Raw genomic sequence first — 144,179 nt, 5'->3', positions numbered from 1 at the left:
GCTCACGTCTCCACGCAATACGCCGAGCTCACGTTTCCACGCGTAACACCGAGCTCACGTTTCCACGCGTAACACCGAGCTCACGTTTCCACGCAATACACGGAGCTCTCGTTTCCACGCAATACGCCCAGCTCACGTTTCCACGCGTAACACCGAGCTCACGTTTCCACGCAATACGCCCAGCTCACGTTTCCACACAATACACCGAGCTCACGTTTCCACGCAATACGCCGAGCTCACGTTTCCACGCAATACACCGAGCTCACGTTTCCACGCAATACACCGAGCTCACGTTTCCACGCAATACGCCGAGCTCACGTTTCCACGCAATACGCCGAGCTCACGTCTCCACGCAATACGCCGAGCTCACGTTTCCACGCAATACGCCGAGCTCACGTCTCCACGCAATACGCCGAGCTCACATTTCCACGCAATACGCCCAGCTCACGTCTCCACGCAATACGCCGAGCTCACGTCTCCACGCAATACACCGAGCTCACGTTTCCACGCAATACGCCGAGCTCACGTTTCCACACGATACACCGAGCTCACGTTTCCACGCAATACGCCGAGCTCACGTTTCCACGCAATACTCCGAGCTCACGTTTCCACGCCATACGCCGAGCTCACGTTTCCACGCAATACACCGAGCTCACGTCTCCACGCAATACGCCCAGCTCACGTTTCCACGCGTAACACCGAGCTCACGTTTCCACGCAATACCCAGAGCTCACGTTTCCACGCAATACACCGAGCTCACGTTTCCACGCAATACGCCCAGCTCACGTTTCCACGCAATGCGCCGAGCTCACGTCTCCACGCAATGCGCCGAGCTCACGTTTCCACGCAATGCGCCGAGCTCACGTTTCCACGCAATACGCCGAGCTCACGTCTCCACGCAATACGCCGAGCTCACGTTTCCACGCAATACGCCGAGCTCACGTTTCCACGCAATACGCCGAGCTCACGTCTCCACGCAATACAACGAGCTCACGTTTCCACGCAATACACCGAGCTCACGTTTCCACGCAATACGCCGAGCTCACGTTTCCACGCAATACCCCGAGCTCTCGTTTCCACGCAATACACCGAGCTCACGTTTCCACGCAATACCCCGAGCTCTCGTTTCCACGCAATACACCGAGCTCACGTTTCCACGCAATACGCCGAGCTCACGTTTCCACGCAATACCCCGAGCTCTCGTTTCCACGCAATACACCGAGCTCACGTTTCCACGCAATACGCCGAGCTCACGTTTCCACGCAATACGCCGAGCTCACGTCTCCACGCAATACACCGAGCTCACGTCTCCACGCAATACGCCGAGCTCACGTCTCCACGCAATACGCCGAGCTCACGTCTCCACGCAATACGCCGAGCTCACGTCTCCACGCAATACACCGAGCTCACGTTTCCACGCCATACGCCGAGCTCACGTCTCCACGCCATACTCCGAGCTCACGTTTCCACACAATACGCCGAGCTCACGTTTCCACGCAATACGCCGAGCTCACGTTTCCACGCCATACGCCGAGCTCACGTTTCCACGCCATACGCCGAGCTCACGTTTCCACGCCATACGCCGAGCTCACGTTTCCACACAATACGCCGAGCTCACGTTTCCACGCAATACGCCGAGCTCACGTTTCCACACAATAGACCGAGCTCACATTTCCACGCAATAGGCCGAGCTCACATTTCCACGCAATACACGGAGCTCTCGTTTCCACGCAATACACCGAACTGTAGTTTCCACGCAATACACCGAGCTCTAGTTTCCACGCAATACACCGAGCTCACGCTTCCACGCAATACACCGAGCTCACGTTACCACGCAATACACCGAGCTGTATTGAGGAGTGGCGGCAAGCCCCTTCACTGCGGCAAGGTAACTATCACGAAGGGGAATTAACACGTATATACCTTTTTTGTTGTTGCAGCTGCAGTGCTGCCAGAAAAATTAGGCAGGCATGTACACGCACCAGAAAAATTATTATAGCGCACGCTGCTAGCGGCGGCCTTAAAAATTCAGGAATCCACCTGGAGTCCTGGACCCTGTTGGTGGTGGCGGAGAAGGCAGTCAAGCAGCCTGCGGGCAGAAGTGCTGTGTGGGGAGCGACTTAGTCATGGGGCAGGCAGTCACACGGCATGCAGGCAGAGATGCTGTGTGCGGGGACTGACTTAGTCTTCGGTTGTGCAGTAGCCCTCCGGGATCCATGCCTCATTCATTTTGATAAAGGTCAGGTACTGAACACTTTTTTGACATAGGCGACATCTCTTCTCTGTGACAATGCCTCCAGCTGCGCTGAAGGTCTTTTCTGACAGGACGCTTGAGGCAGGGCAAGACAGAAGTTGGATGGCAAATTGGGACAGCTCTGGCCACAGGTCAAGCCTGCGCACCCAGTAGTCCAAGGATTCATTGCTGCTCACAGTGTCTACATCCACACTTAAGGCCAGGTAGTCGGCTACCTGCCGGTCGAGGCGTTGGTGGAGGGTGAATCCGGAAGCACTATGGCAAGGTGTTGGACTAAAAAATGTCCGCATGTCCGACATCACCATGAGATCGCTGGAGCGTCCTGTCCTTGCTTGTGTGGACATGGGAGAAGGATTACTGGCAGTGGTACATTTATTGCGTTGTGCTGTGACATCACCCTTAAATACATTGTAAGGCATAGTTGCCAGCTTGTTCTGCAAGTGCTGCATCCTTTCTGCCTTCTGGTGATTTGGAATCATCTCCGCCACTTTGTGCCTATACCGAGGGTCTAGTAGCGTGGCCACCCAGTACAGTTCATTCCCCTTGAGTTTTTTTATACAGGGGTCCCTCAACAGGCTGGACAGCATGAAAGACGCCATCTGCACAAAGTTGGATGCAGACGTACTATCCATTTCCTCTTGCTCTTCCTCAGTGATGTCAGCTAAGTTCTCCTCCTCCCCCCAGCCACAAACAATATCACGGGAAAGTTGAGCAGCACAAGCCCCCTGCGACACCTGCTGCAGTTGTTCTTCCGCCTCATCCTCCTCCTCCAAAACAACACCTTCCTCATCATCTGACTCCTCTTCCCCACACAACTCTTCCTCCTCCTCCTCCTCCCCCCTCTGTGCTGCCGCAGGTGTTGAGGAATCATCTGCTTCTGCTAAGAATTGATCCTACAACTCTTCCTCCTGTTCCAAGAAGAAGGCACATGGGATCAAGTCGCTGATGGCGCCTTCACTGCGACTCACCAAGTTTGTCACCTCCTCAAACGGCCGCATGAGCCTGCAGACATTTTGCATCAGTGTCCAGTACTTCGGCCAGAACATCCCCATCTCCCCAGACTGTGTCCTTTGACTGCAGTTGTAGAGATACTGGGTGACGGCTTTCTCCTGTTGTAGCAGGCGGTCAAACATCAGGAGGATCGAATTCCAGTGAGTTGGGCTATCGCAAATCAGGCGTCTCGCCGGCAAGTTGTCTCTCTGCTGAATATCGGCAAAGCGTGCAATGGTCGTGTAAGACCGCCTGAAGTGCCCACACACCTTCCTGGCCTGCTTCAGGACGTCCTCTAAGCCTGGGTACTTTGACACAAATCTTTGAATGACTAGATTCAGCACATGTGCCATGCAGGGTACATGTGTCAGTTTTTTCAAATTCAAAGCGGAAAGGAGATTGCTGCCGTTGTCACACACCACGTTGCCGATCTCCAGTTGGTGCGGTGTCAGCCACCGATCCACCTGTTTGTTAAGAGCAGCAAGGAGAGCTGCTACAGTGTGACTCTCCGCATTGAGGCAAGACATGTCTAAGATGGCGTGACGCCGTCGTACCTGGAATGCAGAAATAGGCCCTGGGGAGATGGGGCTATGTAGCTGGAGAGAAGATCGCCAAGCCAAGGAGGAGGAGGATGACGACAGCGAAGGGGATGTAGCAGGCGGAGAGGAGGTGGCAGGAGGCCTGCCTGCAAGCCGTGTTTGGTCCGCTGCACAGCCACGTACTCCCTGCTTATCAGCGGTCGCCAGGTTGACCCAATGGGCTGTGTAAGTAATGTACCTGCCCTAACCGTGCTTGGCAGACCAGGCATCCATGGTCAGATGGACCCTTGACTCAACGCTGTGTGCCAGAGATGACACCACTTGCCTTTCAACTTCACGGTACAGTTTGGGTATCACCTTTTTAGAGAAATAATTGCGGCCTGGTATCTTCCACTGTGGTGTCCCAATCACCACAAATTTTCAGAAGGCCTTAGAGTCCACCAGCTGGTATGGTAACAGCTGGCGAGCTAACAGTTCCGCCACGCCAGCTGTCAGACGCCGGGCAAGGGGGTGACTGGTAGAAATTGGCTTCTTCTGCTCAAAGATTTCCTTCACGGACACCTGACTGCTGCTGTGGGCAGAGGAGCAGAAAGCGCTCAAGGGCAGAGGTGGAGTGGAGGAGGGTGGCTGTGAAGGTGCAAGGGAGAAAGCGGCTGAAGACGCTGCACCTGAAGGAAGAAGAGGAGGAGGAGGGTGGCTTTGCTTTTGTGTGCGGCTCTTCCTCTGGTGCTCTTCCCATTGCAGTTTGTGCCTTTTCTGCATGTGCCTTCGTAAGGCAGTTGTCCCTACCCGGCTGTTGGCCTTTCCACGGCTCAATTTTTGGAGGCAGAGACAACAGATGGCTTTGCTCCGATCTGTGGCAGACACACTAAAAAATGTCCAAGCCGCTGAGCCCCCCCTGAGGTGATGGCACTATGGTTACATAGTTACATAGTTATTTTGGTTGAAAAAAGTCATACGTCCATCGAGTTCAACCAGTACAAAGTACAATACCAGCCTGCTCCCTCACATATCCCTGTTGATCCAGAGGAAGGCGAAACCCTTACAAGGCATGGTCCAATTAGCCCCAAAAGGGAAAAATTCCTTCCCGACTCCAGATGGCAATCAGATAAAATCCCTGGATCAACATCATTAGGCATTACCTAGTAATTGTAGCCATGGATGTCTTTCAACGCAAGGAAAGCATCTAAGCCCCCTTTAAATGCAGGTATAGAGTTTGCCATAACGACTTCCTGTGGCAATGCATTCCACATCCTAATCACTCTTACTGTAAAGAACCCTTTCCTAAATAAATGGCTAAAATGTTTTTCCTCCATGCGCATATCATGTCCTCTAGTCCTTTGAGAAGGCCTAGGGACAAAAAGCTCATCCGCCAAGCTATTATATTGCCCTCTGATGTATTTATACATGTTAATTAGATCCCCTCTAAGGCGTCTTTTCTCTAGCCTAAATATATCCAGTTTATCTAACCTTTCTTGGTAAGTGAGACCTTCCATCCCACGTATCAATTTTGTTGCTCGTCTCTGCACCTGCTCTAAAACTGCAATATCTTTTTTGTAATGTGGTGCCCAGAACTGAATTCCATATTCCAGATGTGGCCTTACTAGAGAGTTAAACAGGGGCAATATTATGCTAGCATCTCGAGTTTTTATTTCCCTTTTAATGCATCCCAAAATTTTGTTAGCTTTAGCTGCAGCTGCTTGGCATTGAGTACGATTATTTAACTTGTTGTCGATGAGTACTCCTAAGTCCTTCTCCAAGTTTGATGTTCCCAACTGTATCCCATTTATTTTGTATGGTGCTAGACCATTGGTACGACCAAAATGCATGACTTTACATTTGTCAACATTGAATTTCATCTGCCATGTATGTGCCCATATAGCCATCCTATCCAGATCCTGTTGCAATATGACACTATCTTCCTGAGAGTTGATGATTCTGCACAATTTTGTATCCTCTGCAAAAATAGCAACATTGCTCACTACTGCATCTACTAGGTCATTAATAAATAAATTGAAGAGCACTGGACCCAGAACAGACCCCTGTGGGACCCCACTGCTAACAGTCTCCCATTTTGAGTACGATCCATTGACCACAACTCTTTGTTTTCTGTCCATTAGCCAGTTCCCTATCCAAGCACACAGACTCTTCCCCAGTCCTTGCATCCTCAACTTTTGCACCAGACTTCTGTGGGGAACAGTGTCGAAGGCCTTTGCAAAGTCCAAGTATATCACATCTACAGCATTCCCAATATCCATATTAGCATTTACTACCTCATAAAAGCTGAGCATGTTAGTCAAACAGGACCTGTCTTTAGTAAACCCATGTTGATGCTGAGAAATAAGATTATTTTCTACTATGAAGTCATGTATAGTATCTCTTAGTAACCCCTCAAATAGTTTGCATACAACTGATGTTAAGCTTACAGGTCTATAATTTCCTGGATCAGATTTTTTGCCCTTCTTAAATAATGGGAAAACGTGGGCTGTACGCCAATCCACTGGGACTCTGCTAGTTGCAAGAGAGTCACAAAAGATAAGATAAAGGGGCTTAGCTATAACTGAACTTAATTCTCTTAGGACCCGAGGATGCATGCCATCCGGGCCAGGTGCCATGTCTATTTTTAATTTATTTAGTCTTGCCTTTACTTCTTCCTACGTTAAGTATTTAATATTACAGTTAGAAGATTGAGACTCTTCTGCCTCTGTAATTTGCAACAGTGCTGTTTCCTTTGTGAAGACAGAAGCAAAGAAAGCATTTAATAACTCTGCCTTACCTTGGTCATCCACCATTGAGTTCCCACCCTCATCCTGGTGGCATCAGCAGCTGACGTTGAAGGGCATGTTGGCTGGCTGTCCATAGGTGGCGATACATGGCGCCGGACACTGCCACCAGCTGTTTCTGATGACAAGCTCCCCCTGCTTCTTTCAGGAACTCGTCTCCTCCTACTCCTCTCTGACTCCCCCTCTGAACTGTCCCCTTGGTCATCTTGTCTCTTAGGATCCCACGTGACATCCTTATCATCGTCATCATCATAATCATCCTGCCCAGCTTTGCTTGCCTTAGACACCTCCAAAACGGCACCAACAGCAGGTACTTCATCATCCTCCTCCTCACACGTTACGTTCATACTGTCGCCTAACTCAGACATATGAGGTGGTGTAACTTGCTTAGCGCCAACAAAAATGGCTGTGAATCAGTGATTTCCCCACCAAATAACTCCTGCGAAGTGTCAAATGCAGCAGATGTGGTGCTAGTAGTAGCGCTGGTGGCTGCGAAAGATGAGGTGTTCCTCACACAGCACAAGAAGCTGATTTCCCCAATGCTGCTCTCCGGCTTCCCCCCTGCCTCACTCACTGTCAGACTCCTCACACAGTACAACAAGTTGCTTTTCCTCAATGCTGCTCTCCTTCCTCCCCCTCCACACTCACTGTCAGACTCCTCACACAGAACAACAAGCTGCTTTTCCCCAATGATGCTCTCCTGCCTCCCCCCTCCTCACTCACAGTCACACTCCTCACACAGCACAACAAGCTGCTTTTCCCCAATGATGCTCTCCTGCCTCCCCCTCCTCACTCACTGTCACACTCCTCCCACAGCACAACAAGCTGCTTTTCCCCAATGATGCTCTCCTGCCTCCCCCCTCCTCACTCACTGTCAGACTCCTCACACAGCACAACAAGCTGCTTTCCCCCAATGATGCTCTCCTGCCTCCCTCCTCCTCACTCACTGTCAGACTCCTCACACAGCACAGCAAGCTGCTTTTCCCCAATGATGCCCTCCTGCTCCCCCCCCCCCCCCCTCACTCACTGTCAGACTCCTCACACAGCACAACAAGCTGCTTTTCCCCAATGCTTCCCTCCTGCCTCCCCCTCCTCACTCACTGTAAGACTCCTCACCCAGCACAAGCTGCTTTTCCCCAATGCTGCTCTCCTGCCTCCCCCCTCCTCACTCACTGTCAGACTCCTCGCACAGCACAACAAGCTGCTTTTCCCCAATGATGCTCTCCTGCCTCCCCCTCCTCACTCACTGTCAGACTCCTCACACAGCACAACAAGCTGCTTTTCCCCAATGATGCTCTCCTGCCTCCCCCCTCCTCACTCACTGTAAGACTCCTCACCCAGCACAAGCTGCTTTTCCCCAATGCTGCCCTCCTGCTCCCCCCCCCCCCCTCACTCACTGTCAGACTCCTCACACAGCACAACAAGCTGCTTTTCCCCAATGCTTCCCTCCTGCCTCCCCCTCCTCACTCACTGTAAGACTCCTCACCCAGCACAAGCTGCTTTTCCCCAATGCTGCTCTCCTGCCTCCCCCCTCCTCACTCACTGTCAGACTCCTCGCACAGCACAACAAGCTGCTTTTCCCCAATGATGCTCTCCTGCCTCCCCCTCCTCACTCACTGTCAGACTCCTCACACAGCACAACAAGCTGCTTTTCCCCAATGATGCTCTCCTGCCTCCCCCCTCCTCACTCACTGTAAGACTCCTCACCCAGCACAAGCTGCTTTTCCCCAATGATGCTCTCCTGCCTCCACCCTCCTCACTCACTGTCAGACTCCTCACACAGCACAACAAGTTGCTTTTCCCCAATGCTGCTCTCCTGCCTCCCCCCTCCTCACTCACTGTCAGACTCCGCACACAGCACAACAAGCTGCTTTTCCCCAATGCTGCTCTCCTGGCTCCCCCTCCTCACTCACTGTCAGACTCCTCACACAGCACAACAAGCTGCTTTTCCCCAATGCTGCTCTCCTGCTTCCCCCTCCTCACTGTCAGACTCCTCACACAGCACAACAGCTGCTTTTCCCCAATGCTGCTCTCCTGCCTCCCTCCTCCTCACTGTCAGACTCCTCACACAGCACAACAAGCTGCTTTTCCCCAATGATGCTCTCCTGCCTCCCCCCTCCTCACTCACTGTCAGACTCCTCGCACAGCACAACAAGCTGCTTTTCCCCAATGATGCTCTCCTGCCTCCCCCCTCCTCACTCACTGTCACACTCCTCGCACAGCACAACAAGCTGCTTTTCCCCAATGATGCTCTCCTGCCTCCCCCCTCCTCACTCACTGTCAGACTACTCACACAGCACAACAAGCTGCTTTTCCCCAATGATGCTCTCCTGCCTCCCCCCTCCTCACTCACTGTCAGACTCCTCGCACAGCACAACAAGCTGCTTTTCCCCAATGATGCTCTCCTGCCTCCCCCTCCTCACTCACTGTTAGACTCCTCACACAGCACAACAAGCTGCTTTTCCCCAATGATGCTCTCCTGCCCCCCCCCCTCCTCACTCACTGTCAGACTACTCACACAGCACAACAAGCTGCTTTTCCCCAATGATGCTCTCCTGCCTCCCCCCTCCCCACTCACTGTCAGACTACTCACACAGCACAACAAGCTGCTTTTCCCCAATGATGCTCTGCTGCCTCCCCCCTCCTCACTCACTGTCAGACTCCTCGCACAGCACAACAAGCTGCTTTTCCCCAATGATGCTCTCCTGCCTCCCCCTCCTCACTCACTGTCAGACTCCTCACACAGCACAACAAGCTGATTTTCCCCAATGCTGTTCTCCTGCCCCCCCCCCCACCCCCTCCTCACTCTCTGTTAGACTCCTCACACAGCACAACAAGCTGCCTTTCCCCAATGATGCTCTCCTGCCTCCCCCTCCACACTCACTGTCGGACTCCTCACACAGCACAGCAACCTGCTTTTTCCCAATGATGCTCTCCTGCCTCCCCCTCCTCACTCACTGTCAGACTCCTCACACAGCACAACAAGCTGCTTTCCCCAATGCTGCTCTCCTGCCTCCCCCCTCCTCACTCACTGTCAGACTCCTCGCACAGCACAACAAGCTGCTTTTCCCCAATGATGCTCTCCTGCCTCCCCCTCCTCACTCACTGTCAGACTCCTCACACAGCACAACAAGCTGCTTTTCCCCAATGCTGCTCTCCTGCCTCCCCCCTTCTCACTCACTGTCAGACTCCTCACACAGCACAACAAGCTGCTTTTCCCCAATGCTGCTCTCCTGCCTCCCCCCTCATCACTCACTGTCAGACTCCTCACACAGTGCAACAAGCTGCTTTTCCCCAATGATGCTCTCCTACCTCCCCCTCCTCACTCACTGTCAGACTCCTCACACAGCACAACAAGCTGCTTTTCCCCAATGATGCTCTCCTGCCTCCCCCTCCTCACTCCCTGTCACACTCCTCACACAGCACAACAAGCTGCTTTTCCCCAATGATGCTCTCCTGCCTCCCCCTCCTCACTCACTGTCAGACTCCTCACACAGCACAACAAGCTGCTTTTCCCCAATGCTGCTCTCCTGCCTCCCCCCTTCTCACTCACTGTCAGACTCCTCACACAGCACAACAAGCTGCTTTTCCCCAATGCTGCTCTCCTGCCTCCCCCCTCATCACTCACTGTCAGACTCCTCACACAGTGCAACAAGCTGCTTTTTCCCAATGATGCTCTCCTGCCTCCCCCTCCTCACTCACTGTCAGACTCCTCACACAGCACAACAAGCTGCTTTTCCCCAATGATGCTCTCCTGCCTCCCCCTCCTCACTCCCTGTCACACTCCTCACACAGCACAACAAGCTGCTTTTCCCCAATGATGCTCTCTTGCCTCCCTCCTCCTCACCCACTGTCAGACTCCTCACACAGCACAACAAGCTGCTTTTCCCCAATGCTTCCCTCCTGCCTCCCCCTCCTCACTCACTGTAAGACTCCTCACCCAGCACAAGCTGCTTTTCCCCAATGCTGCTCTCCTGCCTCCCCCCTCCTCACTCACTGTCAGACTCCTCGCACAGCACAACAAGCTGCTTTTCCCCAATGATGCTCTCCTGCCTCCCCCTCCTCACTCACTGTCAGACTCCTCACACAGCACAACAAGCTGCTTTTCCCCAATGATGCTCTCCTGCCTCCCCCCTCCTCACTCACTGTAAGACTCCTCACCCAGCACAAGCTGCTTTTCCCCAATGATGCTCTCCTGCCTCCACCCTCCTCACTCACTGTCAGACTCCTCACACAGCACAACAAGTTGCTTTTCCCCAATGCTGCTCTCCTGCCTCCCCCCTCCTCACTCACTGTCAGACTCCTCACACAGTGCAACAAGCTGCTTTTCCCCAATGATGCTCTCCTGCCTCCCCCTCCTCACTCACTGTCAGACTCCTCACACAGCACAACAAGCTGCTTTTCCCCAATGATGCTCTCCTGCCTCCCCCTCCTCACTCCCTGTCACACTCCTCACACAGCACAACAAGCTGCTTTTCCCCAATGCTGCTCTCCTGGCTCCCCCTCCTCACTCACTGTCACACTCCTCACACAGCACAACAAGCTGCTTTTCCCCAATGCTGCTCTCCTGCCTCCCCCCTCCTCACTCACTGTCAGACTCCTCGCACAGCACAACAAGCTGCTTTTCCCCAATGATGCTCTCCTGCCTCCCCCTCCTCACTCACTGTCAGACTCCTCACACAGCACAACAAGCTGCTTTTCCCCAATGATGCTCTCCTGCCTCCCCCCTCCTCACTCACTGTAAGACTCCTCACCCAGCACAAGCTGCTTTTCCCCAATGATGCTCTCCTGCCTCCACCCTCCTCACTCACTGTCAGACTCCTCACACAGCACAACAAGTTGCTTTTCCCCAATGCTGCTCTCCTGCCTCCCCCCTCCTCACTCACTGTCAGACTCCGCACACAGCACAACAAGCTGCTTTTCCCCAATGCTGCTCTCCTGGCTCCCCCTCCTCACTCACTGTCAGACTCCTCACACAGCACAACAAGCTGCTTTTCCCCAATGCTGCTCTCCTGCTTCCCCCTCCTCACTGTCAGACTCCTCACACAGCACAACAGCTGCTTTTCCCCAATGCTGCTCTCCTGCCTCCCCCCTCCTCACTCACTGTCAGACTTCTCACACAGCACAGCAAGCTGCTTTTCCGCAATGATGCTCTCCTGCCTCCCTCCTCCTCACTGTCAGACTCCTCACACAGCACAACAAGCTGCTTTTCCCCAATGATGCTCTCCTGCCTCCCCCCTCCTCACTCACTGTCAGACTCCTCACACAGCACAACAAGCTGCTTTTCCCCAATGATGCTCTCCTGCCTCCCCCCTCCTCACTCACTGTCAGCCTCCTCACACAGCACAACAAGCTGCTTTTCCCCAATGATGCTCTCCTGCCTCCCCCTCCTCACTCACTGTCACACTCCTCACACAGCACAAAAAGCTGCTTTTCCCCAATGATGCTCTCCTGCCTCCCCCCTCCTCACTCACTGTCAGATTCCTCACACAGTACAACAAGTTGCTTTTCCCCAATGCTGCTCTCCTGCCTGCCCCCTCCTCACTCACTGTCAGACTCCTCACACAGCACAACAAGCTGCTTTTCCCCAATGCTGCTCTCCTGCCTCCCCCTCCTCACTCACTGTCAGACTCCTCGCACAGCACAACAAGCTGCTTTTCCCCAATGATGCTCTCCTGCCTCCCCCTCCTCACTCACTGTCAGACTCCTCCCACAGCACAACAAGCTGCTTTTCCCCAATGATGCTCTCCTGCCTCCCCCCTCCTCACTCACTGTCAGACTCCTCACACAGCACAACAAGCTGCTTTTCCCACATGATGCTCTCCTGTCTCCCCCTCCACACTCACTGTCAGACTCCTCACACAGCACAACAAGCTGCTTTTCCGCAATGATGCTCTCCTGCCTCCCTCCTCCTCACTGTCAGACTCCTCACACAGCACAACAAGCTGCTTTTCCCCAATGATGCTCTCCTGCCTCCCCCCTCCTCACTCACTGTCACACTCCTCGCACAGCACAACAAGCTGCTTTTCCCAAATGCTGCTCTCCTGCCTGCCCCCTCCTCACTCACTGTCAGACTCCTCACACAGCACAACAAGCTGCTTTTCCCCAATGATGCTCTCCTGCCTCCCCCCTCCTCACTCACTGTCAGACTCCTCACACTGCACAGCAAGCTGCTTTTCCCCAATGATGTTCTCCTGCCTCCCCCCTCCTCACTCACTGTCAGACTCCTCACACAGCACAACAAGCTGCTTTTCCCCAATGCTGCTCTCCTGCCCCCCCCCCCACCCCCTCCTCACTCTCTGTTAGACTCCTCACACAGCACAACAAGCTGCTTTTCCCCAATGATGCTCTCCTGCCTCCCCCCTCCTCACTCACTGTCAGACTACTCACACAGCACAACAAGCTGCTTTTCCCCAATGATGCTCTCCTGCCTCCCCCCTCCTCACTCACTGTCAGACTTCTCACACAGCACAACAAGCTGCTTTTCCCCAATGATGCTCTCCTGCCTCCCCCCTTCTCACTCACTGTCAGACTCCTCACACAGCACAACAAGCTGCTTTTCCCCAATGATACTCTCCTGCCTCCCCCCTCCTCACTCACTGTCACACTCCTCACACAGCACAACAAGCTGTTTTTCCCCAATGATGCTCTCCTGCCTCCCCCCTCCTCACTTACTGTCACACTCCTCACACAGCACAACAAGCTGCTTTTCCCCAATGATGCTCTCCTGCCTCCCCCCTCCTCACTCACTGTCAGACTCCTTGCACAGCACAACAAGCTGCTTTTCCCCAATGATGCTCTCCTGCCTCCCCCTCCTCACTCACTGTCAGACTCCTCACACAGCACAACAACCTGCTTTTCCCCAATGATGCTCTCCTGCCTCCCCCCTCCTCACTCACTGTCAGACTACTCACACAGCACAACAAGCTGCTTTTCCCCAATGATGCTCTCCTGCCTCCCCCCTCCCCACTCACTGTCAGACTACTCACACAGCACAACAAGCTGCTTTTCCCCAATGATGCTCTCCTGCCTCCACCCTCCTCACTCACTGTCAGACTCCTCACACAGCACAACAAGTTGCTTTTCCCCAATGCTGCTCTCCTGCCTCCCCCCTCCTCACTCACTGTCAGACTCCTCACACAGCACAACAAGCTGATTTTCCCCAATGCTGCTCTCCTGCCCCCCCCCCCTCCTCACTCTCTGTTAGACTCCTCACACAGCACAACAAGCTGCTTTTCCCCAATGATGCTCTCCTGCCTCCCCCTCCACACTCACTGTCGGACTCCTCACACAGCACAGCAACCTGCTTTTTCCCAATGATGCTCTCCTGCCTCCCCCTCCTCACTCACTGTCAGACTCCTCACACAGCACAACAAGCTGCTTTCCCCAATGATGCTCTCCTGCCTCCCCCTCCTCACTCACTGTCACACTCCTCACACAGCACAACAAGCTGCTTTTCCCCAATGCTGCTCTCCTGCCTCCCCCCTTCTCACTCACTGTCAGACTCCTCACACAGTGCAACAAGCTGCTTTTCCCCAATGATGCTCTCCTGCCTCCCCCTCCTCACTCACTGTCAGACTCCTCACACAGCACAACAAGCTGCTTTTCCCCAATGATGCTCTCCTGCCTCCCCCTCCTCACTCCCTGTCACACTCCTCACACAGCACAACAAGCTGCTTTTCCCCAATGATGCTCTCCTGCCTCCCCCTCCTCACTCCCTGTCACACTCCTCACACAGCACAACAAGCTGCTTTTCCCCAATGATGCTCTCTTGCCTCCCTCCTCCTCACCCACTGTCAGACTCCTCACACAGCACAACAAGCTGCTTTTCCCCAATGATGCTCTCCTGCCTCCCCCTCCTCACTCCCTGTCACACTCCTCGCACAGCACAACAAGCTGCTTTTCCCCAATGATGCTCTCCTGCCTCCCACTCCTCACTCACTGTCAGACTCCTCACACAGCACAACAAGCTGCTTTTCCCCAATGATGCTCTCCTGCCTCCCCCTCCTCACTCACTGTCACACTGCTCACACAGCACAACAAGTTGCTTTCCCCAATGCTACTCTCCTGCCTGCCCCCTCCTCACTCACTGTCAGACTCCTCAAACAGCACAACAAGCTACTTTTCCCCAACGATGCTCTCCTGCCTCCCCCTCCTCACCCACTGTCAGACTCCTCACACAGCACAACAAGCTGCTTTTCCCGAATGATAATAATAATTGCAGTATTTGTATAGCGCCTTTCTCCTGTCGGACTCAAAGCACTTGCGAGGCAGCCACTAGAGCGCACTCAGTAGGCAGTAGCAGTGTTAGGAAGACTTGCCTAAGGTCTCCTGCTGAATAGGTGCTGGCTTACTGAACAGGCAGAGCCGAGATTTGAACCCAGGTCTCCTGTGTCAGAGGCAGAGCCCTTAACCATTACACCATCCTGCCACTGCTATGACCTATTCACCTTGCTCGCTCTCCTCTCGCTTCTCCTCCTCCTTTGATTGCATGCTGTAAGTGTAAACACAGTACAAAAATGCTGCCCCTGAAATCTCTGCGCCTGATGCAAATGTTTCACCTTGCTTGATGAGAGAACCGGCCCTGATTATATACTGTATTTCTATTATCTATTCTCCACTGCACCACACTGCCACCTGCTGGAAATGTGTGGAACTGCAGCCCTCATACCACTATCCATCCACAGACTTAAAGGAATACTTAAGTCTAGAAAAAAAAAATGACATTTACTCACCTGGGGCATCCCTCAGCCCCCCGAAGCTGGATGGTGCCCTCGCAGCCCCGCTCCGATCGTCCTGTCCCCGCCGGCGGCTACTTCCGGTTCGGCGACAGCCGCAGACAGGCTGGGAACGCGGCTATATATATACGCTATAGCAGCATAGAGAGTGATAGCAGTGGCTGGGAACGCGGAAAATCAGCCACGTTCCCAGCCTGTCGGCGGCTGTCGCCGAACCGGAAGTAGCCGCCGGCGGGGACAGGACGATCGGAGCGGGGCTGCGAGGGCACCATCCAGCTTCGGGGGGCTGAGGGATGCCCCAGGTGAGTAAATGTCATTTTTTTTCTAGACTTAAGTATTCCTTTAAAGAGAACCCGAGGTGTGTTTATTTATTTATTTATTTGTTGTATTTATAAAGCGCCAACTTATTACGCAGCGCTGGACATTAATTTAGGTTACAGACAATATTTAGGGGTGACAAACAGCAATATGACAATACAGGAATACAAGAAATACCAGATCACACAGCACAGTATGAGTACAAGGTAATGCTTAGTCACTGGAGGGGAGCATGGAGATCACACAGCACAGTATGAGTACAAGGTAATGCTTAGTCACTGGAGGGGAGCATGGAGATCACACAGCACAGTATGAGTACAAGGTAATGCTTAGTCACTGGAGGGGAGCATGGAGATCACACAGCACAGTATGAGTACAAGGTAATGCTTAGTCACTGGATGGAGCATGGAGATCACACAGCACAGTATGAGTACAAGGTAATGCTTAGTCACTGGATGGAGCATGGAGATCACACATGATAGTATGAGTACAAGGTAATGCTTAGTCACTGGATGGGGCATGGAGATCACACATGATAGTATGAGTACAAGGTAATGCTTAGTCACTGGATGGGAGCATAGAGATCACACAGCACAGTATGAGTACAAGGTAATGCTTAGTCACTGGATGGAGCATGGAGATCACACAGCACAGTATGAGTACAAGGTAATGCTTAGTCACTGGATGGGAGCATGGAGATCACACAGCACAGTATAAGTACAAGGTAATGCTTAGTCACTGGATGGAGCATGGAGATCACACAGCACAGTATGAGTACCAGGTAATGCTTAGTCACTGGATGGAGCATGGAGATCACACAGCACAGTATGAGTACAAGGTAATGCTTAGTCACTGGATGGGAGCATGGAGCTCACACAGCACAGTATGAGTACAAGGCAATGCTTAGTCAGTCACTGGATGGGAGCATGGAGATCACACAGCACAGTATGAGTACAAGGTAATGCTTAGTCACTGGAGGGGAGCATGGAGATCACACAGCACAGTATGAGTACCAGGTAATGCTTAGTCACTGGATGGGAGCATGGAGATCACACAGCACAGGATGAGTACAAGGTAATGCTTAGTCACTGGGTGGCAGCATGGAGATCACACAGCACAGTATGAGTACAAGGTAATGCTTAGTCACTGGATGGAGCATGGAGATCACACAGCACAGTATGAGTACAAGGTAATGCTTAGTCACTGGAGGGGAGCATGGAGATCACACAGCACAGTATGAGTACCAGGTAATGCTTAGTCACTGGATGGAGCATGGAGATCACACAGCACAGTATGAGTACCAGGTAATGCTTAGTCACTGGGTGGAGCATGGAGATCACACAGCACAGTATGAGTACAAGGTAATGCTTAGTCACTGGATGGAGCATGGAGATCACACAGCACAGTATGAGTACAAGGTAATGCTTAGTCACTGGATGGAGCATGGAGATCACACAGCACAGGATGAGTACAAGGTAATGCTTAGTCACTGGGTGGCAGCATGGAGATCACACAGCACAGTATGAGTACAAGGTAATGCTTAGTCACTGGGTGGCAGCATGAAGATCACACAGCACAGTATGAGTACAAGGTAATGCTTAGTCACTGGAGGGGAGCATGGAGATCACACAGCACAGTATGAGTACCAGGTAATGCTTAGTCACTGGATGGAGCATGGAGATCACACAGCACAGTATGAGTACCAGGTAATGCTTAGTCACTGGGTGGAGCATGGAGATCACACAGCACAGTATGAGTACAAGGTAATGCTTAGTCACTGGATGGAGCATGGAGATCACACAGCACAGTATGAGTACAAGGTAATGCTTAGTCAGTCACTGGATGGAGCATGGAGATCACACAGCACAGTATGAGTACCAGGTAATGCTTAGTCACTGGATAGGAGCATGGAGATCACACAGCACAGTATGAGTACCAGGTAATGCTTAGTCACTGGATGGAGCATGGAGATCACACATGATAGTATGAGTACCAGGTAATGCTTAGTCAGTCACTGGATGGAGCATGGAGATCACACAGCACAGTATGAGTACAAGGTAATGCTTAGTCACTGGATGGAGCATGGAGATCACACAGCACAGTATGAGTACAAGGTAATGCTTAGTCACTGGATAGGAGCATGGAGATCACACAGCACAGTATGAGTACCAGGTAATGCTTAGTCACTGGATGGAGCATGGAGATCACACATGATAGTATGAGTACCAGGTAATGCTTAGTCAGTCACTGGATGGAGCATGGAGATCACACAGCACAGTATGAGTACAAGGTAATGCTTAGTCACTGGATGGAGCATGGAGATCACACAGCACAGTATGAGTACAAGGTAATGCTTAGTCAGTCACTGGATGGGAGCATGGAGATCACACAGCACAGTATGAGTACCAGGTAATGCTTAGTCACTGGAGGGGAGCATGGAGATCACACAGCACAGTATGAGTACAAGGTAATGCTTAGTCACTGGATGGAGCATGGAGATCACACAGCACAGTATGAGTACAAGGTAATGCTTAGTCACTGGATGGGAGCATGGAGATCACACAGCACTGTATGAGTACCAGGTAATGCTTAGTCACTGGATAGGAGCATGGAGATCACACAGCACAGTATGAGTACCAGGTAATGCTTAGTCACTGGATGGAGCATGGAGATCACACATGATAGTATGAGTACCAGGTAATGCTTAGTCAGTCACTGGATGGAGCATGGAGATCACACAGCACAGTATGAGTACAAGGTAATGCTTAGTCACTGGATGGAGCATGGAGATCACACAGCACAGTATGAGTACACGGTAATGCTTAGTCACTGGATGGAGCATGGAGATCACACAGCACAGTATGAGTACAAGGTAATGCTTAGTCAGTCACGGGATGGAGCATGGAGATCACACAGCACAGTATGAGTACAATGTAATGCTTAGTCACTGGATGCAGCATGGAGATCACACAGCGCAGTATGAGTACAAGGTAATGCTTAGTCACTGGAGGGGAGCATGGAGATCACACAGCACAGTATGAGTACAAGGTAATGCTTAGTCACTGGATGGAGCATGGAGATCACACAGCACAGTATGAGTACAATGTAATGCTTAGTCACTGGATGCAGCATGGAGATCACACAGTGCAGTATGAGTACAAAGTAATGCTTAGTCACTGGAGGGGAGCATGGAGATCACACAGCACAGTATGAGTACAAGGTAATGCTTAGTCACTGGATGGAGCATGGAGATCACACAGCACAGTATGAGTACCAGGTAATGCTTAGTCAGTCACTGGAGGGAGCATGGAGATCACACAGCACAGTATGAGTACCAGGTAATGCTTAGTCAGTCACTAGATTGAGCATGGAGATTAGGCAAGTTAGGTTCACTCAAATGCATAGCATGGGTGCACAGTAATGGAGGTGCATGATCAGGTAGGACAGAAAAGGAGTAGGACCCTGCCCAAAGGCTTACAATCTAGAGGGAGAGGTAGGGACATGAGAGGTAGGGGACCAGAGTTCAGCTGCGGGTTTAGAGGACTTGTGAGGAGTGGTAGGCCAGAGTGAAAAGGTGAGTTTTGAGGGCCTTCTTGAAGGTGTTGAAGGAGGGGGCTGCCCTAATGGGTGGAGGTAGGGAGTTCCATAGTGTCGGAGAATGTTATCTGCATACAGAGGCTGGATCTGCCTATCAGGGCCGGCCCTTTTTGCCGCCTGAGGCAAATTTAGAAAACATCCCCCCCCCCCCTGGTGGGGGGCTGCCGAGCTGGAGGGGTAGCGGGCGGCGTTGCAGGAAGTGACGTCAGTGGAGCGCACGCTGGAACGAGGAAGAGGTGAGTGATCCCCCGCCCGTGCCTCTTATTGTCGGCTTCTTACTCACTAATTAAAGCTGGAGGGGAGCGCAGATCGGGGCACCCAGGCGAGGGAGGGAGGGGGGGTCCGACCCCCCTCCCCGCCGCTAGGCCCAATACCCCCATCCTGCCCGCTACCCCTCCAGCTCGGCGGCCGGCTCCCCGCACCCACGGACGGGCGGATGCCGCCCCTAGAAGTTTGCCGCCTGAGGCAAAAGTTTCACCCCGCCTCATGAGCGGGCCGGCCCTGCTGCCTATACAGCCCAGCCTTTGTTGCTATCCCAAACCCCCTAAGGTCCCCCTGCACTCTGCAATCCCTCATAAATCACAGCCGTGCTGTGATGCTGTGTTTCCATCTGTAGTGTCAGTCTCAGCTGCTCCCCCGCCTCCTGCATAGCTCCTATCCCTGCCCCTGTCCCTTCCCTCCAATCAGCAGGGAGGGAAGGGATGCAGGCGGGGACTGGAGTTCTGCAGGAGGCGGGGAGAGCAGCAGACTGACACTATAGAGATAAACACAGCCAGCTCTGACAAGCTGTTTGTCAGCAGCGTGGATGTGATTTATGAGGGATTGCAGAGTGCAGGGGGACCTTAGGGGGGGTTGGGATAGCAACAGAGGCTGGGCTGTATAGGCAGATCCAGCCTCTGTATGCAGATAATATTCTTCAAACCCACCTCGGGTTCTCTTTAACTGAGCATTATACAGTATTTAGAGAGTCTGTGTAATTCACCCTCATTTGTAAGTCATCACTAGTGTAATTTGATCTCTCAGCTGTGTCAGCTCAGGTATCTCTGCAGACACAGCTAATATGTAAACACAGGATGTTAACCCTTTGTATGCTTTCATGAAAGCAGGAAGTAGACACATTGCAGATTTACAGTATGGCAGGATTTGTATCAGCTGTAACAAAGAAATGTTATGCTGTTGCTTGTCTTAAAGAGAATAGAGGAAGTTCTGAGTTCAGGTCCAAGTTAAGTAAAGGAGCTCAGGATTCCCATATGGAATGAAGCGGAGTGCAGTCCTCAGATCACCTGAAGGAACATTCTTGTGACCGCGAGGTAAGGCAGTGGCTCTTAGAACATGACCCACAATCTATGCGAGGAGCAACAAGGCTGGCAGATGACTTTGTTGAAATCCAGCCTCAAATCTGCCCATCAGTTCGGACTCCTGTGATGCATCCAGCCCACAAGATGTCCAGGCTAAGCTCTACAAACTCTGTAAGGGAGCAAAATCATACAAATACTAGGCCTAGCATCAAGCCACGCCCTGTTACAGGCTGTGGATCTCTTGCACACCTAATATCTGCATGTCCTCAAGGAGGTCAGGCAAGCAGTTCCAACACTTCGTCACGAGTTGCACAGCATAGAAAAGTTGCTGCCCTTGCCCCAGATCCCAGCAGAGTAAACCCGAGTCTGGACACAGAAGAGGAATTTGTGGTATTACCTACCAACTGGAGTGACCCTTCTCAGAGACGGAACCATATAGTTCCAGCTAAGGTTAACGGGAAAGCTGTAGAAGGCTTCCTGGATTCAGGTGCGTTCATCACACTAGTGGAACCTCACGTGATATCAGCTGGGTGCGTACTTCCAGGAAAGTCTGCAAAGGTCATCCTCGCAGGTGGTGTTAGGAAAGAAATTCCTGTGGCACAAGTTACACTGGACTGGGGACTCCACTGTGCAGCTGGTAGGTGTCATGGATCGGTTGGCAGCTGATGTTCTCCTTGGCAATGATGTTGGCACATTGCAATGTAGCATCACACGCAATGATCTGTCTGTTCCTACCACAAATGTCACTGAGGCAAGTACAAAGCCACGCTCAGTCAGCCATGTGGTCACATCTGGCCCATCCACCTTCCTTGCAGCTGTTGTTTCACCAGATTCTATAGACTTTTGTGGTACCTGTGACGCTCACACGGTTTCTGAGAAAACAGTGTGTGCGCCATTTAAGTATCAAACGCAAATTTCATTGCAAATAACCAAAATGACATTTTTTTAAATCAACTTTTTTCCCTACTCCCTGGCTCTGCCAGCAATCACTGATAGCTTTCAATTACGGAACCTTTTACAGGTAGGTGTGAAATCTGTTCCCAAGCATCCCTGGAAAGTATATGGATCATCCATCAGATGAAGTCAGATATGGGCTTGACAGAACCAATTTAGAGTAGAGAGCTGGGACTGCTCAGCACCGATCTCAGCAGGGAATCTGACACTTAGCTCTGCTGTCCGAGCTTCAAAGACCCCCAGCTGAGTTCTTCAACTAGAACTGACCTGCTGTAACCCTTAAATGTCTATGATAATCCATAGACTTATTTCTGGTGTTACAAAGATACCAGGTCCTTCCAATTCGCAGAGTGTGTTGGACTTCACGTGACACTGGTCATGAGTTATTTTCAACCATCGGGATCTTCCAGAGCCAGTATTACAAAGGGTAGAAGTAACAAATGGTGTTATTTGTCACCGATGGTCATCATGTGTAGTATCAGAAGATTCATAAAATTATGCTGAGTGTGAATATGCATTCTGTTTCTTGATGTGACCTATGGGCACGGAGAAAGCGGGCAAAACAGGAATTGGGCCCAAATCTCTCCATCTAATGGGGCACTGACCCTATTCAAATTTCACAAGGCTGGACTTGTACGCATCATAACCCCTCCCATCTACAGTGAGGAATAAACCCCAATGACACTGGACCCAGCTGTACAAAGTCCAATTGGTAAAATCTGACGCCGAGTTAACATCAGACGGCAGCCAGCTGGACACTGACAAAATCACTTGGATCATTTCCCACAAAGGCCTGGTGGCCGCATGGCAACCGCCATCTTGGACTTTCCGCAAAAGACTCGCGATTGCCGCATGGATTATCAATAACGGTATTTGAACTGTATATGAAGACATTCGGTTTCTCTTTAATCTCTACTCTCTATCGAACCAATCTGTTCTGCCGGACAGGTATATCTATCTGTGGGCTGAAGTAAGCTGTGTGTATGTAGTTTAGAAATAAACTAACGATTTTTATCGTTCAGTCTTGTGCCTGTTCTGGTCATCTGATTGCTGCTATAACGAATCTGCCCTCTGAAGAGTCAGTCATACTACCGCATTGTTGTATGATTTGCTTATAATTGTTGATTTGCTAGCTAGGTTGTAAATAACCGTTTCTTCCTTCTAGGAGTAGCTAGTATCCAATTTCCTGTGCAGAATCGATAACTTTAGTTTATCGATTGTACATACAGTCAAGATTGCATCATATATGGACCCAGTAACCTTTCTTTAAACGTCACATTGCTCACAGTCTTTAAGCCGTCGGAAGTGACTATTCCCCGAATGGTGACTGGAGCGTGTTGAACGTGATTGGGCTGGCTACCGTATTATGATAGGATTGGAGTCTCTTCGCACTATCAAATCGGAGAGTGGTGGCAGTGAAATTACCCGATTTCCAGCGTGAAATCGATATTTTTTAGTATACCGATTGTACATGTATGGGCACCTCCAACCAATCTTAACCGTTTACTACGCACACAGTGAATTTGCCTCCAGCAGTCTCTGGTGCATGAGACCTGTATGGCAACAGTGGCCTAGTAATACGGGATTGGTGGATGTTTGTCCCATTACATATTGTCGGCAGCTGCGCGACCAATCCTTATTGTCAGTCTGTTCACCGTACTTCCTGCGTATGCTAACGGGAGCAGATTAGACGGGATTGGCACGCTGTCACATTGCTACCTTCTGACAATCCAGCAACCGGTCTTTTAACGTCTTTTAGACGGGATCGCAGGGCTGGATTGTCACATTACCCCAGTTGGATTTGAAGGAAGCACTTCTTGTGTTTAAAAGAATAAGAAAGACCCTCGCCTCTATGCAGAGACCAGCTCACCTTATTTGGTGGCTGAAAATGGCTCTGATGAAACCTGGGACACCGGAGCAGTGGCGTGGGACATGTCGGCTGCCAAGACCTTGAGCAAGCCCCGGGGAAGTTGAACTTGGGTTTTTTTTTTTCCTCGGACATTCCTTTTAAGGGCACTGCTAGATGTAGTGGCAATAGGCATACTGGGAGAAGACCTGTGAGGGGTACAAAAGTCTAGGTCAGAAGTTTCATGAGGGATATTTCCATGTCAGACATTGTCACTTGGATCTCTGCAGAAAGTGGGGGTGTCCGGGCGTACCTCACATATTGCATTTGTAGAGTCTGATGATCCCTGTGATGCAGTAAATAGATACATACTCAATGGGTATCCGATAAAAGTTGAACTGTCCCATTCCGCATTCTGAACAACTACTACATACTGAGCATTGCCTAGTGCCTGTGTACCCCACGGGGTTATCTGGCGTCCATGGAATTAAGGGGGGGAAATGATGTGATGACTACTGAAAATGGTTTTATTTCTGACTGTAATTTTGCTGTTTACTGTATTGAATAGTGTGTGTGCCATAGAATACATTCGTGCTGACCAGGACTGGTAGAGACTGGTCATTATCTCTGGTGCATCATCCTCTGATTATCTCCTGCTGTGTAGCACAACACCTGAGATACAGCCAGTCTTGCGGGGTTTGTCTATCAGGCTAGATTCATAGGACAGGGAGGAAGAAGGGAGTCAGTTGAGGTTTGGAGGAGAACATGCCAACATTTGAAGTTTAGACTCTCTTCCTGTTGATGGACTTTTGTTAGGTCTTGGAGTGTACGGTCAGGGCTGTAGCAATAGGGGTGCAGAGGTAGCAACCACATCGGGGCCCTTGCTGCCAGAGGGGCCCCGAAAGGCCCTCTCTCAATTACAGTTTTAGCTCTCTATTGGTCCTGTACTCATAATAATCACTACTATAGATACTCTGAATATTAGTAATTACTAACACACTGTTCCCCATCCCCTTCTTGCCCCTCTGACACTGTAGTTGCCATTGGCAGGGATTGCTATGTATAGAGTGCTTGGGGGTAATCAGTAACAAGCTGTTCCCCATCCCCTTCTTGCCCCTCTGACACTGTAGTTGCCATTGGCAGGGATTGCTATGTATAGAGTGCTTGGGGGTAATCAGTAACACGCTGCTCCCCATCCCCTTCTTGCCCCTCTGACACTGTAGTTGCCATTGGCAGGGATTGCTATGTATAGAGTGCTTGGGGGTAATCAGTAACAAGCTGTTCCCCATCCCCTTCTTGCACCTCTGACACTGTAGTTGCCATTGGCAGGGATTGCTATGTATAGAGTGCTTGGGGGTAATCAGTAACAAGCTGCTCCCCATCCCCTTCTTGCACCTCTGACACTGTAGTTGCCATTGGCAGGGATTGCTATGTATAGAGTGCTTGGGGGTAATCAGTAACAAGCTGTTCCCCATCCCCTTCTTGCACCTCTGACACTGTAGTTGCCATTGGCAGGGATTGCTATGTATAGAGTGCTTGGGGGTAATCAGTAACAAGCTGCTCCCCATCCCCTTCTTGTACCTCTGACACTGTAGTTGACATTGGCAGGGATTGCTATGTATAGAGTGCTTAGGGGTAATCAGTAACAAGCTGTTCCCCATCCCCTTCTTGCACCTCTGACACTGTAGTTGCCATTGGCAGGGATTGCTATGTATGGAGTGCTTGGGGGTAATCAGTAACAAGCTGTTCCCCATCCCCTTCTTGCACCTCTGACACTGTAGTTGCCATTGGCAGGGATTGCTATGTATAGAGTGCTTGGGGGTAATCAGTAACAAGCTGTTCCCCATCCCCTTCTTGCACATCTGACACTGTAGTTGCCATTGGCAGGGATTGCTATGTATAGAGTGCTTGGGGGTAATCAGTAACACGCTGTTCCCCATCCCCTTCTTGCACCTTTGACACTGTAGTTGCCATTGGCAGGGATTGCTATGTATAGAGTGCTTGGGGGTAATCAGTGACAAGCTGTTCCCCATCCCCTTCTTGCACCTTTGACACTGTAGTTGCCATTGGCAGGGATTGCTATGTATAGAGTGCTTGGGGGTAATCAGTAACAAGCTGCTCCCCATCCCCTTCTTGCACCTTTGACACTGTAGTTGCCATTGGCAGGGATTGCTATGTATAGAGTGCTTGGTGGTGATCAGTAACAAGCTGTTCCCCATCCCCTTCTTGCACCTCTGACACTGTAGTTGCCATTGGTAGGGATTGCTATGTATAGAGTGCTTGGAGGTAATCAGTAACAATCTGCTTCCCATCCCCTTCTTGCTCCTCTGTCACTGTAGTGGCCATTGGCAGGGATTGCTATGTATAGAGTGCTTGGGGGTAATCAGTAACAAGCTGCTCCCCATCCCCTTCTTGCACCTCTGACACTGTAGTTGCCATTGGCAGGGATTGCTATGTATAGAGTGCTTGGGGGTAATCAGTAACAAGCTGCTCCCCATCCCCTTCTTGCACCTCTGACACTGTAGTTGCCATTGGCAGGGATTGCTATGTATAGAGTGCTTGGGGGGAAATCAGTAACAAGCTGCTCCCCATCCCCTTCTTGCACCTCTGACACTGTAGTTGCCATTGGCAGGGATTGCTATGTATAGAGTGCTAGGGGGTAATCAGTAACAAGCTGCTCCCCATCCCCTTCTTGCACCTCTGACACTGTAGTTGCCATTGGCAGGGGTTGCTATGTATAGAGTGCTTGGGGGTAATCAGTAACAAGCTGTTCCCCATCCCCTTCTTGCACCTCTGACACTGTAGTTGCCATTGGCAGGGATTGCTATGTATAGAGTGCTTGGGGGTAATCAGTAACACGCTGTTCCCCATCCCCTTCTTGCACCTCTGACACTGTAGTTGCCATTGGCAGGGATTGCTATGTATAGAGTGCTTGGGGGTAATCAGTAACAAGCTGCTTCCCATCCCCTTCTTGCACCTCTGACACTGTAGTTGCCATTGGCAGGGATTGCTATGTATAGAGTGCTAGGGGGTAATCAGTAACAAGCTGCTCCCCATCCCCTTCTTGCACCTCTGACACTGTAGTTGCCATTGGCAGGGATTGCTATGTATACAGTGCTTGGGGGTAATCAGTAACAAGCTGCTCCCCATCCCCTTCTTGCTCCTCTGACACTGTAGTTGCCATTGGCAGGGATTGCTATGTATAGAGTGCTTGGGGGTAATCAGTAACAAGCTGCTCCCCATCCCCTTCCTGCACCTCTGACACTGTAGTTGCCATAGGCAGGTTTTGGTGCGCCGTATCAATTGTTATGTATAGAGAGTGCTTGAGGGGCCCCATTGTAAAACTTGCATCGGGGCCCACAGCTCCTTAGCTACGCCATTGTGTACTGTTGACCTCCCCACTGAGGCTAGGGCTTCCCAGAGTGCAGAGTCTAAGTGACCATGGGTCTTCACCAGAGTGTCCCACCAAGGTCGATGGACTTTTCTGCCTAGTGTCCACCAGGTTGCACACCAAGGTCACTCTAGTGGAGAACAGAGAACACTGAAATGTGGAGATCTGCGTTGCAGTGACATATGGACGCTAGCAGGCTGACAATAGACATTGTGAGGACACAGGCCAAGTGTCCATGCAGGTAGAGTACAATCGTAATCAATAAGACAGGCTAAAGGTCGAGGCAGGCGCTGGAGGTCGGGGCAGGCAGAGATCAAACAAGCCAGGGTCAAACACAGGAATCAATCCGAACAAAGGTGCACAAAAACACAAGGCTATCAGCTGATCAAACTGCAGCAAACTAACGGCTGCCTTATACGGCACCTGGTGCCAATTTTTGAAATTCATGCATGCGCAGACACAGACTTCTGTAAGCAAATAATCCTCTGCGCAAACACAAACGATCGTTACAGAAGACCATTGCTGAAGTCCACTTATGGCTATACGGAAGGATGCCATACATCACGAATGAGGAACAAAGGGGCGTGAGGCGGTCAGCGTGTGTCCTTACGCACTGGACCATGGGCTGAATGGCGAGGAGTATGACAGCTCTGCTATTGGGGCCACGTGTGGATTTGCATCTCTTGTTGCAATTTGTAGCTGTGGATTACGCACTCATGGATGTACTAACTGGACTATCGAGATGTTCTGGAAGAAAATTCCTTAATTTATCCATCGCAGTTTGCCTTGTCAAAGCTGTGTCACACACTCAGATCATTACAGCACCTCCGTCACCCACCTCTGCAGCTTGTCACCCACCTCTGCAGCTTGACAGCCACCTCTGTCGCTTGTCCCCCACCTCTGCAGCTCGTCACCCACCTCTGTCGCTTGTCACCCACCTCTGCAGCTTGACAGCCACCTCTGTCGCTTGTCCCCCACCTCTGCAGCTTGTCACCCACCTGTCGCCCCTCCGTGGTGCACCTCTGTCGCTGGTCACCCACCTGTCGCCCCTGCATGATGCACCTCTGTCGCTGGTCACCCACCTGTCGCCCCTCCGTGATGCACCTCTGTCATTTGTCACCCACCTCTGTCGCCCCTCCGTGATGCACCTCTGTCGTTTCTGTCCTTCCTCCGTCATTCGCCTTTGTCACGTGTCCGTCGCTCCTCCATTATGTGTACTGGTCATTTCTTTGTCAAGCACCTTTGCCGCTCCATCATTCGGTGCGTCTGTTGCTTCTCTGTCATGTGCCTGTCACTTTCTCACACGCCTCTTTCCGCTCACAGGACAAGGCCTGCACTGACAAACACCAGCCCCTCCCCCGCTCACATCCACATCTCACACCAGCCCCTCCCCGCTCATAGGACACACCTGCACTGGCACACACCAGCCCCTCCCCTGCTCACAGGACATGCCTGCACTAACAGCCCCTCCCCTGCTCACAGGACACGCCTGCACTGACAAACAGCCCCTCCCCTGCTCACAGGACATGCCTGCACTGACACACCAGCCCCTCCCCCACTCAGAGGACATGCCTGCACTGACACACCAGCCCCTCCCCCACTCAGAGGACACGCCTGCACTGACACACCAGCCCCTCCCCCACTCAGAGGACACGCCTGCACTGAAAAGCGCCAGCCTCTCCTCTGCTCACAGGACAAGGCCTGCACCAATGTGCGCCACGGCCATGCACCAGCCTCCCCCCGCTCACATCCACATCAGCCCTTACCCCGCTCACAGGAAATACCTGCACTGATAAACACCAGCCCCTCCCCTGCTCACATCCACATCTCACACCAGCCCTTCCCCGCTCACAGGAAACACCTGCACTGACAAACACCAGCCCCTCCCCCACTCACAGGACACGCCTGCACTGACACACACCAGCCCCTCCCCGCTTACAGGACACACCTGCACTGACATACACCAGCCCCTCCCCTGCTCACAGGACACACCTGCACTGACACACCAGCCCCTCCCCCGCTCACATCCACATCTCGCACCAGCCCTTCCTCACTCACAGGACACACCTGCAGTGACTCACCAGCCCCCCCCCCCCCCCCCACACTTATAGCACAATTCCTGCACTGATACACACCAGCCCCTCCCCCGCTTACAGGACACACTGGCACACCAGCCCTTCCCCTGCTCACAGGACACACCTGCACTGGCACACACCAGCCCCTCCCCTGCTCACAGAACACACCTGCACTGGCACACACCAGCCCCTCCCCTGCTCACAGAACACACCCAGCCCCTCCCCTGCTCACAGAACACACCTGCACTGGCACACACCAGCCCCTCCCCTGCTCACAGAACACACCAGCCCCTCCCCTGCTCACAGGACACACCTGCACTGACAACACCGGCCCCTCCCCCGCTCAGAGGACATGCCTGCACTGACCCACCAGCCCCTCCCCTGCTCACAGGACACACCTTCACTGACATCACAGACCAGCAGCATGGAAACACAAGTCCTTTAATAGCAGATTGATAAATAATAGAATAGTTCCCCTCCCATCACTGCTCAATGCTCTTCACTCGCAGCACCACCGGGACCGACGTGCAAGGGATCATCCCCAGCTCTGTGATCACCAGATCCACCAGATCCGGAGGGGTGACGTCATACACCAGGTTCAGCAGTCGCAGCTGAGAGTTCTGGTCCCAGTCCTTCAGTGGCGTCTGTCCCATTCGTGTCACTATCAGGTCATCCGGGTCATCTGCATGGAGGAGACAAAATTGAGGCACTTGTATCACATGACTGTGAAACTCTGCCTGAGCAAGTAGTGCTATGTACACTAGTGAAACCAAGAGAGGGAAGGCACAGGCCTGTGGGGGGAGGAGACTGTGTGCCTGTGGGGGGAGGAGACGGCATGTGCCTGTGGGGGGAGGAGACTGAGTGTGCCTGTAGGGGGAAAAGACTGTGTGTGCCTGTGGGGGGAGGAGACGGCGTGTGCCTGTGGGGGGAGGAGACTGCGTGTGCCTGTGGGGGGAGGAGACGGCGTGTGCCTGTGGGGGGAGGAGACGGCGTGTGCCTGTGGGAGAGTAGACGGGCTGTGCCTGTGGGAGAGGAGACGGCTTGTGCTTGTGGGAGGAAGATACCTGGGGTGGGGGGGAGGAGACGGCGTGTGCCTGTGGAGGGCGGGAACGGCGTATGCCTGTGGGGGGGGAGGCGGCGTGTGCCTGTGGGGGGAAGGAGACAGCGTTCCTGTGGGGGGAGGAGACGCCGTGTGCCTGTGGGGGGAGGGAACGGCGTATGCCTGTGGGGGGAGGAGACGGCGTGTGCCTGTGGGGGGAGGAGACGCGGTGTGCCTGTGGGGGGAGGAGACGCCGTGTGCCTGTGGGGGGAGGAGACGGCGTGTGCCTGTGGTGGGAGGAGACGGCGTGTGCCTGTGGGGGGGGGAGGAGACGGCTTGTGCCTGTGGGGGGAAGGAGACGGCGTTCCTGTGGGGGGAGCAGACGGCGTGTGCCTGTGGTAGGGGGGGGGGGGGGGGAGACGGCGTGTGCCTTTGGGGGGAGGAGAGGGCGTGTGCCTGTGGGGGGAGGAGACGGCGTGTGCCTGTGGGGGGGGGGGGGGGAGGAGACGGCGTGTGCCTGTGGGGGGAAGGAGACGGCGTTCCTGTGGGGGGAGGAGACGGCGTGTGCCTGTGGGGGGAGGAGACGGCATGTGCCTGTGGGGGGAGGAGACTGAGTGTGCCTGTAGGGGGAAAAGACTGTGTGCCTGTAGGGGGAGGAGACGGCGTGTGCCTGTGGGAGAGGAGACGGCGTGTGCCTGTGGGAGAGGAGACGGCGTGTGCCTGTGGGAGAGGAGACGGCTTGTGCTTGTGGGAGGAAGATGCCTGGGGTGGGGGGGGAGGAGACGGCGTGTGCCTGTGGAGGGAGGGAACGGCGTATGCCTGTGGGGGGAGGAGGCGGCGTGGGCCTGTGGGGGGAAGGAGACAGCGTTCCTGTGGGGGGAGGAGACGCCGTGTGCCTGTGGGGGGAGGGAACGGCGTATGCCTGTGGGGGGAGGAGACGGCGTGTGCCTGTGGGGGGAAGGAGACAGCGTTCCTGTGGGGGGAGGAGACGCCGTGTGCCTGTGGGGGAAGGAGACGCCGTGTGCCTGTGGGGGGAGGAGACGGCGTGTGCCTGTGGTGGGAGGAGACGGCGTGTGCCTGTGGGGGGGGGAGGAGACGGCTTGTGCCTGTGGGGGAAGGAGACGGCGTTCCTGTGGGGGGAAGGAGTCGGCGTTCCTGTGGGGGGACCAGACGGCGTGTGCCTGTGGGGGGAGACGGCGTGTGCCTGTGGGGGGGAGGAGACGGCGTGTGCCTGTGGGGGGAGGAGACGGCGTGTGCCTGTGGGGGGGGGGGGGGAGACGGCGTGTGCCTGTGGGGGGAGGAGAACGGCGTTCCTGTAGGGGGGGGAGACGGCGTGTGCCTGTGGGGGGAGGAGAACGGCGTTCCTGTAGGGGGGGAGATGGCGTGTGCCTGTGGGGGGAGGAGACGGCGTTCCTGTGGGGGGGGGATGGCGTACCTGTGTGTGTGTGGGGGGGGGGGGAGAGACGGCGTGTGCCTGTGGGGGGAGGAGACGGCGTTCCTGTGGGGGGGGGGGGGGAACGGCGTGTGCCTGTGGGGGGAGGAGACGGCGTTCCTGTGGGGGGGGGGGGGGAGACGGCGTGTGCCTGTGGGGGGAGAACGGCGTTCCTGTAGGGGGGGGAGACGGCGTGTGCCTGTGGGGGGAGGAGAACGGCGTTCCTGTAGGGGGGGGGAGATGGCGTGTGCCTGTGGGGGGAGGAGACGGCGTTCCTGTGGGGGGGGGGGATGGCGTACCTGTGTGTGTGGGGGGGTGGGAGAGACGGCGTGTGCCTGTGGGGGGAGGAGACGGCGTGTGCCTGTAGGGGGAGGTGACGGCGTTCCTGTGGGGGGGAGACGGCGTGTGCCTGTGGGGGGAGGAGACGGCGTTCCTGTAGGGGGGGAGATGGCGTTCCTGTGGGGGGGGGGGGGGTGGCGTACCTGTGTGTGTGTGTGTGTGTGGGGGAAAGACGGCGTGTGCCTGTGGGGGGAGGAGACGGCGTGTGCCTGTGGGGGGAGGAGACGGCGTTCCTGTGGGGGGGGGGGGGGAGACGGCGTGTGCCTGTGGGGGGAGGAGACGGCGTTCCTGTGGGGGAGACGGGAGACGGCGTGTGCCTGTGGGGGAGGAGACGGCGTTCCTGTGGGGGGGGAGACGGCGTGTGCCTGTGGGGGGAGGAGACGGCGTTCCTGTGGGAGGGGAGACGGCGTGTGCCTGTGGGGGGAGGAGACGGCGTTCCTGTAGGGGGGGGGGGGGGGAGATGGCGTACCTGTGTGTGTGTGTGGGGGGGGGGGGGGGGGGTAGACGGCTTGTGCCTGTCTGGGAAGTGATGGACTCTTATGGCCAAACTTTACCAGAGTTTCTCACGCTTCTTGTACATTCTGGAAAATTATAAACTTTAATATAAGATTTGTAACCGGTCAGGATACAATTAATAAGTTGTATAACCATGATGAATCGGGCGAGTGGCTTCCAGATGTCACAGAAAGTTCAGTTGATCTATAAACACTGAGGGGTGTGGCTTTAAGATGCGTGGGTAATGGTGGGCGGGGTTTCTCACCCAGTTCATTGGAGACGAAGGAGTCCGTCTGGACCTTCTCGCAGAACTTGTACGTCTCGCAGCACACCAGCACCGGCACGTTGTGTGCTTTGGCAATCAGGGCAATCTGAGAGGTCCCCACCCGTGACATGACGTATCCATTGGCCAGCAGCGCGTGCGCCCCCAGGAACACCTTAGACACCTGAGAAGCAGAATGCAAACACATTACAAGACAGTTAGTTTATTCTACTGATCAGCTGATTACACAACATGACATGGGAGGTGGTGGGACAGACATGGGAGGTGGTGGGACAGACATGGGAGGTGGTGGGACAGACATGACATGGGAGGTGGTGGGACAGACATGACATGAGAGGTGGTGGGACAGACATGACATGGGAGGTGGTGGGACAGACATGACATGGGAGGTGGTGGGACAGACATGACATGGGAGGTGGTGGGACAGACATGACATGGGAGGTGGTGGGACAGACATGGGAGGTGGTGGGACAGACATGGGAGGTGGTGGGACAGACATGGGAGGTGGTGGGACAGACATGACATGGGAGGTGGTGGGACAGACATGACATGAGAGGTGGTGGGACAGACATGACATGGGAGGTGGTGGGACAGACATGACATGGGAGGTGGTGGGACAGACATGACATGGGAGGTGGTGGGACAGACATGACATGGGAGGTGGTGGGACAGACATGACATGGGAGGTGGTGGGACAGACATGACATGGGAGGTGGTGGGACAGACATGACATGGGAGGTGGTGGGACAGACATGACATGGGAGGTGGTGGGACAGACATGACATGGGAGGTGGTGGGACAGACATGACATGGGAGGTGGTGGGACAGACATGACATGGGAGGTGGCGGGACGCAGACATGGGAGGTGGTGGGACGCAGACATGGGAGGTGGTGGGACAGACATGGGATCAGGCATCAGTACTTACCTCAGGCAGGATATAGGAGATGGCGTTGATCATGATGTAGGTGCAGTGAATGCCACAGCTCACCAGTCTCCTCAGTGTCTCTTTCCCTTCCAGCCGTGGTCGGCTGTCGGCCACAATGACCCGGAACCTCTTCCCCGTATTGTGGGCCTCACAGAGGGTGAAGGTCACCAGGGAGGAGCTAATAACCAAACAAAACGTTGGATATAAATATAATACAAATAAGTGTAATAAACAATCTACAAATAAATGGTATCATTATTGCTAACCCAAAGAGAACAACTTAACCTGATAAAGGAAGTCACATCATTATACAGGAAGTACAAGAGACACACACAGGAAGTTACCACATTACACAGTAAGTACAGGAGACAAACACACAGGAAGTAACATCATTATACAGGAAGTACAAGAGACACACACAGGAAGTCACCACATTACACAGGATGTCACATCATTATACAGGAAGTACAAGAGACACACACAGGAAGTTACCACATTTCACAGGAAGTACACGAGACAAACACACAGGAAGTCACATCATTATACAGGAAGTACAAGAGACAAACAGGAAGTCACCACATTGCATAGGAAGTACAGGAGACAAACACACAGGAAGTCACATCATTATACAGGAAGTACTAGAGACACACAGGAAGTCACTACATTACTTAGGAAGTACAGGAGACACACAGGAAGTTGAATCACCTTCTGCAGAGTACCCCTTAATGTTTTTGTCCACAGGTTATGGTACAACTCAGAATCCCAGGCTTGTGGGCTGTGCATTTCCGTGTACACCCTGCAGAGGGGGCTAAGGGGAAGGTGAGGGTATGTGCTACTCACCAGCCATACACCAGAATGACATCCTCCTCCCTGATCTTATCAGCTGCAGTCTTAGAAATGGCCTGGGCAGCCAACTGGATCTTCTCACGTATGTAATTGTCTATGCAGTGATACAATTCATCCTTCGCCTGCAGTCCAGAAGACACACAGGAAGTCACATCATTACACAGGAAGTACAGGAGACACACACACAGGAAGTCACATCATTACACAGGAAGTACCGGAGACACACACAGGAAGTCACATCATTACACAGGAAGTGCAGGAGACACACACACAGGAAGTCACATCATTACACAGGAAGTACCGGAGACACACACAGGAAGTCACATCATTACACAGGAAGTACAGGAGACACACACACAGGAAGTCACATCATTACACAGGAAGTACAGGAGACACACACACACACACACACACCATTACACAGGAAGTACCGGAGACACACACACAGGAAGTCGCATTACACAGGAAGTACAGGAGACACACACACACACACACACACACACACACACACACCATTACACAGGAAGTACAGGAGACACACACACAGGAAGTCGCATCATTACACGGGAAGTACAGGAGACACACACAGGAAGTCACATCATTAAACAGGAAGTACAGGAGACACACACACACACACACACACACACACACACACACTGTACACACACACACACACACTGTACACACACTGTACACACACACACACTACACAGGAAGTACAGGAGACACACACACAGGAAGTCACATCATTACACAGGAAGTACCGGAGACACACACAGGAAGTCACATCATTACACAGGAAGTGCAGGAGACACACACACAGGAAGTCACATCATTACACAGGAAGTACAGGAGGCACACACAGGAAGTCACCTCATTACACAGGAAGTACAGGAGACACACACACAGGAAGTCACATCATTACACAGGAAGTACCGGAGACACACACAGGAAGTCACATCATTACACAGGAAGTACAGGAGACACACCCACAGGAAGTCACATCATTACACAGGAAGTACAGGAGGCACACACAGGAAGTCACATCATTACACAGGAAGCACACACACACACACACAGGAAGTCACATCATTACACAGGAAGTACAGGAGACACACTCACACACACAGGAAGTCACATCATTACACAGGAAGTCACATCATTACACAGAAAGTACAGAAGACACACACACAGGAAGTCACATAATTACACGGGAAGTACAGGAAACACACACAGGAAGTCACATCATTACACAGGAAGTACAGGAGGCACACACAGGAAGTCACATTATTACACAGGAAGTACAGGAGACACACACACAGGAAGTCACATCATCACACAGGAAGTACAGGAGGCACACACACACACAGGAAGTCACATCATTACACAGGAAGTACAGGAGACACACACACAGGAAGTCACATTAAACAGGAAGTACAGGCGGCACACACACACACAGGAAGTCACATCATTACACAGGAAGTACAGGAGACACACACACAGGAAGTCACATCATTACACAGGAAGTACAGGAGGCACACACAGGAAGTCACATCATTACACAGGAAGTACAGGAGACACACAGGAAGTCACATCATTACACAGAAAGTACAGGAGGCACACACAGGAAGTCACATTAAACAGGAAGTACAGGCGGCACACACACTGGGAGCCACATCATTACACAGGAAGTACAGGAGACACACACACACACACACACAGGAAGTCACATCATTACACAGGAAGTACAGGAGACACACACACAGGAAAACACATCATTACACAGGAAGTACAGGAGGCACACACAGGAAGTCACATCATTACACAGGAAGTACAGGAGACACACCCACAGGAAGTCACATCATTACACAGGAAGTACAGGAGGCACACACAGGAAGTCACATCATTACACAGGAAGCACACACACACACAGGAAGTCACATCATTACACAGGAAGTACAGGAGGCACACATAGGAAGTCACATCATTACACAGGAAGTACAGGAGACACACACACACAGGAAGTCACATCATTAAACAGGAAGTACAGGAGGCACACACAGGAAGTCACATCATTACACAGGAAGTACAGGAGGCACACACAGGAAGTCACATCATTACACAGGAAGTACAGGAGGCACACACAGGAAGTCACATCATTACACAGGAAGTACAAAAGACACACACAGGAAGTCACATCATTACACAGGAAACACACACACACAGGAAGTCACATCATTACGCAGGAAGTACAGGAGACAACACACACAGAAAGTCACATCATTACACAGGAAGTACAGGAGGCACACACACACACAGGAAGTCACATCATTAAACAGGAAGTACAGGAGGCACACACAGGAAGTCACATTATTACACAAGAAGTACCGGAGACACACACACAGGAAGTCACATCATTACACAGAAAGTACAGGAGACACACACACACAGAAAGTCACATCATTACACAGGAAGTACAGGAGACACACACACACACAGGAAGTCACATCATTACACAGGAAGTACAGGAGACACACACACACACACACACACACACACACACACACAGGAAGTCACATCATTACACGGGAAGTACAGGAGACACACACACAGGAAGTCACATCATTACACAGGAAGTCACATCATTACACAGAAAGTACGGAAGGCACACACGCACAGGAAGTCACATAATTACACGGGAAGTACAGGAGACACACACAGGAAGTCACATCATTACACAGGAAGTACAGGAGACACACACACACAGGAAGTCACATCATTACACAGGAAGTACAGGAGACACACACACACACACACACACAGGAAGTCACATCATTACACAGGAAGCACACACACACAGGAAGTCACATCATTACGCAGGAAGTACAGGAGACAACACACACACACACAGAAAGTCACATCATTACACAGGAAGTACAGGAGGCACACACACACAGGAAGTCACATCATTAAACAGGAAGTACAGGAGGCACATACAGGAAGTCACATCATTACACAGGAAGTACAGGAGACACACACAGGAAGTCACATCAGTACACAGGAAGTACAGGAGACACACACACACACAGGAAGTCACATCATTAAACAGGAAGTACAGGAGGCACACACAGGAAGTCACATCATTACACAGGAAGCACACACACACAGGAAATCACATCATTACGCAGGAAGTACAGGAGACAACACACACAGAAAGTCACATCATTACACAGGAAGTACAGGAGGCACACACACACACAGGAAGTCACATCATTAAACAGGAAGTACAGGAGGCACACACAGGAAGTCACATCATTACACAGGAACTACAGGAGGCACACACAGGAAGTCACATCATTACACAAGAAGTACCGGAGACACACACACAGGAAGTCACATCATTACACAGGAAGTACAGGAGACACACACACACAGGAAGTCACATCATTACACAGGAAGTACAGGAGAGACACACACACACAGGAAGTCACATCATTACACAGGAAGTACAGGAGACACACACACACAGGAAGTCACATCATTACACAGGAAGTACAGGAGACACACACACACACACACAGGAAGTCACAGCATTACACAGGAAGTACAGGAGACACACACACAGGAAGTCACATCATTACACAGGAAGTCACATCATTACACAGAAAGTACGGAAGGCACACACACACAGGAAGTCACATAATTACATGGGAAGTACAGGAGACACACACAGGAAGTCACATCATTACACAGGAAGTACAGGAGACACACACACACACACACACACACACACACACACACACACACACACACAGAGGAAGTCACATCATTACACGGGAAGTACGGGAGACACACACACAGGAAGTCACATCATTACACAGGAAGTCACATCATTACACAGAAAGTACGGAAGGCACACACGCACAGGAAGTCACATAATTACACGGGAAGTACAGGAGACACACACAGGAAGTCACATCATTACACAGGAAGTACAGGAGACACACACAGGAAGTCACATCATTACACAGGAAGTACAGGAGACACACACACACACAGGAAGTCACATCATTACACAGGAAGCACACACACACAGGAAGTCACATCATTACGCAGGAAGTACAGGAGACAACACACACACACACAGAAAGTCACATCATTACACAGGAAGTACAGGAGGCACACACACACAGGAAGTCACATCATTAAACAGGAAGTACAGGAGGCACATACAGGAAGTCACATCATTACACAGGAAGTACAGGAGACACAAACAGGAAGTCACATCAGTACACAGGAAGTACAGGAGACACACACATTAGGTCACATCATTACACAGGAAGTACAAAAGACACACACAGGAAGTCACATCATTACACAGGAAGCACACACACACAGGAAGTCACATCATTACGCAGGAAGTACAGGAGACAACACACACAGAAAGTCACATCATTACACAGGAAGTACAGGAGGCACACACACACACAGGAAGTCACATCATTAAACAGGAAGTACAGGAGGCACACACAGGAAGTCACATCATTACACAGGAACTACAGGAGGCACACACAGGAAGTCACATCATTACACAAGAAGTACCGGAGACACACACACAGGAAGTCACATCATTACACAGGAAGTACAGGAGACACACACACACACAGGAAGTCACATCATTACACAGGAAGTACAGGAGACACACACACACAGGAAGTCACATCATTACACAGGAAGTACAGGAGACACACACACACAGGAAGTCACATCATTACACAGGAAGTACAGGAGACACACACACACACACACACACACACACACACACACACACACACACACACACACAGGAAGTCACATCATTACACAGGAAGTACAGGAGACACACACACAGGAAGTCACATCATTACACAGAAAGTACGGAAGGCACACACACACAGGAGGTCACATAATTACATGGGAAGTACAGGAGACACACACAGGAAGTCACATCATTACACAGGAAGTACAGGAGACACACACACACACAGGAAGTCACATCATTGCACAGGAAGCACACACACACAGGAAGTCACATCATTACGCAGGAAGTACAGGAGACAACACACACACACAGAAAGTCACATCATTACACAGGAAGTACAGGAGGCACACACACACAGGAAGTCACATCATTAAACAGGAAGTACAGGAGGCACACACAGGACGTCACATCATTACACAGGAAGTACAGGAGACACGCACAGGAAGTCACATCATTACACCGGAAGTACAGGAGACACACACAGGAAGTCACATCATTACACAGGAACTACAGGAAGCACACACAGGAAGTCACATAATTACACAGGAAGTACCGGAGACACACACACAGGAAGTCACATCATTACACAGGAAGTACAGGAGACACACACACAGGAAGTCACATCATTACACAGGAAGTACAGGAGACACACACACACACACACACACAGGAAGTCACATCATTACACAGAAAGTACAGAAGGCACACACACACAGGAAGTCACATAATTACACGGGAAGTACAGGAAACACACACAGGAAGTCACATCATTACACAGGAAGTACAGGAGGCACACGCAGGAAGTCACATTATTACACAGGAAGTACAGGAGACACACACACAGGAAGTCACATCATCACACAGGAAGTACAGGAGGCACACACACACAGGAAGTCACATCATTACACAGGAAGTACAGGAGACACACACACAGGAAGTCACATCATCACACAGGAAGTACAGGAGGCACACACACACAGGAAGTCACATCATTACACAGAAAGTACAGGAGGCACACACAGGAAGTCACATTAAACAGGAAGTACAGGCGGCACACACACTGAGAGCCACATCATTACACAGGAAGTACAGGAGACACACACACACACAGGAAGTCACATCATTACACAGGAAGTACAGGAGACACACACACAGGAAGTCACATCATTACACAGGAAGTACAGGAGGCACACACAGGAAGTCACATCATTACACAGGAAGTACAGGAGACACACACAGGAAGTCACCTCATTACACAGGAAGTACAGGAGACACACACACAGGAAGTCACATCATTACACAGGAAGTACAGGAGACACACAGGAAGTCACATCATTACACAGAAAGTACAGGAGGCACACACAGGAAGTCACATTAAACAGGAAGTACAGGCGGCACACACACTGAGAGCCACATCATTACACAGGAAGTACAGGAGACACACACACACACAGGAAGTCACATCATTACACAGGAAGTACAGGAGACACACACACAGGAAGTCACATCATTACACAGGAAGTACAGGAGACACACACACAGGAAGTCACATCATTACACAGGAAGTACAGGAGACACACACACACACACACAGGAAGTCACATCATTACACAGGAAGTCACATCATTACACAGAAAGTACAGCAGGCACACACACAGGAAGTCACATAATTACACGAGAAGTACAGGAAACACACACAGGAAGTCACATCATTACACAGGAAGTACAGGAGGCACACACAGGAAGTCACATTATTACACAGGAAGTACAGGAGACACACACAGGAAGTCACATCATCACACAGGAAGTACAGGAGGCACACACACACAGGAAGTCACATCATTACACAGGAAGTACAGGAGACACACACACAGGAAGTCACATCATCACACAGGAAGTACAGGAGACACACAGGAAGTCACATCATTACACAGAAAGTACAGGAGGCACACACAGGAAGTCACATTAAACAGGAAGTACAGGCGGCACACACACTGAGAGCCACATCATTACACAGGAAGTACAGGAGACACACACACACACACACACACACAGGAAGTCACATCATTAAACAGGAAGTACAGGAGACACACACAGGAAGTCACATCATTACACAGGAAGTACAGGAGGCACACACAGGAAGTCACATCATTACACAGGAAGTACAGGAGACACACACAGGAAGTCACCTCATTACACAGGAAGTACAGGAGACACACACACAGGAAGTCACATCATTACACAGGAAGTACAGGAGACACACAGGAAGTCACATCATTACACAGAAAGTACAGGAGGCACACACAGGAAGTCAAATTAAACAGGAAGTACAGGCGGCACACACACTGAGAGCCACATCATTACACAGGAAGTACAGGAGACACACACACACACAGGAAGTCACATCATTAAACAGGAAGTACAGGAGACACACACAGGAAGTCACATCATTACACAGGAAGTACAGGAGGCACACACAGGAAGTCACATCATTACACAGGAAGTACAGGAGACACACACAGGAAGTCACCTCATTACACAGGAAGTACAGGAGGCACACACAGGAAGTCACATCATTACACAGGAAGTACAGGAGACACACACAGGAAGTCACCTCATTACACAGGAAGTACAGGAGACACACACACAGGAAGTCACATCATTACACAGGAAGTACAGGAGACACACAGGAAGTCACATCATTACACAGAAAGTACAGGAGGCACACACAGGAAGTCAAATTAAACAGGAAGTACAGGCGGCACACACACTGAGAGTCACATCATTACACAGAAAGTACAGGAGGCACACACAGGAAGTCAAATTAAACAGGAAGTACAGGCGGCACACACACTGAGAGCCACATCAGTACACAGGAAGTACAGGAGACACACACATTAGGTCACATCATTACACAGGAAGTACAAAAGACACACACAGGAAGTCACATCATTACACAGGAAGCACACACACACAGGAAGTCACATCATTACGCAGGAAGTACAGGAGACAACACACACAGAAAGTCACATCATTACACAGGAAGTACAGGAGGCACACACACACACAGGAAGTCACATCATTAAACAGGAAGTACAGGAGGCACACACAGGAAGTCACATCATTACACAGGAACTACAGGAGGCACACACAGGAAGTCACATCATTACACAAGAAGTACCGGAGACACACACACAGGAAGTCACATCATTACACAGGAAGTACAGGAGACACACACACACAGGAAGTCACATCATTACACAGGAAGTACAGGAGACACACACACACAGGAAGTCACATCATTACACAGGAAGTACAGGAGACACACACACACAGGAAGTCACATCATTACACAGGAAGTACAGGAGACACACACACACAGGAAGTCACATCATTACACAGGAAGTACAGGAGACACACACACACACACACACACACACACAGGAAGTCACATCATTACACAGGAAGTACAGGAGACACACACACAGGAAGTCACATCATTACACAGAAAGTACGGAAGGCACACACACACAGGAAGTCACATAATTACATGGGAAGTACAGGAGACACACACAGGAAGTCACATCATTACACAGGAAGTACAGGAGACACACACAGGAAGTCACATCATTACACAGGAAGTACAGGAGACACACACACACACAGGAAGTCACATCATTGCACAGGAAGCACACACACACAGGAAGTCACATCATTACGCAGGAAGTACAGGAGACAACACACACACACAGAAAGTCACATCATTACACAGGAAGTACAGGAGACAACACACACACACAGAAAGTCACATCATTACACAGGAAGTACAGGAGGCACACACACACAGGAAGTCACATCATTAAACAGGAAGTACAGGAGACACGCACAGGAAGTCACATCATTACACCGGAAGTACAGGAGACACACACACACACAGGAAGTCACATCATTACACAGGAACTACAGGAAGCACACACAGGAAGTCACATAATTACACAGGAAGTACCGGAGACACACACACAGGAAGTCACATCATTACACAGGAAGTACAGGAGACACACACACACACAGGAAGTCACATCATTACACAGGAAGTACAGGAGACACACACACAGGAAGTCACATCATTACACAGGAAGTACAGGAGACACACACACACACACACAGGAAGTCACATCATTACACAGAAAGTACAGAAGGCACACACACACAGGAAGTCACATAATTACACGGGAAGTACAGGAAACACACACAGGAAGTCACATCATTACACAGGAAGTACAGGAGGCACACACACACAGGAAGTCACATCATTACACAGAAAGTACAGGAGGTACACACAGGAAGTCACATTATTACACAGGAAGTACAGGAGACACACACACAGGAAGTCACATCATCACACAGGAAGTACAGGAGGCACACACACACAGGAAGTCACATCATTACACAGAAAGTACAGGAGGCACACACAGGAAGTCACATTAAACAGGAAGTACAGGCGGCACACACACTGAGAGCCACATCATTACACAGGAAGTACAGGAGACACACACACACACAGGAAGTCACATCATTACACAGGAAGTACAGGAGACACACACACAGGAAGTCACATCATTACACAGGAAGTACAGGAGGCACACACAGGAAGTCACATCATTACACAGGAAGTACAGGAGACACACAGGAAGTCACCTCATTACACAGGAAGTACAGGAGACACACACACAGGAAGTCACATCATTACACAGGAAGTACAGGAGACACACAGGAAGTCACATCATTACACAGAAAGTACAGGAGGCACACACAGGAAGTCACATTAAACAGGAAGTACAGGCGGCACACACACTGAGAGCCACATCATTACACAGGAAGTACAGGAGACACACACACACACAGGAAGTCACATCATTACACAGGAAGTACAGGAGACACACACACAGGAAGTCACATCATTACACAGGAAGTACAGGAGACACACACACAGGAAGTCACATCATTACACAGGAAGTACAGGAGACACACACACACACACACACAGGAAGTCACATCATTACACAGGAAGTCACATCATTACACAGAAAGTACAGAAGGCACACACACACAGGAAGTCACATAATTACACGGGAAGTACAGGAAACACACACAGGAAGTCACATCATTACACAGGAAGTACAGGAGGCACACACAGGAAGTCACATTATTACACAGGAAGTACAGGAGACACACACAGGAAGTCACATCATCACACAGGAAGTACAGGAGGCACACACACACAGGAAGTCACATCATTACACAGGAAGTACAGGAGACACACACACAGGAAGTCACATCATCACACAGGAAGTACAGGAGACACACAGGAAGTCACATCATTACACAGAAAGTACAGGAGGCACACACAGGAAGTCACATTAAACAGGAAGTACAGGCGGCACACACACTGAGAGCCACATCATTACACAGGAAGTACAGGAGACACACACACACACACAGGAAGTCACATCATTAAACAGGAAGTACAGGAGACACACACAGGAAGTCACATCATTACACAGGAAGTACAGGAGGCACACACAGGAAGTCACATCATTACACAGGAAGTACAGGAGACACACACAGGAAGTCACCTCATTACACAGGAAGTACAGGAGACACACACACAGGAAGTCACATCATTACACAGGAAGTACAGGAGACACACAGGAAGTCACATCATTACACAGAAAGTACAGGAGGCACACACAGGAAGTCAAATTAAACAGGAAGTACAGGCGGCACACACACTGAGAGCCACATCATTACACAGGAAGTACAGGAGACACACACACACACACAGGAAGTCACATCATTACACAGGAAGTACAGGAGACACACACACAGGAAGTCACATCATTACACAGGAAGTACAGGAGGCACACACAGGAAGTCACATCATTACACAGGAAGTACAGGAGACACACACAGGAAGTCACCTCATTACACAGGAAGTACAGGAGACACACACACAGGAAGTCACATCATTACACAGGAAGTACAGGAGACACACAGGAAGTCACATCATTACACAGAAAGTACAGGAGGTACACACAGGAAGTCACATTAAACAGGAAGTACAGGCGGCACACACACTGAGAGCCACATCATTACACAGGAAGTACAGGAGACACACACACACAGGAAGTCACATCATTACACAGGAAGTACAGAAGACAGACACACAGGAAGTCACATCATTACACAGGAAGTACAGGAGGCACACACAGGAAGTCACATCATTACACAGGAAGTACAGGAGACACACACAGGAAGTCACCTCATTACACAGGAAGTACAGGAGACACACAAGAACAGGAGGAGGAACTGATAGGAATATAAAGGAAGGTGGAGCTAGTAGAACAGGAGAAAGAACTGATATAAAGAAAAGGGTAGGTGGGGCTATGAGAAATTAATAGGGCGATGAAGGTGGGTGGAGCTATGATAAACTAATATGGAGATGAAGGTGGGTGGAGCTATGAGAAACTAATAGGGAGATGAAGGTGGGTGGAGCTATGACAACTAATATGGAGATGAAGGTGGGTGGAGCTATGATAAATTATTAAGATGAAGTTGGGTGGGGCTATGAGAACTGCAAGAGTAACTGCGTTTCAGAAATGGGTGAAGTAAGATTAGAGGCAGGAAAGAGCCACTCACCTCCTCTTCTCCCTTCTGCAGGCTCATGTTAGAGATTTCTTTTTTGATGTACTTTATGGCATTTCCCATACTGGCTGACAGGGGGCGACACTGAGTTAGGAAGCTGCATTACAAAAAGAAAGAAAGATGATCCATGTGATGTTGCTAATTGAGTGCAGCTGGAAATGAGACCAAATGCAGTAGCTGTTGATCTGGATTGGTTTAATTCCAAGCAGTATACAAAAACAACTACCCCCTCACAGACCAGAGACCACTCCCACACAAAGCAGAGACCACTCCCACACAAAGCAAAAACCACTCCCACACAAAGCAGAAACCACTCCCACACAAAGCAGAGACCACTCCCACACAAAGCAGAGACCACTCCCACACAAAGCAGAGACCACTCCCACACAAAGCAGAAACCACTCCCACACAAAGCAGAAACCACTCCCACACAGTATAGACCACTCCCATGCAGTATAGAGACCACTCCCATACAGTATAGAGACCACTCCTATACAGTATAGAGACCACTCCCATGCAGTGCAAAGACCACTCCAAAGCAGTGCAGAGACCCCTCCCACACAGTTCAGAGACCACTCCCATATAGTATAGAGACCACTCCCATGCAGTCCAGGGACCACTTCCATGCAGTAAAGATTAGTCACACGCAGTGCACAAGACCCCTCCCACACAGTCCAGAAACCACTCCAACACTATAGAGACCACTCCCATAAGTCCAGAAACCACTCCCACACAGCACAGAGACCACTCCCATGCAGTGCAGAGACCACCACACAGACCAAATACCACTCCCACACAGACTAGAGACCATTCCCATACAGTGCAAAGACCACTCCCAAGCAGTGCAGAGACCCCTCCCCCACAGTCCAGAGACCACTACAAAGCAGTACAGAGACCCCTCCCTCACAGTTCAGGGACCACTCCCAAGCAGTGCAGAGACCCCACCTCCACAGTCCAGAGACCACTACAAAGCAGTGCAGAGACCCCTCCCCCACAGTCCAGGGACCACTCCCAAGCAGTGCAGAGACCCCACCTCCACAGTCCAGAGACCACTACAAAGCAGTGCAGAGACCCCTCCCCCACAGTCCAGGGACCACTCCCAAGCAGTGCAGAGACCCCTCCCCCACAGTCCAGAGACCACTACAAAGCAGTGCAGAGACCCCTCCCCCACAGTCCAGGGACCACTCCCAAGCAGTGCAGAGACCCCTCCCCCACAGTCCAGGGACCACTACCATGCAGTGCAGAGACCCCTCCCCCACAGTCCAGGGACCACTACCATGCAGTGCAGAGACCCCTCCCCCACAGTCCAGGGGCCACTCTGTCGGGCTAATTATACGGTCACATAAACTGTAACCAGAAGTATAAAAATCAAAAGCTAAGACCTCCTACGAAACAAAGGGGAGGAGTCTTACTATAGCATGTGCCCAACTCTGAATTCAATATCGAGATTTCTCAATGCATTGGTACAAGGAGTGAAAAGTCAGGACAACTATTCAAAAATTATTAATTTATTATAAATACATGAATATATCAGAACAATTGCAAATTAAATTTCTGAATCACATAAAACCCTCCAGATACTTCTCGGTGTTAGCTGGCTATACAACTTCAGAGAGACATTGACCATAAGATTAACAATGAGATTATAAATCACAGGCAATGCAACCACAAGATAGCATACATTTCCTAAAGGTGCGTACACACGCCATACTGCCGCAAACAACAGGTCCGTCAGACCCTCCCGCTGGGCGGATGTTCAGAAACAGCCTTATCAGTCCGCCGACAGCGCATACACACACCATACTGCCGCAAACGACGAGTCCGTCAGACCCTCCCGCTGGGTGGTTGTTCAGAAACAGCCTTATCAGTCCGCCGACAGCGCATACACACGCCATACCGCCGCAGACGACAGGTCCGTCAGACCCTCCCGCTGGGCGGATGTTCAGAAACAGCCTTATCAGTCCGCCGACAGCGCGTACACACGCCATACCGCCGCAAACGACGAGTCCGTCAGACCCTCCCGCTGGGCGGATGTTCAGAAACAGCCTTATCAGTCCGCCGACAGCGCATACACACACCATACTGCCGCAAACGACGAGTCCGTCAGACCCTCCCGCTGGGCGGATGTTCAGAAACAGCCTTATCAGTCCGCCGACAGCGCGTACACACGCCATACCGCCGCAAACGACGGGTCCATCAGACCCTCTCGCTGGGCGGATGTTCAGAAACAGCCTTATCAGTCCGCCGACAGCGCATACACACACCATACTGCCGCAAACGACGAGTCCGTCAGACCCTCCCGCTGGGCGGATGTTCAGAAACAGCCTTATCAGTCCGCCGACAGCGCGTACACACACCATACTGCCGCAAACGACGGGTCCATCAGACCCTCCTGCTGGGCGGATGTTCAGAAACAGCCTTATCAGTCCGCCGACAGCGCGTACACACGCCATACCGCCGCAGACGACGGGTCCGTCAGACCCTCCCGCTGGGTGGATGTTCAGAAACAGCCTCATCAGTCCGCCGACAGCGCGTACACACGCCATACCGCCGCAGACGACGGGTCCGTCAGACCCTCCCGCTGGGTGGATGTTCAGAAACAGCCTCATCAGTCCGCCGACAGCGCGTACACACGCCATACCGCCGCAGACGACGGGTCCGTCAGACCCTCCCGCTGGGTGGATGTTCAGAAACAGCCTTATCAGTCCGCCGACAGCGCGTACACACGCCATACTGCCGCAAACAAGAGGTCCGTCAGACCCTCCCGCTGGGCTGATGTTCAGAAACAGCCTTATCAGTCCGCCGACAGCGCGTACACACGCCATACCGCCGCAAACAACGAGTCCGTCAGACCCTCCCGCTGGGTGGATGTTCAGAAACAGCCTTATCAGTCCGCCGACAGCGCGTACACACGCCATACCGCCGCAAACGACAGGTCCATCAGACCCACCCGCGGGGCGGATGTTCAGCCGACAGTAGCACGTGTGTATGCGCTGTCGGCGGACTGATAAGGCTGTTTCTGAACATCCGCCCAACGGGAGGGTCTGACGGACCCGTCGTTTGCGGCGGTATGGAGTGTGTATGCGCTGTCGGCGGACTGATAAGGCTGTTTCTGAACAACCACCCAGCGGGAGGTTCTGACGGACTCGTTGTTTGCGGCGGTATGGCGTGTGTATGCGCTGTCGGCGGACTGATGAGGCTGTTTCTGAACATCCGCCCAGCGGGAGGGTCTGACAGACTCGTCGTTTGCGGCGGTATGGAGAGTGTATGCGCTGTCGGCGGACTGATAAGGCTGTTTCTGAACAACCACCCAGCAGGAGGTTCTGACGGACTCGTCATTTGCGGCGGTATGGAGTGTGCATGCGCTGTCGGCGGACTGATAAGGCTGTTTCTGAACATCCGCCCAACGGGAGGGTCTGACGGACCCGTCGTTTGCGGTGGTATGGAGAGTGTATGCGCTGTCGGCGGACTGATAAGGCTGTTTCTGAACAACCACCCAGCGGGAGGGTCTGACGGACTCGTAGTTTGCGGCGGTATGGTGTGTGTCCGCGCTGTCGGCGGACTGATAAGGCTGTTTCTGAAAATCCGCCCAGCGGGAGGGTCTGACGGACTTGTCGTTTGCGGCGGTATGGAGTGTGTACGCGCCTTACTGCAAGACTTGATTATAATGCACCGCCTATCTTGAAGACAATGGAAAAATATGGAAGTGATCTGACCTGTCTGAAAACTCCAATATGCAACCACAAGAATAGCATACATTTCACTTTACTGCAGACTTTAGTTTGAAGACAACATAGGAATATGAAATTGACCTGATCTATTTTAATATTTTAAGAAATTTACTTAATTCAACTTTATTTCCTCATTAAAGGGTCACTTAAGCCAAATAAAAAAAAAAAAGAGTTTTACTCACCTGGGGCTTCTACCAGTCCCCTGCAGCTGTCCGGTGCCCACGTAGACTCACCCTGATGCTCCTGGCCCCGCCGGCAGCCACTTCCGGTTTCGCCATCAGGAGCCGACAGGCTGGGAACGTGAGTGATTCTTTGCGTTCCTGGCCATAATAGCGCCCTCTATGCTGTTATATGATATATGATATTTGCTATAACAGCAAAGAGGGCGCTATTACAGCCAGGAACGCGAAGAATCACTCGCGTTCCCAGCCTGTCAGCTCCTGTCGCCGAAACAGGAAGTGGCTGCCGGCGGGGCCAGGAGCATCGGAGTGAGACTGTGAGGTCACTGGACAGCTGCAGGGGACTGGTAGAAGCCCCAGGTTTTATTTGGCTTAAGTGTCCCTTTAAATCATAGCTTGGACATTATAATATATATTAATAATAAATCTATAGAAAAATGAACCCAACGTACACAAGTGTTCCCAGTTTGCAATGCCGGGAAGGATAGTGTGATGACTACAGAGGATGGTTTTATTTCTGTCTTGTAATTTGGCTGTTTATTGTATGTTGCTGTTAGCTGTATTAAATAGTGTGTGTGCCATAGAATACAGTACACACACCTGATTCATTCCAACGCCGGGCGGCCGTTCTGCGGACAGTTTCCCTGTGTGTACAGTCTGTCGGCAGACCGATAAGGCTGGCTTTGACTGATGCGCTCAGCGACAGACTGTACACACGGGGAACCTGTCGGGAGAACGGCCGCCCCGCGGGAGGGTCTGACGACCTGTTGTTTGAATGAATCAGGCGTGTGTATGCGCGGACCAGGACTGGTAGAGACTGGTCATTGTCTTCTGATTATCTCCTGCTGTGTAGTACAACACCTGAGACACAGCCAGGCTTCCGAGGTTTATCTATCAGGCTAGATTCACAGAACAAAGAGAGAGAACGTGGTCAGTGGAGGTTGGGAGGAGATCTGAACATCTGAACCTGTGTCTCCCTAGCTGTGGATGGACTTCTACTATTGGAGACACATGTGGATTTGTATTCCTTGTGGCTGTGGAGTATCTGCTTATGGCTACGATACCTGGAGTGTTGATATGTTCTGGAAGAATTGGAATAAAATGATTGAATGAATCCCTCACATTTGCCTGACTCACCAGCGTCACACAACTACATCATCACCGTTATATGACTACACAGTGTATGGAATCAACCAATATCCAAGCATACAACTTAATTGGCTTTAACCACTTCAGGACCAAATGAATTTTCACAGATCAGCACGCTCCCATTCATCCGCCAATAACTCTATTACTGCTAATCACACCTAAATGATATAATGAAACAATATATTGTTTTTTTTTCAGGACAAATTAGGCTTTTAGTGTGTGATAATTTTGTTTAGTAATTACCTTATTTTCAATGCATTATAAAGGGAAAATAAAGGTGGCCATACACTGGTCGATTTGCCATTAGATCGACCAGCTGACAGATCCCTATCTGATCGAATCTGATCAGAGAGGGATGGTATGGCTGCCTTTACTGCAAACAGATTGTGAATCGATTTCAGCCTGAAACCGATTCATAATCTCCTGAGCTGCTGCTGCCGCCGTTCCCCCCGCCCCCCCCCCCCCCCCCCACGCGCATACATTACCTGACGCTGGCTCCCGGGCATCTTCTCCGCGCTGCACCCGCTCCATCCCGGCGCTTCCTGTGTCACTCCGTGACCAGGAAGTTCAAATAGAGCGCCCTCTATTTGAACTTCCTGGTCACTGCAGTGACAGGAAGCGCCGGGATGGAGCGGGTGCAGCGCGGAGAAGACGCCCGGGAGCCAGCATCAGGTAATGTATACCTGATCGGATCGGCCGCCGCTAGCGACGCGCTCCCTACCCGCGGGCGATCGAGGGTAATTTCCCGCACGGCGCGATCGACGGACCGATCCGATTTCGGGAGGAAATCGGATCAGCGGGTGCGTTTAGCGCGAACGATTGGCAGCAGATTCGATCCCAGGATCGAATCTGCTGTCGTAACGGCCGTGAATCGGGCCAGTGTATGGCCACCTTTAGAGAAAAAAAACTGAAAAACACACTATTTCTCCATTTACATCCATTATAGCTTTACAATAAACAGTGCTAACTAGAAGTTAAACCCACTAATTGCATTTGTGTATACATCCTGGTTACAACAACACTTAGATTTTGCTCCTAGCACAATGTATGGTGACAATATTGTATTAGAAAATAAAGGTGTCTTTTTTCTGTTTTTCGTTTTTGCTTTCTCATTGTTCACTATTGATGATTTTAAGACCTTATTTGCAAAATAATAGTAATATACCCTCATGGCATACATATTTAAAAAGCCATATAACAATATATGTTATTTCTTTCATATTCTGTCACTTTGTTTTCATTTTACAAGTCTTTTATTTTGGTACAGCCTAAGCAAAAATGTAATTCCCTTGGATTCAGTTTGTGACTAAGAAGAATACTCAAGACATGGGCCTCAACCCTAAAACTTTCTAAACTCTATTCTAATACTTATCAAGGTTAAAATGTTACCACATATGTCTCTTTTAGTTTTGCTAAAACTTTCCCAAATCTGATCATAATTTAGAAAATGACTTTTTTATGTTGGGTTGAGTTTGTCCGTACCTATTTTTTAGGTGACGTATCCCAGATTTAAGACACACCAAAATGAATTCTACAACTCGCCTTGGTTAAAAAGGATACCACATGTGCCTCATTTAGTAGCAAACTGATGGTGCACTCTCCACAAATACACTGGACTTATATTTACCAATCATATGGAATACGGGAACCTGCCAGGCCTATGGCATCACCCCGATCTCCCTCTCTGGAGTCTTAAGGCGTCTGGTACGGCAGAGTGCTTAGCAAGAGGCTTTTAGGTATGAGAATGTGTGAGAGAGTCTGGGAGTCCTGCCATTGATATTGTGAGAAAGTGTCCAGAATACTCTTAATTTATCCCCCTTGTTTATCTAATACTCAGCCCCGGGGACCATCCTCTACCCAACCGGAGATGATGGGTGTATTCTTTCAGGTTAAATTATCATCAGGTCACTGAAATATCAATTTAATATGAACTCATTTTCTTTGGGATGTGCAATGTCCTCCACTACCTGTAGATGGCATTATTGCCTTACATATTGTATTGTGATGTCTTCCAGCAGATGGCGCTATTGTATTATATATTATTTATAAATAACAGAATAACCTTTTGACCTGCTAATTCAATGTTAAAGGGAACCTAAACTGAGAGGGATATGAATGTTTCCTTGTAAACAATACTAGTTGCCTGGCAGTCCTGCTGATCTCTATGGCTGTAGTAGTGGCTGAATCTCACACCTGAAACAAGCATGCAGCTAATCCAGTTTGATCTCAGTCAGAACCACCTGATCTGCATGCTTGTTCCGGGGCTGTGGCTAAAAGTATTAGAGACACAGGATCAGCAGGAGAGTCAGGCAACTGGTATTACTTTAAAAGGAAAAATCCATATCCTTCTCCGTTTAGGTTCCCTTTAAATACTATGTTGACATTTCTTTAGAGTGGAACAATACATTATGGCTGACTAATCTTTCAGCACACAGAGTAGGCTTTGAATATACAGAACTGGCCCAAACTAGCCACTTCAAGCAAATTCAGCTGGTATTTTGCCCAAGTAGTTGGTCAGCTCATAAGTCTCAACAACTGTGGTTGATGTTTCTTTGTGTCTGGCCTCAGCTATTGAAGTAAACATTACAATCTGGACACATAGGCAAGCTCTGTCTGTAGAAAGCTTTATGCTGGGAATACACGGGGCGATTCTGTGCCCAATCGTTCTTGCTGCTCGATTCTGCGGGCAATTCTCTTATCTTCCGCTCATTTTTCTTATCTTTTTCCATTGTCCTCAATGCAGAATCGATCGGACATGTCGGAAATTATCTACCGAGCCATCTAAAGGACTCAGAATCGAGCGGTGTATTCCCAGCATTAGAATTCTTCCTATGTCTGTATATTGCTGTATATGGAACAATTATTACATTTTATAGCTATCCATCTATATAAAAGAAGTTGAATATAATGTTTATTCTATCAGGACATATGAGACATGCTATGAATAATGATATAATAGCATTCCTAATAGGGCAGAATGCACACAGGGAATATATCTTTATTCACATTGTTAATTTCAAGCTGTCTTCTCCTCCGAACCTTTGTCTGCAAAGATCCTCGGGACCATTCAGACAGAAACACCCGGACAAATATGGGTCCCGAGGCTATATAAACATTCTGAATGAATAGTCAGCGATCTAGTAACCTAAGCTAAGAGTGAAGAACCTCTCGGAATGTCTTTGATTCTGAATTTCTACTATTACACAGAATGAAAATATAGATTCCTTGTACCCATATGATAAATCAAGCATGCATAATATCAGAACACACTCACTAACATCCATAATACATCATAAAATCCTAGAGGGTTATATTCTATAAAGGTAAAAATTATATATGTTTTTATTAAACCTATAACCTCTTATAATTAATTGTTCATCATTTGGAAACTCGACAACTCACATATAGTATAGAGACCACTCCCACGCAGTCCAGAAACCACTCCCACGCAGTATAGAGACCCCCACACAGACCAGAGACCACTCCCAAACAGTATAGAGACCCCCCCACACACAGACCAGAGACCACTCCCACGCAGACCAGAGACCACTCCCACGCAGTCCAGAAACCACTCCCACGCAGTATAGAGATCCCCACACAGACCAGAGACCACTCCCAAACAGTATAGAGACCCCCCCACACACAGACCAGAGACCACTCCCACGCAGACCAGAGACCACTCCCACGCAGTCCAGAAACCACTCCCACGCAGTATAGAGATCCCCACACAGACCAGAGACCACTCCCATGCAGTCTAGAGGTCACTTCCATACTCTGCCTCCTATACACAAACCACACCCCCAAGTCAGATACCACTCCCCATCGCCTAATAAACAGAGCCAAAGACTCGTGCTCCTCACCTGATGAAAGGCTTCAGTCTGTTGACCAGGTCACGTGATAGCTCCTCATGGGCGGGGGTACTATAATCCCGAATCACCTGTATACACAAAACCATGACCATTTGTAATCAGTTATTAAATTACAGGAAATGGATACTGTAGATGGCAGCTGAGGGGAAGATAGAGGCAGGAAATCCACCACAGATGGTAGATATAGGAGACAGGGCCGCAGATATAGGAGCGGGGAGGAGACAGGGCCACAGATAGCAGATATAGGAGGGGGGAGGAGACAGGGCCACAGATAGCAGATATAGGAGGGGAGGAGACAGGGCCACAGATAGCAGATATAGGAGGGGGAGGAGACAGGGCCACAGATAGCAGATATAGGAGGGGGAGGAGACAGGGCCACAGATAGCAGATATAGGAGGGGAGGAGACAGGGTCACAGATAGCAGATATAGGAGGGGGGAGGAGACAGGGCCACAGATAGCAGATATAGGAGGGGAGGAGACAGGGCCACAGATAGCAGATATAGAAGGGGGAGGAGACAGGGCCACAGATAGCAGATATAGGAGGGGGGAGGAGACAGGGCCACAGATAGCAGATATAGGAGGGGAGGAGACAGGGCCACAGATAGCAGATATAGGAGGGAGAGGAGACAGGGCCACAGATAGCAGATATAGGAGCGGGGAGGAGACAGGGCCACAGATAGCAGATATAGGAGGGGGGAGGAGACAGGGCCACAGATAGCAGATATAGGAGGGGAGGAGACAGGGCCAAAGATAGCAGATATAGGAGGGAGAGGAGACAGGGCCACAGATAGCAGATATAGGAGGGGGAGGAGACAGGGCCACAGATAGCAGATATAGGAGGGGAGGAGACAGGGTCACAGATAGCAGATATAGGAGGGGGGAGGAGACAGGGCCACAGATAGCAGATATAGGAGGGGAGGAGACAGGGCCACAGATAGCAGATATAGAAGGGGGAGGAGACAGGGCCACAGATAGCAGATATAGGAGGGGAGGAGACAGGGTAACAGATAGCAGATATAGGAGGGGGAGGAGACAGGGCCACAGATAGCAGATATAGGAGGGGAGGAGACAGGGTAACAGATAGCAGATATAGGAGGGGGAGGAGACAGGGTCACAGATAGCAGATATAGGAGGGGAGGAGACAGGGTAACAGATAGCAGATATAGGAGGGGGAGGAGACAGGGTCACAGATAGCAGATATAGGAGGGGGGAGGAGACAGGGCCACAGATAGCAGATATAGGAGGGGAGGAGACAGGGCCACAGATAGCAGATATAGGAGGGGGAGGAGACAGGGCCACAGATAGCAGATATAGGAGGGGGAGGAGACAGGGCCACAGATAGCAGATATAGGAGGGGGGAGGAGACAGGGCCACAGATAGCAGATATAGGAGGGGAGGAGACAGGGTCACAGATAGCAGATATAGGAGTGGGGAGGAGACAGGGCCACAGATAGCAGATATAGGAGGAGGGAGGAGACAGGGCCACAGATAGCAGATATAGGAGGGGGAGGAGACAGAGCCACAGATAGCAGATATAGGAGTGGAGAGGAGACAGGGCCACAGATAGCAGATATAGGAGTGGGGAGGAGACAGGGCCACAGATAGCAGATATAGGAGGGGGGAGGAGACAGGGCCACAGATAGCAGATATAGGAGGGGGGAGGAGACAGGGCCACAGATAGCAGATATAGGAGGGGGAGGAGACAGGGCCACAGATAGCAGATATAGGAGGGGGAGGAGACAGGGCCACAGATAGCAGATATAGGAGGGGGAGGAGACAGGGCCACAGATAGCAGATATAGGAGTGGAGAGGAGACAGGGCCACAGATAGCAGATATAGGAGTGGGGAGGAGACAGGGCCACAGATAGCAGATATAGGAGGGGGGAGGAGACAGGGCCACAGATAGCAGATATAGGAGGGGGAGGAGACAGGGCCACAGATAGCAGATATAGGAGTGGGGAGAAGACAGGGCCACAGATAGCAGATATAGGAGGAGGGAGGAGACAGGGCCACAGATAGCAGATATAGGAGGGGGAAGAGACAGGTCCACAGATAACAGATATAGGAGGAGGGAGGAGACAGGGCCACAGATAGCAGATATAGGAGGGGGAGGAGACAGGGCCACAGATAGCAGATATAGGAGGGGAGGAGACAGGGCCACAGATAGCAGATATAGGAGGGGGGAGGATACAGGGCCACAGATAGCAGATATAGGAGGGGGGAGGAGACAGTGCCACATATAGCAGATATAGGAGGGGGAGGATATGTGAGAATGGGCGGGGCATAGAGTAACAGATGGATGATATGTGAGATGGGGCTGGGCATAGGATAACAGATGGCAGAGATGGGGCGGGGCATAGGGTAACAGATGGCATATATGTGAGATAGGGCGGGGCATAGGGTAACAGATGGCTGATATGCGAGATGGGGCGGGGCATACGGTAACAGATGGTTGATATGTAAGATGGGGCTGGGCATAGGGTAACAGATGGCAGAGATGGGGCTGGGCATAGGCTAACAGATGGCAGAGATGGGTCGGGGCATAGGGTAACAGATGGCAGAGATGAGGCGGGGCATAGGGTAACAGACGGCTGATATGTGAGATGGGGCGGGGTATAGGGTAAAAGATGGCAGGGATGGGGCGGGAAATAGGGTAACAGATGGAAGTGATGGGGCGGTAAATAGGGTAACAGATGGAAGGGATGGGGCAGGGCATAGGGTAACGGCAGATATGGGAGATGGGGCAAGCATAGGGTAACAGATGGCAGGGATGGGGAGGGGCATAGGGTAACAGATGGCAGAGATGGGGAGGGGCATAGGGAAACGGCAGATATGGGAGATGGGGCGGGCATAGGGTAACAGATGGCAGGGATGGGGAGGGGCATAGGGTAACAGATGGCAGAGATGGGGAGGGGCATAGGGTAACAGATGGCAGAGATGGGGCAAGGCATAGGATAACAGAAAGAAGGGATGGGGCAGGGCATAGGGTAACGGCAGATATGGGAGATGGGGAGGGGCATAGGGTAACAGAAGGCAGGGATGGGGCGGGGCAAAGGGTAACGGCAGATATGGCAGATGGAGCATAGGGTAACAGATGAGGCAGAGGGGAGGGGCTCAGACATACAAGCAGTAGATGATGGGCGAGTACCTGCTTGAAGCAGTGCAGTAGAGCGATACAGCGGGCGTTGGATCCACTGATGATCCCCTGTGAGTACTGGAGGCCGAGTCTCACCACCGCCGGATGGATCACCGAGGTGGGAATACTGGGGACAGAGGAAAACGATACAGTAATAAAAAGATGGGATGACCAGCTGCATAGATGTGCAGAGCTCAATACACTGGCAGATTACACAATATTGGAAGCTAATGTCCTCCATTTGCTGCATCTGCAAGTTGTGTAATCTGCCCGTGTATTGGGCTCTGCAAATCTATGCAGCTGGTCAGCTCGGGTGCAGCCTGTATGTGGAAGCACTGCCAACATCTCCTCCTGTTGTGCAGTAATGTAAGTCTGCTGTGACTGCTGGTTGTGTAATCTGCCCGTGTATTGGGCTCTGCACATCTATGCAGCTGGTCAGCTCGGGTGCAGCCAGTATGTGGAAGCAGTGCCAATATCTCCTCCTGTTGTGCAGTAATGTAAGTCTGCTGTGACTGCTGGTTGTGTAATCTGCCTGTGTGTGGGCTCTGCACATCTATGCAGCTGGTCAGCTCGGGTGCAGCCAGTATGTGGAAGCTCTGACAACATCTCCTCCTGTTGTGCAGTAATGTAAGTCTGCTGTGACTGCTGGTAATCTGCCCGTGTATTGGGCTCTGCAAATCTATGCAGCTGGTCAGCTCGGGTGCAGCCTGTATGTGGAAGCACTGACAATATCTCCTCCTGTTGTGCAGTAATGTAAGTCTGCTGTGACTGCTGGTTGTGTAATCTGCCCGTGTATTGGGCTCTGCACATCTATGCAGCTGGTCAGCTCGGGTGCAGCCAGTATGTGGAAGCAGTGCCAATATCTCCTCCTGTTGTGCAGTAATGTAAGTCTATATTAAGTTACATTACTGTAACCACGCGCCGGTCACACCGCGCGCCGGTCTGCCGGTCACATCACGAGCCGGTCTGCCGGTCACACGATGCATCCATTCTCACCTCATCTGCTGAGTAAGGGGTATCCGGCGGCTGTACTGGTGGAGGTGAGAGAACAGGCTGACCTTCGTACCGTAGTCCTGCCGCAGAGGAACCTGGGAAAATAAAGCGATAAGGAAAGCGGAACTTATCTCTGCCCTCCCCTCAAAGCTGCATTACAAACTCTGCAATGTGCTCCACCCTACCTCATTCACAGGACCCAGGCGCCTGCCACGCACTGGCTCCTCCCCGCTTACCATTCACAGGCACCACTTTTACTTACCACACAAAGGCTCCACCTACTAGACACAGGCTCCTCCCTCTACTAGACACAGGCTCTCCCCCCACCTACTACACAATTGTTCATACCAAACCTATAACACACAATCTCCTCCCCACACCTAAAACTCACAAACAGGCCCCTCCCCACCTGCAACAAACAGGCTCTTCCCCCTTAACCTCACACACAGGCCCCATCCCACCACAAGCTCCTCCGTGATTTACAGCACACAGGCTTCACCTGGTGTAAGAAGGATGCAGTGAGCCTCCCAGGTACTTTTTGCAGCACTTAAAGTAAATCTGAAGCCATTTAAAAAACAAAACAAAAAAAAAAAAAACACCCTTCCTGTTCCCCTCATTCCCCCGCAGGCTCTTCCGCTCCAATCTCCTGCCGCAGGAGTCTTTGCAGTCTGCCAGAAAGGGCTCCCACGCATATACCACGCTCTGTACTGTGCACAGCGAGAGAGGGCTCCCACACAAATACCACGCTCTGTACTGTGCACAGCGAGAGAGGGCTCCCACGCATATACCACGCTCTGTACTGCGCACAGCGAGAGAGGGCTCCCACACAAATACCACGCTCTGTACTGTGCACAGCGAGAGAGGGCTCCCACGCATATACCACGCTCTGTACTGTGCACAGCGAGAGAGGGCTCCCACACAAATACCACGCTCTGTACTGTGCACAGCGAGAGAGGGCTCCCACGCATATACCACGCTCTGTACTGTGCACAGCGAGAGAGGGCTCCCACGCATATACCACGCTCTGTACTGTGCACAGCGAGAGAGGGCTCCCACACATATACCACGCTCTGTACTGTGCACAGCGAGAGAGGGCTCCCACACATATACCACGCTCTGTACTGTGCACAGCGAGAGAGGGCTCCCACACATATACCACGCTCTGTACTGCGCACAGCGAGAGAGGGCTCCCACGCATATACCACGCTCTGTACTGTGCACGTGTGAGAGAGGACTCCCACACATATACCACGCTCTGTACTGTGCACAGCGAGAGAGGGCTCCCACACATATACCACGCTCTGTACTGCGCACAGCGAGAGAGGGCTCCCACGCATATACCACGCTCTGTACTGTGCACGTGTGAGAGAGGGCTCCCACACATATACCACGCTCTGTACTGTGCACAGCGAGAGAGGGCACCCACACATATACCACGCTCTGTACTGTGCACAGCGAGAGAGGGCTCCCACGCATATACCACGCTCTGTACTGTGCACAGCGAGAGAGGGCTCCCACGCATATACCACGCTCTGTACTGTGCACGTGTGAGAGAGGACTCCCACACATATACCACGCTCTGTACTGTGCACAGCGAGAGAGGGTTCCCACACATATACCACGCTCTGTACTGTGCACAGCGAGAGAGGGCACCCACACATATACCACGCTCTGTACTGTGCACAGCGAGAGAGGGCTCCCACACATATACCACGCTCTGTACTGTGCACAGCGAGAGAGGGCTCCCACACATATACCACGCTCTGTACTGTGCACAGCAAGAGAGGGCTCCCACACATATACCACGCTCTGTACTGTGCAAAGCGAGAGAGGGCTCCCACGCATATACCACGCTCTGTACTGCGCACAGCGAGAGAGGGCTCCCACACATATACCACGCTCTGTACTGTGCACAGCGAGAGAGGGCTCCCACACATATACCACGCTCTGTACTGCGCACAGCGAGAGAGGGCTCCCACACATATACCACGCTCTGTACTGTGCACAGCGAGAGAGGGCTCCCACACATATACCACGCTCTGTACTGCGCACAGCGAGAGAGGGCTCCCACACATATACCACGCTCTGTACTGTGCACAGCGAGAGAGGGCTCCCACACATATACCACGCTCTGTACTGCGCACAGCGAGAGAGGGTTCCCACACATATACCACGCTCTGTACTGTGCACAGCGAGAGAGGGCACCCACACATATACCACGCTCTGTACTGTGCACAGCGAGAGAGGGCTCCCACACATATACCACGCTCTGTACTGTGCACAGCGAGAGAGGGCTCCCACGCATATACCACGCTCTGTACTGTGCACGTGTGAGAGAGGGCTCCCACACATATACCACGCTCCGTACTGTGCACAGCGAGAGAGGGTTCCCACACATATACCACGCTCTGTACTGTGCACAGCGAGAGAGGGCACCCACACATATACCACGCTCTGTACTGTGCACAGCGAGAGAGGGCTCCCACACATATACCACGCTCTGTACTGTGCACAGCGAGAGAGGGCACCCACGCATATACCACGCTCTGTACTGCGCACAGCGAGAGAGAGGGCTCCCACACATATACCACGTTCTGTACTGTGCACAGCGAGAGGGCTCCCACGCATATACCACGCTCTGTACTGCGCACAGCGAGAGAGGGCTCCCACGCATATACCAGGCTCTGTACTGTGCACGTGTGAGAGAGGGCTCCTACGCATATACCTCGCTCTGTACTGTGCATAAGTGAGAGAGGGCTCCCACGCATATACCACGCTCTGTACTGTGCACAGCGAGAGAGGGCTCCCACGCATATACCACGCTCTGTACTGTGCACAGCGAGAGAGGGCTCCCACGCATATACCACGCTCTGTACTGTGCACAGCGAGAGAGGGCTCCCACACATATACCACGCTCTGTACTGTGCACAGCGAGAGAGGGCTCCCACACATATACCACGCTCTGTACTGTGCACAGCGAGAGAGGGCTCCCACACATATACCACGCTCTGTACTGCGCACAGCGAGAGAGGGCTCCCACGCATATACCACGCTTTGTACTGTGCACGTGTGAGAGAGGACTCCCACACATATACCACGCTCTGTACTGTGCACAGCGAGAGAGGGCTCCCACACATATACCACGCTCTGTACTGCGCACAGCGAGAGAGGGCTCCCACGCATATACCACGCTCTGTACTGTGCACGTGTGAGAGAGGGCTCCCACACATATACCACGCTCTGTACTGTGCACAGCGAGAGAGGGCACCCACACATATACCACGCTCTGTACTGCGCACAGCGAGAGAGGGCTCCCACGCATATACCACGCTCTGTACTGTGCACGTGTGAGAGAGGGCTCCTACGCATATACCTCGCTCTGTACTGTGCATAAGTGAGAGAGGGCTCCCACACAAATACCACGCTCTGTACTGTGCACAGCGAGAGAGGGCTCCCACGCATATACCACGCTCTGTACTGTGCACAGCGAGAGAGGGCTCCCACGCATATACCACGCTCTGTACTGTGCACAGCGAGAGAGGGCTCCCACACATATACCACGCTCTGTACTGTGCACAGCGAGAGAGGGCTCCCACACATATACCACGCTCTGTACTGTGCACAGCGAGAGAGGGCTCCCACACATATACCACGCTCTGTACTGCGCACAGCGAGAGAGGGCTCCCACGCATATACCACGCTCTGTACTGTGCACGTGTGAGAGAGGACTCCCACACATATACCACGCTCTGTACTGTGCACAGCGAGAGAGGGCTCCCACACATATACCACGCTCTGTACTGCGCACAGCGAGAGAGGGCTCCCACGCATATACCACGCTCTGTACTGTGCACGTGTGAGAGAGGGCTCCCACACATATACCACGCTCTGTACTGTGCACAGCGAGAGAGGGCACCCACACATATACCACGCTCTGTACTGTGCACAGCGAGAGAGGGCTCCCACGCATATACCACGCTCTGTACTGTGCACAGCGAGAGAGGGCTCCCACGCATATACCACGCTCTGTACTGTGCACGTGTGAGAGAGGACTCCCACACATATACCACGCTCTGTACTGTGCACAGCGAGAGAGGGTTCCCACACATATACCACGCTCTGTACTGTGCACAGCGAGAGAGGGCTCCCACACATATACCACGCTCTGTACTGTGCAAAGCGAGAGAGGGCTCCCACGCATATACCACGCTCTGTACTGCGCACAGCGAGAGAGGGCTCCCACACATATACCACGCTCTGTACTGTGCACAGCGAGAGAGGGCTCCCACACATATACCACGCTCTGTACTGCGCACAGCGAGAGAGGGCTCCCACACATATACCACGCTCTGTACTGTGCACAGCGAGAGAGGGCTCCCACACATATACCACGCTCTGTACTGCGCACAGCGAGAGAGGGCTCCCACACATATACCACGCTCTGTACTGTGCACAGCGAGAGAGGGCTCCCACACATATACCACGCTCTGTACTGCGCACAGCGAGAGAGGGTTCCCACACATATACCACGCTCTGTACTGTGCACAGCGAGAGAGGGCACCCACACATATACCACGCTCTGTACTGTGCACAGCGAGAGAGGGCTCCCACACATATACCACGCTCTGTACTGTGCACAGCGAGAGAGGGCTCCCACGCATATACCACGCTCTGTACTGTGCACGTGTGAGAGAGGGCTCCCACACATATACCACGCTCTGTACTGTGCACAGCGAGAGAGGGTTCCCACACATATACCACGCTCTGTACTGTGCACAGCGAGAGAGGGCACCCACACATATACCACGCTCTGTACTGTGCACAGCGAGAGAGGGCTCCCACACATATACCACGCTCTGTACTGTGCACAGCGAGAGAGGGCACCCACGCATATACCACGCTCTGTACTGCGCACAGCGAGAGAGGGCTCCCACACATATACCACGTTCTGTACTGTGCACAGCGAGAGGGCTCCCACGCATATACCACGCTCTGTACTGCGCACAGCGAGAGAGGGCTCCCACGCATATACCACGCTCTGTACTGTGCACGTGTAAGAGAGGGCTCCTACGCATATACCTCGCTCTGTACTGTGCATAAGTGAGAGAGGGCTCCCACGCATATACCACGCTCTGTACTGTGCACAGCGAGAGAGGGCTCCCACACATATACCACGCTCTGTACTGCACACGTGTGAGAGAGGGCTCCCCACATATACCACGCTCTGTACTGCGCACAGCGAGAGAGGGCTCCCACACATATACCACGCTCTGTACTGTGCACAGCGAGAGAGGGCTCCCACACATATACCACGCTCTGTACTGTGCACAGCGAGAGAGGGCTCACACGCATATACCACGCTCTGTACTGTGCACAGCGAGAGAGGGCTCCCACGCATATACCACGCTCTGTACTGTGCACAGCGAGAGAGGGCTCCCACGCATATACCACGCTCTGTACTGTGCACAGCGAGAGAGGGCTCCCACGCATATACCACGCTCTGTACTGCGCACAGCGAGAGAGGGCTCCCACACATATACCACGCTCTGTACTGCGCACAGCGAGAGAGGGCTCCCACACATATACCACGCTCTGTACTGTGCATGTGTGAGAGAGGGCTCCCACACATATACCACGCTCTGTACTGTGCACAGCGAGAGAGGGCTCCCACACATATACCACGCTCTGTACTGCGCACAGCGAGAGAGGGCTCCCACACATATACCACGCTCTGTACTGTGCACAGCGAGAGAGGGCTCCCACGCATATATACCACGCTCTGTACTGTGCACGTGTGAGAGAGGGCTCCCACACATATACCACGCTCTGTACTGTGCACGTGTGAGAGAGGGCTCCCACGCATATACCACACTCTGTACTGTGCACGTGTGAGAGAGGGCTCCCACGCATATACCACGCTCTGTACTGTGCACAGAGAGAGAGGGCTCCCACGCATATACCACGCTCTGTACTGTGCACAGCGAGAGAGGGCTCCCACACATATACCACGCTCTGTACTGCGCACGTGTGAGAGAGGGCTCCCACGCATATACCACGCTCTGTACTGTGCACAGCGAGAGAGGGCTCCCACGCATATACCACGCTCTGTACTGCGCACAGCGAGAGAGGGTTCCCACACATATACCACGCTCTGTACTGCGCACAGCGAGAGAGGGCTCCCACACATATACCACGCTCTGTACTGCGCACGTGTGAGAGAGGGCTCCCACACATATACCACGCTCTGTACTGTGCACAGCGAGAGAGGGCTCCCACGCATATACCACACTCTGTACTGTGCACGTGTGAGAGAGGGCTCCCACGCATACACCACGCTCTGTACTGTGCACGTGTGAGAGAGGGCTCCCACGCATATACCACGCTCTGTACTGCGCACAGCGAGAGAGGGCTCCCACACATATACCACGCTCTGTACTGCGCACGTGTGAGAGAGGACTCCCACACATATACCACACTCTGTACTGTGCACAGCGAGAGAGGGCTCCCACACATATACCACGCTCTGTACTGTGCACAGCGAGAGAGGGCTCCCACACATATACCACGCTCTGTACTGTGCACAGCGAGAGAGGGCTCCCACACATATACCACACTCTGTACTAAACAGCGAGAGAGGGCTCCCACACATATACCACGCTCTGTACTGCGCACAGCGAGAGAGGGCTCCAACGCATATACCACGCTCTGTACTGTGCACAGCGAGAGAGGGCTCCCACACATATACCACGCTCTGTACTGTGCACGTGTGAGAGAGGGCTCCCACACATATACCACGCTCTGTACTGCGCACGTGTGAGAGAGGGCTCCCACGCATATACCACGCTCTGTACTGTGCACAGCGAGAGAGGGCTCCCACGCATATACCACGCTCTGTACTGCGCACAGCGAGAGAGGGTTCCCACAGATATACCACGCTCTGTACTGCGCACAGCGAGAGAGGGCTCCCACACATATACCACGCTCTGTACTGTGCACAGCGAGAGAGGGCTCCCACGCATATACCACGCTCTGTACTGCGCACGTGTGAGAGAGGGCTCCCACGCATACACCACGCTCTGTACTGTGCACGTGTGAGAGAGGGCTCCCACGCATATACCACGCTCTGTACTGCGCACAGCGAGAGAGGGCTCCCACCCATATACCACGCTCTGTACTGCGCACGTGTGAGAGAAGACTCCCACACATATACCACACTCTGTACTGTGCACAGCGAGAGAGGGCTCCCACACATATACCACGCTCTGTACTGCGCACAGCGAGAGAGGGCTCCCACACATATACCACGCTCTGTACTGCGCACGTGTGAGAGAGGGCTCCCACGCATATACCACGCTCTGTACTGTGCACAGCGAGAGAGGGCTCCCACGCATATACCACGCTCTGTACTGCGCACAGCGAGAGAGGGTTCCCACACATATACCACGCTCTGTACTGCGCACAGCGAGAGAGGGCTCCCACACATATACCACGCTCTGTACTGCGCACGTGTGAGAGAGGGCTCCCACACATATACCACGCTCTGTACTGTGCACAGCGAGAGAGGGCTCCCACGCATATACCACACTCTGTACTGTGCACGTGTGAGAGAGGGCTCCCACGCATACACCACGCTCTGTACTGTGCACGTGTGAGAGAGGGCTCCCACGCATATACCACGCTCTGTACTGCGCACAGCGAGAGAGGGCTCCCACACATATACCACGCTCTGTACTGCGCACGTGTGAGAGAGGACGCCCACACATATACCACACTCTGTACTGTGCACAGCGAGAGAGGGCTCCCACACATATACCACGCTCTGTACTGTGCACAGCGAGAGAGGGCTCCCACACAAATACCACGCTCTGTACTGTGCACAGCGAAAGAGGGCTCCCACGCATATACCACGCTCTGTACTGCGCACAGCGAGAGAGGGCTCCCACACATATACCACGCTCTGTACTGCACACGTGTGAGAGAGGGCTCCCACACATATACCACGCTCTGTACTGCGCACAGCGAGAGAGGGCTCCCACACATATACCACACTCTGTACTGCACACGTGTGAGAGAGGGCTCCCACACATATACCACACTCTGTACTAAACAGCGAGAGAGGGCTCCCACACATATACCACGCTCTGTACTGCGCACAGCGAGAGAGGGCTCCAACGCATATACCACGCTCTGTACTGTGCACAGCGAGAGAGGGCTCCCACACATATACCACGCTCTGTACTGCGCACAGCGAGAGAGGGCTCCCACACATATACCACGCTCTGTACTGCGCACGTGTGAGAGAGGGCTCCCACGCATATACCACGCTCTGTACTGTGCACGTGTGAGAGAGGGCTCCCACGCATATACCACGCTCTGTACTGTGCACAGCGAGAGAGGGCTCCCACGCATATACCACGCTCTGTACTGCGCACGTGTGAGAGAGGGCTCCCACGCATACACCACGCTCTGTACTGTGCACGTGTGAGAGAGGGCTCCCACGCATATACCACGCTCTGTACTGCGCACAGCGAGAGAGGGCTCCCACACATATACCACGCTCTGTACTGCGCACGTGTGAGAGAAGACTCCCACACATATACCACACTCTGTACTAAACAGCGAGAGAGGGCTCCCACACATATACCACACTCTGTACTAAACAGCGAGAGAGGGCTCCCACACATATACCACGCTCTGTACTGCGCACAGCGAGAGAGGGCTCCCACGCATATACCACGCTCTGTACTGCGCACAGCGAGAGAGGGCTCCCACGCATATACCACGCTCTGTACTGTGCACAGCGAGAGAGAGGGCTCCCACACATATACCACGCTCTGTACTGTGCACAGCGAGAGAGGGCTCCCACACATATACCACGCTCTGTACTGTGCACAGCGAGAGAGGGCTCCCACACATATACCACGCTCTGTACTGTGCATGTGTGAGAGAGGGCTCCCACACATATACCATGCTCTGTACTGTGCACAGCGAGAGAGGGCTCCCACGCATATACCACGCTCTGTACTGTGCACAGCGAGAGAGGGCTCCCACGCATATACCACGCTCTGTACTGTGCACAGCGAGAGAAGGCTCCCATGCATATACCACGCTCTGTACTGCGCACAGCGAGAGAGGGCTCCCACACATATACCACGCTCTGTACTGTGCACAGCGAGAGAGGGCTCCCACACATATACCACGCTCTGTACTGTGCACAGCGAGAGAGGGATCCCACACATATACCACGCTCTGTACTGCGCACAGCGAGAGAGGGCTCCCACACATATACCACGCTCTGTACTGTGCACAGCGAGAGAGGGCTCCCACACATATACCACGCTCTGTACTGCACAGCGAGAGAGGGCTCCCACGCATATACCACGCTCTGTACTGTGCACGTGTGAGAGAGGGCTCCCACACATATACCACGCTCTGTACTGCGCACGTGTGAGAGAGGGCTCCCACGCATATACCACGCTCTGTACTGTGCACAGCGAGAGAGGGATCCCACACATATACCACGCTCTGTACTGCGCACAGCGAGAGAGGGCTCCCACACATATACCACGCTCTGTACTGTGCACGTGTGAGAGAGGGCTCCCACACATATACCACGCTCTGTACTGCGCACGTGTGAGAGAGGGCTCCCACGCATATACCACGCTCTGTACTGTGCACAGCGAGAGAGGGCTCCCACACATATACCACGCTCTGTACTACGCACAGCGAGAGAGGGTTCCCACAAATATACCACGCTCTGTACTGCGCACAGCGAGAGAGGGCTCCCACACATATACCACGCTCTGTACTGCGCACAGCGAGAGAGGGCTCCCACACATATACCACGCTCTGTACTGTGCACGTGTGAGAGAGGGCTCCCACACATATACCACGCTCTGTACTGCGCACAGCGAGAGAGGGCTCCCACACATATACCACGCTCTGTACTGTGCACGTGTGAGAGAGGGCTCCCACACATATACCACGCTCTGTACTGCGCACAGCGAGAGAGGGCTCCCACACATATACTACGCTCTGTACTGCGCACGTGTGAGAGAGGGCTCCCACACATATACCACGCTCTGTACTGTGCACAGCGAGAGAGGGCTCCCACGCATATACCACGCTCTGTACTGCACACAGCGAGAGAGGGCTCCCACATATATACCACGCTCTGTACTGTGCACGTGTGAGAGAGGGCTCCCACACATATACCACGCTCTGTACTGTGCACGTGTGAGAGAGGGCTCCCACGCATATACCACGCTCTGTACTGTGCACGTGTGAGAGAGGGCTCCCACGCATACACCACGCTCTGTACTGTGCACGTGTGAGAGAGGGCTCCCACGCATATACCACGCTCTGTACTGTGCACGTGTGAGAGAGGGCTCCCACACATATACCACGCTCTGTACTGCGCACAGCGAGAGAGGGCTCCCACGCATATACCACGCTCTGTACTGTGCACGTGTGAGAGAGGGCTCCCACACATATACCACGCTCTGTACTGCGCACGTGTGAGAGAGGGCTCCCACGCATATACCACGCTCTGTACTGTGCACAGCGAGAGGGCTCCCACACATATACCACGCTCTGTACTGTGCACAGCAAGAGAGGGCTCCCACACATATACCACGCTCTGTACTGCGCACAGCGAGAGAGGGCTCCCACACATATACCACGCTCTGTACTGCGCACGTGTGAGAGAGGGCTCCCACGCATATACCACGCTCTGTACTGCGCACAGCGAGAGAGGGCTCCCACACATATACCACTCTCTGTACTGCGCACGTGTGAGAGAGGGTTCCCACACATATACCACGCTCTGTACTGTGCACATCGAGAGAGGGCTCCCACACATATACCACGCTCTGTACTGTGCACAGCGAGAGAGGGCTCCCACACATATACCACGCTCTGTACTGTGCACAGCGAGAGAGGGCTCCCACACATATACCATGCTCTGTACTGCGCACAGCGAGAGAGGGCTCCCACACATATACCACGCTCTGTACTGTGCACAGCGAGAGAGGGCTCCCACACATATACCACGCTCTGTACTGCGCACAGCGAGAGAGGGCTCCCACACATATACCACGCTCTGTACTGTGCACAGCGAGAGAGGGCTCCCACACATATACCACACTCTGTACTAAACAGCGAGAGAGGGCTCCCACACATATACCACGCTCTGTACTGCGCACAGCGAGAGAGGGCTCCAACGCATATACCACGCTCTGTACTGTGCACAGCGAGAGAGGGCTCCCACACATATACCACGCTCTGTACTGTGCACGTGTGAGAGAGGGCTCCCACACATATACCACGCTCTGTACTGCGCACGTGTGAGAGAGGGCTCCCACGCATATACCACGCTCTGTACTGTGCACAGCGAGAGAGGGCTCCCACGCATATACCACGCTCTGTACTGCGCACAGCGAGAGAGGGTTCCCACAGATATACCACGCTCTGTACTGCGCACAGCGAGAGAGGGCTCCCACACATATACCACGCTCTGTACTGTGCACAGCGAGAGAGGGCTCCCACGCATATACCACGCTCTGTACTGCGCACGTGTGAGAGAGGGCTCCCACGCATACACCACGCTCTGTACTGTGCACAGCGAGAGAGGGCTCCCACACATATACCATGCTCTGTACTGCGCACGTGTGAGAGAAGACTCCCACACATATACCACACTCTGTACTGTGCACAGCGAGAGAGGGCTCCCACACATATACCACGCTCTGTACTGCGCACAGCGAGAGAGGGCTCCCACACATATACCACGCTCTGTACTGCGCACGTGTGAGAGAGGGCTCCCACGCATATACCACGCTCTGTACTGTGCACAGCGAGAGAGGGCTCCCACGCATATACCACGCTCTGTACTGCGCACAGCGAGAGAGGGTTCCCACACATATACCACGCTCTGTACTGCGCACAGCGAGAGAGGGCTCCCACACATATACCACGCTCTGTACTGCGCACGTGTGAGAGAGGGCTCCCACACATATACCACGCTCTGTACTGTGCACAGCGAGAGAGGGCTCCCACGCATATACCACACTCTGTACTGTGCACGTGTGAGAGAGGGCTCCCACGCATACACCACGCTCTGTACTGTGCACGTGTGAGAGAGGGCTCCCACGCATATACCACGCTCTGTACTGCGCACAGCGAGAGAGGGCTCCCACACATATACCACGCTCTGTACTGCGCACGTGTGAGAGAGGACGCCCACACATATACCACACTCTGTACTGTGCACAGCGAGAGAGGGCTCCCACACATATACCACGCTCTGTACTGTGCACAGCGAGAGAGGGCTCCCACACATATACCACGCTCTGTACTGTGCACAGCGAGAGAGGGCTCCCACGCATATACCACGCTCTGTACTGCGCACAGCGAGAGAGGGCTCCCACACATATACCACGCTCTGTACTGCACACGTGTGAGAGAGGGCTCCCACACATATACCACGCTCTGTACTGCGCACAGCGAGAGAGGGCTCCCACACATATACCACACTCTGTACTGCACACGTGTGAGAGAGGGCTCCCACACATATACCACACTCTGTACTAAACAGCGAGAGAGGGCTCCCACACATATACCATGCTCTGTACTGCGCACAGCGAGAGAGGGCTCCAACGCATATACCACGCTCTGTACTGTGCACAGCGAGAGAGGGCTCCCACACATATACCACGCTCTGAACTGCGCACAGCGAGAGAGGGCTCCCACACATATACCACGCTCTGTACTGCGCACGTGTGAGAGAGGGCTCCCACGCATATACCACGCTCTGTACTGTGCACGTGTGAGAGAGGGCTCCCACGCATATACCACGCTCTGTACTGTGCACAGCGAGAGAGGGCTCCCACGCATATACCACGCTCTGTACTGCGCACGTGTGAGAGAGGGCTCCCACGCATACACCACGCTCTGTACTGTGCACGTGTGAGAGAGGGCTCCCACGCATATACCACGCTCTGTACTGCGCACAGCGAGAGAGGGCTCCCACACATATACCACGCTCTGTACTGCGCACGTGTGAGAGAAGACTCCCACACATATACCACACTCTGTACTGTGCACAGCGAGAGAGGGCTCCCACACATATACCACACTCTGTACTAAACAGCGAGAGAGGGCTCCCACACATATACCACGCTCTGTACTGCGCACAGCGAGAGAGGGCTCCCACGCATATACCACGCTCTGTACTGCGCACAGCGAGAGAGGGCTCCCACGCATATACCACGCTCTGTACTGTGCACTGCGAGAGAGAGGGCTCCCACACATATACCACGCTCTGTACTGTGCACAGCGAGAGAGGGCTCCCACACATATACCACGCTCTGTACTGTGCACAGCGAGAGAGGGCTCCCACACATATACCACGCTCTGTACTGTGCACGTGTGAGAGAGGGCTCCCACACATATACCATGCTCTGTACTGTGCACAGCGAGAGAGGGCTCCCACGCATATACCACGCTCTGTACTGTGCACAGCGAGAGAGGGCTCCCACGCATATACCACGCTCTGTACTGTGCACAGCGAGAGAAGGCTCCCATGCATATACCACGCTCTGTACTGCGCACAGCGAGAGAGGGCTCCCACGCATATACCACGCTCTGTACTGTGCACAGCGAGAGAGGGCTCCCACGCATATACCACGCTCTGTACTGCGCACGTGTGAGAGAGGGCTCCCACACATATACCACGCTCTGTACTGTGCACAGCGAGAGAGGGCTCCCACACATATACCACGCTCTGTACTGTGCACAGCGAGAGAGGGATCCCACACATATACCACGCTCTGTACTGCGCACAGCGAGAGAGGGCTCCCACACATATACCACGCTCTGTACTGTGCACAGCGAGAGAGGGCTCCCACACATATACCACGCTCTGTACTGCACAGCGAGAGAGGGCTCCCACGCATATACCACGCTCTGTACTGTGCACGTGTGAGAGAGGGCTCCCACACATATACCACGCTCTGTACTGCGCACGTGTGAGAGAGGGCTCCCACGCATATACCACGCTCTGTACTGTGCACAGCGAGAGAGGGATCCCACACATATACCACGCTCTGTACTGCGCACAGCGAGAGAGGGCTCCCACACATATACCACGCTCTGTACTGTGCACGTGTGAGAGAGGGCTCCCACACATATACCACGCTCTGTACTGCGCACGTGTGAGAGAGGGCTCCCACGCATATACCACGCTCTGTACTGTGCACAGCGAGAGAGGGCTCCCACACATATACCACGCTCTGTACTACGCACAGCGAGAGAGGGTTCCCACAAATATACCACGCTCTGTACTGCGCACAGCGAGAGAGGGCTCCCACACATATACCACGCTCTGTACTGCGCACAGCGAGAGAGGGCTCCCACACATATACCACGCTCTGTACTGTGCACGTGTGAGAGAGGGCTCCCACACATATACCACGCTCTGTACTGCGCACAGCGAGAGAGGGCTCCCACACATATACCACGCTCTGTACTGTGCACGTGTGAGAGAGGGCTCCCACACATATACCACGCTCTGTACTGCGCACAGCGAGAGAGGGCTCCCACACATATACTACGCTCTGTACTGCGCACGTGTGAGAGAGGGCTCCCACACATATACCACGCTCTGTACTGTGCACAGCGAGAGAGGGCTCCCACGCATATACCACGCTCTGTACTGCACACAGCGAGAGAGGGCTCCCACATATATACCACGCTCTGTACTGTGCACGTGTGAGAGAGGGCTCCCACACATATACCACGCTCTGTACTGTGCACGTGTGAGAGAGGGCTCCCACGCATATACCACGCTCTGTACTGTGCACGTGTGAGAGAGGGCTCCCACGCATACACCACGCTCTGTACTGTGCACGTGTGAGAGAGGGCTCCCACGCATATACCACGCTCTGTACTGTGCACGTGTGAGAGAGGGCTCCCACACATATACCACGCTCTGTACTGCGCACAGCGAGAGAGGGCTCCCACGCATATACCACGCTCTGTACTGTGCACGTGTGAGAGAGGGCTCCCACACATATACCACGCTCTGTACTGCGCACGTGTGAGAGAGGGCTCCCACGCATATACCACGCTCTGTACTGTGCACAGCGAGAGGGCTCCCACACATATACCACGCTCTGTACTGTGCACAGCGAGAGAGGGCTCCCACACATATACCACGCTCTGTACTGCGCACAGCGAGAGAGGGCTCCCACACATATACCACGCTCTGTACTGTGCACAGCGAGAGAGGGCTCCCACACATATACCACGCTCTGTACTGCACACAGCGAGAGAGGGCTCCCACACATATACCACGCTCTGTACTGTGCACAGTGAGAGAGGGCTCCCACACATATACCACGCTCTGTACTGCGCACAGCGAGAGAGGGCTCCCACACATATACCACGCTCTGTACTGTGCACAGCGAGAGAGAGCTCCCACACATATACCACGCTCTGTACTGTGCACGTGTGAGAGAGGGCTCCCACACATATACCACGCTCTGCACTGTGCACAGCGAGAGAGGGCTCCCACACATATACCACGCTCTGTACTGCACATGTGTGAGAGAGGGCTCCCACACATATACCACGCTCTGTACTGTGCACAGCGAGAGAGGGCTCCCACACATATACCACGCTCTGTACTGTGCACAGCGAGAGAGGGCTCCCACGCATATACCACGCTCTGTACTGTGCACGTGTGAGAGAGGGCTCCCACACATATACCACGCTCTGTACTGTGCACAGCGAGAGAGGGCTCCCACGCATATACCACGCTCTGTACTGTGCACAGCGAGAGAGGGCTCCCACGCATATACCACGCTCTGTACTGTGCACAGCGAGAGAGGGCGCCCACGCATATACCACGCTCTGTACTGTGCACGTGTGAGAGAGGGCTCCCACGCATATACCATGCTCTGTACTGTGCACAGCGAGAGAGGGCTCCCACACATATACCACGCTCTGTACTGTGCACAGCGAGAGAGGGCTCCCACACATATACCACGCTCTGTACTGTGCACAGCGAGAGAGGGCTCCTACGCATATACCTCGCTCTGTACTGCGCACGTGTGAGAGAGGGCTCCCACACATATACCACGCTCTGTACTGTGCACAGCGAGAGAGGGCTCCCACACATATACCACGCTCTGTACTGCGCACGTGTGAGAGAGGGCTCCCACACATATACCACGCTCTGTACTGTGCACGTGTGAGAGAGGGCTCCCACACATATACCACGCTCTGTACTGCGCACAGCGAGAGAGGGCTCCCACACATATACCACGCTCTGTACTGTGCACAGCGAGAGAGGGCTCCTACGCATATACCTCGCTCTGTACTGCGCACGTGTGAGAGAGGGCTCCCACACATATACCATGCTCTGTACTGCGCAAAGCGAGAGAGGGCTCCCACGCATATACCACGCTCTGTACTGTGCACAGCAAGAGAGGGCTCCCACACATATACCACGCTCTGTACTGTGCACAGCAAGAGAGGGCTCCCACACATATACCACGCTCTGTACTGCGCAAAGCGAGAGAGGGCTCCCACGCATATACCACGCTCTGTACTGTGCACAGCAAGAGAGGGCTCCCACACATATACCACGCTCTGTACTGTGCACAGCGAGAGAGGGCTCTCACACATATACCACGCTCTGTACTGTGCACAGCGAGAGAGGGCACCCACACATATACCACGCTCTGTACTGTGCACAGCGAGAGAGGGCTCTCACACATATACCACGCTCTGTACTGTGCACAGCGAGAGAGGGCTCCCACACATATACCACGCTCTGTACTGTGCACAGCGAGAGAGGGCTCCTACGCATATACCTCGCTCTGTACTGCGCACGTGTGAGAGAGGGCTCCCACACATATACCACGCTCTGTACTGCGCAAAGCGAGAGAGGGCTCCCACGCATATACCACGCTCTGTACTGTGCACAGCAAGAGAGGGCTCCCACACATATACCACGCTCTGTACTGTGCACAGCAAGAGAGGGCTCCCACACATATACCACGCTCTGTACTGTGCACAGCGAGAGAGGGTTCCCACGCATATACCACGCTCTGTACTGTGCACAGCGAGAGAGAGCTCCCACACATATACCACGCTCTGTACTGCGCACGTGTGAGAGAGGGCTCCCACACATATACCACACTCTGTACTGCGCACGTGTGAGAGAGGGCTCCCACACATATACCACGCTCTGTACTGTGCACAGCGAGAGAGGGCTCCTACACATCTACCACGCTCTGTACTGTGCACGTGTGAGAGAGGGCTCCCACACATATACCACGCTCTGTACTGTGCGTGTGTGAGAGAGGGCTCCCACGCATATACCACGCTCTGTACTGTGCACAGCGAGAGAGGGCTCCCACACATATACCACGCTGTGTACTGTGCATGTGTGAGAGAGGGCTCCCACACATATACCACGCTCTGTACTGTGCACAGCGAGAGAGGGCTCCCACACATATACCACGCTCTGTACTGCGCACAGCGAGAGAGGGCTCCCACACATATACCACGCTCTGTACTGTGCACAGCGAGAGAGGGCTCTCACACATATACCACGCTCTGTACTGCGCACAGCGAGAGAGGGCTCCCACACATATACCACGCTCTGTACTGTGCACAGCGAGAGAGGGCTCCCACACATATACCACGCTCTGTACTGTGCACAGCGAGAGAGGGCTCCCACGCATATACCACGCTCTGTACTGTGCACAGCGAGAGAGGGCTCCCACACATATACCACGCTCTGTACTGTGCACAGCGAGAGAGGGCTCCCACACATATACCACGCTCTGTACTGCGCACGTGTGAGAGAGGGCTCCCGCGCATATACCACGCTCTGTACTGTGCACAGCGAGAGAGGGCTCCCACACATATACCACGCTCTGTACTGCGCACAGCGAGAGAGGGCTCCCACACATATACCACGCTCTGTACTGTGCACAGCGAGAGAGGGCTCCCACACATATACCACGCTCTGTACTGCGCACAGCGAGAGAGGGCTCCCACACATATACCACGCTCTGTACTGTGCACAGCGAGAGAGGGCTCCCACGCATATACCACGCTCTGTACTGCGCACAGCAAGAGAGGGCTCCCACACATATACCACGCTCTGTACTGCGCACAGCGAGAGAGGGCTCCCACACATATACCACGCTCTGTACTGTGCATGTGTGAGAGAGGGCTCCCACACATATACCACGCTCTGTACTGTGCACAGCGAGAGAGGGCTCCCACACATATACCACGCTCTGTACTGCGCACAGCGAGAGAGGGCTCCCACACATATACCACGCTCTGTACTGTGCACAGCGAGAGAGGGCTCCCACGCATATACCACGCTCTGTACTGTGCACAGCGAGAGAGGGCTCCCACACATATACCACGCTCTGTACTGTGCACAGCGAGAGAGGGCTCCCACGCATATACCACGCTCTGTACTGCGCACAGCGAGAGAGGGCTCCCACGCATATACCACGCTCTGTACTGTGCACAGCGAAAGAGGGCTCCAACACATCTACCACGCTCTGTACTGTGCACGTGTGAGAGAGGGCTCCCACACATATACCACGCTCTGTACTGTGCACAGCGAGAGAGGGCTCCCACGCATATACCACGCTCTGTACTGTGCACAGCGAGAGAGGGCTCCCACGCATATACCACGCTCTGTACTGTGCACAGCGAGAGAGGGCTCCCACGCATATACCACGCTCTGTACTGCGCACAGCGAGAGAGGGCTCCCACGCATATACCACGCTCTGTACTGTGCACAGCGAGAGAGGGCTCCAACACATCTACCACGCTCTGTACTGTGCACGTGTGAGAGAGGGCTCCCACACATATACCACGCTCTGTACTGTGCACAGCGAGAGAGGGCTCCCACACATATACCACGCTCTGTACTGCGCACAGCGAGAGAGGGCTCCCACGCATATACCACGCTCTGTACTGTGCACAGCGAGAGAGGGCTCCAACACATCTACCACGCTCTGTACTGTGCACGTGTGAGAGAGGGCTCCCACACATATACCACGCTCTGTACTGTGCACAGCGAGAGAGGGCTCCCACGCATATACCACGCTCTGTACTGTGCACGTGTGAGAGAGGGCTCCCACACATATACCACGCTCTGTACTGTGCACAGCGAGAGAGGGCTCCCACACATATACCACGCTCTGTACTGTGCACAGCGAGAGAGGGCTCCCACACATATACCACGCTCTGTACTGTGCACAGCGAGAGAGGGCTCCCACACATATACCACGCTCTGTACTGTGCACAGCGAGAGAGGGCTCTCACACATATACCACGCTCTGTACTGTGCACGTGTGAGAGATGGCTCCCACGCATATACCACACTCTGTACTGCGCACAGCGAGAGAGGGCTCCCACACATATACCACGCTCTGTACTGTGCATGTGTGAGAGAGGGCTCCCACACATATACCACGCTCTGTACTGTGCACAGCGAGAGAGGGCTCCCACACATATACCACGCTCTGTACTGTGCACAGCGAGAGAGGGCTCCCACGCATATACCACGCTCTGTACTGCGCACAGCAAGAGAGGGCTCCCACACATATACCACGCTCTGTACTGTGCACAGCGAGAGAGGACTCCCACACATATACCACACTCTGTACTGTGCACAGCGAGAGAGGGCTCCCACGCATATACTACGCTCTGTACTGCGCACGTGTGAGAGAGGGCTCCCACGCATATACCACGCTCTGTACTGCGCACAGCGAGAGAGGGCTCCCACGCATGTACCACGCTCTGTACTGCGCACAGCGAGAGAGGGCTCTCACACATATACCACGCTCTGTACTGTGCACAGCGAGAGAGGGCTCCCACACATATACCACGCTCTGTACTGCGCACGTGTGAGAGAGGGCTCCCACGCATATACCACGCTCTGTACTGCGCACAGCGAGAGAGGGCTCCCACGCATATACCACGCTCTGTACTGTGCACAGCGAGAGAGGGCTCCCACGCATATACCACGCTCTGTACTGCACACAGCGTGAGAGGGTTCCCACACATGTACCACGCTCTGTACTGCGCACGTGTGAGAGAGGGCTCCCACGCATATACCACGCTCTGTACTGCGCACAGCGAGAGAGGGCTCCCACACATATACCACGCTCTGTACTGTGCACAGCGAGAGAGGGTTCCCACACATATACCACGCTCTGTACTGTGCACATCGAGAGAGGGCTCCGACACATATACCATGCTCTGTACTGCGCACGTGTGAGAGAGAGGGCTCCCACGCATATACCACGCTCTGTACTGTGCACAGCGAGAGAGGGCTCCCACACATATACCACGCTCTGTACTGTGCACAGCGAGAGAGGGCTCCCACGCATATACCACGCTCTGTACTGTGCACAGCGAGAGAGGGCTCCCACACATATACCACGCTCTGTACTGCGCACAGCGAGAGAGGGCTCCCACACATATACCACGCTCTGTACTGTGCACAGCGAGAGAGGGTTCCCACACATATACCACGCTCTGTACTGTGCACATCGAGAGAGGGCTCCGACACATATACCACGCTCTGTACTGTGCACAGCGAGAGAGGGTTCCCACACATATACCACGCTCTGTACTGTGCACAGCGAGAGAGGGCTCCCACACATATACCATGCTCTGTACTGCACACGTGTGAGAGAGGGCTCCCACGCATATATCACACTCTGTACTGTGCACAGCGAGAGAGGGCTCCCACACATATACCACGCTCTGTACTGCACACGTGTGAGAGAGGGCTCCCACGCATATACCACGCTCGGTACTGTGCATAAGTGAGAGAGGGCTCCCACGCATATACCACGCTCTATACTGTGCATAAGTGAGAGAGGGCTCCCACGCATATACCACGCTCTGTACTGTGCACAGTGAGAGAGGGCTCCCACACATATACCACGCTCTGTACTGTGCACGTGTGAGAGAAGGCTCCCACACATATACCACGCTCTGTACTGCGCACAGCGAGAGAGGGCTCCCACACATATACCACGCTCTGTACTGTGCACAGCGAGAGAGGGCTCCCACGCATATACCACGCTCTGTACTGTGCACAGCGAGAGAGGGCTCCCACACATATACCACGCTCTGTACTGCGCACAGCGAGAGAGGGCTCCCACACATATACCACGCTCTATACTACGCACAGCGAGAGAGGGCTCCCACACATATACCACGCTCTGTACTGCGCACAGCGAGAGAGGGCTCCCACGCATATACCACGCTCTGTACTGTGCACAGCGAGAGAGGGCTCCCACACATATACCACGCTCTGTACTGTGCACAGCGAGAGAGGGCTCCCACGCATATACCACGCTCTGTACTGTGCACAGCGAGAGAGGGCTCCCACACATATACCACGCTCTGTACTGTGCACAGCGAGAGAGGGCACCCACACATATACCACGCTCTGTACTGCACACAGCGAGAGAGGGCTCCCACACATATACCACGCTCTGTACTGCGCACAGCGAGAGAGGGCTCCCACACATATACCACGCTCTGTACTGTGCACAGCGAGAGAGGGCACCCACACATATACCACGCTCTGTACTGCGCACAGCGAGAGAGGGTTCCCACGCATGTACCACGCTCTGTACTGCGCACAGCGAGAGAGGGCTCCCACACATATACCACGCTCTGTACTGTGCACAGCGAGAGAGGGCTCCCACACATATACCACGCTCTGTACTGTGCACAGCGAGAGAGGGCTCCCACACATATACCACGCTCTGTACTGCGCACAGCGAGAGAGGGCTCCCACACATATACCACGCTCTGTACTGCGCACATGTGAGAGAGGGCTCCCACGCATGTACCACGCTCTGTACTGTGCACAGCGAGAGAGGGCTCCCACGCATATACCACGCTCTGTACTGTGCACAGCGAGAGAGGGCTCCCACACATATACCACGCTCTGTACTGCGCACGTGTGAGAGAGGGCTCCCACACATATACCACACTCTGTACTGTGCACGTGTGAGAGAGGGCTCCCACACATATACCACGCTCTGTACTGTGCACAGCGAGAGAAGGCTCCCACACATATACCACGCTCTGTACTGTGCACAGCGAGAGAGGGCTCCCACGCATATACCACGCTCTGTACTGTGCACAGCGAGAGAGGGCTCCCACGCATATACCACGCTCTGTACTGTGCACAGCGAGAGAGGGTTCCCACGCATATACCACGCTCTGTACTGTGCACAGCGAGAGAGGGCTCCCACGCATATACCACGCTCTGTACTGCGCACAGCGAGAGAGGGCTCCCACGCATATACCACGCTCTGTACTGTGCACAACGAGAGAGGGCTCCCACACATATACCACGCTCTGTACTGCGCACAGCGAGAGAGGGCTCCCACACATATACCACGCTCTGTACTGTGCACAGCGAGAGAGGGCTCCAACACATCTACCACGCTCTGTACTGTGCACGTGTGAGAGAGGGCTCCCACACATATACCACGCTCTGTACTGTGCACAGCGAGAGAGGGCTCCCACACATATACCACGCTCTGTACTGCGCACAGCGAGAGAGGGCTCCCACGCATATACCACGCTCTGTACTGTGCACAGCGAGAGAGGGCTCCAACACATCTACCACGCTCTGTACTGTGCACGTGTGAGAGAGGGCTCCCACACATATACCACGCTCTGTACTGTGCACAGCGAGAGAGGGCTCCCACGCATATACCACGCTCTGTACTGTGCACGTGTGAGAGAGGGCTCCCACACATATACCACGCTCTGTACTGTGCACAGCGAGAGAGGGCTCCCACACATATACCACGCTCTGTACTGTGCACAGCGAGAGAGGGCTCCCACACATATACCACGCTCTGTACTGTGCACAGCGAGAGAGGGCTCCCACACATATACCACGCTCTGTACTGTGCACAGCGAGAGAGGGCTCTCACACATATACCACGCTCTGTACTGTGCACGTGTGAGAGATGGCTCCCACGCATATACCACACTCTGTACTGCGCACAGCGAGAGAGGGCTCCCACACATATACCACGCTCTGTACTGTGCATGTGTGAGAGAGGGCTCCCACACATATACCACGCTCTGTACTGTGCACAGCGAGAGAGGGCTCCCACACATATACCACGCTCTGTACTGTGCACAGCGAGAGAGGGCTCCCACGCATATACCACGCTCTGTACTGCGCACAGCAAGAGAGGGCTCCCACACATATACCACGCTCTGTACTGTGCACAGCGAGAGAGGACTCCCACACATATACCACACTCTGTACTGTGCACAGCGAGAGAGGGCTCCCACGCATATACTACGCTCTGTACTGCGCACGTGTGAGAGAGGGCTCCCACGCATATACCACGCTCTGTACTGCGCACAGCGAGAGAGGGCTCCCACGCATGTACCACGCTCTGTACTGCGCACAGCGAGAGAGGGCTCTCACACATATACCACGCTCTGTACTGTGCACAGCGAGAGAGGGCTCCCACACATATACCACGCTCTGTACTGCGCACGTGTGAGAGAGGGCTCCCACGCATATACCACGCTCTGTACTGCGCACAGCGAGAGAGGGCTCCCACGCATATACCACGCTCTGTACTGTGCACAGCGAGAGAGGGCTCCCACGCATATACCACGCTCTGTACTGCACACAGCGTGAGAGGGTTCCCACACATGTACCACGCTCTGTACTGCGCACGTGTGAGAGAGGGCTCCCACGCATATACCACGCTCTGTACTGCGCACAGCGAGAGAGGGCTCCCACACATATACCACGCTCTGTACTGTGCACAGCGAGAGAGGGTTCCCACACATATACCACGCTCTGTACTGTGCACATCGAGAGAGGGCTCCGACACATATACCATGCTCTGTACTGCGCACGTGTGAGAGAGAGGGCTCCCACGCATATACCACGCTCTGTACTGTGCACAGCGAGAGAGGGCTCCCACACATATACCACGCTCTGTACTGTGCACAGCGAGAGAGGGCTCCCACGCATATACCACGCTCTGTACTGTGCACAGCGAGAGAGGGCTCCCACACATATACCACGCTCTGTACTGCGCACAGCGAGAGAGGGCTCCCACACATATACCACGCTCTGTACTGTGCACAGCGAGAGAGGGTTCCCACACATATACCACGCTCTGTACTGTGCACATCGAGAGAGGGCTCCGACACATATACCACGCTCTGTACTGTGCACAGCGAGAGAGGGTTCCCACACATATACCACGCTCTGTACTGTGCACAGCGAGAGAGGGCTCCCACACATATACCATGCTCTGTACTGCACACGTGTGAGAGAGGGCTCCCACGCATATATCACACTCTGTACTGTGCACAGCGAGAGAGGGCTCCCACACATATACCACGCTCTGTACTGCACACGTGTGAGAGAGGGCTCCCACGCATATACCACGCTCGGTACTGTGCATAAGTGAGAGAGGGCTCCCACGCATATACCACGCTCTATACTGTGCATAAGTGAGAGAGGGCTCCCACGCATATACCACGCTCTGTACTGTGCACAGTGAGAGAGGGCTCCCACACATATACCACGCTCTGTACTGTGCACGTGTGAGAGAAGGCTCCCACACATATACCACGCTCTGTACTGCGCACAGCGAGAGAGGGCTCCCACACATATACCACGCTCTGTACTGTGCACAGCGAGAGAGGGCTCCCACGCATATACCACGCTCTGTACTGTGCACAGCGAGAGAGGGCTCCCACACATATACCACGCTCTGTACTGCGCACAGCGAGAGAGGGCTCCCACACATATACCACGCTCTATACTACGCACAGCGAGAGAGGGCTCCCACACATATACCACGCTCTGTACTGCGCACAGCGAGAGAGGGCTCCCACGCATATACCACGCTCTGTACTGTGCACAGCGAGAGAGGGCTCCCACACATATACCACGCTCTGTACTGTGCACAGCGAGAGAGGGCTCCCACGCATATACCACGCTCTGTACTGTGCACAGCGAGAGAGGGCTCCCACACATATACCACGCTCTGTACTGTGCACAGCGAGAGAGGGCACCCACACATATACCACGCTCTGTACTGCACACAGCGAGAGAGGGCTCCCACACATATACCACGCTCTGTACTGCGCACAGCGAGAGAGGGCTCCCACACATATACCACGCTCTGTACTGTGCACAGCGAGAGAGGGCACCCACACATATACCACGCTCTGTACTGCGCACAGCGAGAGAGGGTTCCCACGCATGTACCACGCTCTGTACTGCGCACAGCGAGAGAGGGCTCCCACACATATACCACGCTCTGTACTGTGCACAGCGAGAGAGGGCTCCCACACATATACCACGCTCTGTACTGTGCACAGCGAGAGAGGGCTCCCACACATATACCACGCTCTGTACTGCGCACAGCGAGAGAGGGCTCCCACACATATACCACGCTCTGTACTGCGCACATGTTAGAGAGGGCTCCCACGCATGTACCACGCTCTGTACTGTGCACAGCGAGAGAGGGCTCCCACGCATATACCACGCTCTGTACTGTGCACAGCGAGAGAGGGCTCCCACACATATACCACGCTCTGTACTGCGCACGTGTGAGAGAGGGCTCCCACACATATACCACACTCAGTACTGTGCACGTGTGAGAGAGGGCTCCCACACATATACCACGCTCTGTACTGTGCACAGCGAGAGAAGGCTCCCACACATATACCACGCTCTGTACTGTGCACAGCGAGAGAGGGCTCCCACGCATATACCACGCTCTGTACTGTGCACAGCGAGAGAGGGCTCCCACGCATATACCACGCTCTGTACTGTGCACAGCGAGAGAGGGTTCCCACGCATATACCACGCTCTGTACTGTGCACAGCGAGAGAGGGCTCCCACGCATATACCACGCTCTGTACTGCGCACAGCGAGAGAGGGCTCCCACGCATATACCACGCTCTGTACTGTGCACAACGAGAGAGGGCTCCCACACATATACCACGCTCTGTACTGCGCACAGCGAGAGAGGGCTCCCACACATATACCACGCTCTGTACTGTGCACAGCGAGAGAGGGCTCCCACGCATATACCACGCTCTGTACTGTGCACAGCGAGAGAGGGTTCCCACGCATGTACCACGCTCTGTACTGCGCACAGCGAGAGAGGGCTCCTACACATATACCACACTCTGTACTGTGCACGTGTGAGAGAGGGCTCCCACACATATACCACGCTCTCTACTGTGCACAGCGAGAGAGGGCTCCCACACATATACCACGCTCTGTACTGCGCACGTGTGAGAGAGGGCTCCCACACATATACCACGCTCTGTACTGCACACAGCGAGAGAGGGCTCCCACACATATACCACGCTCTGTACTGCGCACAGCGAGAGAGGGCTCCCACACATATACCACGCTCTGTACTGTGCACGTGTGAGAGAGGGCTCCCACACATATACCACGCTCTGTACTGTGCACAGCGAGAGAGGGCTCCCACGCATATACCACGCTCTGTACTGTGCACAGCGAGAGAGGGCTCCCACGCATATACCACGCTCTGTACTGTGCACAGCGAGAGAGGGCTCCCACGCATATACCACGCTCTGTACTGTGCACAGCGAGAGAAAGGGCTCCCACGCATATACCACGCTCTGTACTGCGCACGTGTGAGAGAGGGCTCCCACACATATACCACACTCTGTACTGTGCACAGCGAGAGAGGGCTCCCACGCATATACCACGCTCTGTACTGTGCACAGCCAGAGAGAGGGCTCCCACGCATATACCACGCTCTGTACTGCGCACAGCGAGAGAGGGCTTCCACGCATATACCACGCCCTGTACTGTGCACAGTGAGAGAGGGCTCCCACGCATATACCACGCTCTGTACTGCACACGTGTGAGAGAGGGCTCCCACACATATACCACGCTCTGTACTGTGCACAGCGAGAGAGGGCTCCCACACATATACCTAGCTCTGTACTGTGCACGTGTGAGAGAGGGCTTCCACGCATATACCACGCTCTGTACTGTGCACGTGTGAGAGAGGGCTCCCACGCATATACCACGCTCTGTACTGCGCACAGCGAGAGAGGGCTCCCACGCATATACCACACTCTGTACTGTGCACGTGTGAGAGAGGGCTCCCACACATATACCACGCTCTGTACTGCGCACAGCGAGAGAGAGGGCTCCCACACATATACCACACTCTGTACTGTGCACAGCGAGAGAGGGCTCCCACACATATACCACGCTCTGTACTGTGCACAGCGAGAGAGGGCTCCCACGCATATATACCACACTCTCTACAGTGCACAGCGAGAGAGGGCTCCCACGCATATACCACGCTCTGTACTGCACAGCGAGAGAGAGGGCTCCCACACATATACCACGCTCTGTACTGTGCACAGCGAGAGAGGGCTCCCACGCATATACCACGCTCTGTACTGTGCACAGCGAGAGAGGGCTCCCACACATATACCACGCTCTGTACTGTGCACAGCGAGAGAGGGCTCCCACACATATACCACGCTCTGTACTGTGCACGTGTGAGAGAGGACTCCCACACATATACCACGCTCTGTACTGCACAGCGAGAGAGGGCTCCCACACATATACCACGCTCTGTACTGTGCACAGCGAGAGAGGGCTCCCACGCATATACCACGCTCTGTACTGTGCACAGCGAGAGAGGGCTCCCACACATATACCACGCTCTGTACTGCGCACAGCGAGAGAGGGCTCCCACACATATACCACGCTCTGTACTGTGCACAGCGAGAGAGGGCACCCACACATATACCACGCTCTGTACTGTGCACAGCGAGAGAGGGCTCCCACACATATACCACGCTCTGTACTGCGCACAGCGAGAGAGGGCTCCCACACATATACCACGCTCTGTACTGTGCACAGCGAGAGAGGGCTCCCACACATATACCACGCTCTGTACTGCGCACAGCGAGAGAGGGCTCCCACACATATACCACGCTCTGTACTGTGCACAGCGAGAGAGGGTTCCCACACATATACCACGCTCTGTACTGTGCACAGCGAGAGAGGGCTCCCACACATATACCACGCTCTGTACTGTGCACAGCGAGAGAGGGCTCCCACACATATACCACGCTCTGTACTGTGCACAGCGAGAGAGGGCTCCCACGCATATACCACGCTCTGTACTGTGCACAGCGAGAGAGGGCTCCCACACATATACCACGCTCTGTACTGCGCACAGCGAGAGAGAGGGCTCCCACGCATATACCACGCTCTGTACTGCGCACAGCGAGAGAGGGCTCCCACGCATATACCACGCTCTGTACTGTGCACAGCGAGAGAGGGCTCCCACACATATACCACGCTCTGTACTGCGCACAGCGAGAGAGAGGGCTCCCACGCATATACCACGCTCTGTACTGCGCACAGCGAGAGAGGGCTCCCACACATATACCACGCTCTGTACTGTGCACAGCGAGAGAGGGCTCCCACGCATATACCACGCTCTGTACTGCGCACGTGTGAGAGAGGGCTCCCACACATATACCATGCTCTGTACTGTGCACAGCGAGAGAGGGCTCCCACACATATACCACGCTCTGTACTGTGCACAGCGAGAGAGGGATCCCACACATATACCACGCTCTGTACTGCGCACAGCGAGAGAGGGCTCCCACACATATACCACGCTCTGTACTGTGCACAGCGAGAGAGGGCTCCCACACATATACCACGCTCTGTACTGCACAGCGAGAGAGGGCTCCCACGCATATACCACGCTCTGTACTGTGCACGTGTGAGAGAGGGCTCCCACACATATACCACGCTCTGTACTGCGCACGTGTGAGAGAGGGCTCCCACACATATACCACGCTCTGTACTGCGCACAGCGAGAGAGGGCTCCCACGCATATACCACGCTCTGTACTGTGCACAGCGAGAGAGGGATCAAACACATATACCACGCTCTGTACTGCGCACAGCGAGAGAGGGCTCCCACACATATACCACGCTCTGTACTGTGCACGTGTGAGAGAGGGCTCCCACACATATACCACGCTCTGTACTGCGCACGTGTGAGAGAGGGCTCCCACGCATATACCACGCTCTGTACTGTGCACAGCGAGAGAGGGCTCCCACACATATACCACGCTCTGTACTACGCACAGCGAGAGAGGGGTCCCACAAATATACCACGCTCTGTACTGCGCACAGCGAGAGAGGGCTCCCACACATATACCACGCTCTGTACTGCGCACAGCGAGAGAGGGCTCCCACACATATACCACGCTCTGTACTGTGCACGTGTGAGAGAGGGCTCCCACACATATACCACGCTCTGTACTGTGCACAGCGAGAGAGGGCTCCCACACATATACCACGCTCTGTACTGTGCACGTGTGAGAGAGGGCTCCCACACATATACCACGCTCTGTACTGCGCACAGCGAGAGAGGGCTCCCACACATATACTACGCTCTGTACTGCGCACGTGTGAGAGAGGGCTCCCACACATATACCACGCTCTGTACTGTGCACAGCGAGAGAGGGCTCCCACGCATATACCACGCTCTGTACTGCACACAGCGAGAGAGGGCTCCCACATATATACCACGCTCTGTACTGTGCACGTGTGAGAGAGGGCTCCCACACATATACCACGCTCTGTACTGTGCACGTGTGAGAGAGGGCTCCCACGCATATACCACGCTCTGTACTGTGCACGTGTGAGAGAGGGCTCCCACGCATACACCACGCTCTGTACTGTGCACGTGTGAGAGAGGGCTCCCACGCATATACCACGCTCTGTACTGTGCACGTGTGAGAGAGGGCTCCCACACATATACCACGCTCTGTACTGCGCACAGCGAGAGAGGGCTCCCACGCATATACCACGCTCTGTACTGTGCACGTGTGAGAGAGGGCTCCCACACATATACCACGCTCTGTACTGCGCACGTGTGAGAGAGGGCTCCCACGCATATACCACGCTCTGTACTGTGCACAGCGAGAGGGCTCCCACACATATACCACGCTCTGTACTGTGCACAGCGAGAGAGGGCTCCCACACATATACCACGCTCTGTACTGCGCACAGCGAGAGAGGGCTCCCACACATATACCACGCTCTGTACTGTGCACAGCGAGAGAGGGCTCCCACACATATACCACGCTCTGTACTGTGCACAGCGAGAGAGAGCTCCCACACATATACCACGCTCTGTACTGTGCACGTGTGAGAGAGGGCTCCCACACATATACCACGCTCTGCACTGTGCACAGCGAGAGAGGGCTCCCACACATATACCACGCTCTGTACTGCACATGTGTGAGAGAGGGCTCCCACACATATACCACGCTCTGTACTGTGCACAGCGAGAGAGGGCTCCCACACATATACCACGCTCTGTACTGTGCACAGCGAGAGAGGGCTCCCACGCATATACCACGCTCTGTACTGTGCACGTGTGAGAGAGGGCTCCCACACATATACCACGCTCTGTACTGTGCACAGCGAGAGAGGGCTCCCACGCATATACCACGCTCTGTACTGTGCACAGCGAGAGAGGGCTCCCACGCATATACCACGCTCTGTACTGTGCACAGCGAGAGAGGGCGCCCACGCATATACCACGCTCTGTACTGTGCGCGTGTGAGAGAGGGCTCCCACGCATATGCCATGCTCTGTACTGTGCACAGCGAGAGAGGGCTCCCACACATATACCACGCTCTGTACTGTGCACAGCGAGAGAGGGCTCCCACACATATACCACGCTCTGTACTGTGCACAGCGAGAGAGGGCTCCTACGCATATACCTCGCTCTGTACTGCGCACGTGTGAGAGAGGGCTCCCACACATATACCACGCTCTGTACTGTGCACAGCGAGAGAGGGCTCCCACACATATACCACGCTCTGTACTGCGCACGTGTGAGAGAGGGCTCCCACACATATACCACGCTCTGTACTGTGCACGTGTGAGAGAGGGCTCCCACACATATACCACGCTCTGTACTGCGCACAGCGAGAGAGGGCTCCCACACATATACCACGCTCTGTACTGTGCACAGCGAGAGAGGGCTCCTACGCATATACCTCGCTCTGTACTGCGCACGTGTGAGAGAGGGCTCCCACACATATACCACGCTCTGTACTGCGCAAAGCGAGAGAGGGCTCCCACGCATATACCACGCTCTGTACTGTGCACAGCAAGAGAGGGCTCCCACACATATACCACGCTCTGTACTGTGCACAGCAAGAGAGGGCTCCCACACATATACCACGCTCTGTACTGCGCAAAGCGAGAGAGGGCTCCCACGCATATACCACGCTCTGTACTGTGCACAGCAAGAGAGGGCTCCCACACATATACCACGCTCTGTACTGTGCACAGCGAGAGAGGGCTCTCACACATATACCACGCTCTGTACTGTGCACAGCGAGAGAGGGCACCCACACATATACCACGCTCTGTACTGTGCACAGCGAGAGAGGGCTCTCACACATATACCACGCTCTGTACTGTGCACAGCGAGAGAGGGCTCCCACACATATACCACGCTCTGTACTGTGCACAGCGAGAGAGGGCTCCTACGCATATACCTCGCTCTGTACTGCGCACGTGTGAGAGAGGGCTCCCACACATATACCACGCTCTGTACTGCGCAAAGCGAGAGAGGGCTCCCACGCATATACCACGCTCTGTACTGTGCACAGCAAGAGAGGGCTCCCACACATATACCACGCTCTGTACTGTGCACAGCAAGAGAGGGCTCCCACACATATACCACGCTCTGTACTGTGCACAGCGAGAGAGGGTTCCCACGCATATACCACGCTCTGTACTGTGCACAGCGAGAGAGAGCTCCCACACATATACCACACTCTGTACTGCGCACGTGTGAGAGAGGGCTCCCACACATATACCACGCTCTGCACTGTGCACAGCGAGAGAGGGCTCCTACACATCTACCACGCTCTGTACTGTGCACGTGTGAGAGAGGGCTCCCACACATATACCACGCTCTGTACTGTGCGTGTGTGAGAGAGGGCTCCCACGCATATACCACGCTCTGTACTGTGCACAGCGAGAGAGGGCTCCCACACATATACCACGCTGTGTACTGTGCATGTGTGAGAGAGGGCTCCCACACATATACCACGCTCTGTACTGTGCACAGCGAGAGAGGGCTCCCACACATATACCACGCTCTGTACTGCGCACAGCGAGAGAGGGCTCCCACACATATACCACGCTCTGTACTGTGCACAGCGAGAGAGGGCTCTCACACATATACCACGCTCTGTACTGCGCACAGCGAGAGAGGGCTCCCACACATATACCACGCTCTGTACTGTGCACAGCGAGAGAGGGCTCCCACACATATACCACGCTCTGTACTGTGCACAGCGAGAGAGGGCTCCCACGCATATACCACGCTCTGTACTGTGCACAGCGAGAGAGGGCTCCCACACATATACCACGCTCTGTACTGTGCACAGCGAGAGAGGGCTCCCACACATATACCACGCTCTGTACTGCGCACGTGTGAGAGAGGGCTCCCGCGCATATACCACGCTCTGTACTGTGCACAGCGAGAGAGGGCTCCCACACATATACCACGCTCTGTACTGCGCACAGCGAGAGAGGGCTCCCACACATATAGCACGCTCTGTACTGTGCACAGCGAGAGAGGGCTCCCACACATATACCACGCTCTGTACTGCGCACAGCGAGAGAGGGCTCCCACACATATACCACGCTCTGTACTGTGCACAGCGAAAGAGGGCTCCCACGCATATACCACGCTCTGTACTGCGCACAGCAAGAGAGGGCTCCCACACATATACCACGCTCTGTACTGCGCACAGCGAGAGAGGGCTCCCACACATATACCACGCTCTGTACTGTGCATGTGTGAGAGAGGGCTCCCACACATATACCACGCTCTGTACTGTGCACAGCGAGAGAGGGCTCCCACACATATACCACGCTCTGTACTGCGCACAGCGAGAGAGGGCTCCCACACATATACCACGCTCTGTACTGTGCACAGCGAGAGAGGGCTCCCACGCATATACCACGCTCTGTACTGTGCACAGCGAGAGAGGGCTCCCACACATATACCACGCTCTGTACTGTGCACAGCGAGAGAGGGCTCCCACGCATATACCACGCTCTGTACTGCGCACAGCGAGAGAGGGCTCCCACACATATACCACGCTCTGTACTGCGCACAGCGAGAGAGGGCTCCCACGCATATACCACGCTCTGTACTGTGCACAGCGAGAGAGGGCTCCAACACATCTACCACGCTCTGTACTGTGCACGTGTGAGAGAGGGCTCCCACACATATACCACGCTCTGTACTGTGCACAGCGAGAGAGGGCTCCCACGCATATACCACGCTCTGTACTGTGCACGTGTGAGAGAGGGCTCCCACACATATACCACGCTCTGTACTGTGCACAGCGAGAGAGGGCTCCCACACATATACCACGCTCTGTACTGTGCACAGCGAGAGAGGGCTCCCACACATATACCACGCTCTGTACTGTGCACAGCGAGAGAGGGCTCCCACACATATACCACGCTCTGTACTGTGCACAGCGAGAGAGGGCTCTCACACATATACCACGCTCTGTACTGTGCACGTGTGAGAGATGGCTCCCACGCATATACCACACTCTGTACTGCGCACAGCGAGAGAGGGCTCCCACACATATACCACGCTCTGTACTGTGCATGTGTGAGAGAGGGCTCCCACACATATACCACGCTCTGTACTGTGCACAGCGAGAGAGGGCTCCCACGCATATACCACGCTCTGTACTGCGCACAGCAAGAGAGGGCTCCCACACATATACCACGCTCTGTACTGTGCACAGCGAGAGAGGACTCCCACACATATACCACACTCTGTACTGTGCACAGCGAGAGAGAGGGCTCCCACGCATATACCACGCTCTGTACTGTGCATGTGTGAGAGAGGGCTCCCACGCATATACCACGCTCTGTACTGCGCACAGCAAGAGAGGACTCCCACACATATACCACACTCTGTACTGTGCACAGCGAGAGAGAGGGCTCCCACGCATATACTACGCTCTGTACTGCGCACGTGTGAGAGAGGGCTCCCACGCATATACCACGCTCTGTACTGCGCACAGCGAGAGAGGGCTCCCACGCATGTACCACGCTCTGTACTGCGCACAGCGAGAGAGGGCTCTCACACATATATCACGCTCTGTACTGTGCACAGCGAGAGAGGGCTCCCACACATATACCACGCTCTGTACTGCGCACGTGTGAGAGAGGGCTCCCACGCATATACCACGCTCTGTACTGCGTACAGCGAGAGAGGGCTCCCACGCATATACCACGCTCTGTACTGTGCACAGCGAGAGAGGGCTCCCACGCATATACCACGCTCTGTACTGCGCACAGCGTGAGAGGGTTCCCACACATGTACCACGCTCTGTACTGCGCACGTGTGAGAGAGGGCTCCCACACATATACCACGCTCTGTACTGTGCACAGCGAGAGAGGGCTCCCACACATATACCACGCTCTGTACTGTGCACAGCGAGAGAGGGCTCCCACGCATATACCACGCTCTGTACTGCGCACAGCGAGAGAGGGCTCCCACACATATACCACGCTCTGTACTGTGCACAGCGAGAGAGGGCTCCCACGCATATACCACGCTCTGTACTGCGCACAGCGAGAGAGGGCTCCCACACATATACCACGCTCTGTACTGTGCACAGCGAGAGAGGGTTCCCACACATATACCACGCTCTGTACTGTGCACATCGAGAGAGGGCTCCGACACATATACCATGCTCTGTACTGCGCACGTGTGAGAGAGGGCTCCCACGCATATACCACGCTCTGTACTGTGCACAGCGAGAGAGGGCTCCCACACATATACCACGCTCTGTACTGCGCACAGCGAGAGAGGGCTCCCACACATATACCACGCTCTGCTGTACTGTGCACAGCGAGAGAGGGTTCCCACACATATACCACGCTCTGTACTGTGCACATCGAGAGAGGGCTCCGACACATATACCACGCTCTGTACTGTGCACAGCGAGAGAGGGTTCCCACACATATACCACGCTCTGTACTGTGCACAGCGAGAGAGGGCTCCCACACATATACCATGCTCTGTACTGCACACGTGTGAGAGAGGGCTCCCACGCATATATCACACTCTGTACTGCGCACAGCGAGAGAGGGCTCCCACACATATACCACGCTCTGTACTGCACACGTGTGAGAGAGGGCTCCCACGCATATACCACGCTCTGTACTGTGCATAAGTGAGAGAGGGCTCCCACGCATATACCACGCTCTATACTGTGCATAAGTGAGAGAGGGCTCCCACGCATATACCACGCTCTGTACTGTGCACAGTGAGAGAGGGCTCCCACACATATACCACGCTCTGTACTGTGCACGTGTGAGAGAAGGCTCCCACACATATACCACGCTCTGTACTGCGCACAGCGAGAGAGGGCTCCCACACATATACCACGCTCTGTACTGTGCACAGCGAGAGAGGGCTCCCACACATATACCACGCTCTGTACTGCGCACAGCGAGAGAGGGCTCCCACACATATACCACGCTCTATACTACGCACAGCGAGAGAGGGCTCCCACACATATACCACGCTCTGTACTGCGCACAGCGAGAGAGGGCTCCCACGCATATACCACGCTCTGTACTGTGCACAGCGAGATAGGGCTCCCACACATATACCACGCTCTGTACTGTGCACAGCGAGAGAGGGCTCCCACGCATATACCACGCTCTGTACTGTGCACAGCGAGAGAGGGCTCCCACACATATACCACGCTCTGTACTGTGCACAGCGAGAGAGGGCACCCACACATATACCACGCTCTGTACTGCACACAGCGAGAGAGGGCTCCCACACATATACCACGCTCTGTACTGCGCACAGCGAGAGAGGGCTCCCACACATATACCACGCTCTGTACTGCGCACAGCGAGAGAGGGCTCCCACACATATACCACGCTCTGTACTGTGCACAGCGAGAGAGAGCTCCCACACATATACCACGCTCTGTACTGCGCACGTGTGAGAGAGGGCTCCCACACATATACCACACTCTGTACTGTGCACGTGTGAGAGAGGGTTCCCACACATATACCACGCTCTGTACTGTGCACAGCGAGAGAGGGCTCCCACACATATACCATGCTCTGTACTGCACACGTGTGAGAGAGGGCTCCCACGCATATATCACACTCTGTACTGCGCACAGCGAGAGAGGGCTCCCACACATATACCACGCTCTGTACTGCACACGTGTGAGAGAGGGCTCCCACGCATATACCACGCTCTGTACTGTGCATAAGTGAGAGAGGGCTCCCACGCATATACCACGCTCTATACTGTGCATAAGTGAGAGAGGGCTCCCACGCATATACCACGCTCTGTACTGTGCACAGTGAGAGAGGGCTCCCACACATATACCACGCTCTGTACTGTGCACGTGTGAGAGAAGGCTCCCACACATATACCACGCTCTGTACTGCGCACAGCGAGAGAGGGCTCCCACACATATACCACGCTCTGTACTGTGCACAGCGAGAGAGGGCTCCCACACATATACCACGCTCTGTACTGCGCACAGCGAGAGAGGGCTCCCACACATATACCACGCTCTATACTACGCACAGCGAGAGAGGGCTCCCACACATATACCACGCTCTGTACTGCGCACAGCGAGAGAGGGCTCCCACGCATATACCACGCTCTGTACTGTGCACAGCGAGATAGGGCTCCCACACATATACCACGCTCTGTACTGTGCACAGCGAGAGAGGGCTCCCACGCATATACCACGCTCTGTACTGTGCACAGCGAGAGAGGGCTCCCACACATATACCACGCTCTGTACTGTGCACAGCGAGAGAGGGCACCCACACATATACCACGCTCTGTACTGCACACAGCGAGAGAGGGCTCCCACACATATACCACGCTCTGTACTGCGCACAGCGAGAGAGGGCTCCCACACATATACCACGCTCTGTACTGCGCACAGCGAGAGAGGGCTCCCACACATATACCACGCTCTGTACTGTGCACAGCGAGAGAGAGCTCCCACACATATACCACGCTCTGTACTGCGCACGTGTGAGAGAGGGCTCCCACACATATACCACACTCTGTACTGTGCACGTGTGAGAGAGGGCTCCCACACATATACCACGCTCTGTACTGTGCACAGCGAGAGAAGGCTCCCACACATATACCACGCTCTGTACTGTGCACAGCGAGAGAGGGCTCCCACGCATATACCACGCTCTGTACTGTGCACAGCGAGAGAGGGCTCCCACGCATATACCACGCTCTGTACTGTGCACAGCGAGAGAGGGTTCCCACGCATATACCACGCTCTGTACTGTGCACAGCGAGAGAGGGCTCCCACGCATATACCACGCTCTGTACTGCGCACAGCGAGAGAGGGCTCCCACGCATATACCACGCTCTGTACTGTGCACAGCGAGAGAGGGCTCCCACACATATACCACGCTCTGTACTGCGCACAGCGAGAGAGGGCTCCCACACATATACCACGCTCTGTACTGTGCACAGCGAGAGAGGGCTCCCACGCATATACCACGCTCTGTACTGTGCACAGCGAGAGAGGGTTCCCACGCATGTACCACGCTCTGTACTGCGCACAGCGAGAGAGGGCTCCTACACATATACCACACTCTGTACTGTGCACGTGTGAGAGAGGGCTCCCACACATATACCACGCTCTCTACTGTGCACAGCGAGAGAGGGTTCCCACACATATACCACGCTCTGTACTGTGCACAGCGAGAGAGGGCTCCCACACATATACCATGCTCTGTACTGCACACGTGTGAGAGAGGGCTCCCACGCATATATCACACTCTGTACTGCGCACAGCGAGAGAGGGCTCCCACACATATACCACGCTCTGTACTGCACACGTGTGAGAGAGGGCTCCCACGCATATACCACGCTCTGTACTGTGCATAAGTGAGAGAGGGCTCCCACGCATATACCACGCTCTATACTGTGCATAAGTGAGAGAGGGCTCCCACGCATATACCACGCTCTGTACTGTGCACAGTGAGAGAGGGCTCCCACACATATACCACGCTCTGTACTGTGCACGTGTGAGAGAAGGCTCCCACACATATACCACGCTCTGTACTGCGCACAGCGAGAGAGGGCTCCCACACATATACCACGCTCTGTACTGTGCACAGCGAGAGAGGGCTCCCACACATATACCACGCTCTGTACTGCGCACAGCGAGAGAGGGCTCCCACACATATACCACGCTCTATACTACGCACAGCGAGAGAGGGCTCCCACACATATACCACGCTCTGTACTGCGCACAGCGAGAGAGGGCTCCCACGCATATACCACGCTCTGTACTGTGCACAGCGAGATAGGGCTCCCACACATATACCACGCTCTGTACTGTGCACAGCGAGAGAGGGCTCCCACGCATATACCACGCTCTGTACTGTGCACAGCGAGAGAGGGCTCCCACACATATACCACGCTCTGTACTGTGCACAGCGAGAGAGGGCACCCACACATATACCACGCTCTGTACTGCACACAGCGAGAGAGGGCTCCCACACATATACCACGCTCTGTACTGCGCACAGCGAGAGAGGGCTCCCACACATATACCACGCTCTGTACTGCGCACAGCGAGAGAGGGCTCCCACACATATACCACGCTCTGTACTGTGCACAGCGAGAGAGAGCTCCCACACATATACCACGCTCTGTACTGCGCACGTGTGAGAGAGGGCTCCCACACATATACCACACTCTGTACTGTGCACGTGTGAGAGAGGGCTCCCACACATATACCACGCTCTGTACTGTGCACAGCGAGAGAAGGCTCCCACACATATACCACGCTCTGTACTGTGCACAGCGAGAGAGGGCTCCCACGCATATACCACGCTCTGTACTGTGCACAGCGAGAGAGGGCTCCCACGCATATACCACGCTCTGTACTGTGCACAGCGAGAGAGGGTTCCCACGCATATACCACGCTCTGTACTGTGCACAGCGAGAGAGGGCTCCCACGCATATACCACGCTCTGTACTGCGCACAGCGAGAGAGGGCTCCCACGCATATACCACGCTCTGTACTGTGCACAGCGAGAGAGGGCTCCCACACATATACCACGCTCTGTACTGCGCACAGCGAGAGAGGGCTCCCACACATATACCACGCTCTGTACTGTGCACAGCGAGAGAGGGCTCCCACGCATATACCACGCTCTGTACTGTGCACAGCGAGAGAGGGTTCCCACGCATGTACCACGCTCTGTACTGCGCACAGCGAGAGAGGGCTCCTACACATATACCACACTCTGTACTGTGCACGTGTGAGAGAGGGCTCCCACACATATACCACGCTCTCTACTGTGCACAGCGAGAGAGGGCTCCCACACATATACCACGCTCTGTACTGCGCACGTGTGAGAGAGGACTCCCACACATATACCACGCTCTGTACTGCACACAGCGAGAGAGGGCTCCCACACATATACCACGCTCTGTACTGCGCACAGCGAGAGAGGGCTCCCACACATATACCACGCTCTGTACTGTGCACGTGTGAGAGAGGGCTCCCACACATATACCACGCTCTGTACTGTGCACAGCGAGAGAGGGCTCCCACGCATATACCACGCTCTGTACTGTGCACAGCGAGAGAGGGCTCCCACGCATATACCACGCTCTGTACTGTGCACAGCGAGAGAGGGCTCCCACGCATATACCACGCTCTGTACTGTGCACAGCGAGAGAGAGGGCTCCCACGCATATACCACGCTCTGTACTGCGCACGTGTGAGAGAGGGCTCCCACACATATACCACACTCTGTACTGTGCACAGCGAGAGAGGGCTCCCACGCATATACCACGCTCTGTACTTTGCACAGCGAGAGAGAGGGCTCCCACGCATATACCACGCTCTGTACTGCGCACAGCGAGAGAGGGCTCCCACGCATATACCACGCCCTGTACTGTGCACAGTGAGAGAGGGCTCCCACGCATATACCACGCTCTGTACTGCACACGTGTGAGAGAGGGCTCCCACACATATACCACGCTCTGTACTGTGCACAGCGAGAGAGGGCTCCCACACATATACCTAGCTCTGTACTGTGCACGTGTGAGAGAGGGCTTCCACGCATATACCACGCTCTGTACTGTGCACGTGTGAGAGAGGGCTCCCACGCATATACCACGCTCTGTACTGCGCACAGCGAGAGAGGGCTCCCACGCATATACCACGCTCTGTACTGTGCACGTGTGAGAGAGGGCTCCCACACATATACCACGCTCTGTACTGCGCACAGCGAGAGAGAGGGCTCCCACACATATACCACACTCTGTACTGTGCACAGCGAGAGAGGGCTCCCACACATATACCACGCTCTGTACTGTGCACAGCGAGAGAGGGCTCCCACGCATATATACCACACTCTCTACAGTGCACAGCGAGAGAGGGCTCCCACGCATATACCACGCTCTGTACTGCACAGCGAGAGAGAGGGCTCCCACACATATACCACGCTCTGTACTGTGCACAGCGAGAGAGGGCTCCCACGCATATACCACGCTCTGTACTGTGCACAGCGAGAGAGGGCTCCCACACATATACCACGCTCTGTACTGTGCACAGCGAGAGAGGGCTCCCACACATATACCACGCTCTGTACTGTGCACGTGTGAGAGAGGACTCCCACACATATACCACGCTCTGTACTGCACAGCGAGAGAGGGCTCCCACACATATACCACGCTCTGTACTGTGCACAGCGAGAGAGGGCTCCCACGCATATACCACGCTCTGTACTGTGCACAGCGAGAGAGGGCTCCCACACATATACCACGCTCTGTACTGCGCACAGCGAGAGAGGGCTCCCACACATATACCACGCTCTGTACTGTGCACAGCGAGAGAGGGCACCCACACATATACCACGCTCTGTACTGTGCACAGCGAGAGAGGGCTCCCACACATATACCACGCTCTGTACTGCGCACAGCGAGAGAGGGCTCCCACACATATACCACGCTCTGTACTGTGCACAGCGAGAGAGGGCTCCCACACATATACCACGCTCTGTACTGCGCACAGCGAGAGAGGGCTCCCACACATATACCACGCTCTGTACTGTGCACAGCGAGAGAGGGTTCCCACACATATACCACGCTCTGTACTGTGCACAGCGAGAGAGGGCTCCCACACATATACCACGCTCTGTACTGTGCACAGCGAGAGAGGGCTCCCACACATATACCACGCTCTGTACTGTGCACAGCGAGAGAGGGCTCCCACGCATATACCACGCTCTGTACTGTGCACAGCGAGAGAGGGCTCCCACACATATACCACGCTCTGTACTGCGCACAGCGAGAGAGAGGGCTCCCACGCATATACCACGCTCTGTACTGCGCACAGCGAGAGAGGGCTCCCATGCATATACCACGCTCTGTACTGTGCACAGCGAGAGAGGGCTCCCACACATATACCACGCTCTGTACTGCGCACAGCGAGAGAGAGGGCTCCCACGCATATACCACGCTCTGTACTGCGCACAGCGAGAGAGGGCTCCCACGCATATACCACGCTCTGTACTGTGCACAGCGAGAGAGGGCTCCCACACATATACCACGCTCTGTACTGTGCACAGCGAGAGAGGGCTCCCACGCATATACCACGCTCTGTACTGTGCACAGCGAGAGAGGGCTCCCACGCATATACCACGCTCTGTACTGTGCACAGCGAGAGAGGGTTCCCACACATATACCACGCTCTGTACTGTGCACAGCGAGAGAGGGCTCCCACACATATACCACGCTCTGTACTGTGCACAGCGAGAGAGGGCTCCCACACATATACCACGCTCTGTACTGTGCACAGCGAGAGAGGGCTCCCACGCATATACCACGCTCTGTACTGTGCACAGCGAGAGAGGGCTCCCACACATATACCACGCTCTGTACTGTGCACAGCGAGAGAGGGCTCCCACACATATACCACGCTCTGTACTGCGCACAGCGAGAGAGGGCTCCCACACATATACCACGCTCTGTACTGTGCACAGCGAGAGAGGGCTCCCACGTATATACCACGCTCTGTACTGTGCACAGCGAGAGAGGGCTCCCACGCATATACCACGCTCTGTACTGCGCACAGCGAGAGAGGGCTCCCACACATATACCACGCTCTGTACTGTGCACAGCGAGAGAGGGCTCCCACGCATATACCACGCTCTGTACTGCACAGCGAGAGAGGGCTCCCACACATATACCACGCTCTGTACTGCACACGTGTGAGAGAGGGCTCCCACACATATACCACGCTCTGTACTGCGCACAGCGAGAGAGGGCTCCCACACATATACCACGCTCTGTACTGTGCACAGCGAGAGAGGGCTCCCACGCATATACCACGCTCTGTACTGTGCACGTGTGAGAGAGGGCTCCCACACATATACCACGCTCTGTACTATGCACGTGTGAGAGAGGGCTCCCACACATATACCACGCTCTGTACTGCGCACAGCGAGAGAGGGCTCCCACACATATACCACGCTCTGTACTGTGCACAGCGAGAGAGGGCTCCCACGCATATACCACGCTCTGTACTGTGCACAGCGAGAGAGGGCTCCCACGCATTTTCCACGCTCTGTACTGCGCACAGCGAGAGAGGGCTCCCACGCATATACCACGCTCTGTACTGCGCACAGCGAGAGAGGGCTCCCACGCATATACCACGCTCTGTACTGTGCACAGCGAGAGAGGGCTCCCACGCATATACCACGCTCTGTACTGCGCACAGCGAGAGAGGGCTCCCACACATATACCACGCTCTGTACTGTGCACAGCGAGAGATGGCTCCCACGCATTTTCCACGCTCTGTACTGCGCACAGCGAGAGAGGGCTCCCACGCATATACCACGCTCTGTACTGCGCACAGCGAGAGAGGGCTCCCACGCATATACCACGCTCTGTACTGCACATGTGTGAGAGAGGGCTCCCACGCATATACCACGCTCTGCACTGTGCACAGCGAGAGAGGGCTCCCACGCATATACCACGCTCTGTACTGTGCACAGCGAGAGTGGGCTCCCACACATATACCACGCTCTGTACTGTGCACAGCGAGAGATGGCTCCCACGCATTTTCCACGCTCTGTACTGCGCACAGCGAGAGAGGGCTCCCACACATATACCACGCTCTGTACTACGCACAGCGAGAGAGGGCTCCCACACATATACCACACTCTGTACTGTGCACAGCGAGAGAGGGCTCCCACACATATACCACGCCCTGTACTGCGCACAGCGAGAGAGGGCTCCCACGCATATACCACGCTCTGTACTGTGCACAGCGAGAGTGGGCTCCCACACATATACCACGCTCTGTACTGTGCACAGCGAGAGATGGCTCCCACGCATTTTCCACGCTCTGTACTGCGCACAGCGAGAGAGGGCTCCCACACATATACCACGCTCTGTACTACGCACAGCGAGAGAGGGCTCCCACACATATACCACACTCTGTACTGTGCACAGCGAGAGAGGGCTCCCACACATATACCACGCCCTGTACTGTGCACAGCGAGAGAGGGCTCCCACACATATACCACGCTCTGTACTGTGCACAGCGAGAGAGGGCTCCCACACATATACCACGCTCTGTACTGTGCACAGCGAGAGAGGGCTCCCACGCATATACCACGCTCTGTACTGTGCACAGCGAGAGAGGGCTCCCACGCATATACCACGCTCTGTACTGTGCACAGCGAGAGAGGGCTCCCATACATATACCACGCTCTGTACTGTGCACGTGTGAGAGAGGGCTCCCACACATATACCACGCTCTGTACTGTGCACAGCGAGAGAGGGCTCCCACACATATACCTAGCTCTGTACTGTGCACGTGTGAGAGAGGGCTCCCACACATATACCACGCTCTGTACTGTGCACAGCGAGAGAGGGTTCCCACGCATATACCACGCTCTGTACTGTGCACAGCGAGAGTGGGCTCCCACACATATACCACGCTCTGTACTGTGCACAGCGAGAGAGAGGGCTCCCACACATATACCACGCTCTGTACTGTGCACAGCGAGAGAGGGCTCCCACACATATACCTAGCTCTGTACTGTGCACGTGTGAGAGAGGGCTCCCACACATATACCACGCTCTGTACTGTGCACAGCGAGAGAGGGCTCCCACGCATATTCCACGCTCTGTACTGCGCACAGCGAGAGAGGGCTCCCACGCATATTCCACGCTCTGTACTGTGCACAGCGAGAGAGGGCTCCCACGCATATACCTAGCTCTGTACTGTGCACAGCGAGAGAGGGCTCCCACACATATACCACGCTCTGTACTGTGCACAGCGAGAGAGGGCTCCCACGCATATTCCACGCTCTGTACTGTGCACAGCGAGAGAGGGCTCCCACGCATATACCTAGCTCTGTACTGTGCACAGCGAGAGAGGGCTCCCACACATATACCTAGCTCTGTACTGTGCACAGCGAGAGAGGGCTCCCACACATATACCACGCTCTGTACTGTGCACAGCGAGAGAGGGTTCCCACGCATATACCACGCTCTGTACTGTGCACAGCGAGAGAGGGCTCCCACACATATACCACGCTCTGTACTGTGCACGTGTGAGAGAGGGCTCCCACGCATATACCACGCTCTGTACTGTGCACAGCGAGAGAGGGCTCCCACGCATATACCACGCTCTCTACTGTGCACAGCGAGAGAGGGCTCCCACGCATATACCACGCTCTGTACTGCGCACAGCGAGAGAGGGCTCCCACACATATACCACGCTCTGTACTGTGCACAGCGAGAGAGGGCTCCCACACATATACCACGCTCTGTACTGCACACGTGTGAGAGAGGGCTCCCACACATATACCACGCTCTGTACTGTGCACAGCGAGAGAGGGCTCCCACACATATACCACGCTCTGTACTGCGCACGTGTGAGAGAGGGCTCCCACACATATACCACGCTCTGTACTGCGCACGTGTGAGAGAGGGCTCCCACACATATACCACGCTCTGTACTGCACACGTGTGAGAGAGGACTCCCACACATATACCACGCTCTGTACTGCGCACAGCGAGAGAGGGCTCCCACGCATATACCACGCTCTGTACTGCACACGTGTGAGAGAGGACTCCCACACATATACCACGCTCTGTACTGTGCACAGCGAGAGAGGGCTCCCACGCATATACCATGCTCTGTACTGTGCACAGCGAGAGAGGGCTCCCACACATATACCACGCTCTGTACTGTGCACAGCGAGAGAGGGCTCCCACGCATATACCACGCTCTGTACTGCGCACAGCGAGAGAGGGCTCCCACACATATACCACGCTCTGTACTGCGCATGTGTGAGAGAGGGCTCCCACGCATATACCACGCTCTGTACTGCACACGTGTGAGAGAGGGCTCCCACGCATATACCACACTCTGTACTGCGCACAGCGAGAGAGGGCTCCCACACATATACCACGCTCTGTACTGCGCACAGCGAGAGAGGGCTCCCACGCATATACCACGCTCTGTACTGTGCACAGCGAGAGAGGGCTCCCACGCATATACCACGCTCTGTACTGTGCACAGCGAGAGAGGGCTCCCACACATATACCACGCTCTGTACTGTGCACAGCGAGAGAGGGCTCCCACGCATATACCACGCTCTGTACTGTGCACAGCGAGAGAGGGCTCCCACACATATACCACGCTCTGTACTGTGCACAGCGAGAGAGGGCTCCCACGCATATACCACGCTCTGTACTGTGCACAGCGAGAGAGGGCTCCCACGCATATACCACGCTCTCTACAGTGCACAGCGAGAGAGGGCTCCCACGCATATACCACACTCTGTACTGTGCACAGCGAGAGAGGGCTCCCACGCATATACCACGCTCTCTACAGTGCACAGCGAGAGAGGGCTCCCACGCATATACCACACTCTGTACTGTGCACAGCGAGAGAGGGCTCCCACGCATATACCACGCTCTCTACAGTGCACAGCGAGAGAGGGCTCCCACGCATATACCACGCTCTGTACTGTGCACAGCGAGAGAGGGCTCCCACGCATATACCACGCTCTCTACAGTGCACAGCGAGAGAGGGCTCCCACGCATATACCACACTCTGTACTGTGCACAGCGAGAGAGGGCTCCCACGCATATACCACGCTCTCTACAGTGCACAGCGAGAGAGGGCTCCCACGCATATACCACACTCTGTACTGTGCACAGCGAAAGAGGGCTCCCACACATATACCACGCTCTGTACTGCACACGTGTGAGAGAGGGCTCCCACGCATATACCACGCTCTGTACTGCGCACAGCGAGAGAGGGCTCCCACACATATACCACGCTGTGTACTGCGCACAGCGAGAGAGGGCTCCCACACATATACCACGCTCTGTACTGTGCACAGCGAGAGAGGGCTCCCACGCATATACCACGCTCTGTACTGCGCACAGCGAGAGAGGGCTCCCACGCATATACCACGCTCTGTACTGTGCACAGCGAGAGAGGGCTCCCACACATATACCACGCTCTGTACTGTGCACAGCAAGAGAGGGCTCCCACACATATACCACGCTCTGTACTGTGCACAGCGAGAGAGGGCTCCCACACATATACCACACTCTGTACTGTGCACAGCGAGAGAGGGCTCCCACACATATACCACGCTCTGTACTGTGCACAGCGAGAGAGGGCTCCCACACATATACCACGCTCTGTACTGTGCACAGCGAGAGAGAGCTCCCACACATATACCACGCTCTGTACTGTGCACAGCGAGAGAGGGCTCCCACACATATACCACGCTCTGTACTGTGCACAGCGAGAGAGGGCTCCCACACATATACCACGCTCTGTACTGCGCACAGCGAGAGAGGGCTCCCACACATATACCACGCTCTGTACTGTGCACAGCGAGAGAGGGCTCCCACACATATACCACGCTCTGTACTGTGCACAGCGAGAGAGGGCTCCCACACATATACCACGCTCTGTACTGTGCACGTGTGAGAGAGGGCTCCCACACATATACCACGCTCTGTACTGTGCACAGCGAGAGAGGGCTCCCACACATATACCACGCTCTGTACTGTGCACAGCGAGAGAGGGCTCCCACACATATACCACGCTCTGTACTGTGCACATGTGAGAGAGGGCTCCCACACATATACCACGCTCTGTACTGCGCACAGCGAGAGAGGGCTCCTACACATATACCACACTCTGTACTGTGCACGTGTGAGAGAGGGCTCCCACACATATACCACGCTCTGTACTGTGCACAGCGAGAGAGGGCTCCCACACATATACCACGCTCTGTACTGCGCACAGCGAGAGAGGGCTCCCACACATATACCACGCTCTGTACTGTGCACAGCGAGAGAGGGCTCCCACACATATACCACGCTCTGTACTGCGCACAGCGAGAGAGGGCTCCCACACATATACCACGCTCTGTACTGTGCATGTGTGAGAGAGGGCTCCCACGCATATACTACGCTCTGTACTGCGCACGTGTGAGAGAGGGCTCCCACGCATATACCACGCTCTGTACTGCGCACAGCGAGAGAGGGCTCTCACACATATACCACGCTCTGTACTGTGCACAGCGAGAGAGGGCTCCCACACAAATACCACGCTCTGTACTGTGCACAGCGAGAGAGGGCTCCCACGCATATACCACGCTCTCTACTGTGCACAGCGAGAGAGGGCTCCCACACATATACCACGCTCTGTACTGTGCACAGCGAGAGAGGGTTCCCACGCATATACCACGCTCTGTACTGTGCACAGCGAGAGAGGGCTCCCACACATATACCACGCTCTGTACTGTGCACAGCGAGAGAGGGCTCCCACGCATATATACCACACTCTCTACAGTGCACAGCGAGATAGGGCTCCCACGCATATACCACGCTCTGTACTGTGCACAGCGAGAGAGGGCTCCCACGCATATACCACGCTCTGTACTGCGCACAGCGAGAGAGGGCTCCCACACATATACCACGCTCTGTACTACGCACAGCGAGAGAGGGCTCCCACACATATACCACGCTCTCTACTGTGCACAGCGAGAGAGGGCTCCCACGCATATACCACGCTCTGTACTGTGCACAGCGAGAGAGGGCTCCCACACATATACCACGCTCTGTACTGTGCACAGCAAGAGAGGGCTCCCACACATATACCACGCTCTGTACTGCGCACAGCGAGAGAGGGCTCCCACACATATACCACACTCTGTACTGTGCACAGCGAGAGAGGGCTCCCACGCATATACCACGCTCTGTACTGTGCACAGCGAGAGAGGGCTCCCACACATATACCACGCTCTGTACTGTGCACAGCGAGAGAGGACTCCCACACATATACCACGCTCTGTACTGTGCACAGCGAGAGAGGGCTCCCACACATATACCACGCTCTGTACTGTGCACAGCGAGAGAGGGCTCCTACACATATACCACGCTCTGTACTGTGCACAGCGAGAGAGAGCTCCCACACATATACCACGCTCTGTACTGTGCACGTGTGAGAGAGGGCTCCCACACATATACCACGCTCTGCACTGTGCACAGCGAGAGAGGGCTCCCACACATATACCACGCTCTGTACTGCACATGTGTGAGAGAGGGCTCCCACACATATACCACGCTCTGTACTGTGCACAGCGAGAGAGGGCTCCCACACATATACCACGCTCTGTACTGCGCACAGCGAGAGAGGGCTCCCACACATATACCACACTCTGTACTGTGCACGTGTGAGAGAGGGCTCCCACGCATATACCATGCTCTGTACTGTGCACAGCGAGAGAGGGCTCCCACACATATACCACGCTCTGTACTGCGCACGTGTGAGAGAGGGCTCCCACACATATACCACGCTCTGTACTGCGCACGTGTGAGAGAGGGCTCCCACGCATATACCACACTCTGTACTGCGCACGTGTGAGAGAGGGCTCCCACACATATACCACGCTCTGTACTGTGCACGTGTGAGAGAGGGCTCCCACGCATATACCACGCTCTGTACTGTGCACAGCGAGAGAGGGCTCCCACGCATGTACCACGCTCTGTACTGCGCACGTGTGAGAGAGGGCTCCCACACATATACCACGCTCTGTACTGTGCACAGCGAGAGAGGGCTCCCACGCATATACCACGCTCTGTACTGTGCACAGCGAGAGAGGGCTCCCACACATATACCACGCTCTGTACTGTGCACAGCGAGAGAGGGCTCCCACGCATATACCACGCTCTGTACTGCGCACAGCGAGAGAGGGCTCCCACACATATACCACGCTCTGTACTGCGCACAGCGAGAGAGGACTCCCACGCATATACCACGCTCTGTACTGTGCACAGCGAGAGAGGGCTCCCACGCATATACCACGCTCTGTACTGCGCACAGCGAGAGAGGGCTCCCACACATATACCACGCTCTGTACTGTGCACAGCGAGAGAGGGCTCCCACACATATACCACGCTCTGTACTGTGCACGTATGAGAGAGGGCTCCCACACATATACCACGCTCTGTACTGCGCACGTGTGAGAGAGGGCTCCCACACATATACCACGCTCTGTACTGCGCACAGCGAGAGAGGGCTCCCACACATATACCACGCTCTGTACTGTGCACAGCGAGAGAGGGCTCCCACGCATATACCACGCTCTGTACTGCGCACAGCGAGAGAGGGCTCCCACGCATATACCACGCTCTGTACTGTGCACGTGTGAGAGAGGGCTCCTACGCATATACCTCGCTCTGTACTGCGCACGTGTGAGAGAGGGCTCCCACACATATACCACGCTCTGTACTGCGCACAGCGAGAGAGGGCTCCCACGCATATACCACGCTCTGTACTGTGCACAGCGAGAGAGGGCTCCCACGCATATACCACGCTCTGTACTGTGCACAGCGAGAGAGGGCTCCCACGCATATACCACGCTCTGTACTGCGCACAGCGAGAGAGGGCTCCCACGCATATACCACGCTCTGTACTGCGCACAGCGAGAGAGGGCTCCCACGCATATACCACGCTCTGTACTGTGCACGTGTGAGAGAGGGCTCCCACACATATACCACGCTCTGTACTGTGCACAGCGAGAGAGGGCACCCACACATATACCACGCTCTGTACTGTGCACAGCGAGAGAGGGCTCCCACGCATATACCACGCTCTGTACTGCGCACAGCGAGAGAGGGCTCCCACACATATACCACGCTCTGTACTGTGCACAGCGAGAGAGGGCTCCCACGCATATACCACGCTCTGTACTGTGCACAGCGAGAGAGGGCTCCCACACATATACCACGCTCTGTACTGCGCACAGCGAGAGAGGGCTCCCACGCATATACCACGCTCTGTACTGTGCACGTGTGAGAGAGGACTCCCACACATATACCACGCTCTGTACTGTGCACAGCGAGAGAGGGCTCCCACACATATACCACGCTCTGTACTGCGCACAGCGAGAGAGGGCTCCCACGCATATACCACGCTCTGTACTGTGCACGTGTGAGAGAGGGCTCCTACACATCTACCACGCTCTGTACTGTGCACAGCGAGAGAGGGCTCCCACACATATACCACGCTCTGTACTGCGCACAGCGAGAGAGGGCTCCCACACATATACCACGCTCTGTACTGTGCACAGCGAGAGAGGGCTCCCGCACATATACCACGCTCTGTACTGTGCACAGCGAGAGAGGGCTCCCACACATATACCACGCTCTGTACTGTGCACAGCGAGAGAGGGCTCCCACACATATACCACGCTCTGTACTGCACAGCGAGAGAGGGCTCCCACACATATACCACGCTCTGTACTGCGCACGTGTGAGAGAGGGCTCCCACGCATATACCACGCTCTGTACTGCGCACAGCGAGAGAGGGCTCCCACACATATACCACGCTCTGTACTGCGCACAGCGAGAGAGGGCTCCCACACATATACCACGCTCTGTACTGTGCACGTGTGAGAGAGGGCTCCCACACATATACCACGCTCTGTACTGCGCACAGCGAGAGAGGGCTCCCACACATATACCACGCTCTGTACTGCACAGCGAGAGAGGGCTCCCACACATATACCACACTCTGTACTGCGCACAGCGAGAGAGGGCTCCCACACATATACCACGCTCTGTACTGTGCACAGCGAGAGAGGGCTCCCACACATATACCACGCTCTGTACTGTGCACAGCGAGAGAGGGCTCCCACACATATACCACGCTCTGTACTGTGCACAGCGAGAGAGGGCTCCCACGCATATACCACGCTCTGTACTGTGCACAGCAAGAGAGGGCTCCCACGCATATACCACGCTCTGTACTGTGCACAGCAAGAGAGGGCTCCCACGCATATACCACGCTCTGTACTGTGCACAGCGAGAGAGGGCTCCCACGCATATACCACGCTCTGTACTGCGCACAGCGAGAGAGGGCTCCCACACATATACCACGCTCTGTACTGTGCACAGCGAGAGAGGGCTCCCACGCATATACCACGCTCTGTACTGCACAGCGAGAGAGGGCTCCCACACATATACCACGCTCTGTACTGCGCACAGCGAGAGAGGGCTCCCACGCATATACCACGCTCTGTACTGCACATGTGTGAGAGAGGGCTCCCACGCATATACCACGCTCTGTACTGTGCACAGCGAGAGAGGGCTCCCACACATATACCACGCTCTGTACTGTGCACAGCGAGAGAGGGCTCCCACACATATACCACGCTCTGTACTGTGCACAGCGAGAGAGGGCTCCTACGCATATACCTCGCTCTGTACTGCGCACAGCGAGAGAGGGCTCCCACACATATACCACGCTCTGTACTGTGCACAGCGAGAGAGGGCTCCCACACATATACCACGCTCTGTACTGCGCACGTGTGAGAGAGGGCTCCCACACATATACCACGCTCTGTACTGCGCACGTGTGAGAGAGGGCTCCCACACATATACCTAGCTCTGTACTGCGCACGTGTGAGAGAGGGCTCCCACACATATACCACGCTCTGTACTGTGCACAGCGAGAGTGGGCTCCCACACATATACCATGCTCTGTACTGCACAGCGAGAGAGAGGGCTCCCACACATATACCACGCTCTGTACTGTGCACAGCGAGAGAGGGCTCCCACGCATATACCACGCTCTGTACTGTGCACAGCGAGAGAGGGCTCCCTCGCATATACCACGCTCTCTACAGTGCACAGCGAGAGAGGGCTCCCACGCATATACCACGCTCTGTACTGCACAGCGAGAGAGGGCTCCCACACATATACCACGCTCTGTACTGTGCACAGCGAGAGGGCTCCCACACATATACCACGCTCTGTACTGCGCACAGCGAGAGAGGGCTCCCACGCATATACCACGCTCTCTACTGTGCACAGCGAAAGAGGGCTCCCACGCATATACCACGCTCTGTACTGCACAGCGAGAGAGAGGGCTCCCACACATATACCACGCTCTGTACTGTGCACAGCGAGAGAGGGCTCACACACATATACCACGCTCTCTACTGTGCACAGCGAGAGAGGGCTCCCACGCATATACCACGCTCTGTACTGCACACGTGTGAGAGAGGACTCCCACACATATACCACGCTCTGTACTGTGCACAGCGAGAGAGGGCTCCCACGCATATACCACGCTCTGTACTGTGCACAGCGAGAGAGGGCTCCCACGCATATACCACGCTCTGTACTGTGCACAGCGAGAGAGGGCTCCCACACATACCATGCTCTGTACCGTGCACAGCGAGAGAGGGCTCCCACGCATATACCACGCTCTGTACTGTGCACAGCGAGAGAGAGGGCTCCCACGCATATACCACGCTCTGTACTGTGCACCGAGAGAGAGGGCTCCCACGCATATACCACGCTCTGTACTGTGCACAGCGAGAGAGGGCTCCCACGCATATACCACGCTCTGTACTGCGCACAGCGAGAGAGGGCTCCCATGCATATACCACGCTCTGTACTGTGCACCGAGAGAGAGGGCTCCCACGCATATACCACGCTCTGTACTGTGCACAGCGAGAGAGGGCTCCCACGCATATACCACGCTCTGTACTGTGCACAGCGAGAGAGGGCTCCCACACATATACCACGCTCTGTACTGTGCACAGCGAGAGAGGGCTCCCACACATACCATGCTCTGTACTGTGCACGTGTGAGAGAGGGTGGAGCCGCCTGCCCCAGCCTGGAATAGAGCAGATCACAAGCAATTGGTAGAGGACTGCTAACAGGGAGCCTGCGGGGAACGCGGAGCCCGGGAGAGGAGAGGGAAGGATCTACAGGACTCAGAGCCTTCTCTCTCCTCAGGCGAGGAACACACCAGTCTCCCTCTATATTGAAAACTTTTATTAGAACCTCATCGCCTCAGTTATTCTTTAATACCAGCTTATGACTTGTGTGATGAGATACAGAGAGGGATGCAGTGTATAAATCACTCAGCAGAGAGATTGCAGTGTCCCTGGAAGGATAATATCGTATTTCTGTCTTCCAGTGACAATTAGTGCACTCACCTGCTGTCGCTCCAACTTCTTAGCCAGCTTCTTCTGTGCGGCCGGATCATCTACCTGCACATGTTCCGGCAGCCGCTTCACTGCAAAGACAGCACAGACTCAGAATCCATATACAGAACTAAGACAACACAGACTCTGCAGACACCATATACAGGCCTCAGAGGGAGACAACCGACTCTGCAGAATCCATATACAGGCCTCAGAGGGAGACAACACAGACTCTGCAGACACCATATACAGGCCTCAGACAGCACAGACTCTGCAGAAACCATATACAGGCCCCAGACAACAGACACCATATACAGAACTCAGACAGCACAGACTCTGCAGACACCATATACAGGCCTCAGACAACACAGACACCATATACAGGCCTCAGAGGGAGACAACCGACTCTGCAGAATCCATATACAGGCCTCAGACAGCACAGACTCTGCAGAAACCATATACAGGCCCCAGACAACACAGACACCATATACAGAACTCAGACAGCACAGACTCTGCAGACACCATATACAGGCCTCAGACAACACAGACACCATATACAGGCCTCAGAGGGAGACAACCGACTCTGCAGAATCCATATACAGGCCTCAGAGGGAGACAACACAGACTGCAGAAACCATATACAGGCCTCAGACAGCACAGACTCTGCAGAAACCATATACAGGCCTCAGACAACAAAGACATCATATACAGGCCTCAGACAACACAGACACCATATACAGGCCTCAGACAACACAGACACCATATACAGGCCTCAGACAACACAGACACCATATACAGGCCTCAGAGGGAGACAACACAGACTCTGCAGTCACCATATACAGGCCTCAGAGGGAGACAACCGACTCTGCAGACACCATATACAGGCCTCAGAGGGAGACAACACAGACTGCAGAAACCATATACAGGCCTCAGACAGCACAGACTCTGCAGAAACCATATACAGGCCTCAGACAACACAGACACCATATACAGGCCTCAGACAACACAGACACCATATACAGGCCTCAGACAACACAGACTCTGCAGACACCATATACAGGCCTCAGACAACACAGACTCTGCAGACACCATATACAGGCCTCAGAGGGAGACAACCGACTCTGCAGAATCCATATACAGGCCTCAGAGGGAGACAACACAGACTGCAGAAACCATATACAGGCCTCAGACAGCACAGACTCTGCAGAAACCATATACAGGCCTCAGACAACACAGACACCATATACAGGCCTCAGACAACACAGACACCATATACAGGCCTCAGACAACACAGACTCTGCAGACACCATATACAGGCCTCAGACAACACAGACTCTGCAGACACCATATACAGGCCTCAGACAACACAGACTCTGCAGACACCATATACAGGCCTCAGACAACACAGACTCTGCAGACACCATATACAGGCCTCAGACAACACAGACACCATATACAGGCCTCAGAGGGAGACAACGGACTCTGCAGAATCCATATACAGGCCCCAGACAACAAAGACATCATATACAGGCCTCAGACAACACAGACACCATATACAGGCCTCAGACAACACAGACTCTGCAGACACCATATACAGGCCTCAGAGGGAGACAACCCAGACTCTGCAGATACCATATACAGGCCTCAGACAACACAGACACCATATACAGGCCTCAGAGGAAGACAACACACATTCCATATACAGGCCTCAGACAACACAGACTCTGCAGACACCATATACAGGCCTCAGACAACACAGACACCATATACAGGTCTCAGACAACACAGACACCATATACAGGTCTCAGACAACACAGACACCATTTACAGGCCTCAGAGGGAGACAACCCAGACTCTGCAGACACCATATACAGGCCTCAGAGGGAGACAATGAGACGTGATGTAAGGATTGTGCTCCCCTTTTCTGCCACTCTTACCAACCCCTTAGATTGTAAGCCTATATGGCAGGCCCCTCCTCCCCATGTGCTCCTCTGTACCACCTAAGGAAACTCATCTGCTATACTTATTGCTACATTGTAACTGGCATACCATTGCCCACAACTTACTAAGATTATCTCCAGTCTTTAATAACGATTCTGAGCTGTTTTTAGTGTTCTCACCATGGTGATAAATCGTTTAGTATTCAGCATTTACCATATAGTATTAAGCAATGCAATCCTTAAAATAAGGATTCTGTCCTTGAGTTAAGGAGTGATTTGTAATGTTAACGACCAAATCCTTAAAGAGACTCCGTAACAAAAATTGCATGCTGTTTTTTTATCATCCTACAAGTTCCAAAAGCTATTCTAATGTGCTCTGGCTTACTGCAGCACGTTCTACTATCACCATCTCTGTAATAAATCAACTTATCTCTCTCTTGTCAGACTTGTCAGCCTGTGTCTGGAAGGCTGCCAAGTTCTTCAGTGTTGTGGTTCTGTGATGCATCTCCCCCCTCCAGGCCCCTCTCTGCACACTGCCTGTGTATTATTTAGATTAGGGCAGCTTCTCTCTTCTCTCTTATCTTTTACAAGCTGGATAAATCCTCCTCTGAGCTGGTTGGGCTTTCACATACTGAGGAATTACATACAGGCAGAGCTGTCTGCACTCTGCAGGAAGAAACAGCCTGACACTTCAGTGGAAGATAGCTGCAGGGGGAAAGAAACACACAAATGATCTCTTGAGATTCAAAAGGAAGGGTGTATACAGCCTGCTTGTTTATGGATGTATTTTCTATGTGTGGACATACTGTACATCAACCTACTTCCTGTTTTGGTGGCCATTTTGTTTGTTTATAAACAAACTTTTTAAAACTGTTTTTAACCACTTTTAATGCGGCGAGGAGCGGCGAAATTGTGACAGAGGGTAATAGGAGATGTCCCCTAACGCAGTGGTATGTTTACTTTTGTGCGATTTTAACAATACAGATTCTCTTTAACTTAATGAACATGTGACAGGAGGACACCATTATAGTGTAGACTCTGTGCTGGAGCCCCTCCCCCAAGGCCTTTCACCAACAACCATATGAAAGGATGACACCACTATAGTACTCTGTGCGCTGCTGGGGCCCATCCCCCGAGGACTTACGCTGTGACCCACAACCATGTGACAGGATGACACGGTTATAGTGTAGTCTCTGTGTGCTGCTGGGGCCCCTCCCCCGAGGACTTACACTGTGATCCACAACCATGTGACAGGATGACACGGTTATAGTGTAGTCTCTGTGTGCTGCTGGGGGCCCTCCCCCGAGGACTTACACTGTGATCCACAACCATGTGACCGGATGACACCACTACAGTGTAGTCTCTGTGTGCTGCTGGGGGCCCTCCCCCAAGGACTTACACTGTGATCCACAACCATGTGACCGGATGACACCACTACAGTGTAGTCTCTGTGTGCTGCTGGGGCCCCTCCCACGAGGACTTACACTGTGATTCACAAACATGTGACAGGATGACACTGTTATAGTGTAGTCTCTGTGTGCTGCTGGAGCCCCTCCCCCGAGGACTTACACTGTGATCCACAACCATGTGACAGGATGACACTGTTATAGTGTAGTCTCTGTGCGCTGCTGGAGCCCCTCCCCCGAGGACTTACACTGTGATCCACAACCATGTGACCGGATGACACCACTACAGTGTAGTCTCTGTGTGCTGCTGGGGCCCCTCCCCCGAGGACTTACACTGTGATCCACAACCATGTGACAGGATGACACTGTTATAGTGTATGTAGTCTGTGTGCTGCTGGGGCCCCTCCACCGAGGACTTTCACTGTGATCCACAACCATGTGACCGGATGACAACACTACAGTGTAGTCTCTGTGTGCTGCTGGGGCCCCTCCCCCAAGGACTTACACTGTGATCCACAACCATGTGACAGGATGACACTGTTATAGTGTAGTCTCTGTGCGCTGCTGGAGCCCCTCCCCCGAGGACTTACACTGTGATCCACAACCATGTGACAGGATGACACTGTTATAGTGTAGTCTGTGTGCTGCTGGGGCCCCTCCACCGAGGACTTTCACTGTGATCCACAACCATGTGAAAGGATGACACCACTATAGTGTAGTCTCTGTGCGCTGCTGGGGCCCCTCCCCTGAGGACTTACACTGTGATCCACAACCATGTGACAGGATGACACCACTACAGTGCAGTCTCTGTGTGCTGCTGGGGGCCCTCCCCCGAGGACTTACACTGTGATCCACAACCATGTGAGAGGATGACACGGTTATAGTGTAGTCTCTGTGCTGGGGCCCCTCCCCCGAGGACTTACACTGTGACCCACAACCATATGCCAGGATGACAAGGTTATAGTGTAGTCTCTGTGCTGGGGTCGCTTCCCTGAGAACATACACTTTGACCAACAACCATGTGACAGAATGACCCCATTATAGTGTAGACTGTGTGGTGGGCTCTCCCCCATTCTCACCTGTCTGGATGTCGCTGACTTGGCTCTTTGGTTTGCTTGGGGCGGAGCTTGTAGTCTGTTCCACCTTTTTGCCCTGTTTCTGTGACCGCTCTGCCTCTTGTTTGGCTCTTCGCTCTGCTCGTAGCTCCGCCTTGCTCTTCCCTGCAGCTGGAGTTTCAGTAGTAGGAGGAACAGTGGGCGGTGGCACTGGGGGAGCGGCAGCTGGTGCAGTGACAGATGGCCGTGTGTCTGCTGGAAGACAAGAAGAGACATCACGCACCCAGAAGAATCTCCGTCCCGACCTCCCAGCTCTTCCTTTCATGCAAAATGTGTGACGAGAAACACGCTGCGTATATCATGTACAACACGAGACCATCCTCTGGCACCCAACACAGACACGCACAGCGTCATGTCTACTGACTCCTGGGGGGAGTGTACTAAGTGATATCACTGGCTACAGCCTGGATGTGCTTCCTGGGGGGAGTGTACTAAGTGATATCACTGGCTATGGCCTGGATTTGGCTCCTGGGGGGAGTGTACTAAGTGATATCACTGGCTACAGCCTGGATGTGGCTCCTGGGGGGAGTGTACTAAGTGATATCGCTGGGTACAGCCTGGATGTGGCTCCTGGGGGGAGTGTACTAAGCGATATCACTGGCTACAGCATGTATGTGGCTCCTGGGAGGAGTGTACTAAGCGGTGTCACTGGCTACAGCCTGGGTGTGGCTTATGGGGGGAGTGTTCTAAGCAGTGTCACTGGCTACGGCCTGGATTTGGCTTCTGGGGGGAGTGTACTAAGTGATATCACTGGCTACGGCCTGGATGTGGCTTCTGGGGGGAGTGAACTAAGCATTATTACTGGCTACAGCCTGGATGTGGCTCCTGGGGGGAGTGTACTAAGCGATATCACTGGCTACAGGCTGGATGTGGCTCCTGGGGGGAATGTACTAAGTGATATCACTGGCTACAGTCTGGATGTGGCTCCTAGGGGGAGTGTACTAAGCGATATCACTGACTACAACCTTGATGTGGCTCCTGGGTGGAGTGTACTAAGCGATATCACTGGCTACAGCCTGAATGTGGCTCCTCGGGGAGTGTACTAAGTGATATCACTGGCTACTGCCTGGATGTGCCTCCTGGGGGGAGTGTACTAAGTGATATCACTGGCTATGGCCTGGATTTGGCTCCTGGGGGAGTGTACTACGTGATATCACTGGCTACAGCCTGAATGTGGCTCCTGGGGGGAGTGTACTAAGTGATATCGCTGGGTACAGCCTGGATGTGGCTCCTGGGGGGAGTGTACTAAGTGATATCACTGGCTACAGCCTGGATTTGGCTTCTGGGGGGAGTGTACTAAGCGAACTCGCTGGCTACAGGCTGGATGTGGCTCCTAGGGGGAGTGTACTAAGCGATATCACTGGCTACAGCCTGGATGTGGCTCCTGGGGGAGTGTACTAAGCGATATCACTGGCTACAGCCTTGATGTGGCTCCTGGGAGGAGTGTACTAAGCGGTGTCACTGGCTGAAGCCTGGATGTGGCTCCTGGGGGGAGTGTACTAAGCAGTGTCACTGGCTACGGCCTGGATGTGGCTTCTGGGGGGAGTGTTCTAAGTGATATCACTGGCTACGGCCTGGATTTGGCTTCTGGGGGGTGTGTACTAAGTGATATCACTGGCTACAGCCTGGATTTGGATTCTGGGGGGAGTGTACTAAGTGATATCACTGGCTACGGCCTGGATGTGGCTCCTGGGGGGATTGTACTAAGTGATATCACTGGCTACGGCCTGGATTTGGCTTCTGGGGGGAGTGTACTAAGCGAACTCGCTGGCTACAGGCTGGATGTGGCTCCTAGAGGGAGTGTACTAAGCGATATCACTGGCTACAGCCTGGATGTGGCTCCTGGGGGAGTGTACTAAGCGATATCACTGGCTACAGCCATGATGTGGCTCCTGGGAGGAGTGTACTAAGCGGTGTCACTGGCTACAGCCTGGATGTGGCTCCTGGGGGGAGTGTACTAAGCAGTGTCACTGGCTACGGCCTGGATGTGGCTTCTGGGGGAAGTGTACTAAGTGATATCACTGGCTACGGCCTGGATTTGGCTTCTGGGGGGAGTGTACTAAGTGATATCACTGGCTACAGCCTGGATTTGGCTCCTAGGGGGAGTGTACTAAGCAGTGTCACTGGCTACGGCCTGGATTTGGCTTCTGGGGGAAGTGTACTAAGTGATATCACTGGCTACTGCCTGGATTTGGATTCTGGGGGGAGTGTACTAAGTTATATCACTGGCTACAGCCTGGATGTGCCTCCTGGGGGGAATGCACTAAGTGATATCACTGGCTACAGTCTGGATGTGGCTCCTAGGGGGAGTGTACTAAGCGATATCACTGACTACAACCTTGATGTGGCTCCTGGGTGAAGTGTACTAAGCATTATTACTGGCTACAGCCTGGATGTGGCTCCTGGGGGGAGTGTACTAAGCGATATCACTGGCTACAGCCTGGATGTGCCTCCTGGGGGGAATGTACTAAGTGATATCGCTGGGTACAGCCTGGATGTGGCTCCTGGGGGGAGTGTACTAAGTGATATCACTGGCTACAGTCTGGATGTGGCTCCTAGGGGAGTGTACTAAGCGATATCACTGACTACAACCTTGATGTGGCTCCTGGGTGGAGTGTACTAAGCGATATCACTGGCTACAGCCTGGATTAGGCTTCTGGGGGGAGTGTACTAAGTGATATCACTGGCTACGGCCTGGATTTGGCTTCTGGGGGGAGTATGCTAAGTGATATCACTGGCTACGGCCGGGATTTGGCTTCTGGGGGAGTGTATTAAGTGATATCACTGGCTACAGCCTGGATGTGGCTCCTGGGGGGAGTGTACTAAGCGAAATCACTGGCTATGGCCTGGATGTGGCTCCTTGGGGGAGTGTTCTAAGTGATATCACTGGCTACGGCCTGGATTTGGCTTCTGGGGGGAGTGTACTAAGTGATATCACTGGCTACGGCCTGGATTTGGCTTCTGGGGGGAGTGTACTAAGTGATATCACTGGCTACGGCCTGGATTTGGCTTCTGGGGGGAGTGTACTAAGTGATATCACTGGCTACGGCCTGGATTTGGCTTCTGGGGAGTGTACTAAGTGATATCACTGGCTACGGCCTGGATTTGGCTTCTGGGGGGAGTGTACTAAGTGATATCACTGGCTACGGCCTGGATGTGGCTCCTGGGGGGAGTGTACTAAGCGATATCACTGGCTACAGCCTGGATGTGGCTCCTGGGTGGAGTGTACTAAGCGAAATCACTGGCTATGGCCTGGATGTGGCTCCTTGGGGGAGTGTACTAAGTGATATCACTGGCTACGGCCTGGATTTGGCTTCTGGGGGGAGTGTACTAAGTGATATCACTGGCTACGGCCTGGATGTGGCTTCTGGGGGGAGTGTATTAAGTGATATCACTGGCTACGGCCTGGATGTGGCTCCTGGGGGGAGTGTACTAGGAGATATCACTGGCTACGGCCTGGATGTGGCTTCTGGGGGGAGTGTATTAAGTGATATCACTGGCTACAGCATGGATGTGGCTCCTGGGGGGAGTGTACAAGGCGATATCACTGGCTACAGCCTGGATGTGGCTCCTGGGGGGAGTGTACTAAGTGATATCACTGGCGACGGCCTGGATTTGGCTTCTGGGGGGAGTGTACTAAGCGAAATCACTGGCTACAGGCTGGATTTGGCTCCTGGGGGAGTGTACTAAGCGATATCACTGGCTACAGCCTTGATGTGGCCCCTGGGGGGAGTGTACTAAGCGGTGTCACTGGCTACAGCCTGGATGTGGCTCCTGGGGGAAGTGTACTAAGCGGTGTCACTGGCTACAGCCTGGATGTGGCTCCTTGGGGGAGTGTACTAAGTGATATCGCTGGGTAAAGCCTGGATGTGGCTCCTGGGGGGAGTGTACTAAGCGGTGTCACTGGCTACGGCCTGGATTTGGCTTCTGGGGGGAGTGTACTAAGCGATATCACTGGCTACAGCCTGGATGTGGCTCCTGGGGGGAATGTACTAAGTGATATCACTGGCTACAGCCTGGATGTGGCTCCTGGGTGGAGTGTACTAAGCGATATCACTGGCTACAGCCTGGATGTGGCTCCTGGGGGGAGTGTACTAAGCGATATCACTGGCTACAGCCTGGATGTGGCTCCTGGGTGGAGTGTACTAAGCGATATCACTGGCTACAGCCTGGATGTGGCTCCTGGGGAAGTGTACTCAGCGATATAACTGGCTACAGCCTGGATGTGGCTCCTTGGGGGAGTGTACTAAGTGATATCGCTGGGAAAAGCCTGGATGTGGCTCCTGGGGGGAGTGTACTAAGCAGTGTCACTGGCTACGGCCTGGATTTGGCTTCTGGGGGGAGTGTACTAAGTGATATCATTGGCTACAGCCTGGATGTGGCTCCTGGGGGGAGTGTACTAAGCGATATCACTGGCTACAGGCTGGATGTGGCTCTGAGGTGGCGTGTACTAAGCGATATCACTGGCTACAGCCTGGATGTGACTCCTGGGGGGAGTGTACTAAGTGATATCACTGGCTACAGCCTGGATGTGGCTCCTGGGGAGAGTGTACTAAGTGATATCACTGGCTACAGGCTGGATGTGGCTCTTAGGGGGCGTGTACTAAGCGATATCACTGGCTACAGCCTGGATGTGACTCCTGGGGGGAGTGTACTAAGTGATATCACTGGCTACAGCCTGGATGTGGCTCCTGGGGAGAGTGTACTAAGTGATATCACTGGCTACGGCCTGGATGTGGCTTCTGGGGGGAGTGTACTAAGCAATTTCACTGGCTACAGCCTGGATGTGGCTCCTGGGTGGAGTGTACTAAGCGATATCACTGGCTACAGCCTGGATGTGGCTCCTGGGTGGAGTGTACTAAGCGAAATCACTGGCTATGGCCTGGATTTGGCTTCTGGGGGGAGTGTACTAAGTGATATCACTGGCTACGGCCTGGATTTGGTTTCTGGGGGAGTGTATTAAGTTATATCACTGGCTACAGCCTGGATGTGGCTCCTGGGGGGAGTGTACTAAGCGAAATCACTGGCTATAGCCTGGATGTGGCTCCTTGGGTGAGTGTACTAAGTGATATCACTGGCTACGGCCTGGATTTGGCTTCTGGGGGGAGTGTACTAAGTGATATCACTGGCTACGGCCTGGATGTGGCTCCTGGGGGGAGTGTACTAAGCGATATCACTGGCTACAGCCTGGATGTGGCTCCTGGGTGGAGTGTACTAAGCGAAATCACTGGCTATGGCCTGGATGTGGCTCCTTGGGGGAGTGTACTAAGTGATATCACTGGCTACGGCCTGGATTTCGCTTCTGGGGGGAGTGTACTAAGTGATATCACTGGCTACGGCCTGGATTTGGCTTCTGGGGGAGTGTATTAAGTTATATCACTGGCTGCGGCCTGGATGTGGCTTCTGGGGGGAGTGTACTAAGTGATATCACTGGCTACGGCCTGGATGTGGCTTCTGGGGGGAGTGTACTAAGTGATATCACTGGCTACAGCATGGATGTGGCTCCTGGGGGGAGTGTACAAGGCGATATCACTGGCTACAGCCTGGATGTGGCTCCTGGGGGGAGTGTACTAAGCGGTGTCACTGGCTACAGCCTGGATGTGGCTCCTGGGGGGAGTGTACTAAGTGATATCACTGGCTAAGGCCTGGATTTGGCTTCTGGGGGAGTGTACTAAGTGATATCACTGGCGACGGCCTGGATTTGGCTTCTGGGGGGAGTGTACTAAGTGATATCACTGGCTACGGCCTGGATTTGGCTCATAGGGGGAGTGTACTAAGCGATATCACTGGCTACAGCCTGGATGTGGCTCCTGGGGGAGTGTACTAAGCGATATCACTGGCTACAGCCTTGATGTGGCCCCTGGGGGGAGTGTACTAAGAGGTGTCACTGGCTACAGCCTGGATGTGGCTCCTGGGGGAAGTGTACTAAGCGGTGTTACTGGCTACAGCCTGGATGTGGCTCCTGGGGGGAGTGTAATAAGTGATATCACTGGCTTCTGGGGGAGTGTACTAAGTGATATCACTGGCTACGGCCTGGATTTGGCTTCTGGGGGGAGTGTACTAAGTGATATCACTAGCTACGGCCTGGATTTGGCTTCTGGGGGGAGTGTACTAAGCGAAATCGCTGGCTACGGCCTGGATTTGGCTCCTAGGGGGAGTGTACTAAGCGATATCACTGACTACAGCCTTGATGTGGCCCCTGGGGGGAGTGTACTAAGCGATATCACTGGCTACAGCCTGGATGTGCCTCCTAAGGGGAATGTACTAAGTGACATTACTGGCTACAGCCTGGATGTGGCTCCTCGGGGGTGTGTACTAAGCGATATCACTGGCTACAGCCTGGATGTGGCTCCTCGAGGGGTGTGTACTAAGCGATTTCACTGGCTACCGCCTGGATGTGGCTCCTGGGGGTGTGTACTAAGTGATATCACTGGCTACAGCATGGATGTGGCTTCTGGGGGAGTGTACTAAGCATTATTACTGGCTACAGCCTGGATGTCGCTCCTTGGGGGAGTGTACTAAGCGATATCACTGGCTACAGCCTGGATGTGGCTCCTTGGGGGAGTGTACTAAGCGATATCACTGGCTACAGCCTGGATGTGGCTCCTCAGGGAGTGTACTAACTAAAATCACTGACTACAGCCTGGATGTGGCTCCTGGGGGGAGTGTACTAAGCGATATTACTGGCTACAGCCTTGATGAGGCTCCTGGGGGGAGTTAACTAAGAAATATCACTGGCTACAGCCTGGATGTGTCTCCTCAGGGGAGTATTTTTACGTTATTTGGAGCCTTTGTACTTTGTGAGAGGTGCTGGAAGACTCTCTACAGGCCCGAGGAGGGCCACAGACGGAGATTGCCTGAGAGGCTGAGGGTGGCCACACACCCTGCAAGCGCAGATAGACTGCGGAGGTCTCAGCATCTGGTGAGTCGTTACCCTTAGGGGGGAGCACGGTGTGTTGTGCATTTCAGAGGAGGTTGACTGCCTAATTTCCAAGAATTTATGACATCATAGTGCCTGTGGAGTCGATAACCAGATTTGAGGACTACGCTATAAATTTTGAACCTTTCTAGTCCTTTGTAGACCCTTACACACTCCTGGGAGTTCCGGTTCACCATGAGCCTGCCGGGTCCTCTGTTACTTCCTCCAATAGAAGAGCAAATGATGAGCTAATCAGGAATCTCTCTGCCACACCCACTAAGTGAGAGTCAGTGCAGCCAATCAGATCAGGAATCTCTCTGCCACACCCACTTAATGAGTCAGTGCAGCCAATCAGATCAGGAATCTCTCTGCCACACCCACTAAGTGAGAGTCAGTGCAGCCAATCAGATCAGGAATCTCTCTGCCACACCAACTAAGTGAGAGTCAGTGCAGGCAATTAGATCAGGAATCTCTCTGCCACACCCACTAAGTGAGAGTCAGTGCAGGCAATCAGATCAGGAATCTCTCTGCCACACCCACTTAGTCAGTGCAGCCAATCAGATCAGGAATCCTCTACCACACCCACTGCATGTCACTACAACCAATCAGATCAGGACTCTCTCTGCCACACCCACTGAGTGTCACTGCAGCCAATCAGATCAGGAATCTGCAACACCCACCATGAGTTGCTCATCACAGGCAGAGAGATAGGTACACACCATACAATTTTGTGTTCGATAGATAAATTGCGTCATGTCTGATATTATTTTCTGATCATTTTTCTGGTCGATTTCTCATAGAAGTGGATGGAAACAGATAAGATAAGAGAATAGAGTGGGAAATCGATTTGGATAATCAAATCTAAAAACTATCGGACAGAAAATTGACAAAAAAAACGCGCTGGTGTGTAGCCAGCATTAAACATCCAATACATGGCAGTGCACAGTACCTTTCTGTACAGCGGTGTTCTGCACCCCGTCCTGCACCTCCCCAGCCGCCGCCTTCTCTTTCTGCTTCTTCTGCTGTTTCTTCTCCTTCCGCAGACGCAGCTTCTCTTCTTTAGACAATTCCTGGCCTTTCATCTGCATGCAGGAGAGACAGACGGCAGTCACCAGAGGCAAAGGCAGAAGTGAGAGGGATATGGAGGCTGCCATATTTATTTCCCATGCACATTCCAATGCAAATTGCCTGGCTGTCCTGCTGATCCTTGGCTTCTAATACTTTTAGCCATAGCCCCTGAACAAGCATGCAGATCAGGTGCTCAAAAACATATCCAGAATGTGCCCCTTCCTTACACAGGAGACCACTAGAATGCTTGTACATGCTCTGATCTTTTCCCGTCTTGATTACTGTAACACTCTACTCTGTGGTCTACCAAAAAGACCGACACATCTCTAGTCCCTACTGACTTCTGCTTCCCACCTCTCCTTACACTCCTCTGATGCTGCCCGTCTCTGCCAACCACTGCTGACCTCTGCTGCCCGTCTCATCCACCTCTTCTCCCGCTCCTCTGATGCTGCCACTCTCTCTACCAATCCCTACTGACCTCTGCTGCCCATCTCATCCACCTCTCCTCTCTCTCCTCTGATGCTGCTCCTCTCTGCCAATCCCTACTGACCTCTGTTGCCCGTCTCATCCACCTCTCCTCCCGCTCCTCTGATGCTGCCACTCTCTGCCAATCCCTACTGACCTCTGCTGCCCATCTCATCCACCTCTCCTCCCACTCCTCTGATGCTGCTCCTCTCTGCCAATCCCTACTGACCTCTGCTGCCCGTCTCATCCACCTCTCCTCTGATGCTACTCCTCTCTGCCAATCCCTACTGACTTCTGCTGCCCACCTCATCCACCTCTCTTCCCGCTCCTCTGATGCTGCTCCTCTCTGCCAATCCCTACTGACCTCTGCTGCCATCTCATCCACCTCTCCTCCCGCTCCTCTGATGCTGCCCCTCTCTGCCAATCCCTACTGACCTCTGCTGCCCACCTCATCCACCTCTCCTCCTGCTCCTCTGATGCTGCCCCTCTCTGTCAATCCCTACTGACCTCTGCTGCCCACCTCTCCTCCCACTCCTCTGGTGCTGCCCCTCTTTGCCAATCCCTACTGACCTCTGCTGCCCACCTCATCCACCTCTCCTCCCGCTCCTCTGATGCTGCCCGTCTCTGCCAACCACTGCTGACCTCTGCTGCCCATCTCATTCACCTCTCCTCCCACTCCTCGGATGCTGCCACTCTCTGCCAATCCCTACTGACCTCTGCTGCCCACCTCTCCTCCCACTCCTCTGGTGCTGCCCCTCTTTGCCAATCCCTACTGACCTCTGCTGCCCACCTCATCCACCTCTCCTCCCGCTCCTCTGATGCTGCCCGTCTCTGCCAACCACTGCTGACCTCTGCTGCCCATCTCATTCACCTCTCCTCCCACTCCTCGGATGCTGCCACTCTCTGCCAATCCCTACTGACCTCTGCTGGACTCCCTATTGGTGTCTAAGCATACTAGTGCTGTGCTCCATCCCTCAGGGCTGTGGAGTTGGATTTGAGGAGTCAGAGCAATTTTGGATACCTGATGTCAGAAATTTCATAACTGAGGAATTGGATGATTTATGTACCAAATACATAGCCCTGGTAAGTATTAGACTAAGCAGGCATTTTGGGTACCTGGAGTTGGAGGTTTCATAAACTTCAGCAGTTGGATGATTTTTGTACTGACTCCACAGCCCTGCCATATCTTGCCCCCCCCCCCCCCCATTGGTGCCTAGGCATACTAATACTGTGCCCCGCCCCCTGGACTTTCCTCTAGTGCCTAGGCATACTAATGCTGTGCTCCGCCCCCTGGACTTTCCTCTAGTGCCTAGGCATACTAATACTGTGCCCCGCCCCCTGGACTTTCCTCTAGTGCCTAGGCATACTAATGCTGTGCTCCGCCCCCTATACTTTCCTCTGGTGCCTAGGCATACTAATGCTGTGCTCCGCCCCCTGGACTTTCCATTGGTGCCTAGGCATACTTATGCTGTGCCCCGCCCCCTGGACTTTCCTCCTGTGCTTAGGCATAATTATGCTGTGCCCCGCCCCCTGGACTTTCCTCTAGTGCCTAGGCATACTAATGCTGTGCTCCGCCCCCTATACTTTCCTCTGGTGCCTAGGCATACTAATGCTGTGCTCCGCCCCCTGGACTTTCCATTGGTGCCTAGGCATACTAATGCTGTGCCCCGCCCCCTGGACTTTCCTCCTGTGCTTAGGCATACTAATGCTGTGCCCCGCCCCCTGGACTTTCCATTGGTGCCTAGGCATACTAATGCTGTGCCCCGCCCCCTGGACTTTGTATTGGTGCCTAGGCATACTAATGCTGTGCCCCGCCCCCTGGACTTTCCTCTAGTGCCTAGGCATACTAATGCTGTGCCCCGCCCCTTGGCATCTCCATTGGTGCCTAGGCATCGTAGTGCTGTGCCCCGCCCCTTGGCCTCTCCATTGGTGCCTAGGCATAGTAATGCTGTGCTCCGCCCCCTGGACTTTCCATTGGTGCCTAGGCATACTAATGCTGTGCCCCGCCCCCTGGACTTTGTATTGGTGCCTAGGCATACTAATGCTGTGCCCCGCCCCCTGGACTTTGTATTGGTGCCTAGGCATACTAATGCTGTGCCCCGCCCCCTGGACTTTCCATTGGTGCCTAGGCATACTAATGCTGTGCCCCGCCCCCTGGACTTTCCATTGGTGCCTAGGCATACTAATGCTGTGCCCTGCCCCCTGGACTTTGTATTGGTGCCTAGGCATACTTATGCTGTGCCCCGCCCCCTGGACTTTGTATTGGTGCCTAGGCATACTAATGCTGTGCCCCGCCCCCTGGACTTTCCTCTAGTGCCTAGGCATACTAATGCTGTGCCCCGCCCCTTGGCATCTCCATTGGTGCCTAGGCATACTAATGCTGTGCCCCGCCCCCTGGACTTTGTATTGGTGCCTAGGCATACTAATGCTGTGCCCCGCCCCCTGGACTTTCCACTAGTGCCTAGGTATACTAATGCTGTGCCCCGCCCCCTGGCAGAAACGCGTGGGGCGGCTCAGCTGTTACAGACTGCTGGGGTATGAGTAGAGATATTGGGGTGTAATGATGCAGCCTAGATATATGCACATCGGGGACAGAGCGTGACATCATCACAGGGGCCGTACCTTGGCCTGGTGACTCTCCGCCATCTTGCCTCCAGCGCCTCCATCTGCGGGGGGAACACAGAGACGTCACTAGAGAGAGAGTACAGCAGTGACGTCATGCAGGGCACACTACAGGGTGACGTCACTGTGACATCAGCTCAGGGCTGCTGCAGTGACGTCATGCATGATGACAGCTCAGCACACAGCGTGGGGATGACGTCAGCAGCCTAGCAGTAACTGCAGCCTCCTCACCCTTCCGCCTCTCACCCGCCGTCTCAGCGCCCTCCATGCTCGCCTGGCTCCTCCTCCTCTCGGGTGTCACAGCGCAGACACGTGGTATGAGGAAGAAGCGGCCATCACACAAGCGGGCGGAGCGGCTTCCACTACTGGCAGAGGCGTCCACTCAGCAGCGCCGACGTCACCGGAAACCGACAGCACGGCGGCCAATAAGAGCGGAGAGCACAGCGGCCAATCAGCAGCTCCCTGCGTCACCGCGCGCGCCCCGCTACCCGGGAGCCCAGAGCACAGCGGCCAATCAGCGCAGCCGCAGGGCGGAGAGCACGGCGGCCATCTTTCTTCCTGGCAGCTCCTCCCATTATGATGATTATAGCTGTATATATAGCAGCAGCCAGTGCAGCACACGGAGGGTTACTAATGATGTATGGAGGGAATCCACTGATCCTCATTATCCTGTAATATGGAAGCACAGCCGCTCTGGGGACATTTTTGCATTAATGAATAGCTGTGTGTATCAGAAAGTGCAACTAACCATTCACTTCACAATAAAAAACAGATCTACTTACCTGGGGCTTCCTCCAGCCGTCCTGTGTCCTCGCTGCAGCTCTGCTGTCCCTTCATCCCCTCATTGGAGATGCCAACCTCGCCACTCTCCATCTGCGCCTGCACAGACCGCTCCCAGCCACGGCAGTGCGACCTCGCCAGCTCTGCATCTACTGCGCCTGCACAGACTGCTCCCGGCCACGGCGGTGCGACCTCGCCAGCTCTGCATCTACTGCGCCTGCACAGAACGCTCCCGGCCACGGCAGTGCGACCTCGCCAGCTCTGCATCTACTGCGCCTGCACAGATCGCTCCCGGCCACGGCGGTGCAACCTCGCCAGCTCTACTGCGCCTGCACAGATCGCTCCCGGCCACGGCGGTGCAACCTCGCCAGCTCTACTGCGCCTGCACAGATCGCTCCCGGCCACGGCGGTGCAACCTCGCCAGCTCTACTGCGCCTGCACAGAACGCTCCCAGCCACGGCGGTGCGACCTCGCCAGCTCTGCATCTACTGCACCTGCACAGATCGCTCCCGGCCACGGCGGTGCAACCTCGCCAGCTCTGCATCTACTGCGCCTGCACAGAACGCTCCCAGCCACGGCGGTGCGACCTCGCCAGCTCTGCATCTACTGCACCTGCACAGATCGCTCCCAGCCACGGCAGTGCGACCTCGTCAGCTCTGCATCTACTGCGCCTGCACAGAACACTCCCAGCCACGGCGGTGCAACCTCGCCAGCTCTACTGCGCCTGCACAGAACTCTCCCAGCCACGGCGGTGCGACCTCGCCAGCTCTGCATCTACTGCACCTGCACAGAACGCTCCCAGCCACGGCGGTGCGACCTCGCCAGCTCTGCATCTACTGCACCTGCACAGATCGCTCCCGGCCACGGCGGTGCAACCTCGCCAGCTCTACTGCGCCTGCACAGAACGCTCCCAGCCACGGCGGTGCGACCTCGCCAGCTCTGCATCTACTGCACCTGCACAGAACGCTCCCAGCCACGGCAGTGCGACCTCGTCAGCTCTGCATCTACTGCGCCTGCACAGAACGCTCCCAGCCACGGCGGTGCGACCTCGCCAGCTCTGCATCTACTGCGCCTGCACAGAACACTCCCAGCCACGGCAGTGCCACCTCGCCAGCTCTGCATCTACTGCGCCTGCACAGAACGCTCCCGGCCAAGGCAGTGCGACCTCGCCAGCTCTGCATCTACTGCGCCTGCACAGAACACTCCCAGCCACGGCAGTGCGACCTCGCCAGCTCTGCATCTACTGCGCCTGCACAGAACTCTCCCAGCCACGGCGGTGCGACCTCGCCAGCTCTGCATCTACTGCGCCTGCACAGAACTCTCCCGGCCACGGCAGTGCGACCTCGCCAGCTCTGCATCTACTGCGCCTGCACAGAACGCTCCCAGCCACGGCGGTGCGACCTCGCCAGCTCTGCATCTACTGCGCCTGCACAGAACACTCCCAGCCACGGCAGTGCGACCTCGCCAGCTCTGCATCTACTGCGCCTGCACAGAACGCTCCCGGCCAAGGCAGTGCGACCTCGCCAGCTCTGCATCTACTGCGCCTGCACAGAACACTCCCAGCCACGGCAGTGCGACCTCGCCAGCTCTGCATCTACTGCGCCTGCACAGAACTCTCCCAGCCACGGCGGTGCGACCTCGCCAGCTCTGCATCTACTGCGCCTGCACAGAACTCTCCCGGCCACGGCAGTGCGACCTCGCCAGCTCTGCATCTACTGCGCCTGCACAGAACACTCCCAGCCACGGCGGTGCGACCTCGCCAGCTCTGCATCTACTGCGCCTGCACAGAACACTCCCAGCCATGGCGGTGCGACCTCGCCAGCTCTGCATCTACTGCGCCTGCACAGAACGCTCCCGGCCACGGCAGTGCGACCTCGCCAGCTCTGCATCTACTGCGCCTGCACAGAACTCTCCCAGCCACGGCGGTGCGACCTCGCCAGCTCTGCATCTACTGCGCCTGCACAGAACTCTCCCAGCCACGGCGGTGCGACCTCGCCAGCTCTGCATCTACTGCGCCTGCACAGAACTCTCCCGGCCACGGCAGTGCGACCTCGCCAGCTCTGCATCTACTGCGCCTGCACAGAACGCTCCCAGCCACGGCAGTGCGACCTCGTCAGCTCTGCATCTACTGCGCCTGCACAGAACTCTCCCAGCCACGGCGGTGCGACCTCGCCAGCTCTGCATCTACTGCGCCTGCACAGAACTCTCCCGGCCACGGCAGTGCGACCTCGCCAGCTCTGCATCTACTGCGCCTGCACAGAACACTCCCAGCCACGGCAGTGCGACCTCGCCAGCTCTGCATCTACTGCGCCTGCACAGAACTCTCCCAGCCACGGCGGTGCGACCTCGCCAGCTCTGCATCTACTGCGCCTGCACAGAACACTCCCGGCCACGGCAGTGCAACCTCGCCAGCTCTGCATCTACTGCGCCTGCACAGAACACTCCCAGCCACGGCAGTGCGACCTCGCCAGCTCTGCATCTACTGCGCCTGCACAGAACACTCCCAGCCACGGCAGTGCGACCTCGCCAGCTCTGCATCTACTGCGCCTGCACAGAACTCTCCCAGCCACGGCGGTGCGACCTCGCCAGCTCTGCATCTACTGCGCCTGCACAGAACACTCCCGGCCACGGCAGTGCAACCTCGCCAGCTCTGCATCTACTGCGCCTGCACAGAACACTCCCAGCCACGGCGGTGCGACCTCGCCAGCTCTGCATCTACTGCGCCTGCACAGAACGCTCCCGGCCACGGCAGTGCGACCTCGCCAGCTCTGCATCTACTGCGCCTGCACAGAACGCTCCCGGCCAAGGCAGTGCGACTTCGCCAGCTCTGCATCTACTGCGCCTGCACAGAACTCTCCCGGCCACGGCAGTGCGACCTCGCCAGCTCTGCATCTACTGCGCCTGCACAGAACTCTCCCGGCCACGGCAGTGCGACCTCGCCAGCTCTGCATCTACTGCGCCTGCACAGAACTCTCCCGGCCACGGCAGTGCGACCTCGCCAGCTCTGCATCTACTGCGCCTGCACAGATCGCTCCCGGCCACGGCGGTGCAACCTCGCCAGCTCTGCATCTACTGCGCCTGCACAGAACGCTCCCAGCCACGGCGGTGCGACCTCGCCAGCTCTGCATCTACTGCACCTGCACAGAACGCTCCCAGCCACGGCAGTGCGACCTCGTCAGCTCTGCATCTACTGCGCCTGCACAGAACGCTCCCAGCCACGGCGGTGCGACCTCGCCAGCTCTGCATCTACTGCGCCTGCACGGATCGCTCCCAGCCACGGCGGTGCGACCTCGCCAGCTCTGCATCTACTGCGCCTGCACAGAACACTCCCAGCCACGGCAGTGCGACCTCGCCAGCTCTGCATCTACTGCGCCTGCACAGAACTCTCCCGGCCACGGCAGTGCGACCTCGCCAGCTCTACTGCGCCTGCACAGAACGCTCCCAGCCACGGCAGTGCGACCTCGCCAGCTCTGCATCTACTGCGCCTGCACAGAACTCTCCCGGCCACGGCAGTGCGACCTCGCCAGCTCTGCATCTACTGCGCCTGCACAGAACACTCCCAGCCACGGCAGTGCGACCTCGCCAGCTCTGCATCTACTGCGCCTGCACAGAACGCTCCCGGCCAAGGCAGTGCGACCTCGCCAGCTCTGCATCTACTGCGCCTGCACAGAACGCTCCCAGCCACGGCGGTGCGACCTCGCCAGCTCTGCATCTACTGCGCCTGCACAGAACACTCCCAGCCACGGCGGTGCGACCTCGCCAGCTCTGCATCTACTGCGCCTGCACAGAACGCTCCCAGCCACGGCGGTGCGACCTCGCCAGCTCTGCATCTACTGCGCCTGCACAGAACGCTCCCGGCCAAGGCAGTGCGACCTCGCCAGCTCTGCATCTACTGCGCCTGCACAGAACACTCCCAGCCACGGCAGTGCGACCTCGCCAGCTCTGCATCTACTGCGCCTGCACAGAACTCTCCCAGCCACGGCGGTGCGACCTCGCCAGCTCTGCATCTACTGCGCCTGCACAGAACTCTCCCGGCCACGGCAGTGCGACCTCGCCAGCTCTGCATCTACTGCGCCTGCACAGAACGCTCCCAGCCACGGCGGTGCGACCTCGCCAGCTCTGCATCTACTGCGCCTGCACAGAACACTCCCAGCCACGGCAGTGCGACCTCGCCAGCTCTGCATCTACTGCGCCTGCACAGAACGCTCCCGGCCAAGGCAGTGCGACCTCGCCAGCTCTGCATCTACTGCGCCTGCACAGAACACTCCCAGCCACGGCAGTGCGACCTCGCCAGCTCTGCATCTACTGCGCCTGCACAGAACTCTCCCAGCCACGGCGGTGCGACCTCGCCAGCTCTGCATCTACTGCGCCTGCACAGAACTCTCCCGGCCACGGCAGTGCGACCTCGCCAGCTCTGCATCTACTGCGCCTGCACAGAACACTCCCAGCCACGGCGGTGCGACCTCGCCAGCTCTGCATCTACTGCGCCTGCACAGAACACTCCCAGCCACGGCGGTGCGACCTCGCCAGCTCTGCATCTACTGCGCCTGCACAGAACGCTCCCGGCCACGGCAGTGCGACCTCGCCAGCTCTGCATCTACTGCGCCTGCACAGAACTCTCCCAGCCACGGCAGTGCGACCTCGCCAGCTCTGCATCTACTGCGCCTGCACAGAACTCTCCCAGCCACGGCGGTGCGACCTCGCCAGCTCTGCATCTACTGCGCCTGCACAGAACTCTCCCGGCCACGGCAGTGCGACCTCGCCAGCTCTGCATCTACTGCGCCTGCACAGAACACTCCCAGGCACGGCAGTGCGACCTCGCCAGCTCTGCATCTACTGCGCCTGCACAGAACTCTCCCAGCCACGGCGGTGCGACCTCGCCAGCTCTGCATCTACTGCGCCTGCACAGAACACTCCCGGCCACGGCAGTGCGACCTCGCCAGCTCTGCATCTACTGCGCCTGCACAGAACACTCCCAGCCACGGCGGTGCGACCTCGCCAGCTCTGCATCTACTGCGCCTGCACAGAACGCTCCCGGCCACGGCAGTGCGACCTCGCCAGCTCTGCATCTACTGCGCCTGCACAGAACGCTCCCGGCCAAGGCAGTGCGACCTCGCCAGCTCTGCATCTACTGCGCCTGCACAGAACTCTCCCGGCCACGGCAGTGCGACCTCGCCAGCTCTGCATCTACTGCGCCTGCACAGAACTCTCCCAGCCACGGCGGTGCGACCTCACCAGCTCTGCATCTACTGTGCCTGCACACAACTCTCCCGGCCACGGCAGTGCGACCTCGCCAGCTCTGCATCTACTGCGCCTGCACAGAACGCTCCCAGCCACGGCGGTGCGACCTCGCCAGCTCTGCATCTACTGCGCCTGCACAGAACACTCCCAGCCACGGCGGTGCGACCTCACCAGCTCTGCATCTACTGCGCCTGCACAGAACACTCCCAGCCACGGCAGTGCGACCTCGCCAGCTCTGCATCTACTGCGCCTGCACAGAACACTCCCAGCCACGGCAGTGCGACCTCGCCAGCTCTGCATCTACTGCGCCTGCACAGAACTCTCCCAGCCACGGCGGTGCGACCTCGCCAGCTCTGCATCTACTGCGCCTGCACAGAACACTCCCAGCCACGGCAGTGCGACCTCGCCAGCTCTGCATCTACTGCGCCTGCACAGAACTCTCCCAGCCACGGCGGTGCGACCTCGCCAGCTCTGCATCTACTGCGCCTGCACAGAACACTCCCGGCCACGGCAGTGCGACCTCGCCAGCTCTGCATCTACTGCGCCTGCACAGAACACTCCCAGCCACGGCGGTGCGACCTCGCCAGCTCTGCATCTACTGCGCCTGCACAGAACGCTCCCAGCCACGGCGGTGCGACCTCGCCAGCTCTGCATCTACTGCACCTGCACAGAACGCTCCCAGCCACGGCAGTGCGACCTCGTCAGCTCTGCATCTACTGCGCCTGCACAGAACGCTCCCAGCCACGGCGGTGCGACCTCGCCAGCTCTGCATCTACTGCGCCTGCACGGATCGCTCCCAGCCACGGCGGTGCGACCTCGCCAGCTCTGCATCTACTGCGCCTACACAGAACACTCCCAGCCACGGCAGTGCGACCTCGCCAGCTCTGCATCTACTGCGCCTGCACAGAACTCTCCCGGCCACGGCAGTGCGACCTCGCCAGCTCTACTGCGCCTGCACAGAACGCTCCCAGCCACGGCAGTGCGACCTCGCCAGCTCTGCATCTACTGCGCCTGCACAGAACTCTCCCGGCCACGGCAGTGCGACCTCGCCAGCTCTGCATCTACTGCGCCTGCACAGAACACTCCCAGCCACGGCAGTGCGACCTCGCCAGCTCTGCATCTACTGCGCCTGCACAGAACGCTCCCGGCCAAGGCAGTGCGACCTCGCCAGCTCTGCATCTACTGCGCCTGCACAGAACGCTCCCAGCCACGGCGGTGCGACCTCGCCAGCTCTGCATCTACTGCGCCTGCACAGAACACTCCCAGCCACGGCGGTGTGACCTCGCCAGCTCTGCATCTACTGCGCCTGCACAGAACGCTCCCAGCCACGGCGGTGCGACCTCGCCAGCTCTGCATCTACTGCGCCTGCACAGAACGCTCCCGGCCAAGGCAGTGCGACCTCGCCAGCTCTGCATCTACTGCGCCTGCACAGAACACTCCCAGCCACGGCAGTGCGACCTCGCCAGCTCTGCATCTACTGCGCCTGCACAGAACTCTCCCAGCCACGGCGGTGCGACCTCGCCAGCTCTGCATCTACTGCGCCTGCACAGAACTCTCCCGGCCACGGCAGTGCGACCTCGCCAGCTCTGCATCTACTGCGCCTGCACAGAACGCTCCCAGCCACGGCGGTGCGACCTCGCCAGCTCTGCATCTACTGCGCCTGCACAGAACACTCCCAGCCACGGCAGTGCGACCTCGCCAGCTCTGCATCTACTGCGCCTGCACAGAACGCTCCCGGCCAAGGCAGTGCGACCTCGCCAGCTCTGCATCTACTGCGCCTGCACAGAACACTCCCAGCCACGGCAGTGCGACCTCGCCAGCTCTGCATCTACTGCGCCTGCACAGAACTCTCCCAGCCACGGCGGTGCGACCTCGCCAGCTCTGCATCTACTGCGCCTGCACAGAACTCTCCCGGCCACGGCAGTGCGACCTCGCCAGCTCTGCATCTACTGCGCCTGCACAGAACACTCCCAGCCACGGCGGTGCGACCTCGCCAGCTCTGCATCTACTGCGCCTGCACAGAACACTCCCAGCCACGGCGGTGCGACCTCGCCAGCTCTGCATCTACTGCGCCTGCACAGAACGCTCCCGGCCACGGCAGTGCGACCTCGCCAGCTCTGCATCTACTGCGCCTGCACAGAACTCTCCCAGCCACGGCAGTGCGACCTCGCCAGCTCTGCATCTACTGCGCCTGCACAGAACACTCCCAGCCACGGCGGTGCGACCTCGCCAGCTCTGCATCTACTGCGCCTGCACAGAACTCTCCCGGCCACGGCAGTGCGACCTCGCCAGCTCTGCATCTACTGCGCCTGCACAGAACACTCCCAGGCACGGCAGTGCGACCTCGCCAGCTCTGCATCTACTGCGCCTGCACAGAACTCTCCCAGCCACGGCGGTGCGACCTCGCCAGCTCTGCATCTACTGCGCCTGCACAGAACACTCCCGGCCACGGCAGTGCGACCTCGCCAGCTCTGCATCTACTGCGCCTGCACAGAACACTCCCAGCCACGGCGGTGCGACCTCGCCAGCTCTGCATCTACTGCGCCTGCACAGAACGCTCCCGGCCACGGCACTGCGACCTCGCCAGCTCTGCATCTACTGCGCCTGCACAGAACGCTCCCGGCCAAGGCAGTGCGACCTCGCCAGCTCTGCATCTACTGCGCCTGCACAGAACTCTCCCGGCCACGGCAGTGCGACCTCGCCAGCTCTGCATCTACTGCGCCTGCACAGAACTCTCCCGGCCACGGCAGTGCGACCTCGCCAGCTCTGCATCTACTGCGCCTGCACAGAACGCTCCCAGCCATGGCAGTGCGACCTCGCCAGCTCTGCATCTACTGCGCCTGCACAGAACTCTCCCAGCCACGGCGGTGCGACCTCACCAGCTCTGCATCTACTGTGCCTGCACAGAACTCTCCCGGCCACGGCAGTGCGACCTCGCCAGCTCTGCATCTACTGCGCCTGCACAGAACGCTCCCAGCCACGGCGGTGCGACCTCGCCAGCTCTGCATCTACTGCGCCTGCACAGAACACTCCCAGCCACGGCGGTGCGACCTCGCCAGCTCTGCATCTACTGCGCCTGCACAGAACACTCCCAGCCACGGCAGTGCGACCTTGCCAGCTCTGCATCTACTGCGCCTGCACAGAACACTCCCAGCCACGGCAGTGCGACCTCGCCAGCTCTGCATCTACTGCGCCTGCACAGAACTCTCCCAGCCACGGCGGTGCGACCTCGCCAGCTCTGCATCTACTGCGCCTGCACAGAACACTCCCAGCCACGGCAGTGCGACCTCGCCAGCTCTGCATCTACTGCGCCTGCACAGAACTCTCCCGGCCACGGCAGTGCGACCTCGCCAGCTCTGCATCTACTGCGCCTGCACAGAACTCTCCCGGCCACGGCAGTGCGACCTCGCCAGCTCTGCATCTACTGCGCCTGCACAGAACGCTCCCAGCCATGGCAGTGCGACCTCGCCAGCTCTGCATCTACTGCGCCTGCACAGAACTCTCCCAGCCACGGCGGTGCGACCTCACCAGCTCTGCATCTACTGTGCCTGCACAGAACTCTCCCGGCCACGGCAGTGCGACCTCGCCAGCTCTGCATCTACTGCGCCTGCACAGAACGCTCCCAGCCACGGCGGTGCGACCTCGCCAGCTCTGCATCTACTGCGCCTGCACAGAACACTCCCAGCCACGGCGGTGCGACCTCGCCAGCTCTGCATCTACTGCGCCTGCACAGAACACTCCCAGCCACGGCAGTGCGACCTCGCCAGCTCTGCATCTACTGCGCCTGCACAGAACACTCCCAGCCACGGCAGTGCGACCTCGCCAGCTCTGCATCTACTGCGCCTGCACAGAACTCTCCCAGCCACGGCGGTGCGACCTCGCCAGCTCTGCATCTACTGCGCCTGCACAGAACACTCCCAGCCACGGCAGTGCGACCTCGCCAGCTCTGCATCTACTGCGCCTGCACAGAACACTCCCAGCCACGGCGGTGCGACCTCGCCAGCTCTGCATCTACTGCGCCTGCACAGAACACTCCCAGCCACGGCAGTGCGACCTCGCCAGCTCTGCATCTACTGCGCCTGCACAGAACTCTCCCAGCCACGGCGGTGCGACCTCGCCAGCTCTGCATCTACTGCGCCTGCACAGAACACTCCCAGCCACGGCAGTGCGACCTCGCCAGCTCTGCATCTACTGCGCCTGAACAGAACTCTCCCGGCCACGGCAGTGCGACCTCGCCAGCTCTGCATCTACTGCGCCTGCACAGAACTCTCCCGGCCACGGCAGTGCGACCTCGCCAGCTCTGCATCTACTGCGCCTGCACAGAACGCTCCCGGCCACGGCAGTGCGACCTCGCCAGCTCTGCATCTACTGCGCCTGCACAGATCGCTCCCGGCCACGGCAGTGCGACCTTGCCAGCTCTGCATCTACTGCACCTGCACAGAACGCTCCCAGCCACGGCAGTGCGACCTCGTCAGCTCTGCATCTACTGCGCCTGCACAGAACGCTCCCAGCCACGGCGGTGCGACCTCGCCAGCTCTGCATCTACTGCGCCTGCACAGATCGCTCCCAGCCACGGCGGTGCGACCTCGCCAGCTCTGCATCTACTGCGCCTGCACAGAACACTCCCGGCCACGGCAGTGCGACCTCGCCAGCTCTACTGCGCCTGCACAGAACGCTCCCAGCCACGGCAGTGCGACCTCGCCAGCTCTGCATCTACTGCGCCTGCACAGAACTCTCCCGGCCACGGCAGTGCGACCTCGCCAGCTCTGCATCTACTGCGCCTGCACAGAACACTCCCAGCCACGGCAGTGCGACCTCGCCAGCTCTGCATCTACTGCGCCTGCACAGAACGCTCCCGGCCAAGGCAGTGCGACCTCGCCAGCTCTGCATCTACTGCGCCTGCACAGAACGCTCCCAGCCACGGCGGTGCGACCTCGCCAGCTCTGCATCTACTGCGCCTGCACAGAACACTCCCAGCCACGGCGGTGCGACCTCGCCAGCTCTGCATCTACTGCGCCTGCACAGAACGCTCCCAGCCACGGCGGTGCGACCTCGCCAGCTCTGCATCTACTGCGCCTGCACAGAACACTCCCAGCCACGGCAGTGCCACCTCGCCAGCTCTGCATCTACTGCGCCTGCACAGAACGCTCCCGGCCAAGGCAGTGCGACCTCGCCAGCTCTGCATCTACTGCGCCTGCACAGAACACTCCCAGCCACGGCAGTGCGACCTCGCCAGCTCTGCATCTACTGCGCCTGCACAGAACACTCCCGGCCACGGCAGTGCGACCTCGCCAGCTCTGCATTTACTGCGCCTGCACAGATCGCTCCCAGCCACGGCGGTGCGACCTCGCCAGCTCTGCATCTACTGCGCCTGCACAGAACTCTCCCAGCCACGGCGGTGCGACCTCGCCAGCTCTGCATCTACTGCGCCTGCACAGAACTCTCCCGGCCACGGCTGTGCGACCTCGCCAGCTCTGCATCTACTGCGCCTGCACAGAACGCTCCCGGCCACGGCGGTGCGACCTTGCCAGCTCTGCATCTACTGCGCCTGCACAGAACACTCCCAGCCACGGCAGTGCGACCTCGCCAGCTCTGCATCTACTGCGCCTGCACAGAACGCTCCCGGCCAAGGCAGTGCGACCTCGCCAGCTCTGCATCTACTGCGCCTGCACAGAACGCTCCCAGCCACGGCGGTGCGACCTCGCCAGCTCTGCATCTACTGCGCCTGCACAGAACACTCCCAGCCACGGCGGTGCGACCTCGCCAGCTCTGCATCTACTGCGCCTGCACAGAACGCTCCCAGCCACGGCGGTGCGACCTCGCCAGCTCTGCATCTACTGCGCCTGCACAGAACACTCCCAGCCACGGCAGTGCCACCTCGCCAGCTCTGCATCTACTGCGCCTGCACAGAACGCTCCCGGCCAAGGCAGTGCGACCTCGCCAGCTCTGCATCTACTGCGCCTGCACAGAACACTCCCAGCCACGGCAGTGCGACCTCGCCAGCTCTGCATCTACTGCGCCTGCACAGAACTCTCCCAGCCACGGCGGTGCGACCTCGCCAGCTCTGCATCTACTGCGCCTGCACAGAACTCTCCCGGCCACGGCAGTGCGACCTCGCCAGCTCTGCATCTACTGCGCCTGCACAGAACGCTCCCAGCCACGGCGGTGCGACCTCGCCAGCTCTGCATCTACTGCGCCTGCACAGAACACTCCCAGCCACGGCTGTGCGACCTCGCCAGCTCTGCATCTACTGCGCCTGCACAGAACGCTCCCGGCCAAGGCAGTGCGACCTCGCCAGCTCTGCATCTACTGCGCCTGCACAGAACACTCCCAGCCACGGCAGTGCGACCTCGCCAGCTCTGCATCTACTGCGCCTGCACAGAACTCTCCCAGCCACGGCGGTGCGACCTCGCCAGCTCTGCATCTACTGCGCCTGCACAGAACTCTCCCGGCCACGGCAGTGCGACCTCGCCAGCTCTGCATCTACTGCGCCTGCACAGAACACTCCCAGCCACGGCGGTGCGACCTCGCCAGCTCTGCATCTACTGCGCCTGCACAGAACACTCCCAGCCACGGCGGTGCGACCTCGCCAGCTCTGCATCTACTGCGCCTGCACAGAACGCTCCCGGCCACGGCAGTGCGACCTCGCCAGCTCTGCATCTACTGCGCCTGCACAGAACTCTCCCAGCCACGGCGGTGCGACCTCGCCAGCTCTGCATCTACTGCGCCTGCACAGAACTCTCCCAGCCACGGCGGTGCGACCTCGCCAGCTCTGCATCTACTGCGCCTGCACAGATCTCTCCCGGCCACGGCAGTGAGACCTCGCCAGCTCTGCATCTACTGCGCCTGCACAGAACACTCCCAGCCACGGCAGTGCGACCTCGCCAGCTCTGCATCTACTGCGCCTGCACAGAACTCTCCCAGCCACGGCGGTGCGACCTCGCCAGCTCTGCATCTACTGCGCCTGCACAGAACACTCCCGGCCACGGCAGTGCGACCTCGCCAGCTCTGCATCTACTGCGCCTGCACAGAACACTCCCAGCCACGGCGGTGCGACCTCGCCAGCTCTGCATCTACTGCGCCTGCACAGAACGCTCCCGGCCACGGCAGTGCGACCTCGCCAGCTCTGCATCTACTGCGCCTGCACAGAACGCTCCCGGCCACGGCAGTGCGACCTCGCCAGCTCTGCATCTACTGCGCCTGCACAGAACACTCCCGGCCACGGCAGTGCGACCTCGCCAGCTCTGCATCTACTGCGCCTGCACAGAACTCTCCCGGCCACGGCAGTGCGACTTCGCCAGCTCTGCATCTACTGCGCCTGCACAGAACTCTCCCGGCCACGGCAGTGCGACCTCGCCAGCTCTGCATCTACTGCGCCTGCACAGAACTCTCCCGGCCACGGCAGTGCGACCTCGCCAGCTCTGCATCTACTGCGCCTGCACAGAACGCTCCCAGCCATGGCAGTGCGACCTCGCCAGCTCTGCATCTACTGCGCCTGCACAGAACTCTCCCAGCCACGGCGGTGCGACCTCACCAGCTCTGCATCTACTGTGCCTGCACAGAACTCTCCCGGCCACGGCAGTGCGACCTCGCCAGCTCTGCATCTACTGCGCCTGCACAGAACGCTCCCAGCCACGGCGGTGCGACCTCGCCAGCTCTGCATCTACTGCGCCTGCACAGAACACTCCCAGCCACGGCGGTGCGACCTCACCAGCTCTGCATCTACTGCGCCTGCACAGAACACTCCCAGCCACGGCAGTGCGACCTCGCCAGCTCTGCATCTACTGCGCCTGCACAGAACTCTCCCAGCCACGGCGGTGCGACCTCGCCAGCTCTGCATCTACTGCGCCTGCACAGAACTCTCCCGGCCACGGCAGTGCGACCTCGCCAGCTCTGCATCTACTGCGCCTGCACAGAACTCTCCCGGCCACGGCAGTGCGACCTCGCCAGCTCTGCATCTACTGCGCCTGCACAGATCGCTCCCGGCCACGGCGGTGCAACCTCGCCAGCTCTGCATCTACTGCGCCTGCACAGAACGCTCCCAGCCACGGCGGTGCGACCTCGCCAGCTCTGCATCTACTGCACCTGCACAGAACGCTCCCAGCCACGGCAGTGCGACCTCGTCAGCTCTGCATCTACTGCGCCTGCACAGAACGCTCCCAGCCACGGCGGTGCGACCTCGCCAGCTCTGCATCTACTGCGCCTGCACGGATCGCTCCCAGCCACGGCGGTGCGACCTCGCCAGCTCTGCATCTACTGCGCCTGCACAGAACACTCCCAGCCACGGCAGTGCGACCTCGCCAGCTCTGCATCTACTGCGCCTGCACAGAACTCTCCCGGCCACGGCAGTGCGACCTCGCCAGCTCTACTGCGCCTGCACAGAACGCTCCCAGCCACGGCAGTGCGACCTCGCCAGCTCTGCATCTACTGCGCCTGCACAGAACTCTCCCGGCCACGGCAGTGCGACCTCGCCAGCTCTGCATCTACTGCGCCTGCACAGAACACTCCCAGCCACGGCAGTGCGACCTCGCCAGCTCTGCATCTACTGCGCCTGCACAGAACGCTCCCGGCCAAGGCAGTGCGACCTCGTCAGCTCTGCATCTACTGCGCCTGCACAGAACGCTCCCAGCCACGGCGGTGCGACCTCGCCAGCTCTGCATCTACTGCGCCTGCACAGAACACTCCCAGCCACGGCGGTGCGACCTCGCCAGCTCTGCATCTACTGCGCCTGCACAGAACGCTCCCAGCCACGGCGGTGCGACCTCGCCAGCTCTGCATCTACTGCGCCTGCACAGAACACTCCCAGCCACGGCAGTGCCACCTCGCCAGCTCTGCATCTACTGCGCCTGCACAGAACGCTCCCGGCCAAGGCAGTGCGACCTCGCCAGCTCTGCATCTACTGCGCCTGCACAGAACACTCCCAGCCACGGCAGTGCGACCTCGCCAGCTCTGCATCTACTGCGCCTGCACAGAACTCTCCCAGCCACGGCGGTGCGACCTCGCCAGCTCTGCATCTACTGCGCCTGCACAGAACTCTCCCGGCCACGGCAGTGCGACCTCGCCAGCTCTGCATCTACTGCGCCTGCACAGAACGCTCCCAGCCACGGCGGTGCGACCTCGCCAGCTCTGCATCTACTGCGCCTGCACAGAACACTCCCAGCCACGGCAGTGCGACCTCGCCAGCTCTGCATCTACTGCGCCTGCACAGAACGCTCCCGGCCAAGGCAGTGCGACCTCGCCAGCTCTGCATCTACTGCGCCTGCACAGAACACTCCCAGCCACGGCAGTGCGACCTCGCCAGCTCTGCATCTACTGCGCCTGCACAGAACTCTCCCAGCCACGGCGGTGCGACCTCGCCAGCTCTGCATCTACTGCGCCTGCACAGAACTCTCCCGGCCACGGCAGTGCGACCTCGCCAGCTCTGCATCTACTGCGCCTGCACAGAACACTCCCAGCCACGGCGGTGCGACCTCGCCAGCTCTGCATCTACTGCGCCTGCACAGAACACTCCCAGCCACGGCGGTGCGACCTCGCCAGCTCTGCATCTACTGCGCCTGCACAGAACGCTCCCGGCCACGGCAGTGCGACCTCGCCAGCTCTGCATCTACTGCGCCTGCACAGAACTCTCCCAGCCACGGCGGTGCGACCTCGCCAGCTCTGCATCTACTGCGCCTGCACAGAACTCTCCCGGCCACGGCAGTGCGACCTCGCCAGCTCTGCATCTACTGCGCCTGCACAGAACACTCCCAGCCACGGCAGTGCGACCTCGCCAGCTCTGCATCTACTGCGCCTGCACAGAACTCTCCCAGCCACGGCGGTGCGACCTCGCCAGCTCTGCATCTACTGCGCCTGCACAGAACACTCCCGGCCACGGCAGTGCGACCTCGCCAGCTCTGCATCTACTGCGCCTGCACAGAACACTCCCAGCCACGGCGGTGCGACCTCGCCAGCTCTGCATCTACTGCGCCTGCACAGAACGCTCCCGGCCACGGCAGTGCGACCTCGCCAGCTCTGCATCTACTGCGCCTGCACAGAACGCTCCCGGCCAAGGCAGTGCGACCTCGCCAGCTCTGTATCTACTGCGCCTGCACAGAACTCTCCCGGCCACGGCAGTGCGACCTCGCCAGCTCTGCATCTACTGCGCCTGCACAGA

General features: G+C 55.0%; 1 protein-coding gene across 3 annotated transcripts; it reads right to left on the bottom strand.

Annotated features, from left to right (window-relative positions):
* Positions 1 to 29,208: 29,208 nt before the first annotated feature.
* EIF2B4 (eukaryotic translation initiation factor 2B subunit delta) lies at positions 29,209 to 128,396 on the bottom strand. 3 transcript variants are annotated; one of them, XM_068278913.1, is made up of 13 exons: positions 128,237 to 128,396; positions 128,006 to 128,049; positions 124,800 to 124,932; positions 116,896 to 117,123; positions 112,483 to 112,562; positions 58,711 to 58,802; positions 57,727 to 57,841; positions 54,569 to 54,645; positions 45,644 to 45,746; positions 34,138 to 34,265; positions 33,298 to 33,475; positions 32,354 to 32,534; positions 29,209 to 29,465 (listed from the first exon to the last, which is right to left on the bottom strand). In XM_068278913.1, the coding sequence occupies exons 1-13, from the start codon at positions 128,271 to 128,273 to the stop codon at positions 29,266 to 29,268; spliced, it is 1,596 nt and encodes a 531-aa protein (XP_068135014.1). In that variant the 5' UTR covers positions 128,274 to 128,396; the 3' UTR covers positions 29,209 to 29,265. The 3 variants fall into 3 exon arrangements, with proteins under 3 accessions (XP_068135014.1, XP_068135013.1, XP_068135015.1); XM_068278912.1 differs by having other exon boundaries at positions 116,896 to 117,126; positions 128,237 to 128,395; XM_068278914.1 differs by having other exon boundaries at positions 116,896 to 117,126; positions 128,252 to 128,395.
* Positions 128,397 to 144,179: the final 15,783 nt, after the last annotated feature.

The sequence above is a fragment of the Hyperolius riggenbachi genome, chromosome 4, assembly GCF_040937935.1.
Source record: "Hyperolius riggenbachi isolate aHypRig1 chromosome 4, aHypRig1.pri, whole genome shotgun sequence".
Lineage (NCBI taxonomy): Eukaryota > Metazoa > Chordata > Amphibia > Anura > Hyperoliidae > Hyperolius > Hyperolius riggenbachi.
Note: the sequence above shows the minus strand (reverse complement) of the source record. Positions and strands in the feature narration are given on the sequence as shown.

Excerpts from the sequence above, each read along its gene's own strand:
- EIF2B4 (XM_068278912.1), bottom strand. The coding sequence starts at position 128,273 with ATGGAGGGCGCTGAGACGGCGGGTGAGAGGCGGAAGG. Across the intron at positions 117,127-124,799 it reads GAACACCGCTGTACAGAAAG|CAGACACACGGCCATCTGTC; the intron begins GTACTGTGCACT and ends CTTGTCTTCCAG. Across the intron at positions 54,646-57,726 it reads TACTGCACTGCTTCAAGCAG|GTGATTCGGGATTATAGTAC; the intron begins GTACTCGCCCAT and ends TTGTGTATACAG.